The following is a 144,179-nucleotide window of genomic DNA, read 5'->3' as shown; positions in this document are numbered from 1 at the left end:
AAAACACTGAATATATTTGCATATTATTAGAGCATTTTCAGACTTTTTTCCATTTCTTGGAGATATAACAGTATATATATGCAACATTGCTGTTTAATGGTCTATATTATTAGCATGACATTTTAAATCTTTAATGCTATCTTCATTTACCTAATGGATTGTGCAAGTGAGATTTTAATGACTCTGGCATGTTTTCATCCCTTATGTGTCAGTATACTGTTGTAATGAAAGACCCTGTCCTTTTCTCTTGCATTTTTCAGATGTGTGCTGAATTACATCTATTATTATTGCATTTATTTACAGACTTTATTTGCAGAATGGCAACATCTTCTGAATGACTCTGTAATTCAGAGTACTGTACAGAAACCGTGCAGTATTTGGGGGCTATGTAATAAAATTCACTAAGTTTGCTCATGAGCAGTAACCAATAACAACCAATCAACAGGTAGCATTTACTGTTCAGCAAATATCTTATTGGTTGCTATGGGTTGCTGCTCCTGGGCAAACTTAGTGCCCTTTATTACATGTGGAGGTTAATCAATAGACCAAAGCAGCTAGCAGTAATTGACAAGCTTGCAAGAGCTTACATGCTAAGGTAGATGACAGAAGGCACAAACATTTATACATGCATGGAGAGATTTATAACAAAGATGTAACTGAGTCAATGTAGTGGTCATTTAAATGTAAAAAAAAAAAAAAAAAAAAAAAGGATATTGCTAGACATTTTATATAAGGGTGCTCCAAATCCAGGATTCGGTTCAGTATCTGGGCATGATTCATCCTTTTTCAGCAGGATTCTATTTGGCCTAATCCACATGCTTGGCTATCCTTAAAAATATGACTTTTTGTCACATAAACATGGAAGTTGAATTTTTTTTTGCCGCATGCTTCTATGACTTCAAATTAGGACCTGGTCTGGAATTCGGCCGAATCTTTTACAAAGAATTCGGGGTTCAGCCGAATCCCAACATAGTGGATTTAGTGCATCCCTTTTTATATTTTAAACTTACTGTACCATACCAGCCCAAAAATCTAGCAGCCCTATAAAAGTAAAGAAGTGTGCAAGTTGTTCACAGGAGTGTATTCTGGGATATTGCTGACAAGCTAAGCTCAAAACATTGTACAGGTATCGGACCCCTTATCCGGAAACCCATTATCCAGAAAGTTCTGAATTACGGAAAGGACATCTCCCATAGACTCCATTTTAATCAAATAATTCACATTTTTAAAAATGGTTTCCTTTTTCTCTGTAATAATAAAACAGTACCTTGTACTTGATCCCAACTAAGATGTAATTAATCCTTATTGTAGCCAAAACAGTCCTATTGGGTTTAATTAATGTTTAAATATTTTTTTTTAGTAGACTTAAGGTAGAAGATCTGAATTACAGAAAGACCCCTTATCCGGAATACCCCAGGTCCCAAGCATTCTGGATAACAGGTCCCATACCTGTATTTTACCTAAATCTACCTAAGAAAGAGCCACTGTGCTAAATATACATTTTAGCCTGCTCACTACAGGAGTACAAATACAGGTTATACAGCAGCATGTAAGCACTTTTTTATGTCCAAATATATCTAAAAAGTAATCTCCTAACCATTAACCTATATAAGATTTCAGTATAAAGTAGCTAACGAAAGCGGAATGTTAAGAGATATGGAACAAAGGCTATAAGGAAAGAAATTTTCTAAAACCTGCATAGGTTTGCAGTGTTATTATTAATTATGTGAATTTAAAATATTTTATAGCAAAATGGTAATGTAATTTAAATGTAATTAAATGTTAAAGGGATTGTAAACAGTTAGTAATTTCCCAATATACATTAATTACACATTTTCAGTGGTTATTTGTAAACATGTAGTGCTCTCTGGATTATCCACCAATGGGCCTGAGGATCGCATAGATATGATGTCATGTGACCATCCATGTCTAGTAAAGAGCAAATCTGTCCCATTTTGCTTAGCTGGAAAATTAGCAAAATGGTGAAAAATTTGTGAAACGCAACTTTTTTGCTGCACGCAACACGACCACGATATTTCTTTTACACGACCACAACTTTTTTATGCAACCTCGAATTTCCCGTGCCAAAATTTTGCGCCCATTTCGCGAAAAAAGTGAGGGATTTTGCTGTGAGTCTATGCCTGGTGAAATGATTTTCTTGCAATTATTGTGTGACTGTAGCACTTTCTCTTAAAGTGATGGTAACCGTAAAAGTAGCATATACTGTATGCTAAAATCATGCTATACTATTTCCGCATTCCTTTTATCTGCATTAAATACGTGGCTTAATCTGAAAGCTCATATATTTACTGAGAGCTCAGCCAGATAAGAGCTTTTCTGAAATCACCATTAACATTTTAGTTCCTTTTTTGCCAGTTTATACAGAACATCTTTGTCAGTGTGCTGTGATGAATTAGATCAATAAATGAAGTAATTACAGACCACTTCAATCAATCCCTGGGCAAAGTAGCTTCTGTCATGACTATCCTTTAGCATTTACTTATTAGTGAACTTTCTGACACATCAACTAGTGCAGGCAAAGTGAAACATTAGGGTCTGATCTAGCTGGATTCAACAACTGCTATATGCTGAGGCATTAGGAAATTTGCAGCTTACATGTTTATATAGAATATACATGTACATATTGAATTATATCACATTATCACGTGAAAGATTGTATTAAATAGTTACTTATGATATCAAAGGGGTACATTTAAATAATTTAATGATTATTATTTTACTTAAATTTATAGTCAGTATCTACTTTAAACAATGTCTGATAGTTTGATTTTAGACTTGGCCTATGTTTTGCTTTTCCCAGATGATGATGTACTAAATCTCCCAACATTTTCCACCATATAACCAAGGGTTAAAGCATTATGGGGATTTTAGTCCAGGGCCAGCAGCCCAAGTGTTTTTGGTTTTATATGGCGCATAAGGCATTTGAAAACTTATTTTAGCTCTGAACACCTAAAGAACACTAAGGGGCACATTTACTAATCCACGAATCCGAATCACGAATGGGAAAAAATCGCTAATATCACGAAAATGCTTACGAAAAAATCGTATTAGTCACGATAATATCGTATTGGCGATCCGAAAGTCACGAAATTTTCGTACCGAACAATTGTAAACAACGGTAAAACCTTTACGATTTTTTCGTGCAAACGTCCGAAAAAGTCGTGCGCCATACGAAAAAGTCATGCGCCGTACGAAAAAGTCGTGCGGACGCCCGAAAAAATCTGCGAAAATACGCTCGGAGCGTTCGCATGAACGCAAATAAAAGTACTGATGCAGCACATGGTATAGCAATATACCACACATTCTAACTAAAGCAAAATACTTAATAGTCAAAATAATTTGCCAGCACATGAGCTGATTTGTAGCTTTAGCAGACTAAAGTGCCCCCCAGCAGCTAATCAGCAGAACAATGGTAAGGTTGCAAGATAGCAGCTCCAAGTAGATATCAAAATAGCTCTCAATAGTAAAAAATCCAAGTCTGGCTTGGGACTCCTCCAGTTACATGGGAGTAGGAGAAACAACTAAAAGCAGTTCTAATGTGTAACGCTGATTCCTTCTGAAAGCTCAGAGTCAGGCACAACGTACTGAGATCACCCTGGGATGGCTGCCTACATACCAATATTACAGCTGAAAAACAAATACATTTGTTGGTTCAAGAATAACATTTATTTTAAATGGTAAATTATTTACTATGTTAACTGTATAATTTAGAAATAAAAAGTATACCATAAAAATCATTACAGAATCCCTTTAAAGCGATGCTTGGTTGCCAGGTTCTATTTTAACTCAAACCAGAGAATTGAGAAATAAAACAAACAAAAAGAATGAATTAAAATTCTTATAGAACAGCTTTGTTTATATTATAGATAAATAATAACCTAATAATAAGTTAATCTTTCCCTTGTTCATTTACCTGTATTATTAATTTATATATACTATTTTGTTCATCTTAAGTCATTCTAGGTATATAATATAATCAGCTTCGTTTTGCAATTACTACCTACAATATGTGGCATAACTCCCAGTATTCTTGGGAAGCTTCTACTATTCAATATGTATGATAATCTCTCCTCCCAGGCTTAGTTAAAATACTAATATATATCTTGTTTCTGGCATTTACCTAACATAACCTCAATAACAATTATAGCTAGCTAGCAAACCAAACTAGAGAAGCAGAACAACAGAACAAAAAAACCAACACTTCATTGAATGCTTTTTCGTTATATGAAAATAATATAACTCAAAAACAGTTTAAGTGGTTTATAAAATTGTTGAGATCCCATTCAATGTAATATATGAAAGTGTGTGCAGCATAAGTTGTTATTGTAGAAGATTGTTATTTCATGGGCTTTATCATTATGTGGGTGTTGATAAAAGCAAAGATTATCGGCATTGCTGAAGGCAGATTAAACATGTTAAAGGTTATTTTTCTAGACATGTAGCATAGAAAAGAAACACAAAAGATCACAACTAGGACAAATATAGCCACAATACAAAGCAGATCTGGGGCTATGAGTAAATATATGAAACTTTTGTTAACTTGGAAAGCAATCTATGGTTTTACTATCATGGTTTTATTATCTTATTTTAGACTTAGGAGCTGATTTACTAACCCACGAATCCGACCCGAATTGGAAAAGTTCCGACTTGAAAATGAACATTTTGCGACTTTTTCGTATGTTTTGCGATTTTTTCGGATTCTTTACGAATTTTTCGTTACCAATACGATTTTTGCGTAAAAACGCGAGTTTTTCGTATCCATTACGAAAGTTGCGTAAAAAGTTGCGCATTTTTCGTAGCGTTAAAACTTACGCGAAAAATGCGCAACTTTTCGCGTACGTTTTAACGCTACGAAAAATGCGCAACTTTTCGCGTAAGTTTTAACGCTACGAAAAATGCGCAACTTTTTACGCAACTTTCGTAATGGATACAAAAAACTCGCGTTTTTACGCAAAAATCGTATTGGTAACGAAAAATTCGTAAAGAATCTGAAAAAAACGCAAAACATACGAAAAAATCGCAAAATACCGATCATTACGAAAAAAACGCAATCGGACTCATTTCGACCCGTTCGTGGGTAAGTAAATCAGCCCCATAGAGTTATGCTGACAAGAAACTTCATCTTCAAAACAATATTGTAATGGAGCAGATTCAATTAGTACATTTATTAGTTTAGATATACTGTATGTCAGTTTGACAGAATGTGTTGACTTTTAATGGTAATACACCATTTTGCCCTATGTTGTGTTAAAGCATCGGCATTCTGCAGATTCCAAGATGGAATCAAAGGAGAAGGAAAGACTGAATTACTAGAGGATGCCTATTTGTTAGGCACCATGCAGTGATTAAAATCGCTGACCCTGGGACCCTCTTTGCTGAAAAACAGTCAACTTCAGAATTTTAGTTAGCACTGCCACCACCTTTGCTGTCTTTCCTGTCTATACTCTGGTGATGGGCTGTGCAAATGTGCATCAGACTAAAATTTTGACTTTTTTCACTCTTAAGTTCTGATTTGACTCTACAGGTCATGTGCACAGCACATACCTGCTGCAAGGGATCCCTGGGAAAGAAGGTGGCAACATGGTGCTCCCTAGAATAGTTCCCCTTGCTGTAATGAACAGAAGAGCCAACCTGGGATCTGAGATAAGAAATTATGCTTTATTATCACATGGGGGCATGTAACAAACTGACGTCTTTTCTTCATCTTTAAGGCTTCTGATCATTATTTTCCATGCTAGAATGAATTGTCCCAATGGGAAACTCATTTTTTTTTAAAGAGCAGTAACCATCATTATAAAGCATTGATAACTCTGTCAGAGCATGGGGAAACAACAATAAAGCCTGGTTCCAATAACATTTAATTTTTTTGAAACTCCTAGTTCTTCACTTTTGTGTCATAGTCTGGAACAGGGGGAACAGGTTTACAGTGTTCTCAGATTTCCTCCCAGCTTGGAAACAGAACACATTTCAGATTTACTTTTATTTTAATGAACTTTTTCACAAAGTAAAGTCAGCCTCTGTAGCGAAAAGGCATGCTTTCCACTAGCATGCTATTAATTATTCATTGAAACCTAAGAAGCAATTTGTGTACCTACAGCGTGTCTGCTTTATACTGTTGCTAAGATTTTAATGGGATTTTTTTTTAAGTATTATGATAATTTCCCTTGAAGTCTGTGTAACTTGCATTTTAGAGGAAGACTACATAATAGGAGTCTCAGGCAATAACTCAGTAAACAAAGAAGTAGAAAATATTAATTTCTGTCAAGCCTTTGTTAGTATTGCATGTCATGTGAAAACAATCAACTGCTGTTGGATTTCTGTAAGAATTACACTTCTTGAATTGTTTCTGTTCAATTACAGTTTTGCTTTTGTCTAGAGATGAGCAAATTGGTGAAATTTGATTTTCATCCTGAATATTATATACCTAACCGCAAAAAACTGTCTATGAAAATTTCAGCAATCAACTCCAACAAACTCAGATAAAAAAGTTTGAGAACTAATCTGTAGTGCATGTGTCAAACAGAAGGCCCGCGGGCTGAATACGACCCTTCTGGATGTTTTATGTGGCCCCTGGTGACTGTGCCTGACAGAAGTTTTTTTTCTGAAGGAAATTATGTTGTTTTTCCACTATTCTAGGAAATAATTTTTCTTATTTAGTAAAAGTGATTTTTAACAACTGAGCATGGAATACATTAATGAGTAACCTTATCTGTAAATTGGTTTCAATGAGTAAAACTGGTTAAACCTGTCATTAACCATTACATTTTATGGGCCAAAAATGTGCAAATTCTGTCAATAAATAGATTTGAAAAGGTGTGAATAAATAGTCATTGAACTTGATAACTAGATACAGTAGGAGACAATGGAAAATACAGATGATTTGTTAATGCTTTTTGACAATGTAATACTCAAGGAAACCTAGGAGTATATTTATCATGCTGTGTTAAAAGTGGAGTGAAACATTACTGGTGATGTTACCCAGGGCAACCAATCAGATGCTTTGCTTTGGTTTTCTAACTGTTGAAATCTAATTGCTGATTGGTTGCCCTGGGCAACATCATTCAAACTAACAGTTTTGGAGGGCACACAACAATTGCTAAAGCAAAAATAGCTGGCTTTAAAACAGAAAAAAGAAAAAAGGGTGTAAATGAGAATCTGTTCCCCAAGATCACATAGGGGCAAACAGAATATAAATGCAAATCAATCAATTACTCAATGCACACATACTAGCCACAAAAAAAGGATGGTATGTTGGTCATATAATGCTCTTTATATGGTAAATGTTCACAAAACAGTAAACACAATTACAATGCATAATATAGATACCACCAGTTGGACGAAATGTCATAAAACAGAAAAAGCAGACACGTGTGGATTGAGAAAACCCCAACGTTTTGGAACACTTTGTCAAGGGAATTCTGACAAAGGGCTGTGTTGCGAAACATTGGGTTTTCTCAATCCACATGTCTGCATTTTCTGTTTTATTACATTTTGTCTAACTGGTGGTATGTATAGTATGTGAATTGTTGTGAATATTTACCATATAAAGAGCATTATACTGTATGTTAAACATAGCATTTGCTGCCCTTTCTGTGGCTAGAAGGTGTGCATTGAGTGATTGATTGGTTTACCCTGGGCAACATCACCAGTAATGCTTCCCTTCACTTTTTACACAGCATTATAAAACAATAAAACAATCCCATTGTTTTTTTTAATGTTAAAATGATTTTTAGTAGATGTAACATATGCATATGATATAAACCTATACATACTGAATGCAAAAATATGTTGTCCTTCCAGTCAAATGTAATCAACTTATTTTAACATTGTTTTTATAAAGCTGCCATTTAATATTGCTTCAAGTTAGGGGGAGTTATTTTCATTAAGAAGTTTCATTACATTAGCTGCGTGCTGGTGCAAACCATAGTTTTTGATGGATGAAGTTTACATGTTAGCATAAATATATATTAAATATGTGTAAGAAAATGTTGTTCCCATAAAAGAAGCATTCATTGCATTATGCATATTTTTCTCCTACTGACTTCTATTACATTCTGCCCAAAAGGCATAGCGTGTGTAGTAAATGGCAGTGGAAAAACAAAGGGAGAAAAGCCACTTTATGCTCTCTGAGCATGGATTGAATATGCAGTAATGTTTTAAAACATAAAAGATCCTGCTAAACAAAGTATGCGCTTAGTGTCACATTGATTTAAACGAGTATTAAACCAAGAAAATGGAAAGGACACAACAAAACTATCCAGAACACTAGCAAGAGCTGCCTTTTATTGATCTAATCACAAGGCTTCTGAGTATAATTTTACATTTTGTTATTTTGTGATCAAGAATCCCTGAATCCAATGCCCTTATTTCTGTACTGATTGCTAACAAAATACTAACAAAATGTTCAATTTGCAATAGCAAACACAACCTCTATATTTATCCACTGTCTAAAATATATAAATAAATCAATGCACAAGCTTACTAAAGTTTTCAGAACAACAATTAGGCTGTTGGTTAAAAAAGAGAGACTTGATTTGAAAGCACTTTCAGTAAGTTCTTACAAAGTATGCTTCTAACTGCGTATGACTGATATTTGTATAGAAAACATAATACACTGTTCAATTTCTCTTCAATAAACAAAATAGATTTTTTTTCTAAGCCTATTTTTATTCACTGATGGTCCAGAAAAAAGACTTTAATATTTTGTGCAAAAACAGTCATTTTTCTGTTAGAACATTAGTTGCTACAGGTGTGCAAAAAGTAGAATGCTTAGGAACATTGGAGGAAATGTTCAATAAATGCCTTTAAAAGACAAACTATGCAGTAAATCGAAATGTAACAACAATGCAAGCAATCAAAATGTCATATTTCTTATTTAATCCTCGTTTTTTGACCCAGAAGAACCGTGGAAAAATTCATTTTATTAAGTAATCCACAATATAATCTACAAATAGAATGATATATGGATAAATATTTTTTTGCTATCATTTACCACCTAGTTCTATATGATTTAAGAAATAAAAGAGTCCTAAAAATTAAATTGTGTGTATTAAATGTTAAACTTTAATTACCATTTTTAAATCTCTGTTTTTGAGAAAAGGGTCTTTAAAGGGTTGCTAAAACCTCACTTCTGTCAATTCACACTGGGAAGTTTCTAACCCAAAGCATTTTGTAATTTTTGCAAGTTAATTTTCTTTTCAGGGAAACCTATACCTGAGTTTTTCTTGAAAACGTTTCACCACTCATCCGAGTGGCTTCTTCAGTTCAAATGACTGGTAGGGAATTCCCCGGTATTTAAACCCTTGATGGTGTTAGCTGAAACTGACGGGTGAAAAGAAGGAATATAAACGGTGCTCTGAAAACTTGTGGGTACCCAGACTGAGCCTTTATCAAAACCAAATCAAAGACTAGCAGAAAGACCAGAACAAACAGAAGGGAGGAACACAGAAGGTGAAGCAACATAGTCATCCCATATGTTGCTGGAACATCAGAATTTTCAAACCTAACAACACTCTGAGACAAAAGCTGGTACACCCTAAAGACCCTACACTAAAGCACATGAAAACTAATGTGGTTTATGCTGTCCAGTGTAGTGAAGAGTGCTCTGACTTATGTATTGGGAAGACAAAACAATTACATATCTCTAAGCTTTTGAACCTTTATTTTTTAGTGTAATATTTGCTAATGTATTACAATATGTATATATGTATTTTATTGTCATGCAGATAATACAAAATCATTAAAGCTAAATTTCAGGTAATTATAGTAATTAGTAACTATAATCCTATGCTGATGCTGTATTTGCTTCTAAACTACTATTTCAAATATGCCTTGGGTTAGCAACCTGGAAAGCTTTGGTGTGTCATAGAGGAGCCCCAGAAATTATGGGTTAATATTATGGGTTAATATCTAAATTCCCTATTTTTATAGTGAGCTCATAATAGTGTCCCCAAGATCCTTGCAGTGTTTTTGTCACTGTCAGTGATCTGCAGGGATGCAATAATTGCAATAAGGTATACCTCAGATAACACATGAGTGGTTTGAAAACGGCTGTCAACATACTCCACTAGCTCAGTGATGCTGCTCCATTCTGCAAAATCCAAGCACAGTGATGCATTAGGGTGGCATGTTCAATGTTCAGCAGTATTCTGGATGAAAAAGCAGCACACAGAGGCAATTAACCCATGAATTTCACTTGGTGCTCTTAGTGATTGTTGCAGGAACTGTCAAAGAAAATTAAGCTTTTAAAGCAGGGGAGATGGATTTTTTTTTTGTTTAACGGAGGGTTTCAATAGAAGGCTTTCAATCTGAGAAGTTATATATAAATATATAGAGTTAGGAAAGTTTCCCTAAATATTATATTTTCACATTAAACTCCATCAAACTTTGCCTCAATTTAGGTGTATTTTCTCCTATTTACTTAAAATTTTAAGCACATTAAGAACAAACTTCTATAGAATCTGCACCATAAAAATGACGCATGTGAGCTATTAACAAGAAGGAGATGATGTAGATAATAATAATGTAGATAATTATAACCCAAAGAAGACCAAGGGAGTTCGCTGAGCAGCAACTGAAAAGATAACTTTTAAAGAATACTGAAACACTGCTAGCTTTGCAGATGCTGAGTAGGTCTCATCAGAGATGATAAGACCTCCTATGACGGTAGGCCTAAAGTGTTTAGCACTTACATGGGAAGGCCTGTTTATCAAAATTCTAATTTGTGAATTTTTACCAAAGTTTATCAAATTTGTATGCATGCTTATACATTCAAAAAACTCAAACATAAAAGACCATGAAAAACTAGAATGCAGCAAAATTGCATACTTACTCATCATTTTGAATGAGTCTACAAACTCTCCTTTGACTCCCTTTGACTTCTGCTTGAACTCGCATATTTTATATCCCGAAGTTTTACATCTGAGTTTTTGGAGAATGTAACTTTAGAAATGATGAACAAAACACAAACAAAGAAACTTTTTTTTCAGTCATTGTTTTAAAGTCTTATGAGTGCTCCATTTATTTTTGTTTTATTTGAGATTCTTTTCATGGCATTACCAGGACCATCGTGTATAATTGACATAGAGTACACTGGAATTCACTTGTACTATTGTTACCTGAAAATGACAAGGAGTGCCTAAAGGTTTCCTCCTCCCCCACACTTACTCAAACCCTTTTTATTATATTATACTAACATACTGTACCTAATGTCTGAAGATGTATGAATTTCCTGGGGATAAAAACCCTTTCTCACCATTCGAATCGATAAATATGCCTTCTGTAAAAAAAAAAAAGTAAGAAAGAAGATATACAGGTAGAGTGAAAAGTAAAAAAAAATGTATAAACTTTTATTTATATTAGAGTCCAGTATTAAAAAAGTTTTTATGTGTGTTTTATATATAACTCAGCTTTATTATGGCAGGGAAAATCAGGATACCATTTTTACAATATAGCTTGGTTATACGATTATTTTAATCATTGAGTAATTTCTTCTACCCTACTATTTAATTTAACCTGGTTAATAAGATCAATATGCTGACTGGAAAGAACAAAACGAATACATGTAAGCTCAAGTGTATTGTGATAGAGACATGGCATTTAAAAATGCTTTTTTATTTAGTATTTTTTTTATTACTATAAAGAGGCTCACAGACAGCTATCGAACCCAAACCACTATACTAAACTCGATACTGACCCCACAGTGGCCTATAAGAAAGAACTTAATGAAGACGCTCCCAGCCACACAATCAGATCTGTTTGATTTAATACCAGAGACTCCCAAAATGGGGACTTTCTATATGCTTCCTAAAATACACAAAGAAGGTAACCCTGGACAGCCTATAGTATCTGGGATTGGCACCAAGCTATTTACAAGACACAACTAATCTGCTTAACAAACTTGCAGGTATAGGGCCACTCCCAGAGGGCATCTTGTTGGCAACAATGGATGTGGAATCACTCTATACAAACATTCCACATACAGATGGTATAGCCGCCTGCAAAAAATTTCTGGAAAAGGAGGGCCTACCATCTCATGCAGTTATACAACTGATTGAGTTTACCTTGACACACAATCACTTCCTATTCGGGCAGGAAATATATCTACAGAAGATGGGAACCAGTATGGGTACATGCTTTGCACCCCAATATGCCAATCTTTTCATGGCAAAACTAGAAGAGGACTTTCTCTCTACCTGTAACACCAAGCCTCTGACGTACCTCCGCTACATAGATGACATATTCATAATCTGGACTGGTACTGAACAAGAACTCAATTTCACAAACAATATCATGACTTTCACCCAACAATCAATTTAAATCTGAACTACTCCCCTACTCACATTCACTTTTAGATACAACCATTCTTTTCAGGGAGAATAGTTTAAAAACCACCATATATCGAAAGCCAATGGATAAACCATCTTATCTAATGTATGATAGCTTTCACCCTGACCACACCAAACACTCCATCATCTACAGCCAGGCTCTACGATATAATTGGATATGTTCTTACACTACTGAAAGGGACCACCACCTAAAAACACTCAAAGCAGGCTTCATTAACAGGGGCTACAACCCAAGGATTGTGGATCAAAACATCTATACAGCCACCAGGATTCCCAGAAGACAACTTCTGCAATATAAACAAAAAACAGAAACAAATCGAGTTCACATACAATCCCCGACTAAAGACCCTCAGAAAAATAGCTAAGGATCTACAGTGCAAAATCCATAAGGATTAGAGGCTCCAAAACATATTCCCAGGCCCACCACTTCTGTCATTCAGGCAGCCCCCAAACCTAAAAAGAATAATAACAAGAAGTGCCTTAATACAACCCAACAAAAATGGAACCTATCCCTGCGGCAAAAAACAATGCAAAACCTGCCCACACGTCAGTAATTCAGACAAAATACAGATTCCAGACACATTAGAGAAATACAGCATCCATGGGCAGTACAGCTGTTCTTCTTCCTACGTGGTGTACTTAATACAGTGCACTAGATGCCCAACAGGAGGACTGTATATAGGAGAGACTGTCCAAAGCCTGAGAAAGAGAAATACACACCACCGCTTTACCATAACAAATAAAAAACTTCCAGTAGGGAACCATTTCAACAGCCCTCACCACTCCATAAACAATTTAAGAATCTTGGTCCTTAAGGGAAACTTTAAAACAGAGAATGAAAGGTAGATATGGGAGTGAATGTTGTATATATATCAGAGAGCACCACAGCTTTATTGTAATCAGCTTGAAAAGGGAACTAAAATGTTCTGAAAGCTTGCTATGGTTATCTTAGTTAGCCAATAAAGGTATCACCTTTATACCACTTTTGTTATTTTTTATTTCAAAAGGGTTATCCTGTAAACATATAAAGACATTTTAACAAATACATAATATCATAAATACTTAATAAAGTACAATAAAATTATGTGCATAATACATAAAGTCTAGGTTCCCCCATTTATGTGCAATATTTTCTGTGCTGAAACACAATCAAGTCCTTGGCAAAGTTGATTCCAGAGTGTAGTATAGTAAACTTATGTTAGTGGCTCTGTCATATCCATCTCCACACCATTTAAGTCAATTACATTTCTGTTAATTTGCTGTCTCTTTAAAAAATATTCATTATGGACAGTTGAATTGGAATTATGGCAGAGCAGCAAATTGCTATTTGCCAGTCAATGATATATTTCAAATGATGATAATATCGTTCATCCTTGGCAAGCATATATCCATATTCTTTACTGAATAATATTTCCAGTGTCATTTTAACAGCCTTTTACATATTGTATTAGTGATGTTTAGTGAGGTGCCAAATTTTGCATCCAGCCCATTAAAGTTGGCAAACTTTGGGCTGAGTCAACATTTCAAAACATTAGCAGCCTTGGCAAGCTCTCAAATATCACACTTCTATAAATGCTGGAAAAGTTATAGTTCAAATAATGAAAGCTGCCTTTGACAAAATACCTGTATGACATGGCATTTAAAAATGCTTTTTTATTTAGTATTTTTTTTTTATTACTATAAAGACATTTTAACAAATACATTTTTTTCATAAAACGATAAAACTATGTGCATAACACATAAAGACTAGGTGCAGCTAAATCAGTAAAATCCATTCATTAGTAATAATAGAGGGTACAAATTGTAATAGCATACATATCAATAATCTCCACTGTTACAGTTACAGTCCTCGCAAACTGACTGTAAACATAACAGGGTTTAACCAAAGCTGACTACATTTTTAATATTCCTGTAAACTGAGCTACTCCTGATAGTCACAACGGGCAGCTGTGGTCTTTGTTTTTCACTGAAATACAGGACAAAGAAATATCATGCACTTCGGAAAGTGTAAAATTAATTTCTACAAAATATTGTCCTAAATTGGAGAAACAAGTTCTGGATCTATTTTGTGAATAATGGATCTTTCTGTATAGTGTTCTGTAAGTTCCAAAAAAGCCAGTAAACATAACAGCTATTGAAAAATTTGAATATATGGTAGCTTTGTAAGCATCCAGTGCTTAATGTTTAAATAAGATACTACTGGAAATAGAATTGAAATGGCATTGCTTTATTTTGGAGCTTTTGGAATAAGAGTTTTAAAGATAATAAAGTGCATGCCTGTATTAATGTAGAAACACTGGGAATGTTGTCCATGCTTTGATGCTGTTTAGATACTTCGACCAATACACTGTCCTTACAACTTGGGCCTAGTAGTCTGGTTCAGCCTACTTGATGAAAGCAAGTATAGTAAAGTACATTGTGCACTGATGCACTGAATCCTTTTTTTTTTTTTTTTCATTTGGCCGAACCCTGAATCCTTCGTAAAGGATTAAACAAATCCAAATTTACGTATGTAAATTAGGATATGGAAGGGTCAAAGAGTGAGCACGCAGCAAAAAATTTTCAACTTCTGTTTTATGTGACAAAAAGTCACATGATTTTAAGGATTCAGATTCAGTTCGACCATGAGCATGAATTCTGAATCCTGCTGAAAAAGACAGAATCTTGGCCAAATCCCAAACCGAATCCTGGATTTGGTGCATCCCTATATGCTAGAGATCCTAGTCTAAGTACCTGCCTTGAGGTGGTATTTCTTTTAGGGTTCCCATAACATGGTGTGCCATTAAACACAATTCCCTTTCCACCTAATAAATGTAATGCTAACACCTTAAAGCATTGCAACTTGTGCCCAGCTTACCAACAGTATGGTAATTTGCACATGCATTGGTAAATAAAGTGCACTGTTTGGTGGTGCATGTAGATAATGTGGAATTTGGAGTTAACTTTGTATTGTGGGTAAAAAATATGGTGATTTAGCTTTGTTTAACATCAAATAAACAGTACAGGGTCACCATTTCTCTCCTGGGTGTGTATAAGGGTTATTAGTGATATAAACTTTTCTTGTAGATTTAGGTGCTGAATTCTTAACAAGTTTAATTTGGGTTTGAGCAATGTGAAGTAAGAAAACATAAGAGAGATCTCTCACAAGAAAACTTGAGTGAGATTAAGATCTCTTTTTTGTTTTCTTACTATATATATACTGTATATATATATAACCGCTCCTTCTCTGTCACTCTTGCTAACAAATCCTCTACCCCGGTTCCGCTTAGTGTGGGGGTGCCTCAGGGCTTTGTGCTTGGTCCTTTGCTGTTCTCCCTGTACACTCTCTCTTTAGGAGGCCTTATTTCTTCTTTTGGTCTTAAATATCACTTATATGCAGATGACATCCAGATATATTTAGACACCCCTGCACTAAATGCTGATGTTCCAACCCAGATTGGTAACTGCCTCCTGGCTATCTCCTCCTGGATGAACCGACGCCACCTCAAACTTAACCTAGCTAAAACAGAGCTCATGGTCTTCCTGCCCAAACCAGGCCCTCCTCCTCCTTTCACCATTACTATTGATGGCATGACCATCAACCCTGTTAATTCTGCACGCTGCCTTGGGGTTATCTTTGACCAGTCACTCTCCTTCTCTAAGGGGAACACTCACCCACTCTCTTTAAGAAAAAACTCAGCTGTTACCTTCTGGAGCACTAAAACATTATTTTGCCCAGTCCTGCGCTTAAGAGCAAATGCCCATACCTGGTGCACTCTTACCTTCCAATTTGTGCCTGTATGTTACCCAACCACTTAGATTGTAAGCTCTACGGGGCAGGGACCTCCTTCCTACTGTGTCTCATACCACATGGCATGTACATATTTATTGTATTATATCACTTGTCCTCCCTGTGTGTAATTTTGTATTCTGTAAGATTGTACAGCGCTGCGTACCCTTGTGGGGCTTTATAAATAAAGTTATACATACATATATATATATATACATTGGACAATGTTCCCTCTAAGCTGTGCACTCATGCACGGACACACAAATGGTGAGGCCAGCGCACACAATAAATTGTGGTGGGCACAAAGAATTTTGTGTGAAAAACACAGAGTTTTGTACTGCGCACACCAGTTTTTAGTGTGCACACGGTTTTAAAATGTGTGCACACAAAAGAAATTTGTTCTGCACACAGCCAAAAAGAGATTAAAGGGAACATTGGTAGTGGGCATGAGTAAGAGGAAATTTGGAAGTAAGGAGGCTGTTGTAAGGCACATAAGGTCTGAACTGGATTTGGAAAACAGGGGTTGGATTGGGTGATACAGAGTTGAAGAATGAGTTCTAAACCAACATGTGGTTTGAAGAGCTACCTAAAGTATACCTGGTTTATTTTTAACCCTGACATGATTCAGTTGTCATGTCTAAAGTATTTGAGTAGATGGCAGTATGTATAAGTACCAAGGGTATATACAGTGCATATCTAAATAATTTACATATCTATAAGAGCCAGCTGAGATTTACAGGCACTGCATTATAGTAGTGCGATGAATGCATATCACATCTTTTGAAGGAGTGCTCTTAATTTAAATGAATAGTACTAACAGCTTTTCACTTCAGTCTTCAAAATAGCAGGCTCTCTATTTTCAATAATGTGTTCAGGGCTAATGATATAAATGGCAAGTGCAAAGAACATAATGAAATATCCAATTACTCAAGCAAGGGAGAGGGAGAAATGTATTATTAGGATCTATTCATGGCTGTCACTTCTTACCTGAGTAATAAGGGAACACCTCATCCCACCAAATTCCACCAAACAACGTTATGGTACTATAAAGAAGAAACTTTACCATAAACATGTAAAAAGCTTAAAACAAAATAGCATTAATCAACAAAATACTTAAATCGCATCCCAAAATGTCTGAAGGTATCCAGCTATACTGACATATTTTTCATTTAATGGGCTCACACATGGTATGTGTATTGTACCATGACTTATAATGACACTAGAAAAATGAAGTGTATTTAATTTAAAGCATTTGGTGTAATGACATTATGAAGTTTTAACAAGTAGTAGTTTTCAGTCCATGCAAGGCATTGTATTGGTGTTTGGAGAGTTACCTTAAAATTATAGCAATAGCAGGCTCAGGATTTGATTTCAGAGTTTCTGGAAACCTGTAGTTTTAATGGTTATAAGGAAACTTCAAAATAGCTTCAAAATAAATGCAGCACAAAGCCAGCTTAATAAAGCGTTATGTAAATATAAGGTGCCTTAACACAATATAGAAGTCATTGCAGACAAAATTTATGATTAGAAGAATATGTATACTGATATTCAATGCAGGTGTTGGCTAATGTGCTTATTAAACTTCAAATGATGGTTCTGACCTGCTGAAATAGCTATACTAGTGGAAATCATTCCATTAATGATTGTTTTTGCAGCTAATAGGCATACCTATCGTATTGTTATTGCTCCAGATTATATGTTATATTCAAATTTGAGCTTTGCAAATTTCTGGCCTAATAGATAGCAATCAGCTAGAAACATTTGGAGGTTTATGTTATTAGTTATACTAACACAATTTAGAAGCAAATATTCATGTCCTTTTGTTCATTTATACAGGGCATCATCAGTTGGCAGATAACATATACACGTCCATTTTAGTTTGAAAAATATATTTATATTGAGATTATTGTTTAATAAGTAAATGTGGAAACTGGACTGAATACAGAAAGAAATGGGTCTATAAGGGTTGGTTGGTAGAGCTCTCTTTTAATAGGGTTTTTTAAATGCTCTTTTGGAATATGGACCAGTGGGCCTTCCAAAAAAAAACCACATAAAAAGTGCAGACATCATTATTATGCGACCCTTGCCTTGCACATCAACCAATAGGAACAGAGCCCTCCAAAACCCTGCCTATCTAAGGTGCTGTCCAGGCACCACCTTTGGAAGAAACTGGAAACATTGGAGCCTTTTTCCCCCTCTCTAACAAGGTAGGACAATGTATATGCTATCACAGAGCTGAAATTACTTTACTGCAATTGATTTTGCCTAAAGTGCATTTTGGTGAAATGTTGCTGTTTTGTGAATTTTTCGGCCAATTAAAACAAGCCAGTTTCATTCATGATTACTTTAGAAGGAAGGAACTATTTAGTCCTCCACAGTAATGATTTAGATTGATAGATTAAAATCTGTTATACCTAACTTTTTCTCAAATCTTGTTCTGCATTTTATATTTATTTTGGGGCTCTATAATGATCTGCCATGGCTCTTGTATTTATTATTTATAACTGCAACTTCTATTATGAGCTGAGTTTTGCAAACTTTTTAAAGACTTTCTTCTGGCATTTAAGATATGTTGCTGAGTACCCTTATATGTACCCTTATATGGCCTAACAATAGAGGAAGCAGACCCGGGGGACATGGGGGCCTGGACCGCAATGTTTGCTTCCTCTACTGTCGCATATAAATTCCTGCTTCCTGCCAGCTCTTAAGTAGGAGAGTGGGCAGGGATTTATATGCTAGCACGCTGGGGTGAGGGCTGAGTAGGCATTAAGTACTCCATGCTTCAGTTGCATAACTACTCTGGGACCCCTCCAGCAAAAAATCTTCAGAGGGGCCAAAGGCAGAGAAGCTAACAGATCCCAGAGAGCTAAACAGATCCCCTTCCACCCCTGCTTGCATAAAAATCTCTGTTTACCTACCTAACAGCAGAAGTAGGGGCCCCACCTCCTTATTTGTTTATTGGTTCTGTAATTTAAGTTTTTATGCAAGCACTTTTTAATTAATAGATATAACCTATTTTATTTTACCTTGTACCCAGATTGTACATTGAAGCACTTTCTTTCATAATAACACTATTATATAAAAAAGGGTGAAACTATTTTATACTGTGTGCCTTTATCTGAAATTAAAATGTATAGTACATTTAATATTAACACTGACTAAAGGTTAACTGGAGAATGACACTGAATTTTTGCTAGGGATGAATATAAATTATCTATTGTGCCTCTGAGGTAAAACTGAGCTGTACAATAGAAGCTCCATATGCTCCAAATGTGAAAGGATACAGGTGCAAAGAAAAATACTCCTTAAAAAGGAGGAAAAAAAGCAAATGCAAAGAAAGTGTGTGGATTGTTCCTTTGCCTTTGGAAGTGATATGGAAAGTTCAGGGATTCTTTTCTTTAAATGGAACTGTTTCACCATATTATTAATGTTTTGCTATTAATGTGAAGCTACAGTCCTTACTACATTAAAATGTCTGCTATTGTCAGTTTTAATCATTCTGAGGAGAATGAACAGGAGCATTCGCTGGAGTAGGTAACAGCTTCTTTGGATCTGCTTTCTACAGAATTCATCTCAGGCCTGCAGGGAAATAAAGCAAACCTGTTTGTATGCCTTTACTGAAGGAGCCTGACTTGTCGGCTATGCAAGTTCATAACTTCACAGTGAGCACCAATGTGTATCCTGTGGCTTATATTGTTTAATGGACCCAATGTATCCAGTGTAATAGCTCTTATCCAGGAACCCAGCTGAGATTCAAAGCCACATGCAGTTCATGTCAGCAGGGGCAAATGTAAGCACTGGCCCACAGCAATAACAATAACATGTTTTCTGTTGCATCTTCAACTTTGTGTAAATAAGTGAAGAATGAACAGGAAAACACTGACCAAAAAGCTTGTTGTCTTCAGTCCATATCATTCAGGGATCCGTGCAGTAATGCAAACAAGATTGATGCAGTATAAATTCCTGCTTTCCAATCAAGTGAAAGGAAGGGAAATATGAGTATCCTTGTTTTTTTAATATATCATATATATTTGTTTGAATATAGACCCAGAGCACCCTTTATGCTTTATTGGTAGCCCATTTCCTTCAAATAACGATACATTCATGAAATAAACAACATGTTGGATACTGAACTGAGCTGTATTGTATGAAAAGATTTGAAAGTAATGCTTATTTTTATTTGTGCTGAACTACAGTTTTAAATGGGCACCATACAAGCAACACTGAGCAAATATCAAAAGCATAAACAAAACAATGTTGATGCTTTAAGCTATTGTACAAAAATATGGAATGCATGCCATACAAACCACATATTTACTGGAAAGAACTAATCTAAGATCCATTGTAATATACAGAACACTGTACTCTGAAATAACTACTGCACTGATAACCCAGGGTTTATTAAACCTCATTGTTTGGATAAAACTTCACAGAAACAATAGTTACCATATCGAACAAATATTCAAATATATTATTTCATGTGTCACTGATTGAGAATATAAAACCCCTCTCTATTTGTTTTTAAATCTATAAAAAGTTAATTCTACTGTCAGCCACATATAACTTGTATATCAACCAGCACCAGGAAAGGATGCACAGTATGATGTGTTCTGCCATGTTGAAGGCCAGGCTACAGGGCAGGGAGACAAAGGTGTCAGGGGCAAATCACTGCAATTAGCAGAGGGGTCTTTTGTGACAAAAAACCTAATGTCTAGGCCTTCTGTAATAAGCTTTAAGCCTGACTATTGCAGTGCAGCCTAGTACTGCACAACGTGCCATGACAGCTTCCTCCAGCAACAAATGAACAATGCAGTCTTTTGCCTTACATTTTCTTGTGTGGTGGTAACTTTCCTACAGTACAAAGTTACACAACTTGAGCTTTTTGAAAAGTACACATCATTTCAAGAAATATGAGTGTTTTCATGATTTGTAATGTAATAATATGGTAGGAACAGTAACCTAAGCCTAGCCCCCCCCCCTTCCTGATTGCCCCCATGTACCTGTGCCAGGCTGCAAGCAGCCATTTTATTGCCATCATATTGCCCCATGTACCTGTGCCAGCAGCCATCATATTGCCCCATATACCTGTGCCAGCAGACATCATATTGCCACCATTTACCTGTGCCAGCAGCCATCATATTGCCCCCCATCTGTCCCTGTGGCAGCAGCAGCCAACACTATATATTACCCAATTTGCCCCCAGTCTGTACCTATGCCAGCAGACAGCAGCAGCAGCCAAAAAATCATATACTTCCCCCAAATCATCTTTACCTGTGCCAGTAGCAAGCGTTGCTTGCTCCCGACACGCCAGCTCTCTCTGTCTCTGCCATTTGAATGACGGGGTATGCATGCATCAACCACAACACATGTGAGAGGGGGTTGGGGAGGATAGTTTTAAAGAAGGCTGCCAAGGAAATTAGTTTAAAAAAAATAAATAAGTGAAAAAAAGTTTTGCCATGAAAAAGTGCGCCCCCTAATGATTGCGCCCGAGGCAGGCACCTACTCGGCCCGCCCCTAGTTCCGGCCCTTTTTTAGTCCCTTCTCTCCTGCCAGAATTTTAAATGATGCAGAAAGAGAAACACTGTTTTGCAGCTGGATTTCAGCATGCAATATAAAATGGTATTTATTCATAATTTCTGAAGAAACAAATTACTGTCATAAGTATATTAGGGGTTTTTGTGTTGTGTGGGGCTCTTTAACAAATTTTGATTTGGTAGCTCGAGTTCCCCTTTAATGAAATCTGCAGATCCTGTCATCATTTATGTGTAATCATTGGGTAAGAAAGTGTGGAGGAAGTAACTTCATTGCAATTTTGTGCATTATAATATACATTTGGGGACAACTGAGACAGTTGTATCCAAGTGGTTTGTAAGTTCAGCCCTATTTCTAAATACTGGATTGAATAATTTAACATTAGGACTTCTCAGTGCAAACTAGGATGAAAACCTCTTCATATCAAACCAGCATTATTGCTTTATATTATGCTACCCTGTGTGCCTCCTGCGTGAGAAGGACATTTTTTATTTGATTTCTCTCCTAAAATTGCTGTGACAGATTTAAAGGTGTACTGTTCATGGGGCAATGTGCATTATTAGGGTGGATTTTTCATGGCAGAAATTTTAAACTGCTGATTTTCAACTGTAAACTCTGATATCTGGCACTAAAGAGCCTTTTCTATAAAAACATTAGGTGTTCTAAATGTATTCTCAAGCCCTTTATATTCTACGCAATCCCCCTATTCTAGGAGAGTGATTATAGAAAGCTGATGAATATTTGATGCTTTTTCTTTTCTTGCTCCTTCTGTATTCTGTAAAACTTAGTCTGCTTTCTAAATATGCTGCCATTTTAAGGACTGGGGATCTTTGATAATAGAAAATAATCAATATGTACTTTGTAGAGACACACGATTGTATTTTAGATGGGTTTTTTTGCCTAATTTTGGGATTCAAAAAATATAAAACACAGACAATAATATTTTCTAAATCATTGAAGCATATTTGGACAAAGTATTTTACTTAATATAAAGTATAAATACATTTTTATAAGCAGTTGGATTTGTAGTTGATTTCTCTGTACACAGGGTAATTGCAGTTAAATCCTCGGTTTTTTAATACATGGAACATGTTTAACAAAACCCAGTCTACGCAATAAAAGGAGAACACAACATAGGCCAATACAGCTTTACATATAATTTTATATATATATGCATTGCCTGATACATACAGTATTTTCTTCCTCTGTCATTTGAACTGACATACCCTAAGAAACATGTAACATTTTACTGTACTAGGAGACTCACATTTCCAATATATACAATCAGTTTTTGTGCAGAACTGGTGTCTGTGGGGATTTATGCATATGCAATTAGACATGGGCAATGACAAGTGAATCTGAGCAGATTTGGTTTGGCTGAAAGTTCACTAAATTCAGGAAATCCAAGGTGAATAAATGGCAATTTTTTTTGCCATTTGCTTTGACAGCCAGGGCAAGCAGGATATGCAATCCAAACACATCTTCTGGCTGTCATTTTTGTCCTAAATGCTTGTGCAGAACAGGAGATTAATTCAGCTCTGCAAAAGCATTGAGGTAATTTCTGTCCTCAATTCCTATGCCAAGTAGTAAAGCTCTTCTACTTGAGGCAAATTTTCACTGCAAAATTCACCAAAAATTATCCAGTGTCTGGACCCAACGATTTTGCTGCATATTTGTATTTTTTGCTTATCCCTAGACAGGGGGAAAAGGACAAACTGTGACAGGAGGTGTATAGGCAAATCAAAATGTTATGTACAATAAAACTTTTGCAAAACCACTTTTTAACTAGAGCTGTTTCTCTCACTATAATAAATAGACTTTGCATGAATCTCCACTGTGTTTGCCCAGAAAATTGTAATCTGGTATCTGGTATGAAATCTCGTAATGTATGTTTTTACACATGTGAGTAATGATTAATGCACTTTAAAAACCCCAGCATTATACAATCAGGGTGCTTATAGTGCTAGTTCAAGGCTGTCCAACTTTTTTTGAATGGCAGCCTACATTTGTACAGTCTAGATGTAGATAATATTTTCTGAAGAGCTGCTCTTGCATATTGTAAAACTCTCACTATATACAGTATATGTAAAATATGTGAGAAACAGGATTTATGGTAACACAGGGAGATCAAAGCACAAAGTAATTTAGCAAAGTAGGTAGAGAGGGAAGTCACAAAGTTCATTTTTGTCCAACCCAAAGGACAACAACAGGGAGTTATGAGCAGAGTGGCAAAACAGACAGACAGGACTGGGATTGTTTGTGTTGTTAAAGGGTTAGTATGTGTTTTATTTTAAAAAATACCTTAAACACTACTCTAAACTGTGGTTTCTTCATTTACAAGCAGCTTGGGTACACCTCTTTCAGCAACTTTCTAGTGTGAAGCTCCATTCCTTTTTCTTTGCTGAGCTTTCCTTCTCTCTCTGACTGTGAAGATGAACAAAGAGGTGTCTACTTTGCATACTTGCTACCTTAGCTCCAGTGGAAGTCAATCAGGCATATGCAGTAGGCATCTTTTTGACCATGTTCACAGTCAGAGAGAAAGAGAGCTCAGAAAAGAAAATGGGCTGAGCTTCACATTAGACTAGGAAGTAGCTGAACTAGACTAGGAAATGATTTAGAAACCACGTAAGGCTGAAGAAAGGGAGAAAGGTATGGTATTCTGGGTACAATAGAAAACAAAAGGTTTAGAGGTAGAGATAGAAATTAGAGGTAGATATAGAAAAAAAGGTTTACTTATTCTTAATATTAAGATATTTTATTTTGTTTCAATTAAATGTCCATTTGTTAAGATTTTTCTCTGGCCCAGTAATGTAATCTCGAATAACACGTAAGTGAAAGAAACTGTGGTACTCTTTGACATTAAATGCAGAGATCTATATTTTTCAGTTTATGATCTTGTTTCTTACTATTTTCGCTGTGTATTCCATATTTTAAGCCACTGTGCCAAGCTGTGCAGGTATTATTATATATTAAAATAGCTTGGACAATCTGAATTTAATAGGAGGAAAAATTGTGATATAGAATGGCTACTTCTCACAGATGAGCTATGCAGTAAACACTGGGAACAGTATTTCATGCTGTAATGCCTCCCTCTATTGTAGTCAACAAAACGAGGTGCAAAGCAGCTTGAGTCCCTTGCTGTGCATATTGTTCCTCTGCCTGGAGCTATTGGCAACACTGTAAATTCCATATGTATGTACAAAAGGAAAAACATCAGTATAAATTAGCGAAATGGTTTTCTGAGCAATCCTTTGTCATCAGAATCCACCTCCATATACATTCTGCATGTTGAACATTCTCATGGTATTACTGAACTAGTTATCCAAAATTCCACCGCGTAATGACCATCTGCTGTAGGTGCTTAATTAATTAACTTATTAACTTAACTTATTAACTTATTAACTAATTAACAAATCCCTCTGAACTCTGTTATGGGCCAGCCAAGGACTTGATGGTAATAATATGGAATGTCTTTGTTTCCTTCTTAAGCTACTTTGAATTACATCAGCGCACTAACATAACTATGTGAGAATAGGAAGAAACAGAATAAAGAGCAAGTAAAGAAGAGTTAATAAATTATTAGACAGATTAATTCATTCCAGCATGAGCTGGCACACTTCCATATCCTTATCTTAAAACCAAAAATATACAAAGATGTGTTGTTTGGAGATAAAGCATGGATGATTTATTATTTACGAGCCTATGCATTCTAAAAATTAATTAGAGGAGAAGACCATTTAATGGGATTCTAACCATAGTAAAAAAAAAATCAGTGATAACAATTATAGTGGTTTTACATTTAGCTCTATACTTTTTTCAATAAATAATTTTACATTTTGGATTTAACAAACAAGTCAGTATCATTTAATATCATGTTAATAACTATTATTGATATTGTATTTAAACATGATTAAATGCCCAAATTAGTTTACTTCAAGGTGGGAAAATTCACTCCTGCCCAAATACAATAAAAGTTTACAATAAATAACCATGAGGAAACAGAAACTCATGCAGAAACTGTGCTGCTGTCTTCTTTATTTAACACGACATGTTTCGAGCTGTAAGCTCTTTTTCAAGTGTTACATATTAAATGGTTACACCAACCCCAAGTCATTGGCGGAAATCACTTTTAAATGAGAGGCAACTGCTGAAGGAGCTGTTTCCAGCCTAGCCTTTGTGAAGCTAGTTCTCAGGACCAGCTGGGTTTTGAATTCTGCTGTATATATTTCTGGGACTGTGCACTTAAGAATCACTGGAGGCTCTTAAGGCTGGTCCTGTATTTGGTTCTAACAATGTACCTCTTATCTTTTTCCCCTCTGCTCCCTTTCCTCCGCCCACCACATTAGGCCCATGTGCCACTAATTATTCTATTAAATCCCCTTAAGCCTACCCCTGGCCTCTCAGTGCTTAGTCATTAACCTTACAAGCTGAGATCTTGCCATCCTGATTCTTGTGTTCTTGTTCCTGAGACCCCCATCTGGTTTCTAGTTCCTGAGTCCTTGTCTGGTTTTTGTTCCCTGCCTGGTTCCTGTACTCCGGTTCCCCTCCTTGATCTGTTCTTGTGGATCTCCCTGTTTTGACCTTGGTCTGATCTTCAACCCTGCTTACCAGTTGCCAGTTGCCTGGACTCCATTTCTGCCTGCCAATTGCTCTTGTCACTCGCCTGTATATTTGTTTAAATGTTTACCTTGCACCAGTTGATAATCTGTTATTTTGTCTCTATTAAAAACCTTGCATTCATGTTATCATGGTGTCACGGCTCGGTTTTGCCATTTACGGTTACCCAAAATTCAGACTCCCATTTGATTGCTTCTCCCCAGTGTCTGAACATAACACTAACCTCTATTTTAGCAAAACAAAACAGGTGTTTTGATTTTTTTTTAAATGGTCTATGGGGAACATGATGAGCCATCTGTGCCAGGTGTCCAGATATTCATTACCATTAATTCATTTTCAGAGGGCACAAGTTCTAGGTTCATTAATGATTACAAATTAATTTATTCAGTACATTCTATGTGCTTGTACCTGGTACGAGGAACAGAGTGCTTGGGGGGTGGAAAGCATAGGACCCCTGATTTATGTTAACCCCTGCGGTATGGCAAACTAGTAAGGAAGTTACAAGCAGTCAGTCATACTGCTTGTAAGGAAGTAAAAAAGTTTTTTTGCAAATGTATATAGTTTGACTATATTTAGTTTGTCGACTAGGTGGCCCCAAACTCTTAGGTTGGCCAGTAAGGGCACTTACAAAATGTGGCATAAATTTTTGCAACCTGACAATCCTGTGGTAGAAATCACAAGAGGATTGCAGGAAACATGGTGAAATGTAAACTACAACAAAATATGACACAAATGCCTGAAAAGTTCTATCAATCTCATGTAGATTCAATGTAGGTTATCAAAAATTACAGGTAAATAAAGCAAGCATAACAAAGGTATAATCCTCTATAATCTAGTATTAACATAAATAAATAATAAGTCAGCATAACACCCATAGCGCCTTGTGATACTATAGGATGCAATGATTGCTATGAAGTCAAAACCCTCTTCCACAGAAATAAATGTTCAATTTAATCAACTAGTAACATCTAATTCTGTAAAGGCAGTTTAAACTAAATAGGCTCTATACGTAACAGTCTGACTATAAAGGAACTTTCACTCTCACAATGATCCTTATGATTTAAACTATGTTTTTTCTTTGTCAATGAATTAAGACAAAATATACAGCTTGTTTAGATCATATGCAATAAAGTAAGATATAAGAAACCACAATACAATATTACTATTTTAATTGCAGCCTTGAGTGTAAACCAATTTATAAATCAAAGTTGGCTTTTGTACTCTGATGTGCAAATAGAATTTAATATTTTCTAAACACATAACAATCAAGCGTTTCATGACAACAGAGTCTTTCCATCTGGGACACTTTGTAAAAACAATTACAATGTTTTGAATTAGTTGTCAAGTTATTTTTCTCTTCGCAGTTGCAAAGGATCCTCACTGGTTTGTGTATTGAGATATATTTTGACACTTGTCCTTACTCATTTCAGCAATCCTATTTTATGATATGGTTAGAAGCTACATGCAAATATCTTCAGCAGTGAATAGTTACATAGTTACATAGTTACATAGGGTTGAAAAAAGACCAGTGTCCATCAAGTTCAACCCATCCAAGTAAACCCAGCACACCTAACCCACACCTACCAATCTATACACTCACATACATAAACTATAAATACAACCACTAGTACTAACTGTAGATATTAGTATCACAATAGCCTTGGATATTCTGATTGTTCAAGAACTCATCCAGGCCCCTCTTAAAGGCATTAACAGAATCTGCCATTACCACATCACTAGGAAGGGCATTCCATAACCTCACTGCCCTCACCGTGAAAAACCACCTACGCTGCTTCAAATGGAAGCTCCTTTCCTCTAATCTAAAGGGGTGGCCTCTGGTGCGTTGATTGTTTTTACGGGAAAAAAGAACATCCCCCATCTGCCTATAATCCCCTCTAATGTACTTGTACAGAGTAATCATGTCCCCTCGCAAGTGCCTCTTTTCCAGAGAAAACAACCTCAACCTCGACAGTCTCACTTCATAGTTTAAATCTTCCATCCCCTTAACCAGTTTAGTTGCACGTCTCTGCACTCTCTCCAGCTCATTCTTAAGGACTGGAGCCCAAAACTGCACTGCATACTCAAGGTGAGGCCTTACCAGGGACCTATAAAGGGGCAAAATTATGTTCTCATCCCTTGAGTCAATGCCCTTTTTTATACAAGACAGCACTTTATTTGCTTTAGTAGCCACAGAATGACACTGCCTAAAATTAGACAATTTGTTATCAACAAAAACCCCTAGATCCTTCTCCATTAAGGATACCCCCAACACACTACCATTCAGTAGATAGTTCGCGTTTATATTATTCCTACCAAAATGCATAACTTTGCACTTATCAACATTGAACCTCATTTTCCAGTTTGCTGCCCAGTTTTCCAATTTTGTCAAATCGCTCTGCAAAGCGGCAGCATCCTGCATGGAACTTATAGTTTTGCACAATTTAGTGTCATCAGCAAAAATAGAAACAGTACTCTCTATGGCCCCCTCCAGGTCATTAATAAACAAGTTAAAAAGCAAAGGACCAAGGACTGACCGCTGCGGTACTCCACTAACCACACTGGTCCAATTAGAAAATGTTCCATTTACCACCACTCTTTGTAATCTATCCTTCAGCCAGTTCTCTATCCAATTACAAATATTATGTTCTAGGCCAATATTCCTTAATTTGATCATTAACCTTCTGTGAGGTACTGTATCAAACGCTTTAGCAAAGTCCAAGTAGATGACATCAACTGCTATTCCAGCATCGAGGTTCCTACTCACCTCCTCATAAAAGGCGACTAAATTAGTCTGGCAAGATCTGTTACGCATAAAACCATGCTGGCACAAACTAATAGTATTGTGAACTGCAATGTATTCAAGTACCCTATCCCTTATTACCCCTTCCAAAATGTTTCCTACTACTGATGTCAGACTAACAGGCCTATAGTTTTCAGGCTGAGAACGGGATCCCTTTTTAAATAACGGCACCACATTAGCAATCCGCCAGTCTCTTGGCACCATGCCAGACCTCAATGAATCCTGAAAAATTAAGTGAAGAGGTTTGGCAATCACAGCGCTCAGCTCATTTAATACCCTGGGATGAATCCCATCCGGCCCTGGACCTTTGTTTACCTTTACATGTTCAAGTCTCTTTTGAATTTCCTCCCGAGTGACCCATGCGTCTCTAGCTAAATTACTAGAACTGGGTATATTAAAAGGGAAGCCTTCATTAGCTGGCTCCTCAGATGTATGTATTTTGTATTCTATGCAAAATAATAGGGATGCACCAAATCCAGGATTCGGATCTGGATTTGGCTAAGATTTTTCAGCAGTATCCGGGCGAATCCACATGCCTGGCCGAACCTAACTGAATCCTTAAAATCATGTGACTTTTTGTCACATAAACACAGATATGCATATGCAAATTATGCAGATTAGGACTTGGATTTGATATTTCTCAAAATTAGTGATGAGCAAAATTTTTCACCAGGCATGGATTGCATTGTTGTATTGCAGTCAATGAGTGTTTTACTGTAATTTGAATTGTTTCTCATGCAAAATATGCATTGGAGTTGATAGGCATTATTACCTAGTTTTTTCATGCCAAATGCATTGAAGTCAGTGGGCATCATAACTCCTAAATATGCGAATTTCACCCCAAATTGTGAAAAATATGCTACAAAAGATGGAATAAAGAGCAGATACTGTATGTGAGCCCAAGGAAAACATCAGGTACTCTAAATCCTAGCAATTGACATATTGTATTGGATCATGACCATACAAAAAACATATACATCATGGTTTTTATCATGTTAAATGTATAGTTTGTGTAGCAAAGAGTGCTGAATGAATGCTATACTGTAAATAACTACAAAATGTTTCTGAAATCTAAATAATTCAAAAACTGTACTACAAAACAAGCAACATTATAGAAGATTCCTTTGCTATAAACCAACGATGTAAGCTGAGAGAGAGAGTATATATTTCCATGCCACAGGAAAAATCCAAGCACTACCAACAAGCTAAAATCCTAACGTTACCCTGAAGGTGTTGTTAATTTCTAGCATTTCCAGGGTTCCCAATGTTGTCATGAGCCATAGCAGACTTGCTCCTAGAGAATCATGCTTAGACATCATTGATGCTGAGCACAGATATGATGCAATCTTAAGCACAATTACGTATATGTCCAGTGGTTTAATACCTCCATCCCCTCCCCCAGAGAAAAATCTGTGCGAGGTGCCCAGCATACAGGCACTACTCACCCCAACCCGCCCACTTCCCACCCCCTCCTGCTTTCCCCCACCTGCCTGCATCCCACTCTCTTTCAGCAGCTAGAATGGTGCCTGGTGAGGTGGCATTTATTTGCAACTACTGAGGAAGCAGACCCCCTGGTCTGGGACTCCCTGCAACCACAGGGTCTGCTTCCTCAGTAGTTATGCCAGTCATTTTGTCTTGTCAGTATGTGCAATTGTTCTGCCATATTGGAGACAATTGTGGCAGAAGCAACTTTCCCTCATGGCCAAAATTATACTCTGCATTGTGAGAAAACAACATGGCAAATTGCGTCTGAAATTGCATTTGTGTTCATAAATGAACCCTATGTGCTAAAATTAAAGGGTCTTGTCTAGATCAGTGGCTAGAATGGAGATTCTCAGATGCAGCACAATACAATTCATTATGGAAAGGAACAAGCTCATTTTCATATTTCTGCAATAGACTGTAAAAGAAATATGCTTTATAAGAGTTACTTGAATTAAAGCTGAAGCACAGTTGCACATCTGTTCATTTTCTATGCTTCTTAAACAGCAGGATGCCTATTTCAGGTAATTGTTTCTTTTGAAAGCTTTATTCAAAAGGTATGCCACATTGGCCAATGTGTCAAAAGAAAATGAATCTCGAAGATAGTTTAATTCCCTTCAGGCAGTTGATTTCCATGTCACATGCACCTTCTAAAATATATAATTTGTCACTTCACAAAACTGAACGAGATTTTCTTCTTTTACCAGAATTTCTGTGTTATTTTCCCTCTTCGTATAAATGTCTATGAAAACAGGTACCCTCATTTTCCAACCCTGCAAATGCTGAAGCCTTGAAGGCGGCAAAATTGTACTCCTTAGGGCCTATCAAAGGAGCACTAGCACTCATTGAATTGGTGATGCAGAGCAAAGCACTGTCAGACACAAAAGATCCCATTATTTACCATGTGCAATAGGCAGGCCATAAATACAAGGCTCCCTGACACTCGACACTTACCTAATCTGCTCTATAAATTAATCACAACCAGACTCAGGTAGTGTTGCATTTGGAGCAAGAAGCAGCTTTTTAAACTTCATTTTATGAGAATTTCATCTAGGGTGCAAGATCCAACCAAAAATAGAATGCTTTGCATATTGCCCTATGTGTCATACATGAGACTGGATTTGTTTTGTGTACAACTTAAATTCAGTAAGATACCTCTCAGAATGGACTATTTCATGGATGGAACTGTCCATCAGCCAATGAAGGGCAACCAGATAACTTTATATTGATATGAGATAATGAATAACATTAAAATAAGAGATTGAAAATATTTGCAATGAAGAAGCTTGGGACTAAGCCAGGGAGGCAAGAAAAAAAAAATGTTGACCGTAGATTTTGTTATGAAACATAAGCACTGGTCCAAATTAGAATATTGTGCTGATGTTTCATCTGAACATGCTTTCATGTTTATATTACCTCAACAGATAACAAAAAGCTGCCTCTTGATATAGACCTACTGTATCATCAGATAAGAGGTCTAATAGTTATAAGAAGATACCAAATGAATATGTTTTATTAAGAACATGGCCAAGTCAGTATTCTTAGCTGGTAACATTATACATGAAATCTGAAACCAGTGGTCTGATCTCTCCTACTCTACTCGCTCATCTGTTATCGAATATTTTACTCAATAGAAGGCATTTGATCTTGGACAATTTTAGTGTAGCCCAAGTGTGCCTAATTATTGTCAGTATACATCATACAATGCCATAAACCAAATATAGTAGTCTAGCAATATGCTGCCAGTAGTCAAAAACAAACAGGCATGTGTTGTATAAGATAATATGCCTTAAAAGGACATCAGCAATATTATGTAGAGCATAGAAATAGTGATGAGCAAATCTGTCCTATTTTGCTTTGCCAAAAAATTCACGAAACTGCAAAAAAATTAGCGAAATGGCAACAAATTCACAAGATGTGACTAATGTGCGACTTTTTTTACTTGCGCTACTTTTTTTGAGGCAACCGCAACACTTTTGACACACGACTTTCTTGACGCAACTCCAACTTTTTTTACACAACTACAAATTTTTCCTCACTCTGCAAATTTGTGCACCCATTTCATGAAAAAATTGGGCAATTGTGAAATGCAAAATTTCGCTACATATAATCAAGCATAAGTGTAAAAGCATTCAAACCTACAAGCTCTGTGCAAAGTTTGTAATTACAGTATATGCCATTTTAGCATGGTTTGTGTTCTTATACCTATTCCCGTTATCTGTAGAGTCGCTGTGGATGGAGAAGCCACTCTTCTTTCTAGAGCATGCCTGTGGTGTCTTGTATAAAATGAGGTGCTGTTATTATTGTTAAAAGGCTACAAATCACAGCATACACAACCATTTTATCACTATCCATTGATAAAATGGTTGTGTATGCTGTGATTTGTAGCCTTTAAACAATAATAACAGAATCACACTTTCCACAGTCACAATTCAAATGCAAAGGAATTCTCTAATTTATCCAACAATCCGAACTAATGTGTAAATAACACTTGGAGCTGGGGTTTTTAAACAGTTTTTCTTTTTTTTTGTTATAGAACAACTAATCAGCATTCCTCCCTCCTGATAGCTGAACAGTGTAATATCAGCACAATATTAACCATATGTAATATAACAGCAATATGACTGACAGAATTCTCAGTGGTGAATTCTCATGCATCTGAAATTAACTTTGTGGTCAGCAGCATTCTCTTGGTGAACTTTCTTTCATTTTCTTTTCATTTTTGGTCATTTACAGTTACAGAACAAGGAGGTGCAGTGGCCCAGTTTTATGGAGAGTTTACAACTCCTTTACATTTTTATCACAAGCACTATTTATTGGCTGTATAGTATACCTTTTAAAGGAAAGCTATGTTCAATGTATCCAAAAAATAGCTATTAAGATAACTGTGCACCTTTAGACAGCATTATTCATTTTTATTATAATTCATTAGAAACAGTACTGCAGCTTTTTTTTACAAGCATTATTAAACCTTAGATGCATATTTAAAGTACCAATACAAACAAGTACATTTACACAATTTAAAAATGCTAGGCAACACAATATAATATAGTAATAAAAGTAATTTCTGCAAAGCCTTAGGAATACTTGTGTACATAGCTAATAACAGCTGTTTTGAAATGTATTTCTGCTTTATTTTTATTTCCTAATGAAACTACCTGTCTTATCTTATTAAGTAAAAGTGGCCTATAGCAGAGCACATTAGTTCTTAAATGTGAATAGTAGCATCTTTCTCAAAGCACAATGCAAACTTTTTATGCACATACAAACCATAAATGGATTTTTAATGGACTGGAGCAAACTCAGCACATTGTTACATACCCTGTCATCTGGATCTGGGATCCCTTATAGATATACTGAGGTTTATTGAATGTATTCATTTAAATAAGGAAATGGTCCTTCACAGTGAACAATAGTGTTGTAGTGTTCTATATATTAAATACTAATGTGATCTATTTCATCTGATGTGCCCCATTACTTGCCCAGTGACAGTAGCTTTATTCATAGACCCAGATATTTAGACACTTTCAAAAAAAAAAATATATATATATAGGTATAAAAACCTATTATCTAGAATGCTTGGGACCTATTGCTTTCCAGATAAGGGTCTTTCCATAATTTGGATCTTCAAACCTGAAGTCTACTAAAAAAAACATTTCAACATTAAATAAACCAAAAAGGATTTGGATTAATTATATCTTAGATGGGATGAAGTACAAGGTACTGTTTTATTATTACAGAGAAAACTAAATGATTTTTACAAGTTAAATTATTTGCCTAAAATGGAGTCTTTGGGAGATGGCCATTCTGTAATTTGGAGGTTTCTGAATTCCATACCTTTCTGAATAATAGATACCGTACCTGTATGGGTAATTAGTGATTTTATGAAGCAAAATAATAAAATAAAACTTGTTTTGTTTGCTTGTTTCTACAACTGTAGTACAAATAAAATACAGACTGTGGGACAAATTTATTAAAAAAATAAGCAAACAACATTGTAAATGGGTGCTTCCCTAAACTTCTGGTAGGTGAATCAAATTCTAATGCCATTATTAATAAATCTGCCCCTAAACATTTTTACTAAAAAGTTTCTAATAAATAGAGACATAATATAGTCTATAAGTACATGAACTCAAACATTAGAGAAAAAAATATTACTATACAATCTGAGCTTGTTGGCTAAATTATGTTTCTTGGCTAAATTAAGTTCTGAATATAGATTCAAAAGACATTTTCTAGTAATTAAAAGGGTATGCACCAATGGTGGCATTTACTAAAGATCAGTTTTTTTTTTTCCTAATTCAGATTTCTTTAGCGCTAAAACTCACAGAAAGACTGCGGAGACTTGTTCCCTCCCTTACCGACCTTCTCCCCCAATGCAAACACTTGACACAGGATGAAGTACACGGACACCAAGATTTTTTGGTGGGTAGGGTTCGGCCACAGCTTTATTAAAGAGATACAACCGACAAATAGTCCTCGCCATGTATTTCAAAAAACTTTCCCAACTTCACCAGAAACTTAATTGTTATTATAACGGATGCCGGCCACTGCAAACGCAGTGGGCATGTGGAAAACACCAAACCAACCGGACTTAAAATGGCCAAGGACTATCCCCGCCTTTGCTGTGACATAATACGATTTTTCAAACATGTAACAGATATACATACCATAATTTTTTTTTTTTTGACCTGAAAGGCAAAGCATGAACCTGCGAATTAAGCAAAATCCCTGGCCTACTGGTTCGCTAGCTAGACGCGCTTAAATAGGGCGGGGGGGAGGGAGATGGTCCTATGAGCTGCTGCTGCTGCTGCTGGTGAGTGAGACACTGCAGTGTGAAGCTGTGGAGCAAAGGAGGGGGGGGAGCAGTAGGAGTGTACCGGTTTTTCCCGCCTGCAACCGGAACCGTTAACCCCTTGGGTACTGGAGGGAATTTTGGCCCCTTCCTATCTCTGCAGTCCCTCTGCGCTTTCCTTCAGCGCTGTTCAAACAAGTTGGGACTTTTTTGAAGTCAATGGCAGATGTCCCTTACCTAGAGGATCTTTCTTTGCTTCAAAATTTTTGAGGTTTTTGGCTTTTTGACATTGTTAGAAAAAAAGGTTTCAGTGCGACAACTCAAAAAAGTTGCAGTTTTGCTGCTTTTCTGCAACTTTTTTCTGCACATACTTTTTCAGTTTAGACTTTTTAAAATGTCAGACATTTGTGTAAATGAGTTTATTCGAATTTTTAAAAAGAAATCTGCTCCTAATTGAAGGTTTTAACTTGTAACCACTGAAGAAAATATAGAGCAGTTGGGAAAACTGAGATTACAGTAGATTAATACAAAAACTTTCCAGCAGATCAGAAAGAATATTTGCTTCTATCAGCAGAAAATGTAATAAATCAAGTGAGAACAAACCAACTTAGTTTATAGGTATGGGAAGCCACTGATTCAATGGATGCTGTAACTGAGTTGCTTTAAACTTTTATTAAACAGATACCTACAGCAATAAACATAAACCCTAATGTGCATATACACTGTATATATATATATATACGTGATTTATATTTGTATATAGTGTATGTATGTATGTATGTATGCATGTATTTATGTATATATATATATATATATATATATATATATATATATATATATACACACACACACACGTATGAATCTTTCATGCTTGTGAAAAATTAGACCAGGTGACCTTTAAGTCCATGGCTGCACAAAAAACTTCCCCAATGGGATAAGTGATAAAAATTGCACCCTTGCATAAATCTGTCCTAGTTGCTGAGCATTCAGATTAAGAGCTGAAATCCATTACCCTTTTTCAATGTCATGTCTGGAGACTTTATTGAAAGCATTTCATGCGGCATTAGCAGTTTTATGGGCAATGTGGAAATCAAAGTGTCAGAGCTGTATAAGGACTTGTCATACCAGGCATGGGGAAAGCCACTTTCAGCACCACTTTGTTAAATCAATTGAACATCTCTTATGGCATTTTCTGCAAAATCTTGTTATGTAAAAGTACTTTAATGCAGTTGTTTTATGAGGCAAATATGGTTGTCTTTTTCCTGCTGTCGATTAATTTGGGAAAATAAGTTTCAGGCTATCTTTTTTAATTTTAATATCTTAAAAATATGAAGGATGGGCAATATGATTTTTACATTTTTCTTTAAGTGTTAGAAGTATAAAGAACTACATCACCAGTATTAGTGTATTAAGGAGAAATAATCCCCCATCACACAGAGGCCACCCTGCCCCATTTTAATTGAAAAGTCATGTATGACATTGGATTTAAAAATAAACAAATACAACCAATGTATTTTAAAAGGGAACACCACCCAAACATAATTTCAAGCAATATACATCATTTAAAAAACAGGATTTCATGATTCTCTCCTGTTAATCTGGCTGATTTTGAGACTCAAAGAAAAAAATCCCACAATTCCCTGCACAGATGCCAATAAGAAAATGCATTGTGGGTAATGTAGTTCCTGTATGCTGTCTGTAAGCTGTGGAGAAGTTACAGTTAGTGATGAGCAACATTTTTTGGCAGGCATGGTTTCACTACAAATTTCTACTTTTCACTTTTGGCAGATTTTTTCACGAAATGGGGCCAAAATTTGGCGCGTGAACAAAAATCGCCATCCGTATACAAAAAAATTGTCAATTGCTGTGCACCTAATTTTTAGACCCGCGTGTAAAAAAAAATGATGCGTCCGAATTTTTTTTTTTTTTTTTGCCGTGCAACATTTTCTCTGTTTTGCAAATCTTTTGAAAGCTTCACAAATTTTTCGGTGAAGCGAAACATGACAGATTCACTCATTGTTAGTTACAATTTGTAACATCAATGTTTTAGTCCTTCCTCCCCTGCCTGGATTTAAAATGATGCAGAAAGAGGACTGTCGCAGCTAAATTTCAGCATATAAAAATGATATTTATTACTTATTTTTGAAGGACCAGAATACAGTGATATGTACTGTATATTAGGGGTTTCTGTGCTGTGCGGGGCTGCAGAATGGTTCATTTGAATGGCCTTGAATGACTTTCTCCACTGCTGCAAATAAGCAGTTATATAAATAGTATAAGAGCTTTTGAAGCCCAATCAATTGTGTGTAGGGAGATACAATTGTTGTAACTTGGAGTAACAGTTATGTCACTATCTATCACCATTTTATGACAACCTTGCATGCTTCCCTTTTCTTTGAGTGATAGTGTTTTGCACGATATACCTTATTTGCTCTCTTAGCAATGAAAATTCATTTCTACCATCTTTTATATAAAACATATCCTTAACTTACCAGGCTGATCACAAATGTACTAGACGCTGGAACATATTGTGCTCAGTTGTCTGCAATGTATTTTAGTTAAGTAGTGGATACTTAAATAAAAAGAAAGGACAGCATCATATTTACACAATGTTACACATTATATTTCTTCCTAACAATTAAAGACTTTTAACCTAATACTTATTATGCAACACTATGTTCTTTATGAAGAGTTGTGCAACTGTTATTTTCAAGGGTATAGAAAAGGTAAGATATTCAAGGTCAGTTACATGCGTACACATTCTTCTTAGTGCAGGAGAGAACAAAGTTAATGCCATTATAAAAATACCATAGAGACCGTGACACACACACACACATTTATTGTGGGAGTCAAACTGATATGCCTTTGTGCCTTTGCCATCTGATTTGTCTTAACTAAAAATACAGAACATCTGTTTTCATTGTAATTTTTTCTTTAAAAAAAAAAATCCAGGGCCTACAATTGTGTCACTTTCATACAACATAGATATATTGTTTCTTGCAGAACTAGTGCAAGTGTATGCATGGGAGGGTGCCAAGGCCCAGTTACCCAAATTACTTCTGTCATCTGGGCAATTCATCCTCTGCAAGGGGGATAACTGTAGTAATACTGCAGCCTTTTTAAATACTGGTTGTCTTTTTGCATGTGTCAAATAACTGGAAAAGAAATTATAATGAAAGAGCATGCTGACATTTTTATATTTTGCATCCTTATCTATTGCTTAACACACAGTGCTTAAGCCAATAATGCACTTTGATAAAATCCTATTAAAATAATTAATTTGAATACATTTAATTAGGAATAAAATGCATAAATTAAAGAGCACTTAAACCAAAGCAAGTTTATTTACAATATACCACTTTAAAATATAAGGCATAAGCAGCGTAGTTCACCTGCAGTAATATATGTTAAACACTGTAATTTGATTGCTAAAAATAAATGAAAAAATGCAGCTTTCATTCTGTGTCAGTAAAATAGTGACAGATTTTAACAGTGAATGCACATCTTTCCACAATAGACTAAAGCATTTTATTAGAAATATTTATGCAAAATTAATTTTCTAATGCTTTTGACTGCACTGCTTAAATTGCTTGCTATTTCATGAAAGGTTGCTTATTAATGTGCCAACATAAGCAATGCCTTGAATTTGCTTAATTAAATCAAGAAGCGAAGGAGAAAGCTACTGCAAAATGAAGGCACAAAATTAATATTTTATTATTTTTAAATGTTCCTGATATTTTGACATGGAATCAGCTTCCAAGCTTTCACCATAGGACATGGTTCTGTTGTGAACAGAAGGTGAATAATTGAATCCTGTTGACACAATTTTGCTTGGTGCCAGCAGCCTTGATACCTGCGAAGGGCAACGTTACAGCCAAGCACCTACTTTGGTTACAATATGTATTACCACTCCTCACACTAGACTGCACCAAAGCAAACCAGGAAAGCCTACAATTATTATTCTTGCAGTATCTTGGATATTTTTAATTTAAAAGTGAGCAGGTTCTGGTATAAAATTAGGGAAACAAGTTAAAGAAGAAATGTTTTTTCTCTTTTTTTTTTTTTTTTAATGTATCATTTGTAGAGTGCCAGAAGAGACAGCAGCACACATGTACATCAGCAAATGCAGTGAGCAGAGTACAATTCCCTCATCAACGCGGTCACAAAGGGGCCAATTCTCTTGATCGCAGTTGCGTCCGATTTGGCAAAATTATCACAAATTAATGTGCATTTTATTGCAAATCAGATTCAATTGCATATAAGCCCACATGGCATAATTTAAGGTGTTAAGCATGTAAATGACATCTGCACCCGATTCTTTAGGTGCTAATGTGCTCTGCCTAGTGACGATGGGCCCTGTATCAATAGGCACAGCAGCGACAGAAGAGAAGAAGATCTGAGTATAGGGAAATGCAAGGAGTGCATTTTGATGCAAGTACCTTTAATAGAAGTGGTTCTATGTGCAAATGACTGCAGTAAATTGCAAGGACTGCAACTGCAATGTAAATGGGCCCTAATATGTGAGCTTAGCATAGTTTAAAAAGCAGCTCTCAAACCCCTCTGAAAACTTTATCTGCTGTTATCAGGTTTAGTCCTCAATATTAATAATTTCTTGCAATATCATGATAATCAAGGTGGCCTGTGTCATCAGCATAAAGGAAAAAAAAGTTTCTTCATATAGTTTGATTGAATGCTAATACAGTGAATGGGACCTGTTATCCAGAATGCGCAGGACCTGGGGTTGAGGATAAGGGGTATTTCTGTAACTTAGATCTTCATACTTTTTGGGAGAGATTTATCAACATTCAAATTTTATTTTTTACGATTCACATGTTTTAGCACTAAAACTCGCACAATTTGAATTTTGTTTTAAAAACTTGAATGTCTGGTATTTATTAAGTGCAAAAAATCTTTAATTCGCAAACTTGAAAATTGATCAATAAGCCTGTTAGTCTACTAAAAAATAATTTAAATGTTAAATAAACCCAATTGTTTTGCCTCCAATAAGGATTTATTATATATTATTTTAGAAATACAAGATACTGTTCTATTTTTACATAGAAAAAGGAAACTATTTAAAAAAAATGTGATTTATTTGATTAAAATGTAGTCTATGTCAATGGCTTTCCGCTAATTTGGAGGTTTCTAGATAATGGGTTGCTGGATGATGGATCCCATACCTGTACTGTCAGTATTGTCATAAACACAGGTTATTTGCATTAACTTCCTAAGCTTGGTTAGGAGGAGTATTATGAAGTAAAGGAGATACAGGGTTATAACCTAATGTAGTTATAGACAAGTGCAGTGTGTAGGGCTGCGCCAAATCATTCCTCTCAAAGCATTAAGAGCTTTGTAAGCTCTACTGCCCACGTATCTTCTGTTACTTGGGTGTTTGTGAGCCTTTATTGGCCTGCAAAAATTAATAATATTTAAAGCATAATTGTGCTCGTTGTAGGCTTGGAGCTGCAAAATACAGTGGGTTTAAAATGTTACAGTTACTTTCATTCCTTGTTTCAAATAATCCCTTAGAGTTCTGATTCTATAATAGAGCAGTATATGTGTTTATATTATTGCAATTGGATATTTATATTGAATGTATTTAGAAACATTATACACTTGTAAAAATATGTTCTTATTGTGTATACGATTATGTCAAATATAGGTGGTACTTATAATTGCCAAAAGCGCAAAACTTTAATCATATGCCCTTTAATAGGTTATTCACCTATTAAAGGGCACCTGTTTGTGGTTGTCTGACCTTCTGTTTTCATACTAGACAGTTTCTAGAGCACCTGGTCTAAACAAATAGTAGTGCGGAGAAAATGATGCAGTGGCCCTTGTTGGAAATAGTCTAATGACCCCTTGCTGGCCCATTACTGGCTCCAGTACAGACTGTAATGGGTACTTGGGGAACATAGTAAAATATTGACTTGACAAATGGGCTTTATCTGATATAGGAATTTGTTGGTAGCCATCTATAATATAATATAGTTACCTTTTCCTATTGGTTGCAAACAGTTAAGCAGAATAAAAAGTCTGTTGATGCTAATATGCCTCTGTCACACATACGAGTCTATATTATGTGACAACCAGAATATGGAGTACCATCTGCTCTGTTATATTATTGCACCATTCAAAAAATCTTTAGTAACCATCTTCACAGTTAGGAAAGATGCTGAATAATGTTATCCATATGCATTTAAACTCCTTTCTGTCTCTGCTATTATAAATATCTGCCTTTAAATGGAAAATAAAGAATATTTCAAAGCTGTTTTGTTCCCAGTGCTTCAACTTGTGTGCCTTCTTCTTTTGCTAAACTATAACTTCCAGAATTCTTATACTGTTGGCTTTCACTTAGGGTTACAATTTAACAACATGGTGCTTTCTATTTTTGACATAGGAGGACACTTTTTAGAAGTGTGGACTGAATAGAGCACACTTTATTTATACTGAAACCCCCCATTTCCTACTGAAAGGACACCATGTATAATGTTAGTTATACATAAAGATTAAACCCACTGTGATACTTATTCTAAAGGTGCTAGATGTGAGGGTAATTATTGTAAAAACAAAAAAAGAAATCCTCAATTTTATTTATAAATCCTCAATGTATTTTGTAAGATTGTACAGCGCTGCGTACCCTTGTGGCACTTTATAAATAAAGTTATACATACATATAATGGAGGTCATAATAGGTCAGTCAACGAGGGCCAGAGTTGAAATTCCACCTTATGCGTTTCATACCCTTCTGGTAGTCATAGGCACTTGTGACTAGCTAAGTGCAACTATAAGGAACTACAATGAGTGTCTTTTGATACAAATATCTTGACTAAACTGTGTCAATATGTACAACAACTGCATCTATATTTGGCTGTAAATTTTGAAGCCATAAATGAGCCCTGTGGTTACTAGAATTCTGGATAACTGCTGCCATACTATTATTAATGTTAATAATGGTTTGATAGCGATACAAGGAATTTGGTGGAATCACTTAAGGGTGCAGGTTGCTAATACACAAAGTTCAATCAATTTAGGTACTGTTTTTTTTTTTCCATTATACACATTCAAACCAAACCATGTGATTTTTTAACACAACATCATCAGATTTTGCTCTTAGAACACGGGTGAATGAAAAAGAAACAAGTCATTTTCCGGAAGGCAAAACTTGCTGTCCTTTGCATTTCTTTTTAAATCAAATGTTCACAACATGTTCACAACATGTTAACCTGTTTGCTATAAAAAGGTCCTCCAGCTAGTTCTAGAACATGGTACTTATGCTGCCAAGAAGAAGGTTGCAAATTTGTGGAATTCTTTTTTAGTCCAATGCCATAATAAATAACACAATTCATAAAAGAGCAAATAGAAAAAATGTGTAGTAATTTATCAATATAATATGCATACCTGATAGATAAAAATTCATGAAGCACTCTTAATTTAAACTAGTCAGTCTGTTCCTTGGGATACAGAAAGTGCTATCTTGTTGAAATCCTTTAGGAGAACAACCCAGATAACAATCCAGAAGAGTGACGCTCATGCGGGTGGCTGTTGTGGGCTGGTGTGGTTAAGCATACACCCCACATCACAACTGACTTTTTTGTATTCTGTGAGGCAGGAACCCTGAGGCTGCTTGTGAGATCATACGGCCCAACTGGGAGAACCTGGACACTGCAGAGTATGATCAAAGCCATGGTACAGGCAAGCGTTAACCAAAATTGTAGTCAAAGGCAGGCAAAAAGTATTTTCAAATTCAGAAGTCAGGCAAAGAGTCAACCAGAGGATCAGAAGTCAGGCAGAGTCAACCAGAGGATCAGAACTACAACAAGACCTGGGCAGGAACTGTGTATATACAGAGCCAGTTTGGGCATTGTTTACAAGCTAAAGGGCTGTTAAATTCAAAATTTATTGATTTAAATTGAAAGGAACAATTAATATTAATAACAGATTAAGACAGAGAATCTGTAGGTTATATCCCACTGATAGGTCCTGAATATATATATATATATATATATATATAATCAATGAACAAAGTATTCAGTGAAATAAACAACCATTTATTGGCTCAAAATTAAACAAACAATCCAAAAAAAGCAAACATACTCTGGCAAACAATGGATAGGTGCATCCCAGTGCCTCATGGTACCCACTCTCCTAACACGTTTCACACCATTGGGTGCTTCATCTTTGTCATTGTATTAAGCTTTGCCTTTACCAACTGATGTCTAACTTGCCTGCAAATCTTCCATCCATTCCCACACAAGAATTTTTTGTTTAGTATAGGTTCCAGGTGTAAAGTTTTTTTCATTTTTATTGATTAATTATGAATTGTAGTTTTGTGCACAAGGTGCATTTATATTCTATTATGGGTGCTTTTTCTATAGGTTATAGTAGTAATATAGTAGTATTTATTGTTATGGCAGGCCAGTTTAAAGGAAAAGTAACACTAAAAAATTTTAAGCAAAACATCTGTTCTACCCTGCCCCAATAATTGCCCTATCCTGCAAACCATTTAGTATTTGAATGCTTTTTATTAGAAAATAACTGTTAAAACTTGGCTTCCGGTCATTTGAAAAAGGCGATACGGCGATGCAGGGGAAGCATCCAATATGCGGTGATTGACTGATCGATCCTAGCCTGACTCCTTCCTATACAGAAGCCAAGGTATTTTCTAATAAAGCATTCAAAATACTAAATGGTTTGCAGGATAGGGCAATTATTGGGGTAGGGTAGAATAGAGTTTTTACTTAAAAACTATTAGTCTTACTTTTCCTTTAAATTTTAGGGAAGTGCTGGATGAATTGTATATTATATATTGGGTACAGGAGGAATGTACATTGGAGAAACAGGGCAAAAACTATGCACAAGGATGAACATCACCGACAGTGTGTAATACAACTGTGGGACAACACTTCTGCAATCAGGCTTTAGGACATGAAGGTGTTAATTCTGTCAGTAACTTCCTAATGTATTGCTCATGAACACCTCTCTCTGACCTAACAGTATATACTGCATGTTGTACCATTCCAGTTTTCATATATATGTAAAAATACCTATCTTCATAGTTCTAGAGAATAATTCAAAACAAAATCATAATTTATTATTCACTTTAATTTCATTAAATATTAAGTGAAACACACTGACAAGTTATTGTACACAGAGGATTCTTTCAAACATTGCATTCACGAATGCCAGCAAATTTTGTTGCTTCTGCTAAGGCAATAAGGAATATTTGTAACTGGGGATAAAAGCTATGGTGCTTTTTGTAGACAGCATTCATTTGTAAAACATGACTAGTATTAGTATATTTGAATAGAAATTCTGGCTATTGTCTGCACCCAACTGGAAGCAGATAGAATGCACGGAACTGCAAGCAGATATTCCAAATATACAAGTTATACACAAAAGCTATTTAGATGGGTTGTCGTCCAGTACCATAAATGTTTTACTAGACCATTATACATTCGGTGAAAGGGTTACAATAAGGCATAATGCAGACAATTACATATAGTATAGTTCGTGAAAACTAAAGAAATTAGATCCTTGTTTTAGGGTTTATATTCTAAACCAGGGCTGTCCAAGTGGAGGCCTGTGGGCCAGATGTGCCCTACCAAAGGATTTTTATGGACCCTACTCTGCTTAGAGGCTCCATAGACTTCACTATATGACATTCTCATTTTAATAGCTTTACTTTTCTTACAGTATTTCACTGTATTACCATGCAGATTACACCTGCCAGCCCTTTGTACTTTCAGCTTTTAACCCTTTTATTAAAATTCCAGAAAAAAGAAAAAAAACACTGAAACAAAAATCCCTTTAAGGGTATACATTGACAAAAAAATATATAGGAGTTTTATGTTTGAAAGGAAATAAAATATAAATATCATATATGAAATATGTCTTCCTTGAGCAGCTGGCTACCTTTGGGATACCCAAACTGGCTATCAGTTCATGGATGTTATGACTTATATATAGCACTCAGTGTGCAATGGGAGAGCTCTTCTAAGATTTATTTGAGCATAGATGAAGCTGTCCTCCATCAGATACTAAGGGGCACATTTACTAAGACACGAATTCGAATCCGAATTGGAAAAATCCGATTGGAAAACGAACATTTTGCGACTTTTTCGTATTTTTTGCTATTTTTTCGGCGCCTTTACGACTTTTTCGGAAATTGTCGTGACTTTTTCGTTACCAATACGACTTTGCGCAAAAAAACGCGAGTTTTTCGTAGCCATTACGATGCGCTCGTATCTTTTCGCGACTTTTTCGTATTTCGGCGGGCGAAACTTTCAGAGTTAGCATGATTTTGGAAGCCTCCCATAGGACTCAATGGCACCCTGCAGCTCCAACCTGGCCCAAGTAAAGTCACCATACTGAAGCTTGAATGAATCCGAATCTTTCGTACTCGGCACGAAGGCTACGAAAAAGTCGCAACAAAATACGAGCGCATCGTAACGGCTACGAAAAACTCGTGTTTTTTCGCGCAAATCGTATTGGTAATGAAAAAGTTGCGTCAATTTTCCGAAAAAATCGCCAAATACCGATCATTACGAAAAAAACGCAATCGGACGCATTCGCCCGGTTCGTGAGTAAGTAAATGGGCCCCTAAATGTACATTGTTATCACAGGAATAGCAGTAGTCGTATATATGTAGAGTCTTACCCCCAAATCTGGTGGGTCCAGGTGCTCATGCCCCAGGCCTTCAGCTTAAGGGAGGCCTCCATCAGGCAAGATTCAAAATATGCCTGCTACATATTGTTTTTAGGTGTATTGAAAGTATAGCTCAAACATGCATGTGCCCCTGCCACGTGTGCATTTACCTGGTCAAGCTTGCAGTACAGGTACATGCATTAGCATATTATCTCACATATATATATATATATATATATATATATATATATATATATATATATACACATATAATGTTTATATTTGTGAGATAATGTACTACATGACGATTGGTATCTTCTTAATGATTTGGAACTGTATAAGGAAAGATTTTTCAATAGCTCTGAATTAGCTGATATTTTAAATTGGCCTTGAATGTGTATATACTGGTTGTCATTAAACATTATCTTATTGAAACCTACAGGCTTATAAACTGATTCATGACTGCACAAACTCATAAAGCATATATGCCATGCTATCATACATGAGTTATAATAATGCTATTTTCACTCCCTTGGTATCAAAATGAAACCTCCACTTATAAGCACTGGGGCTGAAAGGTCAGAAATAACCCATACTACTGACAAAAACTAATATATAAAATGCTAAGCAGAACTGGCTTAGCATAGCATATGGCTTCTTACTGTGAATGTTTTTTATGACCAGAAATCTGGTGAGCAACATATTTATACCTAAAGGCATAAGTCACACCTCATTGTTTATAAGAGAAATGACCAACACCTCCAGGCTGTTGCTTATACCACTCTGTCATTTCAATGACTTACAAAATGTATCAACAAGCAGTATCTGATCAACCAATACCCACAGGACTCCCTTGCACTTTAGAAAGTGCCATGACACTAGAAGAGCAATTACATAGACAAGTCCACCAACATGCTTAATAAATATGGTGCTTCTTTTGAAAAAATTTCATCCAGTTGCTACAATTAATGTTTACATCCCATTCTTTATTATAAATGGAGCTTTACCCATTATAGCCAAATGGTAACTAACTTAATGTTAATTGGTAAATCCAATTGTATATATTTTTATTATCATAACAAGCTTTATATGCTACTCATTTTCCATTTATGCTAGGAAATCAGCAGAAAATGAACACTGATCAGTACTGCTAATTGGGAAGTCTCTGAATTTAAAAGAGCAGTACAAACGTGTTCAACATAACCCCTGATAGGCAGATCTTGCACTAAAAATATGTTCTGGTTACTGATATCATTTTTTTTTAATACTGTTTTTTTTATTAATTGGGACAGCGTTAAAGGGGCAAAGAGTACAAAGCCATTAACCGTTCCCAAGGGAAAGCTTCTTGACTAAAAAAATGGTTCAGTTCCAATTAAAGGAGTTAATTACAGAGGCCATTTGATTAAAGTGCATTATGTATATTTACATAGCATGATGTTAGAATTTTAGATTTTACATCAGTGACATTTGTGGCTGTGACTAAGCTCATTAAAGTACTAATATAAATGTCACACCTGAAGGATTGGGTTTCGTGTGTTGATTGGAGAACTGTCTGCTAATTATATTCTAGATTGTGCCCCCACCTTGCCTGCAATTTTATGATCTTTCTATAGCTGGTGTAAAAACACAAAACCCTGCATCCATCATTTTCTGCTGCAAGATTTGATATTTAGCTTACCAAATGCACTAATTGGAATGGACCGGAAACAGAACAATTCACGTTTATGAGAATTCAGCTAGCACTGTGTAAGTAGTGTAATCATATATTCATCAAATTGTAGATGCAAAATGGAAAGAATCCTAGGAAGACATTTCTGTTTTGCTTAAAAGCCACCCCAATTGTATTTAAAAAAAAAAAATAGAAATTCTGGAAAGGGAATCATGTTTTGCTTCTTTGGGAGAAAAGGGGATAATTCATTTCCACTTTTCTTATAATTCTTGCTTCCTTACTTTTTCATTAATAATATTGGCAAATAATGTAGGTAACAGAAAAGCAAATCAACTGCTTGTACAAAGAGGATAGTATATTTATTGAAAGTAGAGTGGTACTTTATTCTAATCCTGCGTTCTTCTATTTAGGGTACTGTAGTGAATGGTTTTAAGTTGGCAACTTAGCTTGCAACAATTAGCAGGTAGAATTTATTAGTCAGCTGATAAAAAAACATCTGATTCGCTATTTGATATGTGCAAACTAAAGACTATTCATTATATATATAGCAATGAGCGAATTTGCAACATTGCGAAAGATTTGCGATGAGCGTGACTTTTGTTTAGACCTGTCAATTTTTTTTGCTCTGAATTTTTGTGTCTGTTTCACAAAAAAAAATCACCAATGGTGAAACATGAACATTTGCCGTGAATCCATGCCAGCCGTAACATTTTACTTATCACTATATATATATATATATATATATAAAGCAAGAGAATGAGCTGCACACACCAGGACTTGGCAAAAATATAATAAGTTTATTTAAGAAAAGAAATCCAACGTTTCGAGCACTAACTGTGCTCTTCCTCAGGTTTTTTTCCCTGAGGAAAAGCACAGTTAGTGCTCGAAACGTTGGATCTCTTTTCTTAAATAAACTTATTATATTTTTGCCAAGTCCTGGTGTGTGCAGCTCATTCTCTTGCTTTATATTTTTTTTGCTAGCACCCTGGGCATTTTAATTTCAATAGGGTGTGCTCCGTTTGTTCTTGTTATATATATATATAGATAGATAGATATATATAATGAATAGAGAGGAGTAGACCTTCACAAAACCAAATGCCCTGGGTGCAGGTAAAACATAAAATATAAAAAAAAAAGCTACTGCGCTCATGGGAACTTAATGCAAATAAAAAAACTGTTAATTGAAAAAAATCCAACATTTCGAGCACAACTGGTTTGAGTCAACAACTGGTTTGTCCCTGAGGAAGAGCACAGACTGTGAAACGTTGGATTTTTTTCAATAAAAACTTTTTTCTTTGCATTAAGTTCCTGTGTGTGCAGTACCCTTTCTTTATATATATTGTGACATGCTGACTGCCTGTACATGTAATTTTGGGGGGAAATTAGCTATGGTAGACAGGTAAGCAGAATATGTGGAGCATAAGAGACAGGGACACAACTTCTTCAGGCAAAACACACTGTTTATTTAGGGCCAATTCTTCCCAACATCAACATAAGACAGTTCATAGACAGTTCAGGGTTATGATTTGTCCCTTCTTCAGGGCTCTCACCTTCCAGGGTTACTTCCACACTCTGGAACCTTTACGGGGTTTCTCACTATCCCCATTGACTTTTATACGTCCACGGTGACTCACACTTGTGTGATCGCTCAGACTTCACCTTAAGCCTTGCTGACTCCTCTCAGCACTCATCTGCCTGGTCACAACTCCCTCTGCTCCTTGCAGTGGCAGGAGGCACCCCAGCTCCTCTGGGAGTTTCTAACACAGGCAGGCAGCCTTCCTGCTCTGTCCCCACTCTGAGAGTGACCTACTCTGATTCAAGAACCAACTTCAACTCAACCCCCCCCCCACTGTGTAATCCCGCAGACCTTTTATTTGCTCCTCACCTGCAGCCTAATCAGGCAGCTCTCTACAGCTGGCCAACGTTAACTGAAGTTTGGAATGGAGGGTCTTTCCTGCTCTCCCTCCATTCACTCCAGGGACCTATTAATTTGGCTTTTCCTAAGCCAGTAACTTAAACACAGCATTACCTGCTGCAAAACCAGGCATTTTACCTGATGCTACTTGTATCCCACCTTTAACACTGGTGAAAAACACACCAAACCATGATCTTTTCCAAAGCATCTCTCACAATATATATATATATATATATATATATATATATATATATATACCACAATAAATCTTATACAAACACTTAGGGGCAGATTTATCAAAGTGTCAGATTAGAGTTCCCCACAGAAGAATTCACCACTTTCCATGTGATTTTTAAAGCATGTTTTTTAAAGGGTAAAAGTTAGAGTTTATCATTTGATAATTATGCTTCTAAATATCCTATAGGAATAAATACAAAGTGGGTGACATTTTCTGTGGTGGACCCTAAACTCACATTTTGATATATCTCCCCCTTATAATTCAGCAACTGAATTTCATTGGTTAAAATGTAAGCTGCTTCTATTTTCTAAACATTTATCACAGGGCCCCCAAACCCCAGGCAACTGCAGTTAAAGGTAAGAAGAAGTGGGCGCAGCCACCAACCTCCAATCAGATGTCACAAATTGACTTTTAATGAGGAACTTTAAATTGCTGCTGTTCTGACACTATTAAAGCCAGGGTCTCCAAACTGCACAGTGTTTTTACTAGATGACAGTGGCTCAAGGTTAGAAAAACTGGGTGGAGCCTAAAACAGCCAATCAGATTTTGACATGTTTTGACTTGACATGCTTTTCAAACAAACATGAAGTTTGTTCTTAGACTTCCCTTTCTACTTTCTACTGACATTTATGTGATTCACTGGACTTCAGGAGCTGCATCTGGGCATATAAGTAGCATTGTGCATTTGTTACACATTAATAACACTGCTAATAGCTGTAAATGTAGGACTTAAACCCCCCAAAAAGACTAACATTTTCTACCCTGTACATTTCAAAAGCTTGTTATGCTTAAACCACATGTTGGTCCAATAAAAGGGCTTGTGCTACCTACAAGATCTTCAAATACTATCATTACACAAATCTTTGAAGTCATTTTCACCCAGTTAAGAACCTTGGGAAGTAATTGAAATTATTTTTTTCTTAGCCACTTATGAAGGCTTATATACTTAGTGCATTTGGCATGTGTAAGGAAAAAACATTGAAATAATTTTTCACCATAGTAACTTGAGTATCATAATTTAGTCGGTAATCATGAGCATAATGAGAACTGTCTCAACATTTGTACAATTTGTAATAGGATTAGTTGATGGAAATCAACATTTCAATCACTGGTGTGTCAGAGGTTTTGACCTTTACTTTGTAAGTACTTTAATGTAGTGCACTCTCTGAAGTGATTTATGCTAATCTGTGTGTATTTAGTATTTTTATTGAAAAATGGTTAACAGCTACTTTGAAGAGAGCAGTGGATTATGCTTTTAACTCTGTGTAATTATATTTTTAGGTGAGCTGCACCAGTCCAATATTTATATTAATTTTAGTAGGATTAACTGTATACTTATTGCTATATATATATATATATGGATATATACTAGCTTAGTGGTATACACATTTTATACATATACAAACTGTAGACATTTCTGAGAAGTTAAATTTTTGCTCATGTATCAACAAAGAATAAGATATTTGCCAGCTTTTGGATTAGTCCCAATGACTATTAGGGTAATATAGCTTACAGCAACCAGTAATGTTTGCTTGCAAACAGCATTAAAAGCTTTTAAAAGCCAATAAAGGGGTCATGATCACACAGTTTTCCACTGAAATGTATTCTGTACCAAAGCAAAGTTTATTAAACTGTAGTTTATAAACTAATTGTGTTATAGAATATGTTAAAGCAGTACTAAAGCTTGAAAATTAATTAGGCTGGAAATACTTCGGATTATGTTTTGGGATGCTGTACCAATGTAAGGCAACCACATGCCTTAAGCAGTGAAATTCGGTGCCTCCAAAGATCTTCTCCATCTTCTTTTCTGCTGATTCACTGCACATGCTCTGTGCTGCTGTCAGTTAGTAAGCTTATGGATATATACTAAATATATATAATATAAAGGCACAGTACAAGGCTAAGTAGGAATTAATTCACATTTTATGAAATCTCAGAAACCACATCAGTTTACCTCAGAATTCAATCATCTGCCCTGTAGCAACAGCTTTTATGCTAGGGGGATCTTATTTACAGCTTGATGATTTGCAAAAACCCCTAAACTTAGGGGCTGATTTACTAACCCACGAATCCGACCCGAATTGGAAAAGTTCCGACTTGAAAACGAACATTTTGCGACTTTTTCGTATGTTTTGCGATTTTTTCGGATTCTGTACGAATTTTTCGTTACCAATACGATTTTTGCGTAAAAACGCGAGTTTTTCGTATCCATTACGAAAGTTGCGTAAAAAGTTGCGCATTTTGCGTAGCGTTAAAACTTACGCGAAAAGTTGCGCATTTTTCGTAGCGTTAAAACTTAACGCTACGAAAAATGCGCAACTTTTCGCGTAAGTTTTAACGCAAAATGCGCAACTTTTTACGCAACTTTCGTAATGGATAGGAAAACTCGCGTTTTTACGCAAAAATCGTATTGGATCCGAAAAATTCGTAAAGAATCCGAAAAAATCGCAAGACATACGAAAAAATCGCAAAGTACCGATCATTACAAAAAAAACGCAATCGGACTCCATTCAACCCGTTCGTGGGTAAGTAAATCAGCCCCTTAGTGTCTCGACAGCTTCTCAGAGCACATTGCGCACGTGTAATACTTAAAAGATGACCTAACAAAATCCAAGATAATGAACTCTGGTGCACAACTTTGAAGGTCTGGACCATTACTGTTATAGAGATTCTAAACCTTTAGCCTGTTGCGGTATAAAATAAGTTTGATATACAGTGGTGTGAAAAACTATTTGCCCCCTTCCTGATTTCTTATTCTTTTGCATGTTTGTCACACAAAATGTTTCTGATCATCAAACACATTTAACTATTAGTCAAAGATAACACAAGTAAACACAAAATGCAGTTTTTAAATGAGGGTTTTTATTATTTAGGGAGAAAAAAAATCCAAACCTACATGGCCCTGTGTGAAAAAGTAATTGCCCCCTGAACCTAATAACTGGTTGGGCCACCCTTAGCAGCAATAACTGCAATCAAGCGTTTGCGATAACTTGCAACGAGTCTTTTACAGCGCTCTGGAGGAATTTTGGCCCACTCATCTTTGCAGAATTGTTGTAATTCAGCTTTATTTGAGGGTTTTCTAGCATGAACCGCCTTTTTAAGGTCATGCCACAACATCTCAATAGGATTCAGGTCAGGACTTTGATTAGGCCACTCCAAAGTCTTCATTTTGTTTTTCTTCAGCCATTCAGAGGTGGATTTGCTGGTGTGTTTTGGGTCATTGTCCTGCTGCAGCACCCAAAATCGCTTCAGCTTGAGTTGACGAACAGATGGCCGGACATTCTCCTTCAGGATTTTTTGGTAGACAGTAGAATTCATGGTTCCATCTATCACAGCAAGCCTTCCAGGTCCTGAAGCAGCAAAACAACCCCAGACCATCACACTACCACCACCATATTTTACTGTTGGTATGATGTTCTTTTTCTGAAATGCTGTGTTACTTTTACGCCAGATGTAATGGGACACGCACCTTCCAAAAAGTTCAACTTTTGTCTCGTCGGTCCACAAGGTATTTTCCCAAAAGTCTTGGCAATCATTGAGATGTTTTTTAGCAAAATTGAGACGAGCCATAATGTTCTTTTTGCTTAAAAGTGGTTTGCGCCTTGGAAATCTGCCATGCAGGCCGTTTTTGCCCAGTCTCTTTCTTATGGTGGAGTCGTGAACACTGACCTTAATTGAGGCAAGTGAGGCCTGCAGTTCTTTAGATGTTGTCCTGGGGTCTTTTGCGGCCTCTCGGATGAGTTGTCTCTGCGCTCTTGGGGTAATTTTGGTCGGCCGGCCACTCCTGGGAAGGTTCACCACTGTTCCATGTTTTTGCCATTTGTGGATAATGGCTCTCACTGTGGTTCGCTGGAGTCCCAAAGCTTTAGAAATGGCTTTATAACCTTTACCAGACTGATAGATCTCAATCACTTTTGTTCTCATTTGTTCCTGAATTTCTTTGGATCTTGGCATGATGTCTAGCTTTTGAGGTGCTTTTGGTCTACTTCTCTGTGTCAGGTAGCTCCTATTTAAGTGATTTCTTGATTGAAACAGGTGTGGCAGTAATCAGGCCTGGGGGTGACTACAGAAATTTAACTCAGGTGTGATTAACCACAGTTAAGTTATTTTTTAACAAGGGGGGCAATCACTTTTTCACACAGGGCCATGTAGATTTGGAGTTTTTTTTCTCCCTTAATAACGTAAACCTTCATTTAAAAACTGCATTTTGTGTTCAATTATGTTATCTTTGACTAATATTTAATGGTTTTTGATGAGCAGAAACATTTAAGTGTGACAAACATGCAAAAGAATAAGAAATCAGGAAGGGGGCAAATAGTTTTTCACACCACTGTATAAAACCTTATATTTGTAGGCATATAGATTTTTACGGTTTATTCCTCCTTTAACAAAATATTGAAAAAATGCTGAGAATGGGTAGGTGGGAAAAGAGTGGGTAACTCACAACCATCTCCTGCAACGGCAGTAGAATAATTTACAGTTGGTGGTTACAAAATTGCATATTTTTAGGGCATTATTTTTAAAATGTACTTGATCATGAACCATTTTAGTGACTTTCCTTTGCATCCAAATCATTCTATAGATATGGACTCTGGAATTCAATGCAAAACCAGGTAACTATAAAGTGGCTCATTTTGCTAATTAAGCCTACATTATGGTTTGTTCTGTCATAGTTTATTCTAAACAATCCCATAATTTTTTATTTATTAAGGAAGGTTTAACAGGTCTGTTGTTTTGTTTGACCATACCTACTGCCTCCTAAACTACTATAATGCTTTCCCTCCTATTATTTTATTATTACTAATCCATTTTTATGAAGTATCTGTATATTCTGTATTACTGACCAAGAAAACCAGTAGAAATGCAGATTGACACTAGGAGGGTAAGAGCTAAACTATACTAGGACTTTGATCAGATGATGTGAGTTAGACTTTATTTAACACAAAATCTTGTCATGGGACAACACAAGCTGTTGTAAAATCCTACAAAATGTGATCCCCACAGCTGTAATTTAAATCAGATCAGATAAAGTTGGATAGTGTGTCTTGTTCCTGCGTCTACCTCTGACAGTCAATGTATATTAATGGGGGAAAAAGTCTTTCAGACACCATAAGAGTTTATCTAGTAGGATGCAGCGTTCACATACCACAGATAGCAACACTTCCATGAAGTTTACACATCAGATTCACATCAAATGGGACATATAATGTTTGAACACATGCAACTACATCTGACTTTTAAGATGCATTTTGTCAATCTACACCATCCAACAAAATCTCTTATGTGGTTTAGCTCTAACAAGGACCTTACTCTTCAGTGTATATAATCTAGAATAATTTTCCAGGTAAAGCTCTTGAGTGTCCCTGTCCTTTTCCCCACTGCACATAAAAATAAAAAGGGGTACATTAAAGGTATATATTCAGTGAAACTGATATACCTCTTAATGCAATAAATGGATTTAAACATACAGGTAGGTATTAAATATATTTCTCCTAAGCATTACTTCTTGTTACATTTTTCAAGAATATACATTTTTCTTTGAAGATACTAAAATGCAAATACAGTAAATGCAGTTATATATATGGTCTCCAATGGTCCTTGTGTGAGATATTGCAGAGTGCTCAGCAGCCATAGCATTGCTGTAAAGTTAATTTATAATTCAGGATAACATGATTACAATGGGTTAATCATTCAGAATTGAGTGTGATATATTCAAGGGAATTGTAAAGTCTATTGTCTTACTGAATTCATTTTACTGCTTTTATGCAGAATGTTTCATGTCTACTTTAAGAAGCTCAAATAATTTGATGATCAGTCACTGCAAGAGAAATAATTCCGCAGAAGCATTGCACGAGTGCCATATTTGGTATAATTGCTTCCCAAACGTTAATTTTCATACCATCATTGGTAATTTACTTTGAAGACATCAGCATTGTATTTTTCTTAATGATTCTCCTATAATAAAATAAAGCAGTTTCAGAAATTATACAAAATGGACATAGACTATCTTTGCATATATAATTAGAGCTGGGCCACTTTGTAATGTCTAAGCTCTTCGACAGTAAAAATTGCCTGTGTAATGTCATTCAGAGTCATAAAACATAAATAAATTCACTGTGGAAAGGTGTTGAATTATTTTTGAGCACCCACAATATCAATCACTGTTACGGATATTTACGTTAACACCTAACTGTGTACATCAAAGGCTAACAGTAATACCAAACACTTATAAATAATCTCCTAAGGGATATTATTGACACTGGGGTGCAAAAATGAATAAAATTAATAAACTATATGTTTCCTTTTAACAATGCATGTGTAAGAGGCTCTAAGACTATTTCTGTATGTATTCATATATATACATACATACACATATATATATATACACATGGATTCACAGAGAAATTGTGCCTTTCAACATTGGCAAATTTTTTCATGAAAAGGCTGAAAAATGTAGTTGTGGAAAAGTTAAGGTCACATCACAAAAAGTCGCTGTCGCGTAAAAATTTTTATCTAAAAAGACGCATTTTGCAATTTTTCGGGCATTTTCACTAATTTTTCTGCAAATCAAAACGGGACAGATTTGCTCATCACTATACATATATATAAAAGACCAACGAATGGTGCACACGAACTATAGAAGATGATGTGGGTGCATATAAGGCTCCAAGCACAAAGAGTCCGGTTTGTGTATCAATATATATCTTCCAACTGAGCCGCACTCCAAAAGTAAAACATAGCTTTTATTAAAGCATTTGTTAAAATTGGTAACAACAAGCGTTCAAAAATAGTACAATGTTCATACTTATCAGTATAGCATGCCACCTAACGCGACGTTTCGGGGGCATTCCTCCCCCTTTCTCAAGCGTACCTCGTGGCAGTCGCAAACAATGAGTCATACATTAGTTACTTCCTTGTATAGCGAAGAACCGGAAGTGACGTGGCGGGTCACCGTGGAGACGGCATACAACACAGTGTATACAGTATACACGGGAGTCGCCACATCAAGCCCTTATTTAATGCACATTATTGAAAAAACGTCCATGACTGCAGGTTGCTTCTATAACATATAGTGACTCCAAGATATATGCCTTGGAAAATCGAAGTATGGCACATATAAATGGCATATAACCTGGAACATGAAATGCAATTACCTATCTCTACTAAGTGTTCAGAAAAATACATACATATATATAACCACAAACTCCAAAAGGAGTGATGTCCAGCAAACTACCAAATGAAAAATACAGAAACCTTGAATAGAATAAACATTTACAAAAACAATGTTACAGAAATAAATGTAAGTCAAAATCCTTATTTAACCCATTGGGTGCTAAGGTATTTAGGCGGTGAATCCATTCAACCTCAGTACGTCTCAAAAGTTTAACTCGATCCCCCCCTCTTCTAGGGGGAGGGACATGTTGTATGACCCGATATCTCAGGTCATCAGATGTATGTCCCATTTCTAAACAGTGTCTGGATACCGGGAGAGTTCTATTTCCAGTATTAACTGTAGATCTATGTTGTAAAAATCTGTCCCTAACTTTCTGGATGGTTTCTCCAATATAGATAAGATTACATGGGCAAATAAGCATGTACACCACAAAATTAGTATCACATGTGTGATGTCCACGTATTTTGTATGTTCTCCCAGTGTGGGGGTCACTAAACTGTGATCCAACCAAAACAAAGCGACATTGAGAGCAACCTTTACATTTAAACATCCCTTCCCTGGGTAATCCCAGGAAGGATACTTTCCTCGGTATAGGGGGAACCTCAGCTCTTACCAGCTTACCACCTATTGTATTACCCTTACGATAAGACATCATAGGGGTCTGTTGAAAAGTGTCAATCATAGGGTATGACTCCCTCAGCAAATACCAATGTTTTTGCAAAATAGAGTGTAATCGACCACTTTGTGCATGATATTGAGAAACAAATGTCATGCGTTGTTCAGTACCATGTTTACGGTGTCACTTCCGGTTCTTCGCTATACAAGGAAGTAACTAATGTATGACTCATTGTTTGCGACTGCCACGAGGTACGCTTGAGAAAGGGGGAGGAATGCCCCCGAAACGTCGCGTTAGGTGGCATGCTATACTGATAAGTATGAACATTGTACTATTTTTGAACGCTTGTTGTTACCAATTTTAACAAATGCTTTAATAAAAGCTATGTTTTACTTTTGGAGTGCGGCTCAGTTGGAAGATATATACATATATATATATATATATATATATATATATATATATATATATATATATACTTATTTTATCCCCTCCTTATCTGAAGGCAGGTCGATTGACATGTGAATAGAGTCATAGCCATAATCCTGCTCTGATTTGTTTACGCTTTGCTCGTAGTCAAGGGTCATCTAAAATAATATATTTTTTAACCCTCTTTCTATTCCATCATCCTTCTTCCAAACATTTATTCTGCAACCAATTTTTCCTCACAATTGTTTCTTTTATCCTGATGCCCTATTTCTGACTGCATACCTCATTCTCTTTTATTTCTGCAGCCTTAGTTCTACTTAGTAATACTTATTCACCAAATTTCCCTTGGCACTCTTCAGCCTTTAGCTCCATATCAACTCTAGTCCTTTGGCTTTGTGTTCTGCCTTCAAATATTTTAATTGTGAGTCACTTTTAATTTAAATCCCTATGCATGTCTCCATGAGCAGAGATTGGCAGTTAAGCTTGTTTGCAAAAGTCTAAACAAGTTAAAAATCCGGTTAATAAATAATATCAAGGTTTTCCCATACAATTATTTTCCATCAATGTAGAGAGTAGGGGGATTTTTCTTAACCAGTTTTTTACACTTTGGGGGAAAGAGCTTAGGAACAGGGAATAAGTGAAACAACAATGTCACTTATTAACAAATCTTAAGAAAGAACATTTTGAAATCCTATGGTCGTGTTGCTCTTTTTTTTTTTATAACCCAGGTATTATCAACCCACATTTATGTATATACAGGTGTAATTGTAAACACTGTTATTAAACCATTAATACTGTGTTACAGTCTTAAAACCAAGTTGTACTATTTATTTCTGGAACTATATTTTAGAAAAAAAATGCAGACAAATTCTTAAGGGATCATTAAGTTCAACAGATTGTAATTGTTCATAAATTCTTGTGGCAGTCATTCTTTTAACTTTTTATAGTATTGTATCAATTATTTTTTAATAGCCAAAAGCTTGGGAAAAATAGCTTTACATGAAAATAGCAATCTTGTGAACTGTTGATAACAGTTTCTGCTTCAGTAACAGCAACCAAATTATCTACAAAAGTGAAATTCAATAAATAGGGCATTTATTTCTAGTGTCAATATCATATACAGTATGCCTGCAAGGCAGTTCAACCATTTCTGATGGGCTGAACTGGCTATTTATATAGTTATACGGTATAAAGCTCATGTTATAAATGGTGGAAATAGATATGTCACATAATCTAGGCTGGGAAAGGTACGATATACTCAATTCTAATTTTTATTAGGCCAAAAATAATTTCTAAATAAATTTCAAGTGAAAGAAGAGACAAAACCAACAGATTGATGAAAAGTTAAATACATTTATTATTGTAAATACAGAATAAATATGGGGTTTATAGAAAGAAAATATATATTTTTATACATTTTAGTTACTTTAAATATGCTACATTGATTCAAATGGAAATAAGTGATTACCCTTGCATACATACACAAGTACCAATTCGGCAACAACAGTTTAATTAAACCACTTCCAAAAAAATCAGTAATTCCTGGAAAACCTGTTTGATTCAGGTAGTCAGCAAATAAATTGCATCATTGTAGATAATTGACTTTGTGTTTTTTTGTTTGTTTGTTTAGCACTATGCTTTTAATTTGTGTTTTACAGATATCTTTGCTTTATATGCATACATACATGTGTTGCCCAATCAGAATAGAAACTGCCTTGTTGAAAGGAGGGCATTCTTTTAGTGATTTAACATGCTTAGTATTCTATAACACTTGTTTAGAGTGTGCATCCTAAATATAAATATAAATAATATATTAATAATACAATATAAAAATATATTAAATTGTATAAAACTATTTCAGAAATGTTATATCAATAAAGCTGAGGCCATTTTGTATTTTTGATCCTACTGGTGTAAAGTGTTAATTATTTTTAGGCCAAAGGAAGGTGGGCTAGGGCAGGTAGTTGTCCTTGCCTAAAAGTGTCCTTGCAAGTAAGTCTATAATAAATTGATAGTATACGTTTTGTGAAAATTAATTTTTTTTATGCTGCAACACATATTTAAAAAACGTGAGCCATTTAATCATTACTATTTATGTGGTCTTTCTTATTTCACTTCTTGACTGAAATGGTTGCATTGGACTACCTTTATCTACAGAAGTCATGCATATACACCTGTACTGGGCTACCTACATCTACAGAGGTCATACATATACACCTGTACTGGTCTACCTACAGCTACTGAAGTCATACATATACACCTGTACTGGCAGGGCCGGATTTCTCTTCTGGGTGCCCCGAAGCCGCCCCTGTTGGTCCCGCCCCAGTGCGCATGCACGAACGCGCGACAACCCCCCCTCCGCAGCCGCGAGTGCGCATGCGCTCCTTTAAACTCCCATACGGAGCAGTGGGGAGAGGTCCGGACTGCTCCGTATGGGAGCCAAATTTAAAAATTTTCTTGCGGCAGGGCGGTATGCCGCCCCTAAATTTCTGCCGCCCCTAAATTTCTGCCGCCCTAGGCCCGGGCCTTTGTGGCCTCTCCACAAATCCGGGCCTGTGTACTGGGCTACCTACATCTACAGAAGTCATACATATAAACTTGCACGGGATTAACTACACTACAGAAGTCATACAGATACACCTGTAGAGGGCTAACTACATATACAGAAGTCATACACCTGCACTGGGCTACCTACAATTTTCATTGTTTTGCTCTGCTTTTAAAAAAAATCTTCATACAATAACAATTACAATGCTAAAGTGCTTATTTATACACTGCTAAGTTTCTTCATATAATTTTGCTTTATATTGGTGTAGTTAAAGTGACCCATTTGGTATATAAACAAATGTAAAATGTCAGTAGTTACGTAAATACATCTAGTATAAATAAATTTGAAGCAACTGGACTTGTTTAGTAATCATTGAAGACGTTTCACTACTCATCCGAGCAGCTTCTTCAGTTCAACTGAAGAAGCTGCTCGGATGAGTAGTGAAACGTCTTCAATGATTACTAAACAAGTCCAGTTGCTTCAAATTTATTTATACTAGATATACCATGACCTGGATGAATGAAAATCTTCATAGACTTACGTAAATACAGTTTGCCTTGAATTATAACAAACAGGCTTTTTGAACTTGTGAGTAGAACAAGTACATCTAAGTCCCAGACTTCCTTTCATTTTAAGATAAGTGATTATCTAATGCAATAAGCTTGTTTTCAGAAAAGTTAAGGCGGTGAAAGCATCATAAGTGATCTGTGGCATATTTTATCTTTATTTAGCTTTGCAATCAAATAACATTGTAGAACATACAGAGAAACAGGGAGCTAATCAAGCAACTGAGCTTCAGCTGAAAGCTAAAATGTAAGAAAAACATGAGTCACAGTAGCGAAAGAGCAACGCAAAAACTGTTGACCGACTCAAACGAAATGGTCCTGGAGGTTGTTATTTCTAATGGCTTCAAAGCACGCAACTAGTCTAACGATGTGAGTCAGCTGGATACACAGCTTTATAAATAAAGATTTTAGAACAATAAACAGTAGTGGCAATGCTTTTTTATAGATCACTAAGAAATGTTGCCTACAGCACTATGTTCAGCTCAGGAAGTAAGACTGGCACCAATTGCGATTACACACGAGCTATAATGGTTTTTTATTCATCATTCTGGAGATATGATCTCCCAAAAGACATTATGCCTTAATGATGTTCTATTTTGTGAGACTGGATCATCAAAAACAAAAGGTTCCTCTAGAATGTTAACTACATGGTATTACATTAACTGAAGTAACGATCGTCAAACAGAATGTCCTGTTGGATGCTTGTTGGCTAGTTGTGAGTTGTACTTTTTTGTTTGTTTCTTTCTGTTAAATTGTAAAATGACCAAGGCTAGGCAAGCTAAAAGAATTCTTGTTTTTAAAGTGTACAGTAATATTGGATGCTGGATTTTCTCCACTGGATGACAATACATTTCTAGGAAGTGCTTTTTTACCTTTTGCATTTCACTCATTGTAATTAAGGAGTACAGATAGCCATTTACTGTGACTGAGTACACCTCTCTAAAACTGAACTGGTTCTCTTTCCCCCATCCAACGCCCACATTGTTCCCGAGGTATCTATAACGGTTAACAATTCTACCATCACCCCATCTTCCCAGGCCCGGTGTCTTGGGGTTATCCATGATTCTGCCCTGTCCTTCACCCCTCATATCCAATCACTTATCAAATCATGTCACTTTCACCTAAGAAATATCTCCAAAATCCGATCATTTATCACCCAAGATGCTGCCAAAATTCTTATTCACTCTCTTATAATATCTCGCCTGGACTACTGTAACTCCCTATTAATTGGCCTTCCCCTCCAAAGACTGTCCCCTCTCCAGTCCATAATGAATACTGCTGCCAGGCTCATACACCTCTCCAACCGCTCCTCCTCTGCCATGCCACTCTGCCAATCCCTGCACTGGCTTCCGCTACCATCCAGGATAAAATTCAAACTATTGACCCTCACATTTAAAGCAGTCCATAACTCTGCCCCACCCTACATCTCTGAACTCATCTCTAGGTACCATCCAACCCGCTTGTTACGCTCCTCTACTGACCTGCTCCTCAACTCCTCTCTCATTCCCTCCTCACACGCTCGCATTCAAGACTTTGCAAGGGCTGCCCCCCTTCTCTGGAATTCGCTCCCACAAACTGTCAGACTTTCTCCCAATCTCTCTGCCTTCAAGAGATCTCTAAAAACACATTTACTTAGAGAGGCTTACCCTAATCTAGCTTAGCAATACCCTGTGCCACACCTCTCACAACTCTGGTCATGCCCATTCCCACACCTTGTGTCTCAACCCTTTCTCCTTGTAGATTGTAAGCTCTTTTGGGTAGGGCTCTCTTCACCTCTTGTATCGGTTACTGATTGCTTTATATGTTACTCTGTATGTCCAATGTATGTAACCCACATATTGTACAGCGCTGCGGAATATGTTGGCGCTTTATAAATAAATGTTAATGTAATGTAATGTAATGAGTAGGGCAGGGTTTCTTTTTAGTAAATGTCTGGATAACTGACATTAGTACTAAAAAGAACTTAGTACTAAGAAGAACTTAAATTGTGTCTAAATCTCCACCCATTGTATTACTGTGACTAAATTGCCACCTACTGCATTAAGAAAATTATGCTTTGCTTCAACATTTCACAGAAAGCCCATAAAGCTAGTGTTCACCTACTGGACACCTTTTAGAACAGTGACTATTCCTAAGTACTTTGTTTTTAGCAAATGCATTGAGCATTACTTTTATTTCCAATATTTTAACAATTATATTATGCAGGATCTAAATTAAACAAACACAGACTGCATTTTAAAAAATGTACGGAAGGCTTTGTTAAAATCTCGATAAATGCAAATAAAAATGAAAAAGAGAAAGTTGATTTCTGCATAGCAGATATTAAGCAGCTCACATTCAAATGCTAGATTTAGTGACTTAGGTTGTTTTTCCCCTTCAAGCGTTTCTTCTACAAGGTTGGATAAATCACTGTTATTTACTGCTATAAAATTCTGTTTAGATGGTGACATTTCATCATGATTTTTATGTACAGTATACAAGCTTGCAATAAAATAAGAATAACTTGTGGCTTTATGTCACAGCCATTCTACTCCTAACTACCTAATGCCATCTGGAAATCACTTTTAAAATAAAGAAGTTGGAAGAGAATAAGATTATTGATAAAAAGAAAATACCCAATAAATTGTTTTAAGAGCAGTACTGATTTAAAGGCCATATGTGTTCAGCTATAATAAAATCAGTCCCTTCTAAGCAGATTTTAGTTTATAGTTTTAATCTCACATTCTTTTTCATATTCAATCATTTATCTTTAAAATGCAATTTTTTTTAATCTTTAAAATGTCTTCTAGATGTAACTTGAATGAATTGAGCAAATTCACAGAGCCAGGGTACATACACACCTATATAACATAGATATTGCTAGCTGAAAACAATTATAGTGTAGGATAAAACTAGACTATGCTGTAAAAATGGACGTTATAGTCCATTATATATGAAAATAATTAGTATCAATACTCCCTTTTCATTTTTTCCTTTAAAAGGTAGTTACATTATCCTTAATTGAATCTGGATTTTGTAATTTAGTTTTGCAAAATCTCATTCAAAAGCGCTGCACAGCTTCAGAAGAGAAAGAAATGATAAAAATGTCCAATAAGTTTTAGGCAATAATGTTTCCCAACAACTTGCACAATCGCACACAATTGTTAGGTGTGGGAAGCAGTGATCACTAACAAATAAAATTGAGAGGAAAACATTTTTTGTTAACTAATGGTTACCTTTAGTGATGGTCAAAATAATTTGCCAGGCATAGCAAAAAAATGTGGCGCACAACAAAAAATTGTCGCCCAACTCAAAAAAATGTTGAACACGAACAAGAAATGACGCGCATGACTAATTTGTTTTGACACTTGACAGTTTTGCCGTTACACGCATTTTTCACCATTTTGCAAATCTGAGTATCGAAACGGGGCAGATTCACTCATCGCTAGTTAGCTTGGTAGAAAATATTTTGTGTCAACTGATTCACTCTTCACCATATTAATGGTTGCCCAGAATTTCCCATAACAGGGGATGACCGTGACCCACTGTTTTTTTAAGGAATTATGTTATTTCCAGCATGCTTATGTGCATCACATAAACTCTGCATTGTTGTGTGTTTTCTATAAGTATAATAGGAAACCTCAAAATGATCACCCCCTCAAAATAGATGTTGAATTCAGGTCTACCTTGAGTATGTGGGTCCTGTACATTATCTCACAGTCAATTATGATTCTGTTTTTATCTTCTATTCATCCTGCTTGGAGCATTTTTAGCAATGCAGATGACTGCTGAGTTCATTTTTATGTAAACCATGCTGAAACCTTTTCCATTCTTCAGGTAATCTGCTTTTTTTTGGTCCTGTGTTGTCAGGATCCACTGTGTTTGTATTCAATTTATTTGGGGAGTGGGATTTACTGAGGGCAACAAAGTGGGGGTCTGTGAAGTTAATGCATGGGAGGCAGTACAGGCAGTTTTTCCCATTTCCATACTTGCTAAAATATAAGACCTTACCTTGACACCTACCTATTGTTCTGCTGGTAAACTTTTGGGGTGGTGGAGGGGCAGTATTGATTGACATCACACTGGCTTGCAGTGCAGCAGTAAAAAAAGAATGAAGCTCATCACAGCACAGGTCACATGAGAGCACTTGGGAAAATAAGGAAATGCCTTGCCTCATGGTAAAATTTCAAATTGAAAAAAAAATATATATATATTTGTCCTTTTGATAAAGTTTTTAAAATCAGAGCACAAGTCACATTCCTGAAGGCATTTGGGAAAATAAGGGAGTGCCTTGCCACAAATTTCAAAATTAAATATTAAAAAATCAATTTGCCCTTTTGAAAAATTTGTTCCAGTACAGGGCTTTGCAATACACGAAGGGCTACCAAATGATGGGTTTTTTTTCCCTGTGTTAGAATCCCTTTTAATACAGTCTATAAACATTCTAATACACACTTGCCTTTAAATAATTCATTGAATCTGAAACCTACTTACAGCCAAAAAAATATTATGCCAATGTTTTTATTTATTTTTTTGGTAAATATTATTATTGTAGTTCTTGTTTTCAAAACTGTCATTTTCATCATGTCTAGGCATTTTAAATAGTTACAAACAGTAGAAGCAACCACCTTTGAGTGCTGAATGATTAGCATAATTATTCTGCCATGCTTGTGAACTGGGGCCATATTTAGCAAGGGTGCTTTCTAGCAGTTATGAGCATCATATTTCAGTATCATCATGCAGATGATGACTTATTGTGCTGGGATTTGTTAAATTAAGTTTGGGATTTACTTCCCAAAAAGAGATAAAGTTTCTGTTCCCAACACATTGCTATGGCTATGGACTACAACCCATTTCTTACATCCTACAGTATTAAATATCAATTATTTGTGCCAAGTGCAATGTACAAGAGACAGATATTCTATGGTTTGAAGAGAGGCATGACCGGCATTTGACATATCCCTAACCCAGCATATTTTTTCCAATTTTTCTCTTATCTGCAAATGTGCCTTTTTGCCATTTTGTAATGGCTACCCTCATGGCTTCATGTTAGCAATATTAAGTTCTCTCTCACATTTTTTTTTTTTTTTTAAACCCAAGCTAAGATTTTCAAAATGCTTGAAAAAGAAGATCTGCAATTAAATGAATTCCATTTGCTACAAAGTCTGAAGTGTCCTCCGCTTCTTTTCCAAACCAGGGTCAGACTAGCCTCTGCAGGGCCCACCGGGGTTACCACCCCAGAGGCCCACCCCTAAATGGGCCCCCACCACAGCCAATGCTCTTCCCCAAGCGTGCATACCTTTTTCCTTTGGCACATCGGAGATTAAGATCAGACAGTGGATGAACCTCACAGATATTGGGTCTGAGTCCAACCCTGATCTAAACCCCTAAAAGAAGCTGTTTGTGAACCTAATTAGGTTCACAAACAGCTTCTTTTAGGGGTTTAGATGTCTATTAGGTGTCTATTTATCATGCTGCGTAAAACAATTAGGGGCCCATTTATCAAAGTCCGAATTTTGGACATTTAAAAGTACGACTGAAAAAATTCGGATTAAATCCAATAATTTTTGATGTGCGTTAAAAGTGCAAAAAAATAAATATTGTGGTATGATCCAAAAGTTGCAAAAGGACTTTGATCCTTCAGCGCATGATTTTGGAAGCCTCCCACAGTACTTAATAGCACTGGCCAAAGGAAAGTTACAATACCGAAGTCTGAATGAATTCCGAAACCTTCATGCGACAAATACGATTTTGTCACACAAATTATTGCAAAGAAAGAAGAAGTTGCGGAAATTAACGAAAAAAATTCGGAGAAAATATGCACAGTTCTAAAACTTGGAAAAAATAAAAATTTTTAGCATTCGGACTCAATCGTACTTTAATAAATAGACCCCTTTATTTAGGTGTGTGTTTTATTTTGTATGTCCAAACACCGCATTTAATGCCATTATTTTTACACAACTTCAGAGCTTGTGTAATCTGTTAAAACCAAGAGGAAAAGTTTAAGCTACAAGTAAATTCCAGTAGAAGTCACTTTGGAGAAAAATACATTAAAAACTGCTATGAATAAACATCACATTCTTACATATTATTTTTAAACAGCTGCTCACTTTTATGCCAGATTTTTACACAGAGGTACACAAACATTGAAATCCAATTTTGTTTTGACATTTTGTCATTTTTATGTGGCAACGTCTGGTGATGTTTGATATATTAGGTCGCCCTTTTTTTAAACTTTATGTTAATAGATCCCTTAGGGGCTGATTTACTAACCCACGAATCCGACCCGAATTGGAAAAGTTCCGACTTGAAAACGAATATTTTGCGACTTTTTCGTATGTTTTGCGATTTTTTCGGATTCTGTACGAATTTTTCGGATCCATTACGATTTTTGCGTAAAAACGCGAGTTTTTCGTATCCATTACGAAAGTTGCGTAAAAAGTTGCGCATTTTGCGTAGCGTTAAAACTTACGCGAAAAGTTGCGCATTTTTCGTAGCGTTAAAACTTAACGCTACGAAAAATGCGCAACTTTTCGCGTAAGTTTTAACGCTACGCAAATTGCGCAACTTTTTACGCAACTTTCGTAATGGATAGGAAAACTCGCGTTTTTACGCAAAAATCGTATTGGATCCGAAAAATTCGTAAAGAATCCGAAAAAATCGCAAAACATACGAAAAAATCGCAAAGTACCGATCATTACGAAAAAAACGCAATCGGACTCCATTCGACCCGTTCGTGGGTAAGTAAATCAGCCCCTTAGTGTCTGGAAGATAAAGCCAAAGGAATATGCCCCATGGTTGGTGCCTATGCTGACAAATAGCTATTGATATAAAACTCAGTAAAGAAAAAAATCTGTGCGTGCTAACCTTCACCCATGTGGAATGTTGTAGTCCAGTAACTCATCAGTCTCATATTCTGCTGTATCCCACCTTCATCCTAACCCAGTGCCTCTACAGTGCATATAAATGGTCTAGTGTTGTTGTACAAGGCTAAATTGTGTGTGTATCTTCAACTTTGAATGGTCTTGCACCATCTTGAAGAAATTAACTGTAAAGGTGTCATGATGAAATAACATATAGTAATACAGCTTTAACATTAATCATTTTCTGATTTGAGCACAGATTGTATCATACAGGTTTACTAAGCAGAACCAATAAAAACTAATTTCTGATATTTGTAAACTCACGTCACACATGTAGATTAGTTGCTGTTACTTGTATTGAATACTGTTTGATAGATGTTCCTGTTTTTAATCTAGCAAGCATTATGGTCTAGCAATTTTCCATTCATAGGGTATAATGAAACTTGTTTTAAAGCTACCAGTTGCAGCTACTAATCTCCATGAGTAGCTTAATATATTCTATAACTTGTAAACATTTCAGCATGAAAAACTAAACTGATTGAAAGCCTGCCCTCTGTGTTACTTGCTTTTAGTTTATCATGGATTTTCAATTCTCGACCATACAAAATGTATTTATTCACTTTAATTTGAAATAGAGATTGGACTAATGTGACAATGTGGAGAACATAAAGGAGGATGTAGCAATAAAATCACAACATAGGTAATTTATATAGGAAAGTATTGATTTCACATAACAGCACAACCATTATTATTTATTTCTTTCCCAGAAGGAATGCAGAAGAAACTTTTGGGCCCCTACAGGCAGTACATTTCTCATATGAGCTTTTTATGCAAAATGTTCTTTACTTTATCAGTGTTTGGGAAAAGCAAATGGTTTGGGGCTGATTCTTGTCTTCTTCAAAGCTATGTGAAATAGTATTGATTCACAAATGACTAATGATAGTGATGGCTTATACAGCAGTACGAAAAACAATATGTGTATTTGTCAGTGAATATCTGTGTTTGTACAGATGACGGTGCATGCCCATACATTCACATGTGCAGTTATGCTTTGAATTTGTCACAAATTCTTAGGGGCTTTTGAGCAGTTTGACTTTTTGGTCAGCATTTTTCCAGTTTTGCCCTAGCATCCAAGCAGTTGTATGAAGGCCAAAGTAGAAAATGAATAGCTATGGGTGTAAATAACATGCATGCTCTCATCTATCCTAGATTACTGTAATTTGCAACTAATGATGAGAGAATCTGTCCTGTTTTGCTGAAAAATTCTCAAAACTGCTGAAAAAAATGATGAAATGGCAAAAAAATAGTGAAATGCAGGTACTGTGCAACTTTTTGATATATGTGACTTTTTATGATGCTGGCGTGCCTTTTGTTGACATTTACCTCACTCTGCAAATCTTTGTTGAGCAAATTATTACGGTGGTTTTGCAGAAAAAATTGCCAATGGCGAAATTCAGAATTTTGTAGCAAATCCATGCCTGGTGGAAAAATCATCTGCTAATGATGAGCCTCCCAAATGCCCATCTGGGGACCATGCCGGGGGTTAGTTAGGGGGTGTAATTTAGAAATAAAAAGAAAACCATAAATATCATGACAGTATCCCTTTAACTTTTTGTTCACCATTGTTCCAATTTCAGACTAGCATCCAAGCAGAGGTATGAAGGCCAAATAAGAAAATGAATAGGTACGGGTGTTAATAACACGTATGCTCTCATCTATCATAGATAACTGTAATCTGCTACTAATGATAAGTGAATCTGTCCTGTTTCAATGTAAAATTCTCAAAACTGCTGAAAAATTTACAAAACAGCAAAAAAATTGTAAAATGCAGGTACTGTGCAACTTTTTTTGACCGTGACATTTTCCTCACTCTGCAAATTTATGTTGCAGCACATTTTTGCAGCAGTTTTGCAGAAGAATTTGCCAATGGGGAAATGCAGAATTTTGAAGCGAATCCATGCCTGGGGGAAAAATTCACTAATCACTATATGCTACTAATAGGCCTCCCAAATGCTCATTTCCCCCCCATTACAGTCTGTATTAAACACTGCTACTACAGAATTCTTCTCCTCTGTCAGGAACCGTCGCCGCTCCCGCTCCCTACCTGCTCCTGGTGTGCGGCGGCGTCTTCCTTCTCAGCGCGGCGAATCCAAGATGGCGGCGCCCAGGACTCCACGTGGGCGCAAGGACGCCGGCGCGATGACGTCACGCGCTATGGCGCCAAATTCAAACTCAAAAAGACGCCAGTGACCCAGGTTCAATGCCCGAGTATAGCTCATCATACCTATTGTGTTCCTGGGTCTCTAATATTCTTATCTGCTTCCTGTTGCTGTTTATTTGCCTGTTTCTGACCTTGAACCTTGCTGCCTGCCTTTAGTGACCTTTGCCTGAACCTGACCTCTCTATTGGATTATCCTGCATCTGTACTTCGCTCGGACTCGCTGGAAGCGGCCTTCCTCCTTGATCCTGACTTCACCTCTCCCGTGGGTGCCGGAGGCCCCCGCTGACATTATACTCGGGCCATGGATCCCGAGGAAGCGGTACCGGACGTCGGAAGAGCCCTTCGCGGGCTGGCGTCCCGTATGGAGGCGTATGAATCCCAGCAAGTCAGAATTGGGCAAGTACTTGATTCCATTTTGTCCCGTTTGCCCGTTACTCCCGCTGTCGCGGAAATTCCTCCTGCTGTGGTGGTTCCTCTGCCAGCGATGCCGCCAGCTCGTGAGCCACGAATACCTCCTCCTCCGCGCTACAGTGGCAATCCGCAGTCCTGCAGGGGATTCGTGACTCAATGCCAGATTCAGTTTGAGTTCCAACCTTCCCAATTCTCCTGTGAACGAGCGAAGGTGGGCTACGTTATGTCTCGTCTGGAGGGCAAACCACTGGAATGGGCAACTTCTCTCTGGGAGAGTCAGTCACCCCTGACATTTGATGTGAAGGAATTTCTACAGATGTTCAGAACCATCTTCGATGCCCCTGGTCGGGTCGCTACTGCCTCTTCACGCCTGCTGCAAATCCGCCAGGGCAGTCTCGGTGCCAGTGAGTATGCCATAGACTTTAGAACCCTCATGGCGGAAACTTCCTGGAATGAGGAGGCTTATAAGGCAGTCTTCTATCAAGGCCTATCGTCCCGTCTGAAGGATGACCTGGTATCCAGAGATCTACCTGACTCCCTTGAAGATTTGATTGCTCTCGCTATTAAGGTAGACACTCGCCTTAAGGAACATCAGGTTGACAAAGAGCGGAGTAAAAAGTCTCATCCAGTCCTGGCTCCGCGCTTCCAGAACCCTATGATACCACCGTCTTCCCCGCAGTTTACCTCTTCCCCTTCGGAGGAACCCATGCAACTTGGGAAGGCTCGACTATCTGCACAAGAGAAGCTTCGGAGACGCCTTTCCGGCCTATGTCTATACTGCGGCGGACAATCCCACTTAGCGGTTTCCTGCCCTGTCAAGCTGGGGAATTCTCCTGCTTCAAGTAAGACTATTGTTTCTTTTGCTGGTAGTATTGTTCCTAAGTCAGCGGAACAATCTCACCAATTTCATGTTCCTGTGCAGATCCGGTTGCCCTCCCAGGCAATTCCAGTCTCAGCCTTCCTTGATTCCGGAGCTGCAGGAAACTTTATGGACTTGGCATTCGCAAGAAAGGTTGGCATTTCCCTCTTTCCAGTGACTCCTCCTATTCGGGTCCTCGCCATCGATGACAGACCTCTCTCCACGGACACCATCACTTTAACCACCGGTGAACTATCTGTGCAGATTGGAGCACTACATCTGGAAAAGATGTCATTTCTGATCATCCCATGTCCTTCGTCTCCTGTTGTGCTGGGGTTGCCATGGCTACGACTCCATAACCCCTCCATTGACTGGTCATCGGGTCAAATCTCCCGTTGGAGTCAGTACTGCCAAAGACATTGTTTAATTCCTCAGCCACTCCAGCGGGTTACAGTCTCCTCTACGAGTCTTTCAGCTCTGCCCTCCGTCTACAGGGACTTCTCTGATGTTTTTTGTAAAAAGTCAGCAGAGTTTCTTCCCCCGCATCGACGGTATGACTGCCCTATTGATCTCCTTCCTGGAATCATGCCACCCCGTGGGCGGACCTATCCCTTATCCCCTGCGGAGACGGCTGCCATGAAGGAGTATGTCTCTGAGAATCTCCAGCGTGGATTTATCCGTCCTTCTACCTCTCCAGCAGGAGCTGGCTTCTTTTTTGTCGAAAAGAAGGACGGTGGACTCCGCCCCTGTATTGACTACCGGGGTCTCAATAAAATAACTGTTAAGAACAGATACCCTTTACCCCTTATTTCAGAACTTTTTGACCAACTAAAAGGGGCCAAGATTTTCTCTAAGTTAGATCTCCGTGGGGCCTATAATCTCATCAGGATCCGAGAGGGCGATGAGTGGAAGACGGCTTTCAATACCCGTGATGGGCATTACGAGTACCTCGTGATGCCCTTCGGCCTCTGCAACGCTCCAGCCGTCTTCCAAGAGTTCGTAAACGATATTTTTCGGGACCTCCTGGGGAGGTCTGTTGTCGTGTACCTGGATGACATCCTTATCTTCTCTCAAGATTTGGAGACCCATCGCTCCCAAGTCAAAGAGGCCCTTTCTCGCCTTAGAGAAAATTCTCTTTTCGCCAAGTTGGAGAAATGCACTTTTGAAGTACCAAAGATCTCCTTCCTGGGCTACATTATCTCGTCTAGGGGCTTCGAAATGGATCCTGCCAAGGTATCTGCTATCCAGAAGTGGCCACTCCCCCAGAGTACTAAAGCAATCCAGAGGTTTATAGGATTTGCGAACTATTACCGCCAGTTCATTGAAGGCTTTTCTTCACGCATTGCTCCTATCCTTTCCCTCATCCGCAAAGGAGGGAGACCCAATTGTTGGCCCCCTGTGGCCCTTGAAGCCTTCCAGTCCCTGAAGGATGCCTTCATTTCAGCCTCTGTTCTTCGACACCCGGAGCCCCATCTACCCTTCTTTATTGAAGTCGACGCCTCTGATGTAGGAGCAGGTGCTATTCTTTCCCAGAGACATTCTGCAGATGGTAAGCTCCATCCATGTGCATACTTCTCCAAGAAGTTTTCCTCCGCCGAGCAGAATTACGACATTGGGAATCGTGAACTCCTGGCTGTCAAACTCGCCCTCGAGGAATGGCGACACCTCTTAGAGGGAGCATCTCATCCGGTCACGATCTATACCGATCATAAGAACCTAGAATTTCTACAGTCTCTAAAGAGACAGAATCCCCGTCAGGCGAGGTGGTCGCTTTTCTTCTCCCGTTTCAATTTTGTCCTGACGTATCGTCCTGGGACCAAGAATCGGAAGGCAGACGCCCTGTCCCGGAGTTTCTCTCCAGAGGATCGTCTACCTATAGAGCAAGAGCCTATCATTCCTCCATCCAGGATCATTGCCTCTGTATTGCCCCAATTCGCTGAACAAATACTGCTAAGCCAGTCTGCCGCTCCTCCAGATACTCCCATAGGGATGGCATTTGTACCTCCTGAGTTACGCCTTCCCATTCTCCAGCAGACTCATAGCTCCAAACAAGCCGGCCACCCTGGTTCTGAAAAAACTCTTGAACTTCTTCGACGCCTAGTTTGGTGGCCGACCATCCGCAAGGATGTCCGAGACTTTGTCGCAGCTTGTACTGTATGTGCCACCACTAAAGCCAGCCACTCTCGACCCTGCGGTCTTCTGCATCCTTTACCAGTACCCTCTCGCCCATGGACGCATTTGGGTATGGACTTTATTGTGGAGTTACCGCCCTCCTGTGGTAACACTGTCATTTGGGTAGTGATAGACCGCTTCAGCAAGATGGCACACTTCGTACCCTTGAGGAAACTCCCCTCGGCTGTAGAACTGGCTCAACTCTTCATACAGCATATCTTTCGTTTGCATGGTTTCCCTGTGGAAATTGTCTCCGATAGGGGGTCTCAGTTTGTGTCCAGATTTTGGCGCTCCTTGTGCAAGTCTCTGGGAGTATCTCTTCAGTTCTCCTCGGCCTATCACCCTCAGACCAATGGGGCAGCAGAGCGTGTCAACCAAGCTCTTGAACAATTTCTGCGAAACCATGTTTCCCTTTGCCAAGACGACTGGTCAGATTTACTCCCGTGGGCAGAATTCGCTCACAACAATGCCAGTCATTCCTCCACTGGAAGATCTCCTTTCTTGTCAGTGTATGGTCAACATCCTTTGGCCTTCCCTCAAGATTTTCTCCTCTCCGAAGTTCCCGCTGCAGATGACCTGGCGGCTCACATGTCTGTTATCTGGGCTGCCACCAAATCTAATTTGGAGAAAAGTTCCCTGGTACACAAAGCCTTCGCTGATCGTCGGAGAAAGCCTTCCCCTCCATACAAGGTTGGTGAAAAAGTCTGGCTTTCTTCCAAGAACATCCGCTTGAAGGTACCATCTCCGAAACTGGGTCCCAAGTTCCTGGGTCCCTTCTCCATCTCTGAGGTGATCAATCCAGTGGCTGTCCGTCTACAACTTCCCCCAGAGATGCGGATTCCTAACGTGTTCCACGTTTCCTTATTGAAGCCAGTAGTGTTCAATCACTTCTCCTCTGCTCAGTCCCCTCCTTCTGCCGTCCTCGTGGATGATCAGCAAGAGTACGAGGTTGAGAAAATTCTAGATTCTAGGCTCTCCAGGGGATCACTCCAATACCTCGTCCAATGGAAGGGATTCGGCCCTGAGGAATGCTCCTGGGAGAAAGACTCTGATGTACATGCTCCTCGTCTTGTGAAGGCGTTCCATGGTCAATTTCCTCAGAAGCCTCGGCCTGGTGGTCCAGTGGCCCCCCGTGGGGGGGGGGTACTGTCAGGAACCGTCGCCGCTCCCGCTCCCTACCTGCTCCTGGTGTGCGGCGGCGTCTTCCTTCTCAGCGCGGCGAATCCAAGATGGCGGCGCCCAGGACTCCACGTGGGCGCAAGGACGCCGGCGCGATGACGTCACGCGCTATGGCGCCAAATTCAAACTCAAAAAGACGCCAGTGACCCAGGTTCAATGCCCGAGTATAGCTCATCATACCTATTGTGTTCCTGGGTCTCTAATATTCTTATCTGCTTCCTGTTGCTGTTTATTTGCCTGTTTCTGACCTTGAACCTTGCTGCCTGCCTTTAGTGACCTTTGCCTGAACCTGACCTCTCTATTGGATTATCCTGCATCTGTACTTCGCTCGGACTCGCTGGAAGCGGCCTTCCTCCTTGATCCTGACTTCACCTCTCCCGTGGGTGCCGGAGGCCCCCGCTGACATCCTCTCATCCTACATGTACAAGCCCCTCCCCTAGTGAAGTCCTTATTATGGCTTCCCATAAAACAAAGAACAACTGGTTGGTTGCAGCCCCTCTCTACTGCTCAGTGTCATGTAATAGTAGGAGCTATATGCACAATGCTTTTGTAATTGATAATGATCATAGTAATAATAGTTTTAAGTATTTATCATTTTTGTAGTAACAACACACAAATGTTGCTGAGTCACTTTGATATGATTTATGCATTTAATCCTGTACGTCTTGTAGTGTAGTTATTCTTGAACTTTCTGGAATTCACCCTCTTCTCTCCTTTATGTACAATTAAAGGGGTATATTTATCGGGCTGTGTAAAAAGTGGAGTAAAGCTTTATCGGTGATGTTGCCCAGGGCAACCAATCAGCAATTAGATTTCAACAGAAAACCAAAGCAAAGCATTTGATTGGCTGCTATGCGCAACATCACCGGTAATGTTTTACTCCACTTTTTACACAGCATGATAAATATGCCCCTTGGAGTGCATTCTGGTAAAAAATTCCAAACCAGAGTTGCAGCACTTTCCATGTAGCTTTATTTATCAAACTCTTCCACTGACAATTTTGTTTTCCTCTATCTATGAACATTTATTCAGCCATTACTCATTTGTTTCGCTCACATTTGTTGTTACAAACATGTTTTATCTGTTATAAGACCAGGCCAAATTATAGCTAGAGAGCAGCGTGCCTCTAAACTGCTGATTTGTTTGGTATTTAAACTGTTTTGCATTTCCAGAAAGAGTAAATGACATTGTGAATGGCTTAATAAGGATTTGGAACTTAAGCCTTTTTTTATAGTACAAATGTGGAATAATATTTAAAAGACTTTTTGAAAGTCCCTTTTTGGAATATATTTTAATTAAACGTTCTATCTAAATCATTATCAAATAATTAGGGATATAGGAATTTAGCCTCTAATTTAATTGATCTCCAGAGATGTGTGTTCACTGTTTCTGCGAACGATTACAATATTTAATAGACTAAGAACTATATTCCAGTTAATAAAATATAGTTTAGTTAAATATTTACATATAATTAGAATACTGGGGAAAGCTAATAATACCTTGATCATACCCATTTGGTTCTATTTATTATTTTTAACATTGTTCTAAAATGAAATACCTTTAGAGAGCTTTAAATATATACAATACTAATTATTAAAGTTTGCAAATTACTGATTTTGTAAACCTTTAATACAAATGTAAAATTGATGACAATGCTATTCTAAGCACTTTTGCAGTTTACATCTTTTTTTTCCACCAAAAATATTAAGGGAAATATGTACTGTTAATATAAATTTTGCTAGAACAGTGCCACCTGCTTGTCAATTTCCGACTATGATCCAGTCGAGGGACTTGTCAGGAGAATGAAAGTGGACTGGTCTGATGTTCTTCTGGTTAGGAAAGACATTAGAAACCTCAGGTAACTTTTCTCACATCTTTCCTAAACAGAAGAACATCAGACCAACCCTCTTTCTTTCTCCTGACAAGTTCCTTAACTGGATCATGACAATCAGGTGACGCTGCTGTAGCATATTATTATTCATATTTTAAAGGTTTACTTATCCGTTAAAATACATTTCATGTATATTTGTCCTTTTTTTCTATTTTTAAGCATTCCTTTATTGTCTTTTTTGTTTTATGATTCATTACAAATAGGGGCTGCAGGACAGAATATATAACTATTGTTCTAAATTATGTCCCCTGGCTCACATTTGGCTGTAAGTTCACATGAAAGCCAAGGGCATAAACACATGCTAGGTCACATCAGTCAATAAACTTCCACACTGCTTTCTTTTACCATTAAAACCTGAATTTTTTCATCTTTGCTCATTTCTGTCAGGTGTTCTGTTCTGATCTAGTACACACAGCATTGCATAATGGTGGTTAAGTGTAAAAAAAATATAAAGTTTTTCTGGCAAATTGTTTTGCAGAACTTCAGCAAAATGTTGTCGCGAGTCAAAAAAAAGTCACAGTCACGTCAAATTGGGCGTGGTTGTGTCAAAATGGGTGTGGCTGCAACAAAATAGGCGTAGTTGTGTCAAGAAGCCTCTATTCATAGATAAACTATGGGCTTTTTCATAAAAGACTTCAGTCTTTATCTTTTTCACTTAACAATAAATCTATCCCACAATTGTTTGAGCAGAGTTAATTAATCTGTAAATGAAATATTTAGTACATTGGCTAGTCACTAATTGCACCAATTTGGCCATTGTTAACTGTGATCAGATGTGTAATTAGAGAAATACTGATAAGAAATGAAGAATATGTTATTGTCACACTTGACCAAGTAGAAGTTAATGAATTTCTCAGAAGCACTGATTTCTCGATCAATTAAAGAAATACATTAGGTTGTACCACCTGTAGTACATGGAAGAGTGGTTTATGGGAACTGATCCCCACGGGTCAAGAAAGAGATTCTCACACACTGTATTTATAATAATTTTTAAGCATGGAAGTTTCTATAACACATTTTTGTTGTAGAAGTAGAATTTACATTTATAGAGTAATTGAAAAAGTACCACCATCCCCTGAAAGGATATCATCAGACCTAAAATTACTTGGTAATTGTTCACTTTTTAAAATGTCATCATTTCAAAATTAGTCATTTTTTTAATATAACATTTTTTTCCATTTCTTTAACAACAGGTTAAAAATAACAAATTAGAAATTAGATTAGTGATGCACTGAATTCAGGATTCAGTTTGGGATTTACTTCCATAACTTAACTAGCATATGCTAATTAGGATTCGGTTTGGTATTTGTCCGAATCTTTTACCAAGGGTTCGGGGTTTGGCCAAAAAAGTGGATTTGGTGCATCCCTAATTTATTTGCCTTGTTTTGACACTCAAACACTTTGGAGGGGAATGTAATAAGTCGGTAACGGAAAATTTTTTCGCAATGAGAAAATGTATGCCTCTGCGCAAATTTAATATGGGCTTTGCGAACGCAGAAAATGTTTACTGACCACTTCCAACAGTGGAAGAAAGTTTGCAAATGTTATTGTTTGCTTCAGTGCGCAGTGTGTGTGATAAAACTTCTTAACAAAAAAGCGATTACGCCATTTTCAAGCATGCCTCAAAAAGTTTGCAATGTGCAATTCAAATTTGCAATGCAATAACAGTATAATGACCAATATTACATTGCCAAATGCAAATTTTTATTCTTATTTGTGCGCATTTTTTTCCATTTGCAACTTTTATTACATTCCCCCATTTGTAACACAACCAGATATTATCTGTCTGCATCTTTGCGCTTCAGGGTCCATATTAGGGTGGGTATAGTTGTTTTGTTTGGCAGAATATAAAAAGGAGACAGCTCTGTAGAATGAATACACGTGAAGTTAAATTGCTTGGAAATCCTACTCTGTGATATTGTTCTGTAAGAAGTGTGGATAGCTCTAAATCCAGAGACTGTGTCAGACACAGTCCAAAGTTATTCCTAGGACAATGTCATTAAAAAAGCCATGAGCATTAAGAAAGTTAAATTGTTCATTTGAGCACTACAGACTAGCCAAAGGGGAAGTTTTGTATTAAATAAAAGTACAAGCAAGTACACTTTCTTCTATGCTATTAAATATTTGAAATCAACTTTTTATAATACAGAACTTTTATTGGAAATGCTATCAATGATCAAGTATATTAGGTGTATAGCATCATGGTTAATATACAGTATACAGACTTGGGGGATTAATTATTCACCCCTTCCCCACACAATATAAATCATAAAGATAAATAATTAATAGATGATAGATAAATAGATAGATAGATATAAACACACATAATAGCCTATAAAAGGTAAGTCAAATACCACAAATTAAACTTAATTTTCCATTGATGCCAAGGCAATATTAGGCATTAATTCATAACAAGGGCTTTATGAGTCTCAATTGGCTTTCCAGTGGTTTCCAATGGTACTGTGGTTATATGAACCTACCTAAAGGAAGATGGAGCCTAAAAAGTGTTCCATCAAGAATGTAATATATGTCACTAAAGGAAAAAACAGTTGCAATGGGACAAATTTTTAGCTTTGCAACAAATTTTGCATTTGCATGACAGAAAAATACCATTTGTGAACCCTTCGCATGTCATGTGACAGTAGGTTTGTGACTGCATATTTAGTTTGCGTAGTGTTATGTTATAAGACCTCTTAACCTATTTGCACATTAAGATTTATGTTATATTCAATCAGGTGTAGAACATTCACAATGTGTGAAATAAATGTTTAGTGAACAGTATTATATTGCATGCAGCACTAAACATGCAAAATCACCATTTTAGACAGTGCTTGCGATATTTATTACATTCCCCTAAAAAAAACCTTAAATAGATATAGATATTGTGCATATTAATTCTGTTTATTTAAAGGTATTTGCTACAAACATGCTCTCTGTACTGCTGTATAGTTGTGTCAAGAATCAATGTTCTTTTCTGATGACTAGTGCACAAGTGTGCACCTGAATCTTGTGTCGAATATTTGGCATAAGGTACAGAGCACAGACAGAAACTGGGCAAAAGTGCTTTGTGCATTAGCACTAAGGGGAGTGCTCTTGCACCTTTTACTTGTCTTGCACTTCTGTCTGGGGTTTTGTTAAATTGAAGGACATGTAAAGCCTACATTTGCCTACAATGTATATCCGTTGGACACCCCCTCCCCCCACCCAAATGGCATCATTTGTACTGCATACAGTATATCCCCTCTATTTGCCAGCACAATCACATTGTCCTAAAACAAATAGCAGCTTTCACCCTGTGGCCATTTACCCTCTGACACATTATCAGTTACAATTTAAATCTGCAAACAGCTTACACGCACAAAGACCCTTATACAGCATACATTAAAGAATGCAGGCTTAAGGTGGCCATACACGGGCCGACTATAGCTGCCGATATCGGTCCCTTGGACCGATTCGGCAGCTAATCGGCCCGTGTATGGGGAGAGCAGAGCGGCCTGGCCGACTGATATCTGGCCTGATATTGGCCAGATCTCGATCGGCCAGGTTAGAAAATCTGGTCGGATCGGGGACCGCATCGGCTCGTTGATGCGGTCCCCGATCCGACTGCCCCATTGCCGCCCACATAATCCGATCGTCTGGCCCCAGGGCCAAACGATCGGATTATTATTTTTTTTACCTAAATGGTCCCCAATATCGCCCACCCGTAGGTGGGGATATCGGGGGAAGATCCGCTCGCTTGGCGACATCGCCAAGCGAGCGGATCTGCTCGTGTATGGCCACCTTTACACAGGCAAAAGTGCTTGAGCACTGTAATGGTAAAACTGAGCTCAGGAGAGGAGGTTAGGAGAAAAAAATAGGAGCAGACAGTTAAAGCTGACTTTCTATGGGGACCAACAATGCCATCTCTTCATTGGCCGCTAGACTGGAGGGTGTGTTTAGTAATCTGAGCTGAGAAGAAATAAGCATGCCCAGTAGCATGCCCAGGAGCCAATAACCAAAGTACATTTCTAAAGGAAGGGGGTGAGTGGGTTACAGGAGGAGAAGGAAATCTAAGTGATTAAGGGGATGCTGCAGCCTTACCTCTAGACTACCAGAATGGCACTGATTAATTTTTTGAGTCCCATCTATAACCCTTATACATTGAATTTTACTCTTATTTAGGAAAAGTATTATACAGTAAGTATAACATTTGTTTTAGGGTTACAGCTGGACAGGTTATTTAATTAATGCACAACTTACAAAGAGAGAAAATGTTGTTTCGACATTGTACAACTCATGCAGTGCATACAACACATCTCAGCAATTTTTCAAAATAAAAAAAGGTGAAAAAGATGGACTAACATGGTGGAACATGGTAAGCTATTTGAGTCAAAAATCTAGATAAATGGCCTGTGGGCTAATTGCAGTGTTTCCCATTAAAGTAATTGGTAACCTGTGGTGATTCTGTGAGTTTTGATTACTTATGCTATGTAGTAGTTAACAAATTGTCCAAGAGAGATATCCCTTAATAGCATCTGAGTGCATGGCAATATCCATATGCTTGCAGTACTATTTAAAGGTGTATAGTAACTGATATTTGAAAAATATTACAAATATCATGAAAAAAATCTGCTTATTCCCCTATGTATAAAGGTGTATATTTTCATGTTAAACATTGCTTTTACTACAGGTCACTGCGTTATATTAAATGTTTACTAAACTAGTGAAAGGCCATGCAAAGCTTTTTTTATATTTTAGTAACCTTCAGACATTACAAATTATTTGTATATGAAACACAGAATTTCACAGTGAATCCATGACTTAAACTGAATACTCAGTGGGGTTTTACATAATGGTGAACAAAAGTCTGTTTCTTTTAAGGAGCACAAGGTTGGGGAAAATGTACAATTAAACAGAATTGCATGACTGATACACTGAGACATTCCTAACAACATTGGAATTCTTGGCAGCTCCACATAATTATTCCTGAAGAGATTACCTTTTCTCACTGAACCAAGGATGCTTCCACTTTTATGTTCAGACAAATACACTGTATACAATGGCTGGTTCATGCTGTGTTACAGGCACTGTACGACTGAGAGGCTAATTACTGTCTATCTTTAGGAGCCCAAAAGCTAAATTACTCTACTTTAAGTTCCAGACATCTACAAATGGGCTAGACAGCTACAATCAAAATAAACAATTTACCCAATCCAAAAAAGTTAATTATAAAATTATAGAAGTTTGCAGTGTTTGTCTAGGATGGCATGTTTATATACTTTATTCGATGCTGGTTGCTAACAAATATTTTCATCTTTTCTCCATGAGAATAGTTTCTGTTGCATTGCTATATAATGGTATAGGACACGCAAAATGTTTGCTTCATATTTGATTATAGGGCACATTTATGTGGAAAAAATCAGCCTGCGTAGTTAGTCATCCATTACAAAAATTCATTAAAATTATAACTCATCTTCCATTAACTGTGCAACACACTTGCCTAATTTGTCTTGCAATAGCTGCCATTATTTCTGCAAGTGTAAGAGCTAATGTCAGTGTTAACTTTTGAAAAGACTTTTGAAAGCAATTTAGGTTAAGTCCAGCCATATTTTTTTCTTACAAATAAGGAACGAAAAGCCTGTAAATTTGCAATTTATGCCAAGGGGAAGGTTGTATCACCTTAGAATGAATTGGGGCTCTGTTATATTAGTCAGCTTGGAGTGGCTGACTAAAATACTTTAGTGCTATTTCATGCAGATTTATATAAGGGAGCTTCATGCAGAAAGGCCAGTCTCAGGCATAAATAGCTGTGGCTGATAATATGTAAGCCATTTTAAATGCTCTCTTACCTATCTGACAGAAACTGCTCTGCATAAATCAACAAAAATATATTGACTGAAAGTCCCATGGCAAATAAGGTAGAGACCATTAAATGCACTTATACTCATAGGATAATAAACTAGTCACTTTCTTTTATATTCATATAATTCCCTGTTCAAAATATTAGCATGGAATGACCTTTCTAATATCCTAGAAGCTCATATTGACTCTTCAATTTCAGTTAGGACAAATAATATATAAAGGGAAATAGCCCCCTCTTGGTTTATAGGCCACAAAATGATTATACATATAGTTTTACCTTTGCTGTAGATAGTGACCAATTCACCACATAACAGCTTAAGGGAACAGGGAAGCCAAAATTACATTCATTCTTTTTACTTGTATTTTCTATATTTAAAATGTTATGCAGAAGAACTTTATTGCCATATTTTATTTTTTAACAAACTATGATTCCTAATAATTTTTAAACATTTAGGGCATTTTCAATTCCTGGTGTTTCTGGCTGTAAAAATGACCTAAACCCCACATCAAAGCTGTGCTTCTATTTTGATATAGGAGTGACATTGCAAAAATGAATTCGCAGTTGAATGTATCATGACATGTCATCTATCATCATTGTTTTAAAGGACTGAACTTTAAACTGTTCCCACTGTATATTTCCAAGGGAAAAAAAATGAAGCCACAAAATCATCACTGGGCAATAAGAAAATCTGCCCATTTAATGTGGACTTAGTGGCTCTAAAAAAAATATATATATATATATAAATATAAATATTTTTAAACAATGATGAATAATCTACAAATATATGTCATCAAAATATTGTATTTATATTAGAGGAAACATTTTCACTCTTTTTGAGAGCTTTGCCTTCTGTATGTGTGTGATAATTCTAATAGCATATCAGGTGAATGGGTGCCTAGTTTGCATGCTTTCCTTTCTGTTTTTCTGGCCTTTTCTCTCTCTTTCCTGGGTTACTTTTTGTCAGATGGATTTGCTGGCAGCTTTTTAATGTGGAATTGGGTGTTAGCCAGTGGTGGATAGGATCAGTACAAAGGGCTACAACAAGATTCTGTGACATGCTAAATCAGTGCAAACTTAGCGACAACCTACACATTGCTCAAATCATATCAATATTGTTAGAGAAGTGTCAAGACATTGAATACGAAACAAGCCAATAGAGCCGGGTTGGACTGGAACTTTGTCCTCTATAGAGTTCTGACCCCTAAGTGGTTGAATAAGTCATATTTTAATCATTTATTGGTACCAGCACAGATTTCATATGTGGATTTTACAATCATCTTCAAGAATTCCTGCATAATGATATTTATGAACTGTGGCGCTATGGGGGTTATATTTATGTTGAAGTAAATTGTTTAGTAATAAGCGGAGACAGAAAGGGTTATATCCTGATCTTTACTATACCCTGACATATTACGCCAATGTGTATACCTATGCAGATGACTAACAGGCACCTTCTAATATTGTGCCTTTCTATTAATCAGAAACATTTGCAGTAAGATTGCTGTTTTGAGCAATGTTTCAGGATTGAGTCAGTCTATAAGCTGAGATACTTAAAACATAACTTTCCATTTACATGGTCAATGGCAATTTCCGAAGCAAAAGCATTGCTTGCTGATTGATTAAGAGTGCCTGACTTGAATTCTCTAAGGACAAGATTCTAGTCAACAAGAAAATTAATTTCTCGGAAAGCAGATGAATCTGTGGATATACACAAAACATATATCCTTTTACTCTGTGGCCTTTTATCGCCACATAACCATCTGTTTCCCATGTATATGTCTAGGGGAATCCCTTTACATAGTTTTTATAAGCTATTCTTCTCAGGTGAAGCATATTTACTACAGCATTACACTATAATTCTCACAGGTTCCACTGCCAAATCACAGTGAAATTCTCTTACGTTCTGTTACTAACTAAATGGCTAAGATGAGTAATGAAAGGATACCGACATCTCTAGGACAATACATTTACTATACCTCTTAATATCGGAAGCGTTCTATGTGATTTCCAATATATTGTCTTGTTTGGAAAATACATAAACTGTGTTTATTACCCAATATCTAGTATAACTTTTTCCAAGACAAAGGTCTATTGATTTTAGTCGCTGATCTTACTGTAGCTTATGATATATAACTCTTACAGGGTGCAAAAAACGTTAAAAATTTTTGATTTATGCTTGCTTAATGTACCTCTATACCTTCATTAAAGAAATCAGATTCATGTAAAAGAGCTTCATAAATCACAAAACATATTAACATTCAATATGAAAAGATAAATCATACACACAGGACTGCCATTAGAAATCACAGGACCCAATACAAGGGCCCCCTCCCACAGTACACAGTAACATTTTGAACTCTAACTTACTAAAGGAATATATATATATGGAGCTAGGGGCAGCATTGCATATGTGGAGTATGTGGGGGTAGGGGTATCATGGCATATATGGAGTTGGGGACAATGGCACATATATGGTTTCCTGCCCCCCCCCCCCCCAATAGAAACATCCTGTGCCATTTCTAAATCAGACCTTGGGTTTCCACTATAGGAGGGGGTAATCAGCTCCCTCCTCCAGTGCCTTAATGCAGAGATTGGCAGAAGATCAGTAGTGCCTATCAGTAGTGCTTTCCTTCAGTGGACTAGGCAGGAGAGTCAGGACAGTTTGAGCTTCACCTGCTATTGCATGCCCTGCCTTAAGCAGTTGCATATTATTATAATCATCATCATCATATCACTAGTCAACATAATTAGTGATATAATTAGAAAGTGATGGGACATGCATAGCTATTTCCTTCCTGCTTCAGAATTGACAATGCTTGACCCAGTAATCTGGTAAGAGCTTGCTTTCAGGTTAAATCTGTTGTGCCAAAATGATTATTATGGCAACAGGGACAACCATTTAATAATATGTATTTTATTAAAGCTCAAACAGATTAACTACACGATAATGGAAGAGATACTGTGTTATACATAAAGGCTTAATATAAAATTTAATTTACTGTACAGTACCTCAGTTACATAGTAATGATTCCTGGCTCAGATGTACAATTTCAAATTATAGATAACATGGCACTAGAGTACAAGCCATTTGAACTATTCACTTTTCCATTAAAAGGTCTAAAGACAAAAGATATCATTTTGGGACCTGCAAGGATAAGCCTGGATCAAATGATGTAAGGTGATACATAGACAATCTGTAATTACTTACATCAGCAGAATAAAAACATTGCTGGAAAAATATTAAGCTGAACTAACCGCAGCTGAGCTGACCTTATCATATCACATCTTTGCATATGCAGTCAAATCTAAGCTTAGCTAGCCCCGTGCTGTGATGACAGTATTGAATTCCATGTTGGGGATTAATTATATCGTTCCATGCCATCTTGCTTGTCAGAGGGAAACACTACTTTTACATACGTATACTGAATTCTTTTAGTCACAACTAGCTTTAATTCCAAGGTGGCAGTTAATAGAAGATATTTGCATTTCATACATTTGCACATATTTTCTTCTTCAATTAAGGTTTTTTTAATGTAGCAGGAAGAAAGTGCCACTGTGTTCCTAAAACGCACTAGAATGTTCTACAGTTTAGAGGCTGTGGTTTCAAAGTGTATGTATGTTACAATGTGATCTGAACAATAGATAGCATATTGGGTCACAGTCACTGAAGTTTTCCCCACAATGTAGCATTTTTCCCTGCATAATTTCACATTGAATTTCAGTTGAATTCTGTGCAAACAATTCCATCGGCAAGTCAGCATAGAAAGTAAATGGCATACAATTAAGCACTAGTCTTACCAGCAACAAAATGTGTGTCACAATGGTGGCCCCAAGCTTTATTTTAAAGTAACTTAGCTGCCATGATTTCAAAAAAGATCTTTCTCTTTGTCAATAGCACTATGTATGTAACATAGAGGATTTCTTTTCATCTCTACCTATACATGCTCTCCTTTCTATTACATTAAAGGAGAAAGAAAGGTAAAAAAAACTAAGTAAGCTTTATCAGAAAGGTCTATATAAATACAGCCATAAGCACTCACAGAAAGCTGCACTGACTTCTCTTTCAAAAGATTTGTTGTGTCTGTAATTCCTGTGCCAGAGAATGCTAAGAACTCACTTCCCTCCCTTAGGAATATGGATCTGAGCCAATCAGCAGGAAACGTCCTCATAGTCTTACAAACTGAGCATGTACACTGATCTGGGTCTTGGTGCTGGAGTGAGGCATTGTGGGAATTTTCTTTACACAGCTCAGCGTTTTTTTTTGGCTTCTGATCATCTGAACAGGTGAAATATGAGGAGACTTAAGGGCACTATTGAGAGAACTGAAGGTATGCCTGCAGCTTGAGATTAACTCTTTATTAGCCTTTCCTTCTCCTTTAATCTCAGCACTGGGTACTTATCTACTAGAGCAGATATCCCCATTCACTGCCTCATGAGCAACATGTGAAATTGTAGGTAACACACCTAAATCACCCTGGTGTTCCCACATCATATGATGCACCACTGCTGATACTTGTTTCTTCACCTTATAGTTCTCTGCTCACTATTCAACATCAAGGGATCATTCCTGTCTCTCAAAAGTATTCATCTTCTCCCCATATATTTGCATGTGGAAATGTACACTGTATGTCTGGTGTCACAATTCATTTAACTCCCAGCACTGTACTGTATATACTGCCAGTTCAGCTACTGAAAAAGTATCTCCTGTTCTTACAGTAACAAACTTTTCATTTGTTATTCTATAGAACCATGCCTTGAACCATTTAGGTTTTTGTTCCTTCTTACCAGGTATATATCATGACATTAGTTGATAGCATATCAAGACACGGGTTAAACAGATGGGATTTTTTGTTAATATACTGTATGCACTAGCATGAAACTAACAGACAATTTACTTATGAAACAGGGGACCAGGGAATGTGCATTGATCAATCCCTTTTTCTTTTTGTAAACAGATGGGATAACTGAAACTTTAAAGTTATTATGTAACTATGTGACAACAGTCTGCAGCAAGGGACCAATTCTGCTGTATACATTTCCTATCTCTGGATCTCTAAACACAAGATCCATTTTTTTCTCTGCTCAACTATTGTGTTTCACCTGTTTACTGTAACTTTAAAAAAGCTGGTATTAGATGTCTCATTCTTTATTATTTCTTTCCAGAGTAATCTCCTACTTCTATACATCTGTGAAAATGGATGCACAGCAATGGCCATAGGGGTCACTAAATATGTAGTCATATTAATGACAACAAATCTGTACAAAATAAAGTTTACATACATATTCACTTTTTTAATTACAGTTTCTACAGTTTTGTTAAAAAATTACAACATGATTAATACAGATGCAAAGCAAGAGTCTCTTATCAGCAGTATGGTGCATTTTAAACTATGAAAAGGATAAAGAGTTTAAACGCTTAAACAGTCCCATTTTGCTCTATATCACATGCACACAGACCAGGGCAATTGGAAGCGTGATGACCATGTTTGCTACAGTAGAACCCCATGCCAGGGCAGTTTTCACTTGGAGAAACACAGGCCCAGGGTCTAAGGTTAGCAATTAAAATCATTGTGGAGTACCTAACAAATTGGCACAACCCAAGAATTAAGCCTTTTTTTTCTCTCTTAACTTTTTGTTCTGCAGCTTTGTACTTGAATTATTTGAAAGCAGAGAGACTCTTAAAGAAATATGAAAGGAATGGTCCTTTACCCCACATTACATTTAGAAAAAAAGAAAGAAAAAAAAGTTTAAAAGAAGAAATCCATCATTACCAGAGCAGTTTTATCCACAGAGAAAAAATGTCTTTAGAGCAAGATATTGATAGACAGTCTATCCTAACCCACAAGATCTTTCTGAATCTGAAATATGCGATTTCAAAAGCCAGCTAGTAAAACATCACATGCCAGCTCCGACTGGCACCAGAAAGCTTACAAGATTCAGTGGCTTCAGAGTGGTTTAACTGGGATGAAAAAGCATCTGCTTCACAGTCTTGATTTCATTTCTCTAAAATAAGCTTTACCTAGTGAGATATAGATGCACAGCTAACCGTTCCAAATGATTTCTCGGCATATTCCAGTTTAATTTTCTAAGATGTGTTCCTTAGGGTTAATCTGGATCAACAGATTTTTTTTGGTAGAAGCAGCTCAAATGACATCTTCACCCAGCTTAATCAACAACATCTAGATACAAATCTATCCATCTCAGATATCCGGAGACATCATTTGGGATAGCCTGCACCCTGTCTGTAATTACATTGTTTTGACACATGGCCTGCATGTAAAATTAACACCTTGTGTTTACATCAAATTTCATATGGATAATGATTTCCTGAAATCATCTGTGCAACTCTTTTTATGTGTTGGTCAATCACGCTGTTTGTTATGCTGTAGATATAAATGTTCTACATTTCAGAAAGGATAATCAAGCTTCCAGATCGATTTAAAAATTGTTTTGTGTAAAAAAGGCAGTTTATTTGCAGAATAAAGTAGATATTTCAGCCTGGTTGCAATAATGGAATGTCAGAAGGTATTTCTGATAAAAGGATTATAAAATAGCAAGGTCACTTTGAAGCATAGTAAGCTATGGGCCGATGACACATATTTGGAAGCAGGATATATATTGTTCAATAATATGCTGCTGGAAGAATCATGCTATTCATTTTATTAGCTGTAAAGTATTGAAAGCTTTGACATTGGTCTAACTGGGGAAGTACTATCAGCACAATATCTTATGGGAAATTTCTGATTGGCCTTCTGCATATAGCCTTGACTTGTTTACATCAATATGATTAATGGCTTATGAATATGCCCATTTATTACACAATCTAGTGTCTAGCTTGTTATCTTTCATGTGGCTACAAGGGATAAGGGTGACACTAAATTCTAGAAGCAGCAATTCCTCAATTTGTTTGTACATTTGTTGCAGGTTTTCTTATATTTTAACAGATGTCAGATGACTTAAAAATATACATGCAGGCAGAAATTGTGTATTATTTTCAGATTAGCAATATCAAGAAATACATTATCAATGGCACAACACATCATGGAGCTTAAAAAAGTATCTCTGTTAACTTAACTTATTTGTTAGATATTGACAAATAGAATATACTTCCTATTGGATTTCCTGGGAGATTGACATCTGTAGGGGCTCTTCACAAATCAAAACTGAGGTAGGACTATGTATATATATATTAGTGCAAAATAAAGGTACCCTTGATTCTAAACATTCCATATGCAGCACTGGTACAATGTACAATGAAAACTATTACCGTATTTTTCAGACCATAAGACGCACTTTTTTTCCCCCAGAAGTGGGGGGAAAAAGTCCCTGCGTCTTATGGTCCGAATATAGCCTACCGATATACTTAAAAAAAATGTTTTTACTTGACCGTGTGGTCTCCGCAGGGCCCTCCTCTATTTGCCGGCGCTTAGCTATGGCGCTGTGCGCATGCACAATGACGCGCATGCCCATACGCATGCGCGTCATTGTGCATGCGCCAGAGCTAAGCGCCGGTAAATAGAGGAGGGCCCTGCGGAGACCACACGGGCAAGTAAAAACATTTTTTTAAAGTATATCGGTAGGCTATATGCTGGTACAGATGGGGGCAATATGTTGGGTGAAATATGTTGGGTGCTGCTGGTACAGGTGGGTGAAATATGTTGGGTGCTGCTGGTACAGGTTGGGTTTTAATGCACATAAAATATTTTAGGACACTTTGTTTCAGAATCTTTTTTTCTTCATTTCCCTTCCCAAAAAATTGGTGCGTCTTATGGTCCGGTGCGTCTTATGGTCCGAAAAATACGGTACATTGAGAAATGCAAATGTTTGTTCTTATTTATACAGTTCTTTTCTATTTGGACTTTTACTTCATTCCCTTAGTAGACCTTTGTCTGTATAGTACCTAATGAAAGTTAATCAATAAACTAACTAGCGACATAAGCAAAATCAGAAATACAAATACTTGTTCAAGAGAAAAAGAACTCTGGTCAATATTCTAACTGGGCAGTCAAATCATTCTTGCAGTAACAGGCATAGCTGAGTCTATGTTATCAATCCAGGTGATACAGCCAGTCAAGCATTGAAAAACAATGGTTACCTTTGCAGAAACATCCCAAAAGGATTAGATTTACAATAACAGACCATGTCTATGAAGATTGTCATTCATCCAGGTAATGATAGACAAAATCTAGTAGAATTAAATCTAAAGCAACTGGACTTTCTGAGTTTTCTTTCAAGCATTTCACAACTCATCCTAGTGACGTCTTCAGTTTAACTCCAAACTGAAGAACTCTAAACTGAAGAAGCCTCTTGGATGAGTGGTAAAATGTTTTCAAGAAAACTTCAGTTGATTTAGACTTAATTCTACTACATACTGAATAACAGACTAGCAAGCAATTATCTGTTATTTGCACAGAGATAGTACTTTTTGTTGCCCAAAACAATATTAATTTTGTTTAGCACTGTACATATTCGCTGCACCATACAGTCTTACAATCTTTTTTTTATGTGAAAATGTATTTTAGTTTACTGGATGAGCCAGAATTGTCATAGTTTGGACATAGACTGGTACTTTTCCAATAAGCCTGCAGTACAAATATCTGATCAGCTGAGTATCCTAAAAGTTTATGTCAGTGGTTAAGGTTATAATCCAAAACTCCCCCTGCAATATCTTATTAGTCTAAAGTGTAATTTCTAAATAGTTGCCGTGGTCCACTGCTATTGAGCAAATCTCTACCTGTAACAGTTTAGAAGGCAGGATGTCATTTAATAATGCAATGCATACTAACACACAACTCACATAGCTCTTCAGCTGGTGCCTGTACAGGTGGCTGTGTTCTGTGGCCTCATGCTGACTGCACCTCTTAAAAGCCCACCCAGCAGAATGCACAGACAACAGTGATCTACTGTACCAGGGAGCCCTGTACTTAACACCTGCCTTTAGTAGATTGGTGCTCTTGAGGATTCACAGACACTTGTTTGTGGGCCATCCACTGTCAGGTGTAAATCTTTGTATCTTGGGAATGGTGGGTATATAGAGGGAAGCAAAGTGCACTATGGTCTAAAACCTAATGCATTGTGTCTATTTCTGGCCCTTGGTAGCATTTAGTAAATGTGTCCCAGCGTGTCTTATTTTACACCAATATATGTAAATGTAGCCTTTCATTCTTCTAATTTGCTTCACAAACAAAAAAAAATACAAACATATAAATTACATTCTGCAAACAAAGAGAATAACTCTTTGCTTTTCATCTTTTCTAATTCCCCCACTTTTCCTTTCTTGCTTTCTCTTTGTCAATGTGTGGCTATTTTCCAAATGAGTGGACAAACATGCCTAACCTTGCAATACTGTTCTTTTTCCATTTTCTAATTCGTTGAAATTCTTTAATGAGAATCCAGTTTACAAAACAATGTGCAACTGCAAACTTAATGATCCTTATACAGTAAGTCTGAGAAACATGTTCTTGCTTAAATACAGACAATAATCTACAACAAGAAAGAACTCAATTAAGAGATTGTTGGCATGTCCGTATTTTTGATGTTATGGGTTATGCACTTTAATTGTACATCTAAAATGAAAATGAAAACTTTTGTAAAAATTAAACTCCAACCAAACATTATCTAGACAGGTAGGGGATGTTATTTTTTCCCAATAAAATTATCAGTGCACCAGAGACAAGAGCAAGCCATGAAAAATGTACCTGGGGGTACCAAATAAGGGCTGTGATTGGCTATTTGGTAACCCCTGTGTGGACTGGCAGCCTACAAGTGGCTCTGTTTGGTGATTCACATGGTTCTTATTAGGGATGCACTGAACCCAGTTTTTTTGGGTTCAGCCATACCCCCGAATACACCCTGATGGTTTCGGCCAAATACTGAACCAAAACCGAATCCTAATTAGCATATGCTAATTAGGATCTGGAAGGTGTAAAAATTGTTGTGCGTATGGCAAAATTTCCACCACCCCCCTAACGTTTGGCCAGGACTGTGGATTCGGCCGAAAGCAAACCATGCCAAAAATGACCGAATTCTGCCAAATACCAAACCAAAGTCCAAGGGAACTTTCATTTGAAGCAGCGTAGCGGGTTTTCCACAGTAAGGGCAATGAGGTTGCGGAATGCCCTTCCTAGTGATGTTGTAATGGCAGATTCTGTCAATACCTTTAAGAGGGGCTTGGATGATTTCTTGAACAAGCATAATACCCAAGGCTATTGTGAAACTAATATCTACAGTTATTATTGATATTTGTATATATGGTTTATGTTTGTGAATGTTTAGATTGGTCAGTATAGGTTTGTGTGTGCTGGGTTTACTTGGAAGGGTTGAACTTGATGGACTATATAACAATATAATTCATTCTTCTATTAAGCGACATGACGTTGTGGAAATGCATTTTTTCAGAAATTTAGGTGATTTTTTAAAATTTAGAAACTCAAATCTACTTTTTCCACGATATTTACAGATTTAATTTTTCGTGTGAAATAAAGATCATTTACAGACAAAGCTCAAAGTAATTATTCTTCCACCCCACAATGTGGGTGTTAGATTCTGTCATCCTTATTGGCTTTAAAGTGGGTAAGTCAGCAGAATTTTGACTTCTTAACAAGAAAACTAAAATCTCATTAATCTATACTATCACCAAGATCCGTCATTTACTCATTCACTCTATCATTTCAGCCATAGGGTTCGTTTTTTCAACCAGTATCCATTTTCCTATAGCACTTTTTACAGCCATCGTTCAGGAAATAGATTCATATCTCAGGAATAGTATACACTTGATCATACTATTCATTGATGTAACTGGTAATTCTATACCTTCTTGGTATCCATTAATGTGGGCAGTTTGTACAACATCATTCTGTATAATGAGGGCTAGCTTTTTTTGATGCAACCACAACTTTTTCCTCACTCAGCGAAATGTTAACATGGAAAATTTTTGAGGCAGTTTCATGCCAATGGTGAAATGTGGAGTTCTTCTGTGTATACATTACTGCAAAAAAAATTGCTTATCACTAATGAGGGCATAACAGACAGTTTTTAATTTAAGAGTTACTAATACCATCCACCCAGATGAGTTTCTGTGTGAACCTTTGGATTAAGCTTTATCATACAATTACTTTATGTTTGAAGATAATGTTTACTTGTAGATTGCTGGGATCTCCATGGATTCAAAGGTTGCTTCATTATTCATTTGTTTTTACATGATGCAATATCAGCAATGATATAGTTTTCTTTATGTCAGTCAATTTATTTTGACCAATTTAATGTGGTACATTTACAATTTCTATTTACTATGGCAGGGCCCCATTTATTAACTATCTTCCTTTGTGAACTCTTTAAGACAACTCTAGTTATTCTTAACATGCAATACAGTGATATGTTAATAAACTTTCTTGAATTGCAAATTTATTAGACTCTAAAGTAGGTACTACCCTATTTTGTAACACTTACTGCAGCACCAAACTACTTGCTCACCCTTTGTCCACATCCAAGGAGGTCTCGTAGTCAAGGTAATATTTCTCAGAGTAATATTTAACAACTCTGTCAAGAGTTGAGCTGTACAGCAGCTCTGTGCCAATGGTGAAGGATGTGGACCCTACCAAGAAAACCAGCACATGGCTGGTTATTTGGGTAGTTTACAAAAAGTTGATGACTAGAGATGCTCAGGATACCTACCTACAGGGAGATGATACAAGAGAATAACTTCAGCTATGTCCATTTGGGACATCATTAGTGATGAGCAAATTTTTTTGCCACGCACGGATTCACAGCGAATTTCCACATTTTGCCATTGGCAAATTGTTTCAAAAACTTCCGTGAAAATGGGCTGCGTAAAAATTTGTTGCACCTCAAAAAAAGCTGCAGTCACAAATTGGGCACAGTTGCGGCAAAATAGGTGCGGTCACATAAAATTGGGTGCGGTCACATCAAAATAGGTGCGGTCGCATCAAAATAGGTGCGGTCGCATCAAAAAAAATGTGGACAACAAAAAAAATAAAAGACGCAGGTGACAAAAAAGTTGTGCGACAAATGCGTTTCTCAGATTTTCTGCCGTTTGTTAATTTTCTTGTTGTTTGACGAATTTTACAGTAAAATGGACAGATTTGCTCATAACTAGACATCATTACAAAATACACATTATACTGATCTGTAATAGTATGTCTGTTGTTTACCTAGCTTGGGGCCTATGCAGACTAGCATATGCGGGTAAAGCTACTACAAATTATAGAGAAAGAATAAACACTCTATACATATAGATGTTCAATACATGTGTCACTGTCCACTGGTGAAGTGGAACACCCATACCAAAACAGTTTTTTGGCAGTTAAATATTTATTGACACAATTCTGCCATGTGATTATTGATAGTGTTAAATTATAACAATTGAATGCTCAATCTAAAAGTTAAGCTATGCTTATATATTGTAATGGTCATAAATTATCTCATTAACTCTTTGGCTTCTTGCCTCACTAGAATTTTGGCATTGGCCTGTTTGCCAGAAAAATTTGATCTGTTGCAGCAGAAAATAAAAGTTGATGCCATTTTCCATGGTTTTGCTACATTTTTTGTGAATTGGTTTGCTTATCACTACTCCCCACATGCTGCAGGCATGCAATAATGATCAGTTAAAGCACTCCCTACTTTCACTTTAATGCTCACATTTTCTGATAAGAAAAGATTCTGAACTTGATAGATTTAGGTGTTTTCTGTTTATAAAATTATGCATTACATGAGATTCCTAGGGAACAAATTGTATTTATATGTTTTTGTTCCCTAGAGATGGCTTTACAGACATCTTATATACTCTGTGACTTGTTTAATGTAAAGAAGAGATGGCAGTATGATTTAAACTAGACAGAAAGCATTGAAATCCAGTGTAGGATTAACTCTTCAACCTACAGGTAACAGGTGAAAAAAAAGATACATTATGGCATTTAGGATCTTATTCAATTTTTTATGACAAGTTAAAAGCCAATATTAAGACTGGTGATCATGAATGGTGTTAAAATTCTGCATCACCCATTGTAATAGTACCTGGTGGTCTAGCGGGGCAGCTCTCTAGGTGGGGGCAGCCGCCTCTTCGTGCGCGTCCTGTTCTGGCGTGCAGAAGTGCACGCGCATTCTTTTAAACTGGTGCAACGCATGACATCAGTGCGCAAGGCGCAAAATTCAAATATTTAAAGGCGCCTGAGAATATTTTCTTCGCCCAACTTTAGCTTCTTAGTTCCTGCTGTTGTCTAGTTTGATTGCCTTTTTGTGTTTTGACCCTTGCCTGACCTTGACTTCACTGTTTGCTGTCTGTACTGACCCTTCGCCTGTTTACTGATTACGCCTTTTGGATCTCTACTCTGTACCTCCTTGCCTGCACGAATTTGACCTCGGCCTGTTCCATATTCGTCTCCTCTCCCTAACTTTGCATTAACGCTAGGTTCCCTAGCCTGCCCAGAACTTTTGCCCTGGTTCTCTCACAATAAGTCCTGGCAGCACCCGAGTAGCGGAGGGCTCCTCCCGAAGTGAAAGGTGGTTGGTATAGGCAGAAGAGTGAGCTCTGACTGGGATCTTTGCTTTTGTTCTGGGTTTGGGATACCGTGCGTGACACCCATGTTGTGAACTCTTGCAATAAACAGTGTACTTTTATATGCAAAATTTCATTCACTGCACTTTTAGAATAACTTCTATTGGTTCTCTATAAATAATAATATTGTCTGCAACAAACAGCTTCAAGCCAACTTATTTCAAATCTATGCAGTTTTTTTTTAGTTTATTTTTATCCATACCACAATCAGAACAAACTCACTGTAACTATGGTTATGTCTATCTTTCATATTATAGTTTGTGCTAAGCCCATTGAGCTGAATTCAAAAAGATGGTATCTACACAGAACAGATGGTATTTAGCATATGCAGATGTAATGCCTCTTATGTAATAAATTGGGCTACATCTGTAAATCTATGACAGACACAATACAAGGAAAACAATGTCTCTCATTTCATACACCTGCCTGTTGAGTTCGAATAATAAAACTAAACTGATGACAAAATCAAAAATAAAAAATGCATTGTATTTCATCAACCATCAACTTGTCATTTAATTACAGTTGCACAAGACATTGTTACCAAATTCATATATTCATGTCTTTGTTTGAGATAGGCATTTTATTGTGCTAGCCATCAAATTACTGCAAAATTAAATGCTACAAAACAAAGCAACACATATATTGTTATGGATGCATTAAAGACTCTAGGATTTTGATTTAATGGCCATGAAAGACTTCTCATTAAGTCTTTGGCTTCTTGCCTCTCCACACGTTGTAAGCATGTAATAATGACCAGTTAAAGCACTCCCTACCATCGCTGTAAAGCTTAAATTCTATGACCCTGCTGAGACTTCCCGATGTGATATTAACAAAGCTGCAAACCTTGGTGTTTTCGAAATAGATATTGCCCTACGGTTCAAGCACTATAATTATTCTGTTGCTTCAGTCTTACATACCTCGTTCGCTATAGGTGTGTAAAGCAACACAGCAGATAACAAAAGATTTTAAACTTGACAGATTATGTAGATGTTTTTGGTTTATAAAATTAAAATAAGACACCACCAATTTTTCAGTTACATTACTAAAATGAATAATCAAATTATGCCTGCCAACAATGTACAGCATTGTATAGGTATGGGACCTGTTATCCAGAATGCTTAGGACCTGGAATTTTCTGGATAAGGGATCTTTCTGTAATTTTTGTCTCCATACCCTAAGTCTGCTAAAAATCATTTAAACATTAAATAAACCCAATATGATTGTTTGTTAATTATATCTTAGTTGGGATCAAGAAACTGTTTTATATTACAGCGAAAAAGGAAATATTTTTTAAAAATATGAATTATTTGTTTATAATAGAGTCTTATGCGAGATGGTTTCTGGATAAGGGGTCCCATACCTGTATACAGTAAATGATACTTTGGCCTTGCACACACATAGAGGCACACAAATAAACCATATTTTAAATTGGTGGGATAATATTCACATTGAATTTCTATACCTTCAAATTGATTTGCCCGTTGTAGTAATTTCCATGTGGCATAGCATTTTCTATGTATGACAGTTATATCTACAAACTGATTATTTCTTTTCATTCGCTGTGATATGCACATTAAAGATTAATACAATATAATTTACAGTTGAATGTGGACAGTGATATTCTGAGACAATTTGCAACTAGTCTTAATGTGTGTATTTTTTAAGATTTGTGGATTATTTAGCAGCTATTTTTTTTAGAGTTGAGTCATTCCTAGCAAACAGGCAGTGGTTAAAATGAGAAGTTGGAAAATGAATAGGAGAGGGCATTAAATAGAACGTTAAGTAATAAAAAGTAACAAAAACAATAACAATAACATTAGAGCTTCACAGAGCTGAAATCACACAGAACAATATTTTTTAGTTGCCAGGGTCAGTGACCCTACATTTAAGGCTGTACAGAGGCAGAAAATGAGAGAAAATAATTTAAAAAACTATAAAAAAATAAGGCAAATAATTGCAAAGTCTCTCAGAATAGGACATGGCTGCCTATTTGACCCAGGTGTGGAAATCAAAGGCTGGCTGTGGCCGGGTAGTTAAATAAAGACATGAGACCAAGGCATGGGAGAAAATAAAGGCTACAGCTTTATTATAATAATTAATACAACCATAACACATTATGCCAACTGCTGAATAAGTCAGCAGGCACAAATGGATTACAACAACTAGGAGTGTTGTGCTGCCAAGGGGACCAAGCCGTGGGCTACGTGCCCCGGCAACATAACTCACCAAATTGATTTAAACCAGACCTGTCAGTGCAGAAACCCTCCAAAGCTGTGACAATTAAAGAAGAACACTGAACATATAAAAAATACACATGTTATGCAATAACAAATACCATGTAACAATGAACAAATAAACAATGAAATGAGGGAGGGAGGGTGGGAAGCTGCCTGTTCACCCTGGCTTCTAACTTCCAAGTGCAAAACCAGTCTGAACCAGCTATGAGTTCAAACATCCCACCAAAACCTAGACCAATGGGGTTCAATATATGCAATCAATTTTAGATTATGTCTATTCTCCATATAGCATATTTGACAGATTTGCTTTTTCACTCTAGGGGAGCTTATCGCACTGCAGTTGTGGGCTCACACATTTCAAGGTATTTAGGTGGACTTCTCTAAAGTTGTGTTTGGCACTGCTGCTTAATGTTCTGAATTCAGAGCTATTAAATCTCTTGAAGCAGGCAACCACAGATCCCATGCCATAATATATCCCATACCTACACTGCGAAAATCTACAGTTGGTCTTTGTTTTCAATTTTTTCAATGATTTTGAATAATTGTCTTTCAGTTCTGCGACATCAATGATTCTGCAACTTTCTTACCAAAATTTTCCAAACAAATCATTTTGCTTTGTTATTTTTTTTTTTACTATTTATTTTGGCACACTACTTTCTAAACTCTATATTTACGTAGCAAAATCCAAAAAGTAGAGCTGCAAAATGAAATCTTAATAAAAAATAAACAAGAGAGTGAGATACATTTTATTCTAGAATATCACTGTCTACAGTATATCAAAAGCATATTTTAGAGTTACTCATTTCATCAGGAAAAAAATTGTAGACATAATAATTATCCATCTTTTGTCTTCCACATCAACCAATAAACTTGGCGCCACTGCCATCCCACCCAACGTGTCGAAAAAGCTTTTCTGGTGCCATGTTTGGTAGAAACTGGTGACGTGAGCCTTTTTTCTATAAACTTTTACGTGAAGCATAACACTGCAAATTCGCTAATCACTAGTAATTTGTTAAATAGAAGGTTATTGGTGTAATATACAGGTATAGGACCTGCTTACTAGAATGTTCGGGACCTAGGCTTTTCCTGATAAACGATCAGTAATTTGGTTCTCTACATCTTAATTGTACAAAAAAATAATTTAAATATCAATTAAAACCAATAGGATTGTTTTGCCTCCAATAAGAATGAATTTTATCTTAGTTAGGATCAAGTGCATGTACATGGTACATTGTGGAATTCCCTCCCTGAACCAGTCATACTGGATGATATATTATATAGCTTTAAGAAGGGGCTGGATGGCTTTTTAGCAAGTGAGGGAATACAGGGTTATGGGAGATAGCTCTCAGTACAAGTGAGGGAATACAGGGGTAGGGGGGATAGCTCTCAGTACAAGTGAGGGAATACAGGGGTATGGGAGATAGCTCTCAGTACAAGTGAGGGAATACAGGGTTATGGGAGATAGCTCTCAGTACAAGTGAGGGAATACAGGGTTATGGGAGATAGATCTTAGTACAAGTTGACCCAGGGACTGGTCCAATTGCCATCTTGGAGTCAGAAGGGATTTTTTTCCCCTCTGTGGCAAATTAGAAAAGCTTCAGATGGGTTTGCCTTCCTTTGGATCAGCTAGCAGTTAGGTTATATATAGGCATTATGGTTGATCTTGATGGAAGTATGTCTTAACTTACTATGTTACTATGGTACTTGCATAAGAATTCAGTGGTGTTTACTGTAATACATCTTTCAGCTATCCTCTTATCTGTATTTGTTTCAAGTTTTTTTTCAAAGAATGCATTCTACAAACAGGGAAAAAAGTAATCAAAGCTAAATATACAATGAGTTTGTTATGCATTGTTAAATGCAGGATGGCCAAAGAAAGCCCATTTGCTCTAGCTTTCTTTTGTTTCCTCTGGATATTGGTATTATCAATGACTGCAGTGCTATGTCTTAATATTATAGAATTATTATTTCTGAATTATGATCTTGTAAAATTGTATTATTGGATGACCTAAAGAATCCCTAACTCCAATGATTATCAACAAATTAAGAGTCATTCATTATTTCTGCACACTGTCTCTTACCATGGTGCACTTATTGATTAAGCAGTAATGCTTCCTAGCTTTTGGTATACAGCTGATGTTTTTCAATTGAAATAGAATTAATTTATTTTTGTTACAGGATCAGCTTGAGCAACTTGAACATGGAACCATGAGCAATGCATCTGTTCTTGGCAAATTGGGGCGATCATGATCAAGTGCTATGCTTTGATTTCTCACAGTGGCCAAAAAAATATTGTTATAGCCAAAAAAGTCTGGATCTTAAATTAGGTAAGATAATTAACATCTATCCAAAGGTCTATTTTTTCTGAATCTTATAAATGTATTATCAAGAAACATAGTAAAACAATTCAATGTAATTAGCAGATTTGCTTTCAGACTTTCCCTGTGTATTTCACACTGTTAAGGTAGCACAATATAAACAAAGGTAACACAATATAAACAAATGTGCTAGCCATTACAATATTATGAGCAAAATAATAATTCAGATTTTAAATTCGTTGTTTCTTAAAGAAACAAGGTCAGTCTGTATGAGACCACAGATATGGAGTATGCAGAAAAGGTAGGTGGCCCAGTTGGTGTGGATGCATCAAGGCTGTTGCACTTTGGCCTTTGTAAGACCATGCTATTCTGTTAATGTTTTTCATTTCCAAATAAAACTACAAGTTTACTTAATAAAACCATAAAATAATAAACAGGGTAATATTTTCATAATGAGGATATGCCCTGAGTTCTTTTCCTAGTCATATTTCTTCTACAGTATGTCCCTCTCCACTCTTGTTTGTTTCTTTTGCTTTGCCAGTCTTGTCAGATCTAACAGGTATTTGACCCTTGGCCTGGCTTCCTTCCCATCTCTGCCCTCAGCCTATTTAGGGATTACTCTCTTTTCTACTTCTAAATAGTACTTTTTTGTCTGGGTTTGCTTGGTTATGTTTTTCCTTTTAGTAGTTTACTCTACCAGTGGTATACTCATATTGTATAATTTCCTCTCAGTTCCCAAAACTGTTATTGTCATTATTGCAGTACTCTTGGGAACATGAGATAAGATCTGGTTGCAGCACAGTGCCCAGGCTTATACGTGCCACAGCAGAAGAGTGAGCAAGTATGGTTTCCTTGATCTCCCCTGGATTATGGTAGTATTTACTGTATGTATGTATGTACTCCCACTGTTATATACTGATTGCTTCACTCCCACAAAAATAGTAGAACATTGAAGTACATACTGCATCTAGGGGAAGGAGGGTGGTTGGTTTTATGTTATGTCTTCTTAGGTTATCCAAAATGTTTTTATACTGCTATATTGGGAATGTGTAACATAAAGTCAAAGTATGGTGGTAGTATGGTGTCTATATGTGTTCCAAAAAAGGACATGTTTGAATTTAGGGTTGATCCATCTTATTGTTTATCTACTAAAATACTCAGTGTGTGGAAGAAACAAAATAACAAATCCATTAAATACATTTTGATTTTAAAAAACCTGTTGTCCTTTAAACTGTTCTTTATATATATATGGATTGCAACAGAGTCCTCTGTCACTGATTATTTATATGTTTGCACTGCTAAATACCTAAATAGGGTATCTTTAAGTGACTTTAAAGCTTTTGCCATTATTTTATTGTAAGACCATAAAAAAAGGAAAACTATGAGTGAGATGCTTTTGTATTTTCAGTAGCATTTTGTTAGATGTTCCTTTTGTTATCTTCATTCTAAAGTATTCCGTTGAGGCTATTGTTCTATAAGTTGTTTTTTCCAAACCATAAAAAATGTATTAGATGTACATGATTTTTTACTCTAAAACATGAATTGTGTCCATATTCTGTTCAGCATTACCAGTAAATAAAAGTTGTCCAATAGCTCATTGTAAGATTTAGAAGTATCAGTAGTAATCTGTGAATCAAAATATGGTTTTTTGAAACAGATGTATTTCCAAGCACTTCAGTGCTTTGGCTTCTATAGAGAACATGTGCAGTCTTGGAACACCTGCTGTAGGGCGATGATAAACCCCAGAATTTGTTCTTGATTTTTGTTCTTGCTTCCTGCTGCTTCATCCATACACTTTGTGGTCAAAAATAGAATTATAGAAAAAGATCTGTTAAGCTGAAACCCCTTATTCCAAAAGCTCCAGAATATGGCAATGCTATTTAAACATTTTTCCATGTTTGCTTTTCTTTTTCTCTGTCATAATATTATGTTGTCAGGTCAATTGCAAAACAATAATGTTTTGTTTTCGGGCATAGTGCAACAAATTAAGGCAGGACTGCTTATCCAGAAAGCTAACAGACCCCCAAACTTTTATACAGATCTCACACCTTTATCTCCCATACCTTTATACTTACTATTTTACCTACTTAATATTTTTGAGCCCACCTGTTCTCTAAAATGTCAATTCAACAAAAGAAGCAGAATCAGATTTTTTTCTAATTGCTATAGAATACACACATATATATATATATATATATATATATATATATATACATATATATAAATAAGAAATGTCTTTTATCATGTTCATTTTCACATTAGAAAGAATCATTGTATTGTAATCATATATTATTTATATGTTCCCTAGTAAACTGTTGTTATATTAAAATAAAGACGTTCTGTTCTGTTAACTTTTTATGGCAAAATCAAACAGGGTGAATAATATGTAACCCCTTTTTGGCTAAAAAGCACTTTAAACCCAGGCTATGGTCACATTGGACTCTCATATAGGGATGTAGCGAACCTCACAAAAAAAGTTCGCGAACTTCCGCCAAAAAGTGCGAACTTTTGCGAACTTTGCGAACCCCATAGACTTCAATGAGAAGGCGAACTTTAAAAACTAGAAAAGCCATTTCTGGCCAGAAAACTGATTTTAAAGTTGTTTAAAGGGTGCCACGACCTGGACAGTGGCATGCAGGAGGGGGATCAAACAAAAATTTCTCTGAAAAATACGTTGTTGACACAGCGTTGCGTTTTGTGCTGTAAAGGGCAGAAATCACACTACATTTCTAAACTTGTGTAATAAACTGCTTTAAAACGTCCGGTGTCTACATGCCAATCAAGTCGTGTAAAGGTTACAGCCGGTTCACACGCAAAGACAAAACGCCGCAGTAGTGGATACGGAATATATTATTGCTGGTGGAAAAACATCGCTCAGGTGATTTTATTGCAAAGCAATGTCACTACTATGTGTAACGTGTTTGGTGCACTACTATGAATAACAGCAAACAGCACTGGACACGTTAAAGAACAGTAAGTTAAATAAAAAAAATAAAAAAAATTAATAATAAAAAAAAAGTGATCTCTGGTTGGTGCTGGGGGTGAACTACTAGGAGCAGCACACCAGTCCCCAACACAGCTAGACTAATAGCACTGGGCTCTATAAATTACAATAAAAAAGTAAAAAAACACAAATAAAAAAAAATGATGTGAATGTGTGGTTGCTGCTTAGTGCACTACTATGAGCAGCACACCTGTCTCCAACACACACAGACGGAGCTGCAGTACACAATGAAAAGAAGAGTAACAGTAATCAGAAAATAAAAGCAGTCCTTACAAGGACTATTGGGTTACAGCAGATGAGATCAGCAGGACAAATGCCCACAGCAGCTACATACAGAGCAGTAGAAAGTAGATTACTAGTCAGCAAAGCTACCTAAACTGTCCCTCAAACCCCTGCACAGCTCTCTCCCTATGCTAACTCTTCAAGCACACACAGTCAGAATGTAAAATGGCTGCTGGGCTTCAGTTTATATATGGAAGGGAGTGGTCCGGGGATGGTCCAGGAGGGAGAGCTGCCTGATTGGCTGCCATGTATCTGCTGGCTCTGGGGTGAGAGGTCAAAATTTGGCTCCAGCTAAGGCGAACCCAAAATTGCGAACATCGCTAAAAGTTTGCGAACTTGCGAACACCCGATTTTCGTGCGAACTAGTTCTCCGGCGAACAGTTCGCTACATCTCTACTCTCATACATCAGGATGGGCCTCCGCTATATGGGAGCTTGTATGGAGGATGTTGTTACACTATACCTCCCACTGCCACTGTGTAGTGTAGTGTATTAGATGTAGGTGCTGATTTAAGAATAGATAATGGACACCAGGAGCTCTTGCAGATTAACTAGATAATACTTTATTGTCCAAGACAATGTAGCTTCAGGGTATTTCAATATACTCACTCAGATGTTAAACAGACCATCATGCAGAAGTACAATAGGTATTGCAAACGATCAACAGGTGGAATATGATACTTCCCTTGTAATCCCTTCTCATCAAGAGGTCAGGTAGGCAAAGCACCAACTGAAGGATAGGTATAGGCAGCTCACCGGCGTAGTCCCTTCTCTTCAAGAGGTGGGGCAAGGCATATTTGCTAACCTAATTCCCTAGCACTTCTGTGTCCCTACAATAAGGCAATAAAGGCCTAGTAGGAAGACTACTCCTTTCCTAGTATTCCGCATGGGGCTAAAGACTGCCCTTACTAAATAAGTCTGACTGATCGCAGAAGTACAACTTACAGTTGGTTGACCTCAGGAGACCATATATTTTTGCATATTCTGACAAATCCATGTGTCTTTTCATGCCTAAGTACCAAACAATGTTTTACTTTTTGGGGGGGAAAACGACTCCCGGCAGCATCTTATCACATATTATACCCTTATCGCACTTATATCATATGTCATAGGTTACTTGGAAAAACATTTGGAAAATAAATGCCAGGGGGCTTCTTAAAAGTTTGTTGCTCAGTAGGCATAAGATTACCATAGTATATGATATGTAGATAAGATGTTGTAACTGTAAGGTTTGAGGCAATTTCATGTTATTCTTCAAACAAGCTCCTCCACTCAATAACTCTTCCATACACATTCAAGAATTTGGTAGAACTTCATTGTTCTCTTGAACGCCTTGAGTAGAAGAGTGAACTCCTAAAGACAAGTTCCCTTCTTGCTGTTTGCAATGTGACTGATATGCAAGTTTAGTATAGAAGAGAAGTGCTGAGTCTGATTTTGATCAGATCATGAAAAGCAAGCAGGGCACATGTCCACAAAAGCTCTAGCATTGGAGACAATGCTCTCTGCTAAGCTATAACTCCCACACAGCCCAGCAACAGTCAAGTGGAGCAGAGTTATATAGCTGCTGGGAAGGGTGAATGGAAACTAACCCTTCATATTTTGAAAAATTTCACTGGAAAAAAACCAAAAATAGACTCATTCAACATAGTAAAAACAAAATATAAAAGTAAACAGTAGTTTCCGTTAAATTTGCAACATAAACATGATTTATAAAATTTGCAGAACCATGAAAAAAATTGTACAATTGAGAAAACTGGGGTTTATAGGAAGGTGAAATTAAACTGTGGTTACGGTGTTTTTAGCATTGCCAAATTCTTCCATACGTGGTACTAGACAGCTCCTAAGACAGTGGGAGGGTTCAAGCCCGTTGTTTTTTTGTGGAAGACAAGAGTGCACCTCTTAATGACATCTGTATCAATAGTTTGCTCATTCCTAGTTATAATTGTGTTTCCAGCTCATGAATTGATCCTAGCAGCAACCATATAAGCATACTTCAAGTCAGGCATTGGAGTTTTTCATAGCAAGAGGTCCAGGACTTTACAGTAATTTTGCACTAAATGTAATGCTGCTTGGATTCAGCACTTGTCATCTTATGGCTACTAATTGGATGCGGAGCATCATAACAAGATACTATCATTATTTTATTATATTGAATTGACTGGATCATGTTTTGCGCTCTTTATATTAGCACTGTTTGATGTCCAAATGCTATCCAACCCAAGTTTACTCTTGTACAGAGGTGAAAAAGGTTAAAACATATGACTGGCTTATACTGCCTCTTTGTAAAGTAAGTAAGCACATAAAACTTCCATGCAGTCACTTCCATGACTGATTTTTTCTCAAATATCTAGTTTCTATGGCAACAGAAACATTAGCAGCACAATCCTTTTCAGGCATCTGTGCTCTGTATAGAAATATGATTCCACACTAAAAGACATCCACTTCATAACATGAAAGTTTTATAATATGTAATATTTATTGGTCCCCTTTGTTTACATGTTTATTAATGTCATATAATAAGCAGTTTGTGGTGCATCTTTACAACTATGACACAGATGGGGCCACTTATGTATAATTCACAAGATTTTCCCAAGCAATAGGGTAGGTAGATTGAAACTGGCAATAAGATTTACCATACAAAAATTCAAAGCAAATTATTGCTATATTAATAAGTACTACACCACCAGTAGTTATCAGATATTATTCAACCCTAGTGACAATTGTAGCACAAGAAAAATAAACAGTAACAATTGATTTGCATTGTTCTGCCAAAGCCCTCAAGAAACGCAAAAAGTTGGTAACTATTAGGTTTTTTTTTTATGGAGGGCATGCCTATCAACAATGTGAAACCCCAATTGAATGTCTGCCCATATGCTCTTTAACCCTTTCCCTGCCAAGCACGTAGGTACTACGGTGTTTTAAAAAAGGCAGTTTCCTGCCAACACCGTAGTACCTACGTTTTCTTTCCCTAGGTCATTCTCTCTGCATCGGCGGCAAAAGCCGCCGGTGCAGAGAGACAGATGTGCCCCAAACCCCTTTGGCAACGAGCCAAGGGGTTGGGGGGGATGGTCCTGCGATGCGATTGTCGCAGGACCATCCTACAAGCAGCAGATGCGATCGCATCGCATCTGCTGCTTGTACTGCTTCCTGTTTCCCCCTCAGAGCCGCCTCCCACCTACTTCCTCCCGACGACTGCAGCATGGAGGAGCAGGGAACCGATCTGATCTTCAGGACAGGTAAGTGTGAGTTTATTTTTGTTTATACACACTTTTACACACACTTACATACATTTATATACATTTATACACACATACAACACAATTTAGCACAGGTTTTTTTTGTTTTTTTTCCCACTTTGCACACTTATATACACTTATATACACTCATATACACACTGTCACACAACTTTTACATGTGCATATGTATACACAAACTCACAAAAAATTTTAAATTTTTTTAATTTTTTTTCATTATACTTCTTTTTTTTTCTTTATTTCCCCCAAAAACTGTTTATTTTGACAGCGTGACTATTGGATCAGATATTCTGACCACTAATTATGCTGTCATGTGACTTATTTTGTTGTTTCATTGATTTGCACAATTTTTGTGGTTTTATTGCATTTTTATCCCTATATTAGTATTCCTGATCTGTTTTAGCATAGCTTTGCCATGTGTAACTTGTGTAAAAAAATAACTTTACCTATTTTGAATTCATCAGAATGTGTACTTTCCAAAAATATATGGTTTTCTGGGGGTCCCTGTGTAGTTTGGGGGTCTTACTGCATATAATAGGCTGTCAGGGGGCTCTGTGTGCAAAAGCTGAGTTGGCAGGCGAGAAATCCATATGCACTATTTTCATTTTGGGGTCAGTACACACCGCAGACTTTGGTATATCTATGCATATTGGGCATCAAATTGTTCAGTAGGCCTCTGGTGTTCCTATTTGGGGTGACTTGCCTTTGTACGCAAGAAATTGTGTGAGATAAATGCGGCAAACTGCAACATTTTTATGCGATTTTCTCAAATGTCATAAAAACCACTAACTTTAGGAAAGCTTTGCAGATGGGTACTTTGGTGTAGAAAGGACTCTTTACTCTTGTTGGATTTGTCAGAATGTGTACTTTCCAAAAATATATGGTTTTCTGGGGGTCCCTGTGTAGTTTGAGGGTCTTACTGCATATAATAGGCTGTCAAGGGGCTCTGTGTGCAAAAGCTGAGCTGGCAGGCGAGAAATCCTTATGCGCTATTTTCATTTTGGGGTCAGTACATACCGCAGACTTTGGTATATCTATGCATATTGGGCATCAAACTGTTCAGTAGGCCTCTGGTGTTCCTATTTGGGGTGTGTTGCCTTTGTACGCAAGAAATTGTATGAGATAAATGCGGCAAACTGCAACATTTTTATGCGATGTCATAAAAACCACTAACTTTAGGAAAGCTTTGCATATTGGTACTTTGGTGTAGAAAGGACTCTTTACCCTTGTTGGATTTGTCATAATGTGTACTTTCCAAAAATATAGGGGTTTTAGGGGTCACCCTACATTTCTGCAGCTTCTACCCCTCATAAAACTGCCATGTGTTTATGAATTAGGTAAAGATAAGCCATGATATGTGTGCACAAGGTATATTTGGGGGTCTCTAAGTGCCATGTGCTTTGATAAACCTATGTACAGTGGGCATCAAACTGTTCAGTAGACCTCTGGGGTTCATATTTAGGGTGTTTTATCTTGGTACCTAATGACCTGTAGGAAATAAGATGCTGTATAGTGGAAGTTTTGAGGTGATTTTTGGAAATGCCATAAAAATCATCAAACTTAGGAAAGCTTTATGGCTTGGTACTTTGGAGTAGAAAGACATGGGTACCCATTTTAGATTCGGGGGGATGTGTACTTTCCAAAAATGTATGACTTTCTGGTGTGAATGTACTTTTTACTAGCATTATCCCACATATAATGATGTAAATGTATTGATTTTGCAGAAGCTGAAATTACAGAAATGATAGATCATATGGGGGTATGTTCTCATTGGGGCCCCTACATGCCACATACTTAGGTAAATCTATACATATTGGGCCTCAAACTCTTCAGTGGGCCCCTGGCATTCATATTTAGGTTGTTTTATCTTGGTACCTAATTCTATGTGGGAGATAAGATGCTGGAAACTGTAAGCTTTGAGTGGATTTTTGGAAATGTTATCAAAATTGCCAACTTTAGGAAAGCTTTGCGGCTTGGTACTGTGGAGTAGAAAGACATGGGTACCCCTTTTAGATTCGGGAGAATGTGTACTTTCCAAAAATATATGGCTTTCTGGGGTGAATGTACTTTTTACTAGCTTTATCCCACATCTAATTATGTAAATGTTGATTTTGCAGAAGCTGAAATGACAGAAATGACAGTACATATGGGTATATGTTCACATTGGGGCCCCTACATGCCACATACTTAGCTAAACCTATACATATTGGGCATCAAACTGTTCAGTGGACCCCTGGTGTTCATATTTAGGGTGTTTTATTTGGTTACTTTATGACCTTTAGGAGTTAAGATACTATAGACTGGAAGCTTTGAAGCAATTTTAAAAAAATTTCCCAAATTTTGATAAAACCAATAACTTTAGGAAAGCATTGCGACTTGATAGTTTGGAGTAGACAGACAGTTGTGCCTATTCTGGATTCCCCAGAATCTCTTCTTTCTAAAAATGTAAAATTTTCGGGGATAAACTTTCTGTTAGTGGAATTTTTGGCCTTAAAATCTAAATTATGCAGCTTTCTGGAGCAGTGCTTTGGAAATTTGGTAGTGTACTGCTGGGAGTTTGTGACCTATACAAGTGAGAAATCTCCATAAAACTATATATATTTGGTATTGGCACGTTCAGGAGACATGGAACTTTCCAAATCAGGTGTATTTTCATGCATAAAATAATTTTTGTTTCTGATATGTGTGTTTATGTTATGGAAAATATATATATTTTTTTATTTTTTAGACATTTAGAAGCCTATATCTTGTTACAAAATTGGAATTACACAAAAATTCTACCATATTTTAAAAGCTTAAGTTGTCCTGAAAAAAAACAATATATTGTTTTCCTGGGTAAACTAAAAGTTCCCCCAAGGAAAAGCCCCTAAAGTGAAACAGTGCAAAATGTTCAAAAACTGTCTGGCAGTAGAAGTTCCGCTTTGTTCAAAACGGCTGGCAGTGAAAGGGTTAAAATGTCTCTAGTTACTTAGTAACAATTTTATTTGAGTGTCCCTAAAGTAAAGTAATACATAAAATACTACAGGCAAAAAACTTACATCTCATATCACATGCATTTATGATATTTTTAAAATGCATTTATTTGACTTTAGGGCTCTTAGTATGGTAAGCCCAACTATTCAGAGATCTCTCTCTATATAAATGGTTTTTGGCATTCTCCTGATTATTTCCAGATGTTTTGTATAAAGTTGTGTACCGTAAATTGCTTATAAGAGCACTAGAGCTAACTAATAACTTCCTTACATCAGAGTTAAACCGCATAGGTTGATCCTAGTATTTAATATTTAATATTTAAAAAAAAACAACCATCTTTTTGTATGTTTTGAGCTAAAAGATATTATGTTTCCTGTTATCCAATATAGCATAATATATATGTGGCATTAAATAGTCATGCAGCAAATTAGAAAAAACTTGCTTCCATTATTGTGATGGCAGTACTGTAGATGGGCATTATGGCATTTGCGCCCATAGAGAATGACATTAAAGGGTTATACCCGGTGTGAGAAATGCAATGAATAAGATCATTGTTTGGTATGTTTTCGAATTGTAATAATTAAGCCTCCAAATGTAACGAAGAAATGTTGAATTTTAAGGGGCAGAATTATCAAAATGTGAGTTTAGGGTCCACCACAGAAAATGTCACCCACTTTCTATTTATTCCTATAGGATATTTAGAAGCATAATTATCAAATGATGAACTCTAACTTTTACCCTTTAAAGAGGACCTGTCACCCAGGCATAAAAAACTGTATAATAAAAGCCCATTTCAAATTAAAAAGGAAACCCAAACTCATTCTTTTATTAACACATCCAAACCCATTATAAAAGCATTTAAAAATCCCAGATGTAAATCATATATTGCTGCCCCGCCTCTATGCCTTAGGCATAGAGGTGGGGCAGAGAGTTACTTTCACTTTCAATTCAGAACTCCTTAGATGTCACTGCACCCCTCACATTCCCCCTCCCTCCTCCCCATCTAATTTTGTAACCAGTGCATGGACATGGGTATCAGGTCCCTCCATACTGGCACTGAAACAAGATTTTAGCAGAATGCAAAGTTTGCCTTAATAACACTGTCCACAAAAAGATGCCTGCCTGCTTGTTACAATTATGAATTCCAAGACTGAAGAAAATAAGATTAAAACAATTTATATAGTGTAAATGAAGTTTATTTTGCTTGACAAACACAATAGAAAACAATCTGGAATTATTTTTTAAGGTGACAGGTCTCCTTTAAAAAATATGCTTTAAAAATCACATAGTAAGTGGCGAATTCTTCTGTGGGGAACTCTAATCTGACACTTTGATAAATCTGCCCTTAAGTGTTTGTATAAGATTTATTGTGGTACCAGACACCAAAGAAGTAGGGCACGTCATCTCTGGGTGGGTTTACCCAAACATTTTCTCAAGTACTATATTTAGTGGTATATAATTATGTTATAAGTTTATAAATATAATTCTAATAATAATAATAACAAGTATATAAGATTGCAGTTTGCTTATAGAAGTCATGGAGTGCACCCTATGTATACTATATACAGTGGCTTGCAAAAGTATTCGACCCCCTTGAACTTTTCCACATTTTGTCACATTACAGCCACAAACATGAATCAATTTTATTGAAATTCCATGTGAAAGACCAATACAAAGTGGTGTACACGTGAGAAGTGGAACGAAAATCATACATGATTCCAAACATTTTTTACAAATAAATAACTGCAAAGGGGGGTGTGCGTAATTATTCAGCCCCCTTTGGTCTGAGTGCAGTCAGTTGTCCATAGACATTGCCTGATGAGTGCTAATGACTAAATAGAGTGCACCTGTGTGTAATCTAATGTCAGTACAAATACAGCTGCTCTGTGACGGCCTCAGAGGTTGTCTAAGAGAATATTAGGAGCAACAACACCATGAAGTCCAAAGAACACACCAGACAGGTCAGGGATAAAGTTATTGAGAAATTTAAAGCAGGCTTAGGCTACAAAAAGATTTCCAAAGCCTTGAACATCCCACGGAGCACTGCTCAAGCGATCATTCAGAAATGGAAGGAGTATGGCACAACTGTAAACCTACCAAGACAAGGCCGTCCACCTAAACTCACAGGCCGAACAAGGAGAGCGCTGATCAGAAATGCAGCCAAGAGGCCCATGGTGACTCTGGACAAGCTGCAGAGATCTACAGCTCAGGTGGGGGAATCTGTCCATAGGACAACTATTAGTCGTGCACTGCACAAAGTTGGCCTTTATGGAAGAGTGGCAAGAAGAAAGCCATTGTTAACAGAAAACCATAAGAAGTCCCGTTTGCAGTTTGCCACAAGCCATGTGGGGGACACAGCAAACATGTGGAAGAAGGTGCTCTGGTCAGATGAGACCAAAATGGAACTTTTTGGCCAAAATGCAAAACGCTATGTGTGGCGGAAAACTAACACTGCACATCACTCTGAACACACCATCCCCACTGTCAAATAGGGTGGTGGCAGCATCATGCTCTGGGGGTGCTTCTCTTCAGCAGGGACAGGGAAGCTGGTCAGAGTTGATGGGAAGATGGATGGAGCCAAATACAGGGAAGAAAACCTCTTGGAGTCTGCAAAAGACTTGAGACTGGGGCGGAGGTTCACCTTCCAGCAGGACAACAACCCTAAACATAAAGCCAGGGTAACAATGGAATGGTTAAAACAAAACATATCCATGTGTTAGAATGGCCCAGTCAAAGTCCAGATCTAAATCCAATGGAGAATCTGTGGCAAGATCTGAAAACTGCTGTTCATCTAATCTGACTGAGCTGGAGCTGTTTTGCAAAGAAGAATGGGCAAGGATTTCAGTCTCTAGATGTGCAAAGCTGGTAGAGACATACCCTAAAAGACTGGCAGCTGTAATTGCAGCAAAAGGTGGTTCTACAAAGTATTGACTCTGGGGGCTGAATAATTATGCACACCCCACTTTGTAGTTATTTATTTGTAAAAAATGTTTGGAATTATGTCTGATTTTCGTTCCACTTCTCACGTGTACACCACTTTGTATTGGACTTTGTAATTGATTCATGTTTGTGGCTGTAATGTGACAAAATGTGGAAAAGTTCAAGGGGGCCGAATACTTTTGCAAGCCACTGTATATATATTGTGAGAGATGCAATGGAAAAGATCATGGTTTGGTGTTTTTCACCAGTGTTAAAGGTGGGATACAAGTAGCACCAGGGGAAATGCCTGGTTTTGCAGCAGGTAATGATGTTTTCAAGTTATTGGATTAGGAAAAGCCAAATTAATAGGTCCCTGGAGTAAATGGAGGGAGAGAAGTAAAGACCTTCCATTCCAAACTCCGGTTAACATTTTCAGTTGGTCAGCTGTCGGTAGCTGCCTGATGAGGCTGCAGGTGAAGCAGCAAATAAAAGAACAATGGGGTTACACAGCAAAGGGTTGGTTCTTGACTCAGAGTAGGTCACTTTCAGAGCAGGGCACAGGGCAGAAAGACTGTCTGCCTGTGTTAGGAACTCCCTGAGGAGCTGGGGTTGCCTCCTGCCACTGCTAGGAGCAAAGGGAGCCGTGACCAGGTGTATGAGAGCTGAGAAGAATCAGCAGGGCTTAAGGTGAAGCCAGAAGGTCAAGTTACCCTGGAAGGTGTAAATACATTGCAGTCAAAAAAAGTCATGTGGTAGTCACATTTCTGGTGGCAGGCCAAAAGCAGGTATTCTTTTTATCAATGTTAGTTGCTACCTCTGCACTCATTATTACAGAATACAACTTAATTTAATAATTTTTGTTGCTGTTTCTAAAATAGTTTCAGTTTTTATTGGCTACTGGTTTGTTCTTACGCTTAATAATGATGCGTAAAGCCCTTTCAGTTTTTATTATGGCTGGTAGCATTCATGCAAATATGCATAGAAAGAATGGTTTATACTTGATTTATAGAGGTCATAAAAGAAAGTTAAACCCTTGTAAATAATTTTAATTGCTGACAATCAGTATCCTGTAGGTTAATTATTCGTCTTGAATTATTGTTATTAATAGCAATGAAATCATTTAGTTCAGGAGACACAAGTATAAGTGCTTCCTGGAATTACAACTAGCCGCCTTAACATTATTGCCTGAAGAGTTAAATTTCACATCTGATATCAGTATAATGGAAATGTTTAGCCAGATATGACCTATGCTGCAACAGTGGCATTCGAGGTTGGCAAGAGCAGCACTACTTAAGCTGCAGTAAAAGAGAAAATCATATCCCTCTCATTCCTTTTCTTTAGAAGAGATGCCAGGTTATAGGGGGTTACCAGATTCAATAGCTGTGCCCTAACTTGAAAATGTTACTTCTCCTTGCATCTCTGAACCAAGTTATGAGAAAACAAGTTCACACACCTCAATGACCTCTGTATCATTCTTAAATGACAAAAAAAAGTGTGTCAGAGTAGAGAAATGACTCTTCATCAGATATCTACACGTCCACTTTAGATTTCCTGTTTTCTGATCTAGCAGTATCGGAAGACAAATTGATATAGTAAATCAGATCTAGGGAACATGAGCAAAAATAAATAACATATGGTGTACCATTCAGAAATACACAGTACAGTTCCGGATGTCTACAGTGGTTTCTATGCATCTGCAGTAATTTGATATTCTTTAGATATGCATTATCTTCTTAAAAGAATACTGTCATGGGAAAACTTTTTTTTTTCCGAAATGCATCAGTTAGAGCTTCTCCAGCATCCTGCATTGAAATACATTTTTAAAAGCACAAACAGATTTTTAATATTTAATTTTGAAATTTCAAATGTTGCTAGCCATATTCTTCATTTCCCAGGGTGCCACAGCCATGTGACCTGTGCTCTGATAAACTTCAGTCACACTTTACTGCTGCAAGTTGGGGAGATATCACCCCCTCCCTCACTCCGCATCAGCCGATCAGCAGAACAATGGGAAGGTATCAAGATAGCAACTCCCAGTAGATATCAGAATAGCACTCAATAGTAAAGGTGGCCATACATGGGGCAGTTGGTTCACGCTATTTTTTGCTGCATTTATTCTCTCACCAAATGCATTTGCATTTGAATCGGTACAAGCAAATAGATAAATATAAAATCCTTTTTCAACATTCACTAAATTTTGAGTAACCGAGTAAGCCTTAAATTACATTGTAAATGATTTCTTTTAAAATTCACAAATCACCTATAGACTATAAAATGCCTGAGGTAACAGTGTTGGAAATATGAATTCTCTCTGGATGGTAGTGCACAGAAACCTGAGTCACTGAAGAATCATTGATTGATAAGTGTGTGCCAAGCATACCAGCCGCTGCAAAGTAATGTACCATATGTATACTGTCACTAAGCATGAAACTGAAATTTCTTTTGGACTATATTATTTACTATAAAGAAAAACGTGTGCTCAGATTTATGGACTGCAAATCAAACAGATTTGTATGAACTGGTTCATTCACCTCTACTGTCAGATTCTCAGACTTCCTGTCCCATGCAGACTTGCTTGAGGGAATTTAAATGAACAGTTCCATGCATCCACTGAGAAAACATGTGAATGTAGATGATTCTGAAGCAAAGTGAGTGTAGCTGAATACTGATATTACTGGCCTAAAGCAATTTAGATATTGGTAGCTAAATCAGATATCTTTGGACAGCTTCTTTTTAATTTAGATCTGTAAACAAGTAGTAAGCAGTGTCTCTATGTATGTATTTTTCTTCTTGAATACTGAAATTGATTTGCCAAGAGTTTTATTGTGTGATGATCCAGATGTACCTAGAATGATTACCCTTGGGCATGGCATTAACAGCTGAGGACATGAAGAATGCAGCTTTAAACACATTATTGGTATAATCAACAGCAACAGCATGAGTTCTAGTCCTTTGGAAATAACAAGTTCCTCCTCACTAAATTCTAATGTAGAATGGAGGGTTTTTTTTGCATATTTGGATGGTTTGTTCAAATAAATCAGTGTAGTCCCATGATAAATATAGAAAATGAATACAATAAGCTTTCGTAATTTAGTTTATACACATGTTTATCAGCATAGAAATGCTTCTAAACCTACTGAATGCTCTTATTTTGCTCCATGATCTTTACTAAATTACATACAAGCTAGTCATACAGTACATGCAGCAAAATGTATCAGTACACAAGATACAGGACAATATGAACAGGAATATAAACACAATGTAGGATATTTATCAATGTCAATTGAAACCAAAATATTTTCTAAAATATAACTTCTGTTTATTTACCAACAACTAATCTATGAAATTATTTTCTTACAAAAAAAAGAACATTTAGTAGTACCTGCACCCATTATCCACTGTGCATTTATTATAGTTACTATAATTAACACTCTTTATATATATATATATATATATATATATATATATATAATGTGTTCTTCTTCAGGGTCAAACCACAGTGGTTTGTCCCTGAAGAAGAACACATTTAGGGACACATTTACTTATCCACGAACACTCCGAGCATTCGTTAGATCGGTCCAATCATATTTTCCCGCAACTTTTTTGTACCTTGCGCAACTTTTTCGATGCTTGCACGACTTTTTCGGATCTCTAGCGAAAAAAAATCGGATCGGTTTTGCCGCTATTTACAATCGTTTGGTACAAAAATTTTGTGACTTTCGGATCGCCAATACAATATTATCGTGACTAATACGATTTTTTCTTAAGCATTTGTGATATTTGCGATTTTCGTTTCCAATCCGAATTTTTCCCATTCGGGATTCTAACTCGTGTTTTGATAAATCTTCCCCTTAGTGTTCGAAACGTTGGATTAATAAAGATTGTTGTTTTGTTCTTTTTTAGGTCCCCGTGTGTGTGCGGCACTCTGTTCTTCATTTACATAAACTTCTGGCCAGCACCTGGGGCAGTTGATTGTTTGTAGGGAGTGCTCCTTTCGTTTCTTATATATATATATATATCGATCATGGGAAGCCAGCACTCACGTTAAAATGGAATATTTCGCCTGGGTGCAGTTGCCACAAGAATTCAAAGACGAATTATAACCGGAGTTCAGGAACCGCTCACACAGGTCTTAGGATATTTTATATTAATTTATTTAAGGTGAACATACAACTAACTAAATAATTATTATAAAATATCCTAAGACCTGTGTGAGCGGTTCCTGAACTCCGGTTATATATATATATTGCATAGTAATCTTGCCACTAAATGATACCTGTGTGTGTGCAATTACTATCATTGCCGGCATTATTTCACAAAATGGGCGTCAAAATTCAGCACGTAAAGATAAAAAAAAAAAAGTTGCAACAAATTTTCTTGGACGCGCAACATTTTCACCATTTAGCAAATTTTCTCCATTTTGCGACTCTTTTGAAAGATTTGCAACATTTTCGCCGAAGCAAAATGGGACAGGTTCACATATCACTGCTTACTGTATGTGCAAAATCCGGGAGAATGCCATGGCGTCATGGAAGGCCGAGAGATACAAGCCAAAATCGGGGTTAACAGCTCTGGGTTGTGAGTGACTGAGTAGTTTTTGGAAGACTTAGGGGCTGATTTACTTACCCACGAACGGGTCGAAATGAGTCCGATTGCGTTTTTTTCGTAATGATCGGTATTTTGCGATTTTTTCGTATGTTTTGCGATTTTTTCGGATCCTTTACGAATTTTTTGTTACCAATACGATTTTTGCGTAAAAACGCGAGTTTTTCGTATCCATTACGAAAGTTGCGTAAAAAGTTGCGCATTTTTCGTAGCGTTAAAACTTACGCGAAAAGTTGCGCATTTTTCGTAGCGTTAAAACTTAAAAGGTGCAAAGTTTCGCGTAAGTTTTAACGCTACGAAAAATGCGCAACTTTTCGCGTAAGTTTTAACGCTACGAAAAAAGCGCAACTTTTTACGCAACTTTCGTAATGGATACGAAAAACTCGCGTTTTTACGCAAAAATCGTATTGGTAACGAAAAATTCGTAAAGAAGCCGAAAAAATCGCAAAACATACAAAAAAATCGCAAAATGTTCGTTTTCAAATCGGAACTTTTCCAATTCGGGTCGGATTCGTGGGTTAGTAAATCAGCCCCTAAGTGTAAGGGTACCTGGTGGTCTAGTGGGGCGGCGGGGACGCCCGCCGCCTCCTCCGTTGCGGGGACGCCCGCCAGTTCTCTCTAGGCGTCCGGCGCCTCTAAGCATGCGCACGCGCGTCTACACTCGGCGCGCACGTATGACGTCACGATTCGAATATTTAAGGTGCTTCTAGCTTGAAATCATTGCCCAACGTAGGTTCTGCTTCCTGTAAGTTCCTGGGTGTGTTTCTCTTGCTATTCTGCCTTGTTTGACCTTAGCCTGTACCTGATCTTCTCCTGTTTGCTGCCTGGACTGACCTTTGCCTGTTCCTGACTTTCCTGCTTGCTGCCTGGACCGACCATTGCCTGACTGACTATTCTACTGGATCCTGACTTAGTACTGCATTGCCCGATTGTTGCTGACCCCGGCCTGTCCTGACTACGCTAAGGGGCTGATTTACTAACCCACGAATCCGACCCGAATTGGAAAAGTTCCGACTTGAAAACAAACATTTTGCGACTTTTTCGTATGTTTTGCGATTTTTTCGGATTCTGTACGAATTTTTCGTTACCAATACGATTTTTGCGTAAAAACGCGAGTTTTTCGTATCCATTACGAAAGTTGCGTAAAAAGTTGCGCATTTTTCGTAGCGTTAAAACTTACGCGAAAAATGCGCAACTTTTCGCGTAAGTTTTAACGCTACGCAAAATGCGCAACTTTTTACGCAACTTTCGTAATGGATAGGAAAACTCGCGTTTTTACGCAAAAATCGTATTGGATCCGAAAAATTCGTGAAGAATCCGAAAAAATCGCAAAACATACGAAAAAATCGCAAAGTACCGATCATTACGAAAAAAACGCAATCGGACTCCATTCGACCCGTTCGTGGGTAAGTAAATCAGCCCCTAAGTGTTCAGCCACCTTCCTGTCATACGATTGGTTCCCGTGCCTGCTCAGAACTCTCTCCTCGGGTCTCTCACAACAAGTCCTGGCGGCATCCGAGTAGCGAAGGGCTCCTCCCGACGTGAAAGGCTGCGGTTATAGGCAGAAGCGTGAGCCGAGACCGGACCCGTGGAGTCTGTTCTGAGTGTTGGGATACCGATCGTGACACTTAGGTGGAGGAAGCAACTAATAGAATGAGCCATAAAGCCCATGGAGATTTCAAACCCCATTATAGGAGAGGAACAATCTTTCTCAAAAGAAGGGAGGCCTAGAGACCAACATTCCTCCCATCCACCTATAGTTTTAATTTATTATCCCAAAAAGTGTTTCCTCTTTCTTTAAAACTGCATAAAAATTTAATTGATACAATGCTTATGTAACTAGAACCTGAAAATGTTTACATAAAATGCCTGTGTGTGTTATCCCAAAAATATATATTTTTCAAATATTTATATTTAATCAGTAAATTTATGCAAAGCTTTTTTTTCCAGAGGGTGTGTTTTAAACACATTTACAAAAAAAGCTATAATTCCAGCAATAACAAGTTGTTGGAATAGCAATATAACACTGCTCATTCTTTTACTTTTGGTACCAATATAAACACAGTATTTACATAAAAAAAAACCTTAGCTATATCTGATAAATATAAATTGAACTTTTATCTTATAGATATTTCTATGAAATGAAACCCATAGTTTCAGCTTTACCTATTTTTTACATTGCTGAAAGTCAGCTTTCTGGGTCATTTGGCACCAGTATGATTATGTCCTTCCAATCAGCATTCTGCTGGAGATCTGGTACGTCTAGAACAAATCAATAGTCTTGTTCCGCAATCTCTAACAGAATTGTCTATCAAAGCTATACACATAACTGTTAGTATATAAAAATTAAAAACAAAAATGTTATCAAGGTACCCAGATAAAAATGGCTTGAACACTGGAAGTCAAAGAATAATATTAAGACTGCATATACTGTACTGTAGGTGTGATGCTAATAACTGTGATAAGGAAAAGTGACAACATCAGTTATACCTTTTGCTGTGGAATAATTTAATATCTTGATGCAAATCTAATTTTAGAATATGTGTCTTAAATAAATACAGAATTTTAAGAAAAGACTATTTTAAATAGTTTGAAATATTTCCCCAAAATAGTTGGGTTGCTACCCTAAAGGTAAACAAGAGATGAAAAGTTCCCTATTTGTAAGACATTACTAACGTTTCCAGATCATTATGGATCACGCTTCATCTGTAACCATTGTTTGTCAATGTTTTTGTGCCTACCATCTTTCCTTATTTGTAAGCATTTAATGGTTTCTTTAGGTGAATGACAGACACACATGCTGAAAATCATATGCAATGACCTATTTGGAACATTTGGAAGCCTATTTATTATGCTGTGTAAAATAAATGGAGACGTTCTGGTAGAAGAAAAAACGAGAAAAAAAAATTACGCCATTTTCTACATGCGAAGCCTGGTGATGTTTGGCAAATTTTGTTGCCGTTTTTTTAAACAACATAATAAATCTGTTCCATAATGTATGTCCACAAGTTCCATGAGCAAATCTCAATTGCAATTTTTTCCTACAATGCAAAATTTTTCCCACAATTCCTGTGTTGTTGCAGTCACAAAATGGCTCAATTGTGTTCGCCTACCACAATTTAAGTGCAAGGACCCTGGAGCTACCACCTGGTCAGGAGGTGGCTGTAGCTTCAGGGCTTCCCTGTGTCAATAGGGCAAAAGCACACAGAAGGCAGGAGTGACTGAGCAGCACCTATACGGAAGTGCAAGGAATGCATTTTGAAGTACCTTGAAGTAATGAAAATGGTTTTATGTGCAACTGACTGCAGGGAGATTGCAGGCATGGGGACTGCAGTTGTGGACATACATAACACCTATAGTATAGAGTGGGGAAGACTATTTTTTTCACTAGGTATGGATTCATTATGAAATCTGCATTTTAGCAAGTGGAGAAATTTTTTTGAAAATCTGTTCTAAAATTTGACCATTGACTTCAATGCACTGGCTTGAGAAAAAAAAACACCCATTGACTCCAGGTGGTAAAAAAAAAAAAAAAAAGCCTGTTGACATCTATGCATTTGGAGTGAGAAAATTCTTCAATTGACTTCAATGCCAGAAAACATTATGGTAAGCAAGAGCCCTCCATAATATAGGGACTGACTGGTTTACGAATATGCCTAATTCAAAAACTGTTATGTCTCTGTTACATTCCTAGACAGTACGTAAGTGTGCTACAGATACAGACGAACTTTCCTCTTACCCCTAAAATATTTCTTAAATATACACACCAATATATACACATCTTTTTTCCAAGAAAAATTAAGAGATTTGAGTATATAAAATATTGATTTAAAAACCTAAACTTTATATGATTTTTTTTTATGGCTATTGTATTTGACTTGCTGTCTAGATATAACTTGAAATGCAGCCAACCATCGTCTTCTTTTCTTTTTCTTTCTGTATATTCTTTTAGGTGTGTGAGCTCTTCTACTGCAGCTTTGCATAATGTTAAGTGACTACTGTAATTAAAAAGGAATTTAAAAAACTGCCTGCAAGAAATAAAGTGAATATTTAATTATTGTATTTATTATGTTTTATCAGGCAGTTTTGTGCATTAAATATAAAATAATGAATTGTCCAGAATGCCATTTATCATTTTAATAAATCTTATATTTGTGAATTCCAGCTAACACTACTTGTCAACATAATTATTTTTTATAGAAAAACATGTATAAAAGTAATTAGCCTCAGTAACCTTTAGCCCATAACTGTTAAGGCTGTTACCTTGATGTGGCTAAATTGCTAAGTTCTTGAATTCCTGAAGTAGTTGTATAACAGTGAGGTTTAAAATGCTCAATTTGCCAGCTTATTATAAAAATGATGTACAAATCAAATTTAGATTTGAACCAGTATGTAATATATTTATGGATTTTTGTGAACTTTGGGTAAACTGGAATGCCAGAGTTTTTCCACATCTAGGCAACTTTTTAACATTATCCTAAAATATAATAAAGTATGGAACATATTATTCAAATACTTGGGGCCTGGGGTTTTTCAGTTAACTTTCCATAATTTGGATCACCATACTTTGTCTACTAAAAATAATTTAAATATGAAATAAATAGGATTCGTTTGCCTGCAATATGTATTAATTATATATCACTAGATGATCAAGTACAACATGTTGTTTTATTATTATAGAGAAAAAGGAAATCATTAAAAAAAAAAATGAATTACTTGGTTAAAATGGACTCTATGGAAGATGGCCTCCCAGTAATTCAGAGCTTTTTGATAATAGATTTCTGGATACGGGATCTCATACCTTTGTATACTTTGCTTTTGTCCTACCATCAACTACTATCACTTTCTTTGAAAATATCTTACCAGTTTCTCATCTTAGCAGTGTCGGACTCCCCAACCCAGTTAACAGCAACAGCTTCCACCCATACAACATAACCCCTACTATGAAGGAAGTAGGGGGTGGAGCACTTAAAGTTTGTTTCAGGGGAGCAGGCCTGGCTCAATGGGACCCACTATTTTTTTCCCTGGTGTCCCATTGGGCCAGTCTTACCCTCTATCTTAAGGCCATCTTTTTAAAGCAAGAATATAAAAATGTTATAGGACAAAAATGTGATCCTTATTTTATTTCCCATTTACCTTGATTTTTTTTCTCAAAGGTCCTGTCTTGTTCCATGTAAAAAACAAGACTTTTATCTAGATGGTTATCCAATAAATAATTTCATGAGACACCCTACTTTTGACAGTATCTTTAAAACCGTCAGCACAGTGAAAACAAGAAAAGCAATTTATTTTCATTTCTTTGGGCCACTTAACTTGTCAGCAGGTGATAATCCAAAGACCTGCATGCAAACACCAGGATGCTTTAAAATTAAGTATTTTTTTTACACTCCAAACCTATGCACCTAAAGCCAATACAGAAACAGGCTGGCGTGTCTATCTATTTATCTAAGCAAGCTTTTACCTGGTCCCATAGTAATGCCTGAACATGCACAACTGCCAAAAGTGAGAATGACATGGAGAGATGTAGCCAATGTTATTACTGCTGCAGGTGTTCAGAGCAGCCATCACATAAAGAATCTTTCTGTAAATGTATGCTCTTAAGATTGTTTGAGGGATGTTTCACTGAAAGAAAAATCTCCTGGTTAAAGGAAAAATCTGCAATATAGTTGGCCTTCTTTTAACAAAACAGTATTTGGCTTCATGCATTTGGATGTTTGCAGGTAAAGTAATTTCATTTTATCAAAAGAGAAAGCATAGGAAAATATTGTTATGAGACGTTAACTGCATTACTATTTCAAACTGGCAGGTTTAACAATTACACAGAAAGATGCCTTTTGAAGTGCCCTAGTATGGCATACTGCTAAGCTAAATGCAAAATATACATTTTACAACTCCCCTGTTTGTCTCCTTACTTCAACTTGAATGATCTTTATATTGTGTACTGAGCATTCCCTTCAATTTAATGATCTCTTGTCCAGAAACCCATTGTAAGTATTGGGTCCATTATCTGGTAACCTTTTATAAAGCTCACAACAAATGGCTCCAACACGGCCATTCGCAATGTCCTATTTAAACATATATTTCTTCAGTTCTGACAGATTTGCTTTTTCTCTGCAACAAAATACAGTATGTGTACCTAGTTGTCATGACACCTGTCTGGGCTTGAGCCTTGTACTGTGTGCTGCACCACTGCTACATTAATCTAGTAAATCACTGGAGGCTTTTGGTGCTGATGTTTTTCATTTACCCTAATTTGCATCCAGTATCTCCTCCACCTACCTGTTTAATTAAGGGTTCATATAAGCCTGCCTAGTGCTCTTGCAACAGCTAGTTGCATGATCATTAAAGCTCCCATGCTTCAGTCAGCCTGCTGTTTCTACTGAAACCCCTGTGAGTTTTTGCCTTGTCCCTGCCTACTTCTGGCCTTGTTCCTGAGTCACCTGCCTTGACCTCTGGCCTGGTTACTGTCCACTGCATCTACCTGCTGACTGCCCTGACCTGCTTACTGGGCTCTGCTTCAGCTGGAAGGCACTACTACTATTTCAATTGCTTTTGGACCCCAGCACATGGGCTTCAACCCATCTACTCACAGCTGGTGATACCTGACAAAACAATGCCATACTGATTGCAAACAATCCTTTTTTAATGTTTATATTTTTTTCTAACAAACTTAAGTTATGGTGCTTCTGCCCTTTATCCATAAAATGAAGGTCCTAAACATTCTCAAAGATAATGGATTCTATACATTTATGCAGCACGCAACTTTAGATTTTTAGTATGTTAGCACACAATGAGTTCTATAGCTCTAACAGGAAGGGAGCTTGGAAGGGGGACAATAGAGAGGGGTGGAGGGGAGGCTGAGCATGGGGTACGGTAGTTCTCCTAGTGCTATAGATCACTAAAGATTCTACTTTTCAGGCTCTTGTTTGCCTTATTATTCATCTGTTTGTTTGTAAAAGTAATAGAGTTACTTGTAGTTCTATTGACCCTGTAGATTATTAGGGAATGCTCTCTTCCTTTCCTGAACAGTTACAAATCTGTCAACTTCCCCTATAATCCCGGGAGTTGACGTATTTAGCAGTCCTTCCCCCCCAGTCTCCAGACACTTCAGTAAAATCCCCAAAGTTTTGAGCCTTCTAAACTAATGGCAGACCATTGTTTACCTACCAGTTTTACCAGTTTAATATGAATGCATTAATATGCATGAAAACTAAGCTAAAACTTAAAGCAACAGTCTTCCATTCCCAACCCCCAAAGATAATGGCACACAGGGACACTTTTTGGCTCATTTTTGTGATAAACATGTAAATACTTGTCATTTGACAGTAACAGGCTCTTGTAGGTGTTTACCATTAAAAGTAAATAGGAGAGGGGGGTTGATTATTTTATCCCCCTCCCACTGAGCTTTAAAACTCTCAGTAGACATAATACTCAAAATTTTCCTATGTGCCATTACCCTAAAGCTGTATATGAGGCTATATTTAGCTCATAGTCTTTGCAAATAATAAGGATATGCCTAGAGGCACAGATTTTTTTTATAGAAGGCATTTTTTTTACTTGCTATACATTCCAGTATGGAGCCTATTCATAAGGGATTCATATGGAGCCTATTCATTCCAAATGAAAATAGTTTATTTTCAATAAGATATCACGTAATTTCACCAGGAAGAATAACGTTATACCTTGGCCCCAACATACAGCTTCGCACTGCCTGAGAAATGAAGCAGCTGTATTCAAAAATTGTAAATAATGATGGTTTTAAAAAAGATAGACCAGAATTATTATTCCTGTCCTTGGGGACAGCCATTAGAGTTTTTTCTAACTCATTTATCTATCATTATGTTGTTCACCAGATTACATTTAATATGCCATTTAGTTGTAATAAACATCAATTAGAACACTAATAATGACCATAGGCTATATTAGTCATGTCCCTACTTTCTATACGTGCAATTTAATTGTTCCACATATGAGAATGGAAGGTTTTATTGCTATTTATCTGAATAAACTAGCTAGCCTCTGACTAATTCAGAACTATAGTGAGAAGGCTCTGATTTAAATTAAAATGTGGGCAGGTTGATTTAGCTGAATACGTAAAATGTCATTTTAGCACAGTCTGATTAATAAATTGTGTAGGAAAGGATCTACCATCTATCTGTCAATGAACAATATTAGATATATTCAAAATAGGCTTTGTAGAACAAAACACAGGAGGAGGAGGTGATTTACTAATCAACCACAGCAACTAATCAGAACTTATATTTTCTAGCTAGTGGTAGACTTATCAGAACTAACTGCAGTTGTTAACTGTACTAGTGCCATTAATCAGCCATATTACCACATAAAGACTGTTTAGTGCAATTTGTCAGTTGATGCAACATGTAAAGGAAACCTGGAACCCTTGGGGCCTATTTATCATACTGTGTAAAAAATTAACAGTGAAATTATCAAGGTGTGTGTTTCATTTTACACCTTCTGAGTGTGGGATTTGACACTTATTTTACACCCCTTCAGAAACTGCATAACCCATCAAAGTTAATAGAAAAATTCAAGTGGAAAGTTCCAGAGGGGAATGGCTGCTTCCATACACCAGATTTTTACACAGGGGTGTGCCATTGCTGAAAATCATTACACAGTTTGATAAATACATTGTTTTTTTACACAGTGATGGCCAGTGATGTGTGGTGTATTTTGTTTCTGTTTTTTGTGTCTGTGAGTCCTGTACTTTGCACCTTAATAGAAACAGGCACAGGCGTTTTGCATAATGCATAAGTAAACAGGAATGTGTATAACAGAAACTACCTTTGTGAATAAATACATGCAATCTCAAGAATCACACATTTAAAGGCATGGGATCATACCATCTACAATACTATTTACTCTATTTGATTTGCAGTGCCACAGGGTCTGTGTACAGAAAACTGTAGAAGGGGTATACTGTACATATCTCACAGAATGCTCTATGAGAATGAGTATATGAGGATATGGCTCTTTGCCAAGGGAAGTTGGGAGTGTGGTACTTTCTGAGGGAGGGAGATTGGAATTACTCCTAAGCCAAGTCAAGTTGATATATGGCCTAAGTGGGACTAGGACTTTGCTGCAGAGAGAAAGACCAGTGTAACGAGCCTGCCAGAGAAATAGGCAGCTCTTGTTAATGAACAAAAACTGTTGTTATATATATATATATATATATATATATATATATATATATATAATAGAAAGAGTGCCGCACACACAGGGGCTTGATACAAAAGAAAAAATGTTTTATTGAAAAAATTCCAACATTTCGAGCACAACCAGTGCTCTTCCTCAGGGCAGCCCCTGGTTTGTCCCTGAGGAAGAACACTGGTCGTGCTCGAAACATTGGAATATTTTCAATAAAAAATGTTTTCTTTTGCATCAAGCCTCTGTGTGTGCGGCACTCTTTCTATTATATTTTTGTTTTTGCACTAAGGGCATTGTGTATAGGGTGTGTGCTCCTCTCTGTGTACTGTATATATATATATATATATATACACACTAATTTCTTGGGAAAAATACTATGACAAAGAGGGACAAAAAGATCTTTTTTGCATAATCACGCCCACTTATTGGCCTCAGCCATAAAATACCATGCCCATTCTACAAAAACACCCTTTTTCAATGGTTGGAATGGCAGCATTAGATGCACCAGGTTTTAAGACTGACACAGTGGCTCCCACATCTCACGACATATTGCAGCCCTAAGCATTCCATGACTTGCCTCACACAGAATCTCCCGGCAGGTTACCAGAGGTGGCAAAAGCTGCTTGTGGTAAATTAAAGAGTCGAAATTATGATTTTTAAATCAGAATTTTGGCTTTTCTAGTACAGAGAGCGCTATTGTGAGTTCAACATCGGGCTCTGCAGCTTTTATAGAAAGGAAGGTTAAGCTTGGAAGAGTGTTGGCCTGCATGTTATTAATAAACTGGGTAGAGTGGTAAGGGAAATGAGATGGAGACTGACAGAGAGATGGAGATAAAGGAAGAAAGAGAAGCAGGAAAGCAGCATCAGTGAAACTTGTAGATATCCGTAGGAAGGTCAGAGCAGGGGGGGATCGTTAAATAGCAAGTAACATGCACCTTGGCTGCAGGGGAGAGGGAGCCAGAGAAGGTAAGAGGCCAGCAGCAATAAATCCACTTAGGTCGGTTTAGTATGTCAGTGCAGCGCTCAGCCATTATTCTTTCTGTTTTCCTGGAGCACCCTGACATTCTCATTTCGGGAGACTGTAACTAAAAAACCCAAGAGGAGGGGGAAATTAAATGCATCAGGGCGATTTGCGGGAAATTTAAGCAACAATCTGGGGCAGCGAGTTGTGCTTTCGAAATTGGGACTGATGTAGGTATGCTATGGCCTTTTTTAAAATTACTTGAACTGTCTTTCAAAAAGTATTTGCATCCATAGGGTATGTGGGAATTAAAGGTCTACTCTGGACAAATGTCTGGTATTTGTTAAGTGCCAAATACCCAAAAACTCAAATGTAAAACTTCAGCATCTAAAAGCTTGCAAGTTTATACAGAAGTCAATAGGAGTTGTCCTAGGCAAAGTCAAGCCATCTTTGAATCTTTCAAACATTTTTTGAGTTGGTAAAATCGATATATCCTGGGTTTTTTGTTCGAACAAGTTTTTCTTATTAATAAATAATCAAGCATTTGAAATATGAGTTTATTCAAATTAGAAAAATAATCGTGAATTCAACTCAAAAATTGGTAAATGAGCCCATACTTGTCTCCTCCCCCCAACCCCTCATAGGGAAAGTGCAGGTCCCGTCTGTCATAGGCAAATCATGTGTTTTTGTGCTCTTACTGTATATTACATTTGTTTGTTTGTTTGTTTTTGCTCAGCTCACTATTTACTGCTTTTACACCCTTGTTCTGTGAAAAATGGTTCCCCTGCCTGGAGGTGATGGAAATTATTATCATAGTAAAATTATTTCTGGTATGTGTAAAATTTGCCTGGCACCTCCGACAATTTCTTAATTGCATTTTTCAATTGCAAATTTTGGCACTATATCAACTAGTTCAACATCATTTTTCGATCTCAAGTAAATCATGTGCAGAAGATTTTTATTGTACTGGTATTGGGGCCCTTTTTTTAATCTAACTGTATTTTTACATATGATGTATATCTATTATTTGCTAATCATTTCTAATTTGTTGTTTAGACTTTATAATGTGAGTAATGAGTTTAATTAAACAAAAATGAAAAAGTAGCTGCACTTCAATAATGTTGGGTATGCTTAGTGCAGATTAAACATGCTAGTGGAAAATGTTTAAAGGCCAAATGCTTTAACAACTGATTAATATACAGATCCTCCCAGCTGTTTCACCTGCTAAACTCTTCTTAATGTCAAAGCACTGTCATAGCAGTACGGATTCTCCAGTAAAAGCAAATTAATTGATACTTTAAATCCCTTACAGTCAATTCTTTTAGCACTTCTCATGTTCAAATGAATAAAAATTTAACAGCCAATGTCAAAATAAATGCTGACTGCAACAGTAAACGTACTACACATCATTAATTTGAAACAATTCTGTACATTAAATATCATATTACTGCAATACACAGTGCTCTCTTTCGTCCTTCCAAGTCTTTGATGGTAAAACAGAATTTTATAGGGTAGTCTGATTGTATATTGTGAGTGTACCAAAGGAATCTGCATCTCAGGTTTTTAAGCAGTTTAAGCAATATAATGCTTCATTTGCTTCCTACACACCATGGCCTAAACTATCATTTTTTGCCAAATAACAATCCAAGTTAAGTTTGTCAATAAAACAAACAAGTAAACAAACATAAAAATCTGAAATGAATACAAAGTAGGACATGACTAAGCCATGAACATGTGGGTGAAAGTCATATTCATCCCATGGAGACATAAATTGAGTCCCCATTATCAGCCCATGATAATCAATAGGGGTAATTTACAGTGCTTTTTTGTACTTTTTTTTTTTGATCTTACACTCAGTTGGGAGAACAGCATTCCTTGGCTGCGAGTGCTCAGTAAGTGAAATGTGTACTCTTGAATCCCTTAGCACTCTAACACTTGCATTGTGGGGGATTGTACATGACCCCTGATATCTCCAAATTATATTAATAGGCCTATGTTAGGGTTAATTTTACATTGCCAGAAAGGGCAAGCCCAGCCATGTCAATGCGGCTACTCCGGCCCTGGGATGGGCAGTATGAAAGGGGGGCAAAACTAATGCCTAATCAAGGGTAATACAAGAACCTGCCCAAATAATGAGATCACTGGAGACTACAAAGGGGGTCATATTGATTCTTCTCCCCATATGTCATATGGTACAATGTTTGGTTCAGTAATCCATAGCAATTGAGGTGTTTGGGAAATGTATTTCAAATATTCATTACAATAAATATAAATAATTAAACAGAAAAACTGTTAACAATCAAATCTAAGAAAATAAAGCATCCTGGTGAAATTTCACATATCTGATTTTTTCTCTTATTCTAATTAATATAGTATCCTTACAAATTGCCTCAGTTACCATCTCAACTGACAGGTGTATCTGACTAGTGGCCATCCTGCTCCTCATCTGCCACAAATGGTATTATATAACAGCTATAATAATATACAGAGTTGTCCTATTCTTATTCCCCGCTCTGTGAATACTAATGACTCCATTACTAAACAAAACTAAAAAATAAAATCTAAACTTCTAATCTTTCTCAGTTTTGCCACATTTTCTCTCAAAGAGCATGTGTAACAATACCTGGTGGTCTACTGGGGCGACGGGTGCGGGGACGCCCGCCGATGCCTTCTAGGCGCGCGCGCGTGCCTCGCTCTGCTGTTTATGCACATGCGCGCTCCTGCGCACTAGCGTCTGTCGCCGGCGCGCGCATGACGTCATTTCGGCGCCAAATTCAAATATTTAAGCGCTCACTGAATGGAAACTATTGCCCATCGTAGGTTTACCTCTGGTTACTTCCTGGGTGCGATTATCCTGCTGTTCTGCTGTGTTCTTGACCTTGCCTGTTCCTGACCTCTCTTGCCTGCTGCCTGTATTGACCTTTTGCCTGTTTTTGACCCTCCTTGTCTGCTACCTGAACCGACCTCTGCCTGTCTGACTATTCTCTTGGATTCTGATTTTGTACTGCGCTGCTTGATCGTTGCTGACTCCGGCCTCCCCTGACCACTCTGAAGTGTTCCCCATCTACCTGTCATACGATTGGTTCCCGTGCTTGCTCAGAACTCTCTCCTTGGGTCTCTCACAATAAGACCTGGCGGCATCCGAGTAGCGAAGGGCTCCTCCCGACGTGAAAGGCGGCGGTTATAGGCAGAAGCGTGAGCCGAGACCGGACCCTTGGAGCCTGTACTGAGTTTTGGGATACTGACCGTGACAGCATGAAACTGAACAATTCACCAAGAAGTGTTCTTGTGGGTCTTCAAACTTACATCCTTATGAAACTGAACAATTCACCAAGAAGTGTTCTTGTGAGTCTTCAAACTTACATCCTTATGAAACTGAACAATTCACCAAGAAGTGTTCTTGTGAGTCTTCAAACTTACATCCTTATGAAACTGAACAATTCACCAAGAAGTGTTCTTGTGGGTCTTCAAACTTACATCCTTATGAAACTGAACAATTCACCAAGAAGTGTTCTTGTGAGTCTTCAAACTTACATCCTTGTGAAACTGAACAATTCACCAAGAAGTGTTCTTGTGAGTCTTCAACCTTACATCCCTAAGGACATTCTCTGTCCACAATATTTAAATACTTAAATTTTCCTGTATGAATAGTTTTCTTTATAATGACATCTATTCAATATCCCAGACTTTGCTGTGACTGTGCCTCTGCACTGGACAGATTAAAGATGAGGGTGGGTATCTGTTATGATTCTTTCTCATGAAAGGCAACCCTTAATTATACAAAGGAATGGAGTGTTTTACATACCTTAGGGTTATTATTGCTTTTTATTATGGAATACAAATCTTTGAGAATATACAATGTTGTCACCAACAAAATTCTATTCTTATCAGAGATTAAATATAATTCTGGGCATTTGTGCAATGGAACTATTGCTAATTGTGTAATATAATTCCTACTATTTATTGAATGTGTTTTTACCAGCTATGGTTTCTGTTATATTTAGAAGTGTACCAAAACCAGTATTTGATTCAGGATTCAGCCAAGATTCTGCCTTTTTTAGCAACTGAATTTGCCTTTGGCCAAACCGAATCAGTAAAATCACGTGATTTTTTGTCACATAAGATGGAAGTTCAAAACTTTTCACTGCATGTGAAGTATGTGGTTCTCTTTAACCCTTTCAAAAAGGATTTGGGTTTTGACCAGATCCTAAAATAGTGGATTCGGAGTATCCCTATTTATTTTAACCTTTGGAGACTGTTCTGTCTTTTTAGAGTCTCTGATACTGAAAATATTACACTGTCTTTAAGAGGACAAGTTACTGATGTGACAAGTTATTAATTGACAGGGGGGCTACTGTTGGGAATTGGAATCATTTTGTCTATTGTGTACTGTGTACTGTGTACTGTGTACTGTTGGGGATTGTTGGAATCATTTTGTGTATTGCTGTTTTATTATGTTGGGTTGAAAACCCCAACATACTGTTCTTCGACTTTGGCTTATTCTTCCACTTCTTCTTCCGCTTCTTCTTCTTCTTAGCGCCCCCCATTTTCTAAACGCTACTCCTCCTACAGTTTTAGGGGTACAACACCCAAACTCCCCACACTTCTTCGCCCTATAGCGGAGCAGGTTGCTTGTGCTTTTCTAAGCGATCCGGCCCCCCATCTTTTTGTGGCGCTGTTCCGAACCCCCCAATTTTCCCATTGACTTTGACAGGGAAGATTTTCAAACTGCTGACACTTACAGCTTTGAAGCTACACCCCCCAAACTTGAATAACATAATAATGGGGTCACCCCGAATGAAACAGCGACATTTGTTGAATGACTCAAAGTGGGAGGGGCCAACAACAGCCAATCAAATTTCACCTGTTGACTTTAATGGGGAAATTGAAACTGCTGCCAATCTAACAGCTTTGAGGTTACACTCCCCAAACTTGAATCACATAGTCATGGGGTCAGCCTGAATGAAAATATGATGATTGCTGGATGCCCAAAAGTTGGCGGAGCTGTGAACAGCCAATCAGATTTTACCTATTGATTTGGTGGAAATTGAACCTGCTGCCAGTCTCACAGTAATAACACCGGTGTCCCCAAACTTTTTTACACTTGGTCACTAGGGACTGCAGTTAAAGATTTGAAAAGTGGGCGGAGTCACCAACAGTCAATCAAATTTCACCTATTGATTTTTATTGGTTTGATGCCAGAGTTCCCAAACTTTGCGCAGTCAGTCATTGGGTTACTACGCATTCAAGTTTGTTTTTTTTAAACCGCAAAGTGGGAGGGGCCAACAACAGCCAATCAAATTTTACCCATTGACTTTTATGGGAAAATTGAAACTGCTGCCAATCTTACAGCTTTGAGACTACGCTCCCCAAACTTGAATCACATAGTCATGGGGTCAGCCTGAATGAAAATATGATGATTGTTGGATGCCCAAAAGTGGGCGGAGCTGTGAACAGCCAATCAGATTTTACCTATTGATTTGGTGGAAATTGAACCTGCTGAATGACCCAAAGTGGGAGGGGCCAACAACAGCCAATCAAATTTCACCTGTTGACTTTAATGGGGAAATTGAAACTGCTGCCAATCTAACAGCTTTGAGGTTACACTCCCCAAACTTGAATCACATAGTCATGGGGTCAGCCTGAATGAAAATATGATGATTGCTGGATGCCCAAAAGTGGGCGGAGCTGTGAACAGCCAATCAGATTTTACCTATTGATTTGGTGGAAATTGAACCTGCTGCCAGTCTCACAGTAATAACACCGGTGTCCCCAAACTTTTTTACACTTGGTCACTAGGGACTGCAGTTAAAGATTTGAAAAGTGGGCGGAGTCACCAACAGTCAATCAAATTTCACCTATTGATTTTTATTGGTTTGATGCCAGAGTTCCCAAACTTTGCGCAGTCAGTCATTGGGTTACTACGCATTCAAGTTTGTTTTTTTTAAACCGCAAAGTGGGAGGGGCCAACAACAGCCAATCAAATTTTACCCATTGACTTTTATGGGAAAATTGAAACTGCTGCCAATCTTACAGCTTTGAGACTACGCTCCCCAAACTTGAATCACATAGTCATGGGGTCAGCCTGAATGAAAATATGATGATTGTTGGATGCCCAAAAGTGGGCGGAGCTGTGAACAGCCAATCAGATTTTACCTATTGACTTGGTGGAAATCCAACCTTCTGCCATTCTCACAGTATTAACCCCCAGGGTCCCCAACTTTTCACAGTTGGTCACTAGGGGACTGCAGTTTTAGTTTTGAAAAGTGGGTGGAGCCACCAACAACTAATCAGATTTCACCTATTGATTTTTATTGGTTTGTTGCCAGGGTTCCCAAACTTTGCATAGTCAGTCACTGGGTGACTACGCATTTAAGGTTTTTTTGTATTTTTGTAAGTGGGTGGAGCCACCAACAACCAATCAGATTTTACCTATTGACTTTACATGGGGAAATTCAACCTGCTGCCATTCTCACAGTATTAACCCCAGGGTCCCCAAACTTTTCACAGTTGGTCACTAGAGGACTGAGGTTTTAGTTTTGAAAAAGTGGGCGGGGCCACCAACAGCCAATCAGATTTCACCTTTTGAATTTTATTGGTTTGATGCCAGGGTTCCCACAGTCAGTCACTGGGTGACTTCATACTCAAGGTTAGAAAAAGTGGGTAGGGCCGCCAAAAGCCAATCACATTTCTTTCATTGTTTTCAGTGGGGAAATTTTAACTGCTGCCATTCTCAGAAGTTTAATGTCAGGGTCCCCAAACTTTGCACAGTTTGTCAGGGGGGTGACTATGTTCCAAGTTTAGAAAAGTGGGCGGGGCCAACAACAACCATTCAGATTTCACCTATAGACTTCCTATGTTTAAATTTAAACTGCTGCCATTCTTTAAATATTAATACTAAGGTCTCCAAACTTTGCAGAGCTAGTCACCTGGTAACTGCGGTTCAGAGTTAGAAAAAGTGGGTGGAGCCACCAACAGCCAATCAGATTTTAACTATTGATTTTCAAAGGGGAAATCCAACCTGCTGCCATTCTCACAGTATTAACACCAGGGTCACTAGGGGACTGCATTTTTAGGTTTTAAAAAGTGGGTGGAGCCACCAACAGCCAATCAGACTTCACCTATTGAATTTATTTTGTTTAAATTTAAAATTCTGCCTTTCTCACACTATTTATGCCAGGGTTCCCAAACTTTGCACAGTCAGTGACTGGATGACTACATATTCAGGGTTAGAACAAGTGGGAGGAGCCACCAACAGTAAATCCATTTCCACCCATTAGATTTCATTGGTTTATATTTAAACTGTTGCCATTATTTAAATATTAATTCCAGGGTTGTTAAAGTTTCAAGTTAGAAAAAAGTGGGCGGAGCCAATAAACAGCCAATAACATTTCACCTATTTACTATGGTAATGGTACAATGGGGAAGTGTAAAATGCTGTCAGTCTCATAACGTTTATGCCAAAATTTGCAAAGTTGGTCACTGGGGGACTGCAGTTCAAAAATAGGAAAAGTCAGATTTCATCCATTTAATTTTATTGGTTTAAATTTAAAATGCTGCCATTCTCCCACTATTTATGCCAGGGTGCCCACTGTTTGTCACTGGGGGACTTCAATTCAAGGTTAGAAAAAGGGGGCACACCCACCAGCCACCAATCACAATTCACCTATTGACTTTTATTGGTTTAAATTTAAACTGCTGCCGTTCTTTAACTATTAATCCTAGGGTCCCTAAACTTTGCAGAGTTAGTCACTGGGTAACTGCAGTTCCAGGTCAGAAAAAGGGGGTGGAGCCACCAACCGCCAATCACTGTTGTCACTCATTGACTTTCGGTGGGGAAATTTAAGTTGCTGCCATTAAGACACTATTAAAACCAGGGTCCCTAAACTCTGCACAGTGGTTTTTACTATATAACTGTGGTCCATGGTCAGAGAAAGTGGGCGGAGCCCATTCAGTGACTTTCAACCCAACATGAAGTTTGTTCTCAAACTTCCCTTTCTAGTTAATCATGAAATTCTTCTGTTTCTGTATTGCTAAATAGTACCTTCCATTGATGTTTGAAAGTCTCAGAATAAGAAAAGAGTAACTGCAATTTGTTGTTTTCACAAATATAGTGTGCTGCAAATTCATTACACTAACTACATGTTTGTGTTAGTATGGTGAGCTGGTTTCTAGTGGTGTGAAGTTGTGAGACAACCCTTCCCTTATCACACCTCATTACAGTAGTGTATTTTATAAAACAGAACCCAACAAGGACCCAGCTTTTTCTGGTAAATAAACAATAAATATTAAGTAGTTTCAAGAGGACTGAATAGATGATACTGTCAAGAACTGCATTTCCTCATTATTAATATTGTATTTCATTTATAAATGAAATCATGCAACAAGGTTTATTAGTCAATTTGTCTGCAGAAGCCTAATTATAATATGGGGTTCCAGAAAAGTGTATTGGCAGAATTGAATTCAAGTTCTACTGACTTTACTTTGATGAAAAACCGAAGACAATAAATAATTGCTTTAGGCATATTTAGAAAGGATTGTAATCACTAGAATCTTTATTTTATTCATTCCCAATTTCATCATTTACAAAATCATTTAAAGGGGCATTACATGTCCAATTATGGATCTTTATACACTGAGTAAATTAAGAGTCCCATATCAGATAAATGTTTACCTTAAAAATATTTTGTTTGGTAAAATAGAATGAGTATTCCACAGTCTCTTATGATACTTACAGGAGGTCATGGTTTCACGTAAGTTTTTAAATAATGTTTTCTCATCCAGGTTCCACTTATATGAAGAGCACAGGATGACAAGGGCAAGGGCAGGGTAAAACACCCCCAACCTGCCCCTTACCTCAAATCACCATACTTTATTCCTTTTACCCACTCCCACACCCACACACAATAAAGACATCCAGTCTTTTGGGATTGAAAAGGCCACAGCTTTTAATCACAGTTCACAATACCAGTATAATACAATAACTTATAACTTACAACCAAAAAGGCTTTTCAATGTAAGCATTACAGAAAACTGCTTGCCGATAATAACCACTATCCACCTTACTGGGCAGCCTGACATGTCAGCCAACTGACCCCTAGGGATTAAATGGGCAAGTGATACCAGGCAACCATTTGTCCCCAACTTTGCAGAACACATGCCCTCACGGAGTCTGCACTGCTACCTATTAAATACCTAGCTATAACAAACACTGGCCATAGGCCCACCCAGTATTCCACCGATACCACCTGCCCCACTTGACTCTCTTAAGCTGGTTGGGCTGAACCCAACATCTCAATTAAGGGCCTCTCAATCCCTTCCTGGATGTCCATTCCAACATCATTCAAATGTACCTTGTCCTCATGTTGCAACATATGCTTCACCCTTCAGATTTAGAATCAGGGCCTCTGTGACAGATCACAAACCCTATAGCCAACACACAAACTTTGCTTTCTGCTTGTTGACCCCTTGTCGGCTGGTGGTCAACAAGCAAAAATCTACAGATTGACTATATATATATATATATATATATATATATATATATATATATATATATATAAAGCAAGACAGTGAGCTGCACACACCAGGACTTGGCAAAAAAATGATAAGTTTATTTAAGCAAAGAAATCCAACGTTTCGAGCACTAACTGTGCTCTTCCTCAGGGAAAAAACCAAAAGACAATGAGAACCCACCCCCTTTAAAAACCACCTCAACAAAAAGGGCGCCAAAAAGAATAGTGGTAGCCATAGCACCCAGAATAAACAAACTGAGCCAATACAAATAATAGAAAAACAAAAAGTGAGCAAATGAAAGCTGGCAAAAGCATAGTATGTAACAGAAGGTTATAAAACATTATATATATATATATATATACATACATATACACAGTCAATATGTAGACTATCCCATCTCCACTAAGGGGGTCCTTAGTCTAAAGGGACAAAGCCTGTGCAACATTTTCCGTGTTTCGCAAACTGTTTGCCGTTTCGAGAATTTTCTGGCGAAGCGATACAGGACAGATTCGATCAGCACTAGTTGCACTACACCCTGGCCTCTAATATATGTGAGGGCTTACACTTGAGAAAGAGAGTCTCATTCCGGGCAAATATTGGTAAAGCAACTCGGTTTAGGGAGCCCCAGGTAATCCCAATTTACTATGACCTTACATTTGGAAAGAGAAAACACAAATATAAATATATAATTAGATGTCCATCACATACAAGAAATGACCAGAATGTATTAAGGTTGGAAGGCAAATTATTGCATAATCTTTTATTTACATCTATTTTTATTTTATAATACTTATTTAAATCAATAAATTAAACTACTTTAGGAGTAGTTTTCTGTAGCAATAATTTGCACAGTAACAGTTGAAAGAAAAGCATTGATTAAAATGCAGTGATTCTTGTATATTTTGCACTGTTGTGTTCACTGAATATTTAGAACAGATCTGAGTAATTTCATGCAGTATTAGGACACTCTGACATTACCTAAGTACTCTTCATGATTGAATTGATATTCTAACAACATTTTTCACTGATATTTTTTAAATCTTCTTATTCTACATTTGCTGTCACCATGAACCGATTTCAGATAATTAGCTGGGTGAAGGAACTCTTCAATCACAGATCTGAATAGCTGCCTTTTTTATATATAATTCAGCAAGAAAAAAAATAACTATAAGAATTAACAGTAAAATAATACCAATGAAATTTCTTGCAAAGCTTCACTGTTGCAATGATATATAATTATATATGACAGACAAAGAGAGGGAAAAAAAACTGCTGTACAGTATGAAACTTTCAAGTTTATCTTATACATGCACATTTCTATTTTTAAAACAGATTGATACATGTTCTATGCCCCACTTTTTTTTAAGTATTTAGCATTTTGAGGTAGAGGGTCCCAAACACAGGAGAATCCTTCCAGAATTCTACTAGCTCAGACCTTGCTTCTCATAACTCTTATCAGCAAGTCCTTGCTTTAGAAAACTTAAACAAGCCTGATCATATGACAATACTGGGATATCTGCCAGTGTCTGTCTTTAAGGTGGCACGTGAGCGGATCTTCTCCAGATATCTCCACCAACGGGTTGGCAATATAATAATAATAATTCGGTTGTTTGCCCCCGGAGCCAAATGTTTGAATTAGAATGGTGGGTATAGGTCCCATTGGCTCAGGGACCATATCAAGGAGCTAATCAGATTGCTTTCCAGCTTGTAACTGGGCTGGATGATGTCATGGACAGAAAAACAGGGGAAGAGGCTCTGTGATCCCCTACAGTACTTACCAAACACAGTGTCCCAGAAAAAAAAAAACAGCACTTAGGCTTATAAGGCAGATAAGTTGGTGTGTGGGAGAATACTCCAACTTTTTGGGCACAAGTCCTTTGTCAAGGGGATTTTAGTGTTTATAGGTCAAAGCACGCTTTATAACAGTAACTTACTTAGCCATGACACAAAAGGTGAAAAGAAAGTCTTTGCGCAAAAAGAAGTTATGTCACTTCCTCCTACATTACTTTTTTCAGCAGTTGTGATGAGCAGGACTGTTTTCATAGCAAAAATGGCTTCCCTGCCTTTTCTAATGTACTGCACATGTGCCTGTGCTACACTTACTATATTCCATGCAACACATACAGGATGATTAGCCTAACTGAGACCACTATACATATATCAAAGAAATGCGTCCACAGCTAATATTTCTAATATGAGAGAAGGCATAGTATGGCATATACATATGCTACATAGTCATTAAATATTAAGAACAGAGTACAAATAAAGTTGTCATATAATGTGTTAAATCTATATCCATAATAATAATCACATTACCCACTAAAGAAAGTGCACTAAAGTTTAACTAAGAGTAGAAATAAAATGCATAAAAAATATACATAAAATCATCCAACCCAATGTACTACAACCAGAGCATGTAATGATACATAATTCATTCATTCTCTCCAGAAGCTCCATCTTCATCATATTATTATTATTATTTTTATAGCACCATCAGTTTACGCAGCGCTTTACAGAATAGAGGGGTACAAAAGACATAACAGTTAACATGTACATATAAAGAATTCACAAAAATGGTTTGCAGTTACATTTGGAGGAGCATCGGAAACACTAGGGGGAGGGCCCTGCTCGCAAGAGCTTACATTCTAAAAGGGAGGGCTGAGACATAAGGTCAGGGTAACTATCATATTAAATATTCCACATATAGATAGTCACCAATCAGTGTACAAGTAAGCTAAAATCTAAAATTAAAATAGAATTATTTATAATAAGTCTAAAAACACTAAATTATACTCCTCCATCAAGCTTTGGTCAATGGATATGCCATACACTTGCCAAGGTTACTTACAGTGGAAACCCGATCAACAAAGGTTTCTTTTAAAAAAAAAATCAATGTTAGGTCACATTCCTCAGAGAGGCTGTATCTAGCCTATAAATCCATTGTAGTTCCCTTGTTTTAACAAAAGTTCCCTGACTTCACCTTTCTAGGTGTATCAATTCTTTCAATACCCACAAAACATAATTGACTAACATTTGACCCTCCTTCAGGAAATGTCTTGCCACTGGAGAGGTAATTTAACCACACCAAATATCACTCCTATGCTCGCGCACCCATGTAGTAAATGGCCTTGTAGTCTTCCCAACATATAGTTTCCCACATTTTTTTTACAAGCATGTACACACATTTCTTAGAAACTATATCTGGTATTTTGCATCAGCATCTAATTCACTGGGAAAAGTCGCTGATAAAACCACCAGCACATGTCCCATAGCCACTGCTCCTATAAAAATGGAAACTTCTTGAGCTACATCAAGTTTAACAGTGGCCTATAGCAAACTAGAAGCATTTTTATTTCTACACTCCTTGTAATTTATTCTGACAATGTATTGTTAGCATGCCCTGCTGTACTTACTTGTATATTTTCTTGTTGCCTCACTAAAAATAAAAAAGTATTTGTTGCAGCAGAAAACAGTGGTAATATTTTTAACTGTAAGGTCTATGTTTTATTAGGGTATGTTTATAGTATGTAACTATGGTATGTAGCAGATATTAATTTTACTTCACAGAAATCAACAATAAAACAAAAACACAGCACACCAAAGATGGTCAAAATATAATTGATACTGTTAAATTGCATTTGCAATTGTTTTATCCTTACAATAATGTAAAGAAATAGAGTCTGACTTTCTGCATGTACAGAACTTGCTATGTCCATGTTACTTCTTTTTGACTCCACAGACATTAATGAGGAATATGATGGTCCCTTTGTGATGGGATGTGTGCTATTACATTTTTGAAAATCTCAGTAAAACTATATTTGTAGCTGTCTGCTTCATATTGGTTTGAAACTGCTTTCTCTGGCCTATCCATAGTCTGTGCTAAATTTGTAATGCGTACACTGTGTACAAAACCCAAAACAATGACGTAAAAAGTAGAAGGCTGAGTGTGCCCTTTTAGAGATGAAATAAAGTTTATTGATCTAAAAACAACAAGGTGAGATATTAGTCACCAGGGACTTTAGTTGATTCAGTATGAGAAATGTTCTTCCTTACTTTCATCTCTTCTCATGGCCTATGTACTTCAATTTGCTAAAAGCATTCCTGCTTTATGGTAGTCTCAATAGGATCTACACCATGCAGCCTCACAGCTACACACACATGATAGATGCAGAGAAAAATATTGTATCTATCTATATAATATTTTCTAATCCTTTTCTAAAATACTTATGTTTTACCATGGTAACATAATGTGAAGTCAGAAAGTTTTTTCCCCTTACAAACAATCACCAAAAGCATTTGCTGGTCTCCTGAAAGAAAGATTGCTATTGGCTGATATGAGTTACTATACCTGGTGAAAACTTTGTGACATACTTAAATCCCCCAACTTTTAGTGCCTTGGTCATGGGATACCTTGAGTAGATTAACTGAAGTGTTTTCTGATTTACTTATACAGCAGTGTCAAACATTTATGTCTGTGTTGGAAAAGTGCTTATTCTGATCCCTTGGCTACCAAAATTAGGAAAAGGAAGCAAATATATTAACCTCATACTAAGGTAGATGACATATGGCTACAGACTAGTCATTCCAAACTAAAACTAAAATGCTCAGTAAGGAGAAAGAAGGGCAAAAAGTTTGAACCCGTATATTTGCATTAATATTTGCATTAATGCTTGCAGATGCACTAATCTGGCATTTCCTTGTGGTATAGCAATATGACCAAGGCTTTTATTAACGTGAGATTTTTAAAAATAGAAGTGGCTTAAGAAATCATTTCTCTCTTCTCTAAGGTCATTGTCTCAATCATTTATTTCCATAGCGCCAGTAAGTCATTCAGTACATTTCAATCATTTTTAATCAAAAGTCATTGGGTGCAATACTGACTGCATTTTCTATTGTGGTTCTTATTGTTTTTCACACTTTTGTCTTTATACAGACTACAGATATTCTATGAAATAATACAAAAACTTTAAGTTTGGACACACATACTAATACCCCCTAAACTAGAAAGCTACATACATTACTTCCAGTCTGCATTCCCAGACTCTCATACTTTCAAAACAATACATGCCAAGCCATGCCTCCCACTGCCAGTACTTCTTTGTGTAAAACACCCCCTTGGGACAATGGTTTCTTGGTTTACATTAGTGTTTTAGCAGAGATACTGTACCTAGTATTGTCTATAGTAGGGTGTTTTCTGGCATTTTGTAACACAGGGTACAAATAGCACTGTGTGTCATTGCCCTAACCTTATTTGTATGCCATAATTGCCCTAAACTTCACCTTAGCCAAGTTGATATGGTAAATATGAACCATACTTTTGAGTAGAAACCACCACAGCTAATGAAGATAATATAAAAAAGGCTAGACTGAGCTGCAAAAAATTTTTTTTGTTACTTTCTATTTCTTATCCTTCTGTTCACTTCTGTTCATATCCCAGTCTCTCATTCAACCCACTGCCTGGTTGCTAAGGTAAACAAAACCCTAGCAAACAGATGGCTGCTGAAATTCCAAACTGGAGAGCTGCTAAACAAAAAGCTAAATTACTGAAAAACCACAAATAATTAAACATGAAAGCCAATTGCAAATTGTCTCAGAATATCAATGTCTTTGTCATACTAAGGGGCTGATTTACTAATCCACTAATCCGAATGGGAAAAATTCGGATTGGAAACGAAGATTTTGCGACTTTTTCGTATTTTTTGCGATTTATTCGTCGCCGTTACGTATTTTTCGTAAATTATCGTGACTTTTTCGTAGCTGTTACGACTTGCGCGAATTGTCGGGACTTTTTCGTAGCTGTTACGATAAGCTTGTATATTGTCGCAACTTTTTCGTATTGAGCGCTCGTAAACGGCGGGCAAAACTTTCAGACTTTGCATGATTTTGGAAGCCTCCCATAGGACTCAATGGCACTCTGCAGCTCCAACCTGGCCCAAGGAAAGTCACAATACTGAAGCTTGAATGAATCCGAAACTTTCGCACTCGGCGCGACGGCTACGAAAAAGTTGCAACAATTCGCGCAAGTCGTAACGCTATGAAAAAGTCACAACAATTTACGAAAAAGTCGTGAAAATTTACGAAAAAAATCACAAAATACCGATCATTACAAAAAACCGCATTTGGACGCTTTTCGGACGTTCGTGGATGTAAATGTGCCCCTAAGGGTTAATTTAAAGTAGAACAACCGCTTTAAGATATTACATAGACTATCCTACAGTTTTAGCATAACATTTGAATAGAGCATATTTACAATAATTGACCAGTGTTTCCAAAAACCATTCACAGTGTAAATATATATAAAGATATGTTTGTATTTATTTAAATATGTTTATATGTAAAAAAAAAAAAAAGTCAACTAATTAATGTATGCAAAGCATTCTGGGTATAAAATATATGTTAGTGTATCTGGGAAAACAAGTAAAATACTGATGTATAAAATGTTAAAAATGTTCCATGTTGTAGTTTTCAGCATTTTAACTTGCTATAAGCCTATTTCTTTCAGTATTTCACTAACAAGACACCAAATGAAATGGATGCTAGTCTAAAAAGAAAAAAGAACATTATGTTAATGAAGCATAAGAAAGACATTATAAGTGGGGCCTTACAATAAAAGAAAGAATGACTGCTGACATCATTCTAAGATGCACTTTTCTGAAATATATATCAAGTAATATAAGTTATGGAATAACTCTACATACTGTAGTATGTGCATATGTCATTTTGTGGTATCGCAAGTCACTTAATATTTTTCTGTCAAGAAAGATAATTTTGCAGAGGTACAAAAAGAAATTGAGCTC

The sequence above is a fragment of the Xenopus tropicalis genome, chromosome 1, assembly GCF_000004195.4.
Source record: "Xenopus tropicalis strain Nigerian chromosome 1, UCB_Xtro_10.0, whole genome shotgun sequence".
Classification (NCBI taxonomy): Eukaryota; Metazoa; Chordata; class Amphibia; order Anura; family Pipidae; genus Xenopus; species Xenopus tropicalis.
This window is presented reverse-complemented; position numbering follows the sequence as displayed.